Below are 144,179 nucleotides of genomic sequence, written 5' to 3'. Positions count from 1 at the left end.
GATTTTTGTCAAGCTGCAGCGTGATGATGTCTAAAACATGTGAGCTGTCCTGATGGTACTTCCAAAGCCTAAAAATGTGAAATGTCGGATGTATCCTTTCTGGGATAGGAGGCAATACAACATAAGCAACCTCCCCAATTCTCTCCAAGATTTCAAACGGGCCAATAAACCTCAGGTTTAACTTGCCCTTCTTCCTGAACCACATCACGCCGTTCATAGGAGACACTCGGGGAAGAACCTTCTCACTCACCAAGTAAGCTACATCACGAACGTTTCGAGGTCAACATAACTCTTCTGGCTGGGCTAAGTTGTACGAAGTCGCTCCTAAATTACCTTAACCTTTTCCATAACATTACAGACCAAACTAGTTCCCAACAACCAACCTCCATGGGCTTAGACTAACCAATCGGCGAACGATACCGCCTCCCATATAAAGACTCGTAGAACTCCATATGAATACTTTGCTAGAGGTAAAAACTGGTCCCATGAACCTCAGAAATCCATAGCACTGGAGCATAACATGTCCTCTAAGATTTGAATAGTGTGCTCAGACCGTCCATCCATCTGAGGATGAAACGTTGTGCTCAGCTCGACCGGCATGCCTAACTCACGTTGCATATCTCTCCAAAATGTGATGTGAACTACGTGCCTCAGTCAAAAAAGATAGAAATGGGCATGCCGTGTAGGCAAATAATCTCCTGGATGTAATTCTTACCCGACCAATTTGAGGAACAGGAAGTCACCATTGGAATGAAGTGTGCTGACTTAGTCAGACGGTCCACAATAACCCAGACTGCATCATACTTCCTCAAAGTATGTGGTAAGCCTACCACAAAATCCATAGGGATGCGCCCCACTTTGGTATCTCCAATCTTTGAATCAATCCTCCCGCTTTCTGATGTTCATATTTCATCTGATGATAATTCGAACACTGAGATATATAAGCAATGATGTCTCTCCTCATCCTTCGCAATCAACAATGTTATTTTAGGTCACAGTGAATGGAATAATCTTAATTCTGAGCCTCCTCAAGGATCAACTCTCTCAACCCATCAACATATATAACACAAATCCGGCCATGAAGCCACATAACACCATCATCACCTATCACAACCTCCTTAGCACTTTCCCGTTGCACGTACCCTTCAACACCGACAAGCGAGGATCATTAAGCAGGTGAGCCTTGATATGCTCCAATAATGAATATTGTGCCACAACACAAGCAAGAACCTGGCTAAGCTCCAAAACATCCACTCCTACAAAATGATTGGCCAAGGCCTGAACATCCATATATAGTGGCCTATCTGCTACTGGTAAATACGCCAAACTGCCCATACTCTCCGTGATCATACTCAATGTATCGACCACTATATTGGCCTTCCCCGTATGATATAATATGGTGATATCATAGTCTTTCAGCAACTCTTACCATCTCTCTTGCCGCTAATTAAGGTCTTTTTACTTGAATAGGTGCCGGAGACTCTGATGGCTGGCATATGTAACGCCTTGTAAAATTTTGCTTAAAAACCCAGCATTTTGTGGTGCCGAGTTAGGCTTATGTGTTAAAGATTACAGACTTTTTGGGTTAAATAGTGCACCGAGGAGTTAAAGAAAAATGTTAGCAGAATAAGGCATTTCTGCAGCCCACTATGCGATCGTAGAATATCTCTGCATGCTGCAGAATGGCCGCAGAGTGAGGCAGTCATTTGGGCCATTTTTTATGTCACTTTTGCAGCCCATTATGTGACCGCAGAACTATTTAGCGAGATGCACTTTGATCGCATATCCAACCTCGAGATTTCTCAAATGGTGGTTCTGCGGCGCATTATACGATCGCAGAACAGGTCTGCGGATCGCAGATTGGTCGCAGGATGAGGCATAAAATTCTAGTTATGCGACCGCAGATCTGTGTTGGAGCTCCTAATTTCTAAATTTTAAACCCGATCCTATGTCGATAAAACATAGGAAATGATTGATAGAAAATGGTAATGTCTCGGGCAAGACGGCCTAGCCGATCGGGCTGTGATCGGACACTACGCCGCACACGTGGTGGTAAATGTGGTGGAAATTGAAACTGGAATTTGAGAATGAAACTGTGATTATGGTTGATGTCTCAAATGAGACGACCTTGCCGAGCGAGTCATGATCGGACTCCGCGTAAGAATGCAGTGGTATTGTGGATGATGGCGTATTAGAATTAAAGGTGTCCCAACCTAAAGCTGTGGAAATTTACTTGAAAAATTATGTGATTCTTAATTTGATGTTATGGTGCCGTTTAAGGCTGTTATTAATTTTGTGATTATCTCCTTCTTGTATTATTGTTCATTATAATGAGATGGTGTTTAGTTATAAATACTAGTACAATTCAACGGTTCTAACGTCCCTTTTGCAGGGGGGGGGGGGGAGGGCTGCGTCTTAAATGGATGTAGGTGATTCCATAGTAGGCATTATTAATCAGCGCTAGCAGTACATTTTCCTCCCAACAGTCTCCGTGAGGCCCATTTCATTTCAGGGCTGTGCATCTTTTGTCCCTTATGCATTGTACTTGAGGTATAGACGGGGCCTTATTGCCAGGACTTTTGTAGTATTCTTTTGTATCAATTTAGAGGCTCTGTAGACACTATGTGGGTTGTATATGGGTGTTAGAAAGGTCAATGAATTTTGTTGTGGTTTTGACTTTTGTTCTACTCATTCATAAGAACATGGGTGTATTTTGAAACTTAATAGTGATGTAACTAATGAAATGACTTAGTATTGTGTGTGTATGTATATATGATCTTCTTATTTTCTAATTAATGAAAACATGCCTTCTCTTGATCGTAAGTGAGTGGGGTAGCAAGTGTCTAACAGGCTTGCTCAGCCAGGTTCACTCGGTTGAGCGCCGGTCGCGCTCCGCGAGTTTGGGGCGTGACAACATAGACCTCACATGGAACGCCTTATAGATAGTGTCTCCAAATCTTCAACGCGTGAACATTGGCTGCCAACTCTAAGTCATGCACATGGTAATTCTTATCGTGAACCTTCAACTGCCGAGATGCGTAGGCAATCACCCTACCCTCTTGCATCAATACCGCGTCAAGCTTAATACGTGGTGCATCATAATACACGGTGTAGGATCCCGAACCTGTAGGAAACACCAACACATGGGCCGTAGTCAATGCAGTCTTGAGCTTCCAAAAGCTCAACTCACACTCATCGGACCATCTAAAAAGATCACCCCTCTGGGTCAACTTGGTCAATGGGGCTGAGATAGATGAAAGCTCTTCCACGAACCGGCAATAATAACCCACCAATCCCAAGAAGCTCCGAATCTCTATAGATGAAGTAGGTCTAGGCCAGTTCTAAACTTCCTCACTCTTTTTAGGATCAATCCTAATTCCCTCGGAAGATACAACATGGCCTAAAAAGGCAAGTGACTCCAACTAGAACTCACACTTTGAAAATTTTGCATATAACTAATGATCTCTCAGAGTCTGAAGTACAATCCAGAGATGCTGCTCATGCTCCTCTCGATTGCGGGAATAAACCAAAATATTATCAATGAAGACGATCACAAAACAATCCAAATAGGGCTTGAACACCTAGATCTCAAATCCATAAATGTTGCTGGGGAATTAGTTAAGCCAAATGACATCACTGAGTACTCATAGTGACCGTACCAATTTTGAAAAGCTATTTTAGGGACATCTGATGCCCTAATCTTAAACTGAATGTAGCCAGATCTCAAGTCAATCTTGGAAAACAACTTTGCACCCTTAAGCAGATCAAATAAGTTATCAATCCGTTACAACATATACCTGCTATTGATAGTGGCTTAGTTCAACTACCGATAGTCTATATAGATCCTCATCGTTCCATCCTGCTTTTTTACAAAACACAACGGTGCACCTTAAGGTGAGACACTCGGTCTAATGAATCCCTTATCAAGCAAATCCTACAACTGCTCTTTCAATTCCTTCAACTCAACTAGGGCCATACGATATGGTGATGTAGAAATGGGCTATGTACCCGGAACCAAGTTAATGTAGACATTTATATCTCTATCGGGTGGCATCCCCGACAAATTTATAGGAAACACCTCTGGGAACTCGCGTACAACTGATATTGAATCCAAGGAAGGAACCTCCATACTAGGATCACAGATATAGGCCAAATATGCTAGACACCCCTTGTAGACCATACGCCGAGCCTTCACATATGAAATGACCTTGCTAATGGAATGGCAGGAGTCCTTCTCCACTCTAATCGAGGCAACCCCGGTATGGCTAGTGTCACAGAGTTGGCTTGACAATCCAAAATAGCATGATAAGGTGATAGCCAATCCATGCCTAAGATCACGTCAAAATCTACCATATCAAGAAGTAGAAGGTCTACCCTAATCTCATAGCTCCTGAGAGTAACCAAACAAGCACGATATACCCTGTCTACCATAGTAGAATCTCTGACTGGCGTAGACACATAAACAAGAGCAATCAAAGAATCATGAGACATATCCAAATATAAGGCAAAATAGGATGATCCATATGGATAAGTAAAATTTAGATAAAATAGAAGTGATGCATCTCTATGGCAAATCAAAATAATAATTGTGATGATCGCATCTGATGACTCTGCATAATGTCTACCTGTGAATGCATAGATATGGGGCTGAGCCTCACCACTCTAAACTCTGCCTTTTGAAAGACCTCTAACAGGATGGCCTCCAACTCTAACATCCTGACCACTACGTCTAGCTTTCTGACCCCCGCCTCTACCTAGCTGTGCGGGCGATGGAGCAACTGATGTTGGAATCATTGCACAAGTACCCTGTTGTGTTTTGCTGCTCCTCAATCCAGGGCAATACCTCCTGATGACTTGCATCACCGCACTCAAAGCAACCTCGCGGCAGGCCCAACTGCTGAGTCGAAGATGATCCCCGATGACCCGAATGACCACCGTAGTAACTCTATAGTAGTGGTGCTTTGATAGAAGCTTAAGGTGTACTAAATACTAGCTACTCGGGATGAGATCCATAAGAACCACGACTATCTGAAGCATCGTGTACTACCAGAAGTGCTGATGAATCGGCCTATGAGGATGGCCTCTCCAAAATGAACCTCCGCCTCCAGATGATTCACTAATGAAAACACCAAAATGACGAGGCCTCTTCTCAGATACCGCCTCTCAACCCTGACCATGAATCCTCTCGATCCTTCTAGAAATCTCTACAACCAAGTCTCCTTGGCTATTTGTAGCCTGATACCAACAGTAAGGCCATCTATGAATATCCTCACCCCCTTCCTCTCAATAAGGATCAAGATAGTTGTATGGCGAGATAGGTCCACAGATATAGTTTCGTACTGGGTAACAGTCATGCCACCCTGCTGTAGATGCTCAAACTGGCTGCAGTACACCTCTCTCATGGAAAAAGGAATGAACTTCTCCAAAATAGTTGTGAGAACTGATCCCAAGCGAGTGGAGGTGAACCTGTTGGTCTGCCTCTAACATAGTCCTGCCACTATCTCTTGGCATAGCCGATCATCTGAAACACTACAAAGTCGACTCAGTTGGACTCCACAATACCCATGTTGCGCAACACCTCATGGCAGTGATCCAAATAATCTTGTGGGTCCTTAGAATGTGTGCCACCAAAATGAATAGGAAAGAGATTGGTGAACTTATACAACCTCTTCAACCCTCAGAAGACATCGCGAGCCTCTCCCAGGGCTGTGTAGCAATAGCAAGCTAAACCACTCCAACTATTGGAACCGCTGGAGTTTGATATATGGGAGCAATCTACTCTGGAGTTAGAGTAGCGGGAGTCTGGGATCCTCCCCCAGCATGAGAGGCAACTGGTGCCATAGAAAATACTCCGTCATAGGCCACACTCTCCATACTCCCCACTAAGCGAACTAGGGAATCCTGAAGTACGGGAGTAACAATGAATCTCTCCAGGACTTGAGCTTGTCCAACTGGTGTAGTCTGAACAAGGATCTCCTCCTCCTGCTCGATCTGAGGCTCTATAATTTGTAACGACCTAGCCGGTTGTTTTATATATTTTATCCATGTTCCCCTATTTATTGTCATTTCTATGTTCATTTTTGGTTATGTCACTTTCCAGGGTGGTTGGATTGGTTTTGGGAAGGTCTTGGAGTACATTGGGATACTTAGCCTCAAGGTTGGAAGCTTAAATTGAAAGAATTGACTGGAGTTTGACTTTTGTGTAGACAACTCCGGAATGGAGTTTTGATGGTTCCAATAGCTTTTTATGGTGATTTTGGACTTAGGCATATGTCCGGATGTTGATTTGGAGGTCCGTAGGTTGATTTGGTTCTTTTTAGCAAAAGTTGGAAAAGTAAAGGTTTGAAAGGTTTGATTGAGAGTTGAATATTTCCATATCAGGCTCAGATTTTGGATCCACGAGTTGAAATAGGTCCGTGATGTCATTTATGACTTGCTTTCAAAATATGAAGTCATTCGGAGTTGATTTGATATTGTTCGACATGAGTTTTGAAAGTTGAAAATTTATTAGTTTCATTAGGCTCGAATTGGTGTTTTTTGGTGTTGTTTGATTGATTTGAGGTTTCAAGTAAGTCTGTGTTATATTTTAGTACTTGTTGGTATGCTTGGTTGGTGTCTCGGGGGCCTCGGGGATGTTTCGGAGTGAGTTCGGATTATCTATGTACTTAGAAGAATTTATGAATAATTACCGGCTTTAGTTCAATCGCAACAACGAGGATTTAGACTCAAGTATAAAGCCATAGAAGCGGCCTATTAATCTCAGGTGTGGATGGAGGCTGGATTAGGCTGAGTCCATAGAAGCGGACACGTGGTCGCTGAGGCGGGCTAGGCTGGACTTGGTGAGTAGCGCAGAAGCGAGAGTGGTTAGAGGCTTGGGAATCCGCAAATGCGGAGTATGGATCGCAGAAGTGGTTCTGTAGGTGTAGAAAGGGAACTGCAAGTGCGCATGGTCGGGACATATGTGATTTCCATAGAAGCGAAATATTGACTGCAAAAGCGACACCGCAAGTGGGACCAATTGAGCCGCAGATGCGAGAATCGCTGGGCAGAACATAAAAATGGGGGTTTGGCCATTTTTCTCGTAGTTGAAATTTTGGAGCTTAATTGGAGGCAATTTTTGGGAGGCTTTGTGATACAATTGGAAAGATAAATGAAGTTCAATCACTTTTAATGATATATATTGAATATCCATTGATTATGACACCCGATTTATGTGAATTTAGGGTGAAATTTGGGGATTTAAGGCTATGTTATTGGAGAGTGTGATTTGACGATTTGGGGGTCGATTGTGGATGGAACTGGATGAAATTAGTATGGTTGAACTGAAAATTTAATGGGTGTTCGGAATTTGTGAGTTCTATCGGGTTCCGGGGTGTAGGTTCGTGGTTCTGTTTTAGACTGCTTTTCTGATTTTGATTAAAGACCTTAACTTTATTACGTGTAATAGTTTCCTATGGCTATTATTGATGATATAAAGTATCTTTTGCTAGTTCAAGTCATTCGGAGGCCGATTCATATGGCAAGGGCTTTTTGGAGTATTGATTGGCACGTTTTGAGGTAAGTAACATATGTAATCTATGATTTGAGGGTATTTAACCTTGGAAAATATGTTATATGAGAGGTATTGATGTGAAGTATGCGCTAGGTGGCGGGTGTGTGTGTGCACCAGTGTATGCATGATTAGAAGTTGTTGTTAGACTATTATGGGATTGTTTTGCTATCATGCTTCAATATGTCATACTTCAAAACATGTATGATTATTTGAGTTGTAATTTATGGTATAAATCATGCTTAGGCTATGTGCTATTTGTTGAGACTTGATAGTGCTATTTTTTTTTGCTTCTGAGCTATTTGCCTTAATTATACACATGCTCTCAATCATGATGTTATATCCGTGTATGTGTAACACTGTTGAACCGATATTGTGAGATGTGATTACCCGAGACTTGCATGGTTAATGAATGAGTTTGGTCCATAGAGCCGATTTGGTGTTGCTGTTGAGGTGACGCGTATGCCAGGCTCATATTAGGCTAAGTGTTATTGATTTGGGGCGACGCGTGCACCAAGCCTCACTATGATCATGATTAGAGATTGGACAGGATCCGCCCCTCCTGAGTCTGACATACCAGCAGTAGGCGCAGGCACAATGTTTTACATACGTGCTTGATGATGGGCAGTTATGCCAGGCACCCATACAATGCTAAGTGTTGTTGTGTAGTTACTCTTAATGGTTTCACTGTGTTATTGTTGATTTGACATGAATATTTGACATATAGGCATAGAGATGTACCTCCCTCTTGCTAGTTGGTAAATGAAATGTTATCCATGTTAGGCTTAAACTGTTATACTTGGAAAACATGTCTAAATTCCTGAAACATGAACGAGCTGAACATATTATTCATTGAGCTGATTATTGATATTGGCCACTGACTGTTGTTTGTGAGCTCGTCACTGCTTTCAGCCCAAGGTTTGTTTTGTAACTCAATGAGTACATGACGTCGGTTACATGTGGTCGGTTGTACTCATACTACACTCTGCACTTCGTGTGCAGATCTAGGTATTGTTGGACGAGGTGATCTTTAGAATTCTAATGCTACTAGCTTTTGGGAGACTACGAGGTAGCTGCTATACAGTCGGTAGACCTTGAAGATTTCTTTTGTTATTTATAATGGGCAAAATACCTTACCACCCCTTAAACTTGTCACGAATTATTAGTTACAACCTTAAACTATTTGTGGTCTTAATTACCCCCCTCAACTAGGTCTTTTGAGATCCATTACCCCCCTGGATGCTGATGTGGCAAATTGTATGGGTGCACTTGCCTGCCACATGGATTTTTCTGTATATGTGGCATTTTTTTGAACAATAAAATATATTTTTACCTTTTTAAGTATGTTACATTTTTAGATAATTTTTTTCGAATACAATTTATAGTAAAACTTGGATAGAACTACATTATTTAGGCTAAAATTTTTTATTTGGCTAAAAATAATAAAGTTTTAGTTAACCTTTTTTTTGAATTTGACCTGAAAATAAAGATTTATACAATTGAAATAAATAGTCAAGGCATCTAAAAAGTTATAAAATGTTTGAAATCAATTATTTTGGCTATAATTTTTTATATAGCTCTAAATTATGGTGCTCTGAAAATATATATATTTTTTTACAGATTTTACCTGAAAAAAGTAAAAATACACAGTTGAAATAAGTAGTCATTGTATCAAAAGATGAGATAAAAAGAGTGTACAATTGCAAAAAATAACTTACTCTATGGATACATTTTTAGAGCAATAAACAAAGGGCAGTCCGATGCACTAAACTCCCACTATTGCGCGACGTCCGGGGAAGGACCGGACCATAAAGGGTCTATCATATGCAGCCTTACTCTGCTTTTCTGCAATAATTTTTTTTAGAGCAATAAGTATGTTAGAAATGATAAGTTATTTCGTGCAATTGTTCAGTCTTTTTATTTCTTCTTTTGATGCAATGACTATTTATTTCAACTGTGTATTTTTACTTTTTCAGGTAAAATATGTAAAACCTATATTTTTAAAGCACCATAACTTAGAGCTATATAAAAAATTATAGCCAAAATAATTAATTTCAAACTATGTATTTTTATAACTTTTTAGATGCCTTGACTATTTATTTCAATTGTATAAATCTTTATTTTCAGGTTAAATTAAAAAAAATTAACAACAACTTTATTATTTTTAGCCAAATAAAAAAAATAGCCTAAATAATGTAGTTCTATCAAAGTTTTATTATAAATTATATTCGAAATATTTATCTAAAAAAGTAACACACTTAAAAAGGTAAAAATATATTTTATTTTTCAAAAAAATGCCACATATACAGAAAAATCCACGTGGCATGCGAGTGCACCCACACAATTTGCCACATCAGCGTCTAGGGGATAATGGCTCTCAAAAGGCCTAGTTGAGGGGGGTAATTTAGACCACGAATAGTTTATGGCTGTAACTAATAATCTGTGACAAGTTTAGGGGGTGGTAAGGTATTTTGCCTTTATGTTGTTGTTGTTCTACTATTCTGACAATTGTATCAGAGGATTTTGCTTGTATTTTGATATTCAGTAGTGCTCATGTACTCATTTTGCACCAGGTCTTTGGGATGGTTGTAGCAGTATTCTAGTTGTTTTCATCGAATATTTCATGATATATTTTGCTGTTGAGTTATTAGACCATGTCCATTCGAATTAATAGTTATTATGTTGTTGGCATGCCTAGTAAGTAGTGCTAGGCGTCGTCGTGGCTCCGGTGGAAGTTGGGTCTTGACAAATTGGTATCAGAGCACTAGGTTGCCTTGGTCACATGAGTTATAAGAAAGTTTAGCAGAGTCTTGCGGATCAGTACAGAGACATTTGTACTTATCTTCGAGAGGCTACCGAACTATTAGGAAACTTCACTTCTTTGCATTCTTGCACTGGGCGGATTTTTATTTTCGAAGTTTGAACCCTGACTCTTGTATTCTCTCACAGATGGTAAGGACACGTATGACTGGATCAGGCGAACGGCCATTAGTACCACCAGTTAGGACCGCGAGGGGCCAGGGCCGCTGTAGAGGCCGAGGTGGGGCTCGCACTACACCTAGAGCAGCACTTGTGTATCCGTCAGTTGCTCAAGATGAGGAGTAGGTTATAGATATAGTTGAGTCGGTGGGACCGGCTCAGGCACCGGAAGTGCCTATCGTTATTCTAGGCCTTCAAGAGGCCCTGGCTTAGATTTCCACTAGAGCTTGGCTTAGGCAGTTTCGATTCCAGTTGCACCAGCTACCTTACAGGCTAGGGGAGGTGTCCAGACTCCTGCTACCCGTACCCAAGAGCAGCAAGCTCAGGGTCATCAGATACCAGGTATTACCAGTTTAGCCGGTTGCTACTTCTTTAGCCGAGGGTGGTCCACCTATGAGTGATGAGGAGCAGAAGAGGTTGGAGCAATTTGGAAGGCTTAAGCCTCCAGAGTTCAGCTGGGATGAGTAAGAGAATGCTTAGGCATTACTAGACAAGTGTTAGTGGATTATTCGCGCATCGGGTATTTTGGATATTGATGGAGTTGCATTTACCACTTTTCAGTTGACAAGGGCAGCCTATAAAAGGTGGTAGGCTTAGGAGTTGAGTAGGCCAGTTGGCGCATTGCCAGTTACCTGGCATGAGTCCTCAGTTTTCTTCTTAGAGAAGTTTGTCCCACAGTCTCACAGAGAGGAGCTGCGTAGAGATATTAGTAGCTACGCCACGGAGTGATGACTGTGACTCAATACTAGATGAGGTTCATTGATTTGGCCCATCATTCTTATATGGTTGGTTCCCACTGAGAAGGAGAGGATCAGGAGGTTCATTGACTACCTTAACTATGGCTTACGTTATAGTTTGGCTCGAGAGGTCGAGACGGATGCTTGGTTTGACCAGATAGTTGAGATTTCTAGGCGCTTGGAGCAAGTTTGTAGGCTTGAGTGTGAGGAGTGAGAGGGTAAGAGGCCCCGTGGTTTAGGTGGTTTTAGTGGTACCTAGTCTGGAGGTCAGTCTCATCATAACAGAGGCCGTCTTTTTAGGCTCGATTAGATGGCACGTCACATTGCTCGTGGTTCTTCAGCTAGCCATGGTTCTTACAACACTCATTCGATTCAATCATTTTTCAGTGCACTTTCATCTCAGGGCTCGTACCGTGCTCTATCATTTCAGGTTTCGTTACTATCGGGTCTTCGAGTGGCTATTCTAGTTCTCGGGGCTCGATTTGGACCCCACAGTCATTTCTAGTTCGAGGTTGCTATGATTGTGGAGAGTTTGGGAATGTGAGAAAGCATTTCCCTCTTCATTATAGAGCTCTAGTGCAGCAGGGAGGCCAGAATATGACTCCTGCACAGTTGCTACACCACCCGTTCAGCTAGCTCGGGATGGAGGTCGTGTGGGTCGAGGTCGCCTAGAGGGGGAGGTCTGTCAGGTGATGGTCAAGCTCGATGCTATACTTTTCCCGCCAAGACAGAGGCAGTTACTTCTGATGTTGGAGTATTATTTGATCCTAGTTCCAATTATTCATATATGTCATCGTACTTTGCTCGTTATTTGGATATGCCTCATGATTCTTTAGCTATGCCTATTCATGTATCTACGCCGGTAAGTGATTATATTATTGTGGACCGTGTATATCGGTCGTATGTGGTGACTATTGGGGGATATGAGACGAGGGTTGACATTTTATTTCTTAGCATTATTGATTTTGATGTGATTTTGGGCATGGACTAGTTATCGCCATATCACTCTATCCTTGATTATCACGCTAAGACTATGACATTGACGATGTCAGGGGTTCCAATTTTAGAGTGGAGAGGCTCCCTAGATTATGTTCCTAGTGGAGTGATTTCACATTTGAAGGCTCAATTTATGGTTGATAAGGGATGTTTGGAATATTTGGAATTTGTGAGGGATGTTTGAGTAGATATTCCTACCGTTGAGTCAGTTCTGGTAGTTAGAGACTTCCCAGATGTATATTCATCAGACTTGCTAGGCACGCCACCTAACAGGGACATTGATTTTGGTATTGACTTGGCACCGGGAACTCAGCGCATCTCTATTTCACCATATCGCATGGCACCTATTGAGTTGAAGGAGTGGAAGAAGAAGTTGCATGAGCTACTTGATATGGGCTTCATCATCCCTAGTGTGTCGTCTTGGGGTGCTCCGGTTCTATTTAAGAAGAAAGTTGGTACTATAAAGATGTGTATTGACTACAGGCAGCTGAACAAGGTCACTCTTAAGAACAGGTACCCACTACCGTGCATTAATGACTTATTTGCTTAGGTTCAGGGTGCCATAGTGTTCTCGAAGATTGATTTGAGGTCGAGGTACCATTAGTGAAGATCCAGGATTTAGATATTCCGAAGACAACATTCATGACCCGCTATGGACACTATGAGTTTCTGGTGATATACCATGGACTGAACAATGCCCCAACAGCCTTTATGCACTTGATGAATAGTGTGTTCCATCCATATCTTGATTCTTTCGTCATAGTATTCATTGATGATATATTGGTGTACTTACGCATCCAGGAGGATCATGAGCAGCATCTGAAGATCGTACTCCATACTTTGAGAGAGAAGAAAATATATGGTAAATTCTCTAAATGTGAGTTTTGGCTCAATTTTGTGCGTTGTTGGGGAATGTGGTGTCTAGTGAGAGGATCAAGGTGGATCCAAAGAAGATTTAGGTAGTTCAAAGTTCACCCACACTGTCTTCTCCTACTGAGATCCGGAGTTTCCTTTGTTTGGCCTGATATTATTGCCATTTTGTGGAGGGTTTTTCGTTCATTGCAGCACCTTTGACTAGATTGACCCATAAGGGTGCACTTTTGAGGAGAGCTTTTGGAAGATCAAGAATGCATTGACTACAACCCCAGTGTTGGTGTTGCCTACAAGTTCAGGAAAAATGATTTTTAAAACTAAATGTAAGGCTCCCGCGGTGATATAAGTAAAGATTGTGATTTAAATTGTGAAACGTGAATACGAAGCGGTACCTCGGTTGTGATTCTTGTTGTGCACTTTGTATTGGAAAGAGTTATTGGTTGAAACATTCTTGTTGCTTTTATGTTTCCTTGTCATACAAGTTTTGTCCACAATTGATTATTTAAGGTTCTCATTAATTGCTTCCTTCTTGTTGTCTTTCTGTTTATAATTCTATCACTAGTTGACGTTATTAGACTGCGTTGTTATCATTCATTTCTCCGTTTCCATTACTTCTTGTTATTATATTTTCGTTCTGTTTATTATGTCCTGGTAGGTGTCTTGACCTGGCATCGATACTACTTTACCGAGGTTAGGCTTGATACATACTAGGTACCATTGGTGTACTCATACTACGCTTCTACACATAATTTTGTTCAGATCCAGGTACATCTACCCATGCTGGACGTTAGTTATTGACTTGTTAGCTGCCTTTCGGAGACTTCAAGGTTTACCTGCTCGACGTCTGCAGCTTGTCGCCACCTTATGTTTTTAGACTTTCTACTGTTTATTTCTTGTCCCAAAACAATATTGTATTACGAGACTATTAGTACTCTCTTGTAGAGATTATGACTCAGTTCCACCAGGTTTTGGGGAAGTATTGGCTATTGTATTTTTGAGTTTTATTATAATAGTGTAATGGTTTAATTTGAGGCTTTAGTAGTATTTCCACTATTTCTCTATGCATATTAAGATTACCTAGTCTTAGAGACCAGGTGCCATCACGACATTCTAATTTGGGAAATTGGGGTCGTGACAAATTATCGGCCAAACCTACGTAAAATGATATTTTAATTTAATTTTATATTGACTAAACCGCATTTCTGGAGAGCTATACATCATTTCACCCCTGGACGGACAGACGCTCTGAGCGTACCATTCATATATTGGAGGACATATTTCGTGCCTGTGTTATGGATTTTGGTGGTTCTTGGGATCAGTTTTTGCCACTTGGAGAGTTTGCCTAAAATAACAACTACCAATCAAGTATTCAGATGGCTCCTTATGAGGCCCTATATGGGAGATGGTGTTGTTCTCCAGTTGTTTGGTTTAAGCCAAGAGAGGCTAGTTTGTTAGGCACATATTTTGTTCGAGATGCCTTGGGTAAATCCAAGTTGATTCAGGATCGACTTTGTACGGCCTAGTCTAGACAGAAGTGTTATGCTGCTCAGAAGGTTCGTGATGTAGCATTTATGGTTGGAGAGAGGGTTTTGCTTCGGGTTTCACCCACATTTATGGTTGTAGAGAGGTATTTTCTCACGGATTCACTCCAGAAGGGTGTGGTGAGGTTTGGGGAGAAGGGAAAGTTAAGCCCTAGGTACATCGGTTCTTTCGAGATCCTTGAGAGAGTTGGTAAGGTGCCCTACAAGCTTGCATTGCAACCTAGCCTATCAGTGGTTCACCTAGTGTTCCATATTTCTATGCTCCAGAAGTATTATGGTGATCACTCCCATGTGTTAGACTTCAACTCATTCCAATCAGACAAGGATTTGACTTATATTGAGGAGCCATTGGCTATCTTGGACAGACATGTACAGGAGTTGAGATCAAAGAATATTACTTTAGTGAAGGTTCAACGGAAGGGCCATCCGGTCGAGGAGGTGACTTGGGAAAATGAGCACGACATGCGGAGTCCGTATCCTCAGCTTTTCATAACATTAAGTATGTCTTTATGCACGTTCGAGGGTGAACATTTGTTTTAACAGGGGGAGAATGTAACGACCCGACCAGTCCTTTTGTGTAATTGTGCCTCTTTTCCCCTTTTGATGCTTTGCACATGTGTGATTTACGGGGTTGATTGGTCTCGTTTCGGGGAGGTCTCGGGTTGATTTGGAACCTTTGATTATTGGCTTAGAAACCTAAGTTGTTTATGTTGATCAATGGTTAACTTTTTTAAAACAACCCCGATACAGTATTTTGATGGCTTCAATAGTTTCGTATCGTGATTTTGGACTTGGGCGTATGCTCGGAATCAAATTTGGAAGTCCGTAGGTTGATTTGTGTGGTTTTGCCGAAAAATTGGCTATTTAATGTTTAGATGAATGACTGTAGGGTGGCTTTTGGATATCGGACTCGGAAATAGATTTTGGGACTTGGAATAGGTCCATTATGTTATTTAGAACATGTCTGCAAAAATTTGGTATCGTTTGGAGTTAATTTAATAGGATTCAAACGCTTAGTTGTAATTCAAGAAGTTTTTGTACTTTACTTTGAAATTCATGCGATTTGGTTTCCGGTTCATATTTCTAGGTGTTATTATTGTGTTTTGATCTGCGGGCGAGTTCGTGTGTCTTTAGGCTCGGATGTGTTTTGGACGTGTTTTAAAATGTTCTGGACTGAAAACAGAAAATTTGGTGTGTTGATGCCTCAGGTGTCGCATTTGCGAACATCACGGACGCAGGGCGACCATAGAAGGGGATCACAGGTATCGCAATTGCAATGCATGAGTCGCAATTGCGAAGTTGGCTTGGGCAGGTCTAGGTTCACATTTGCGATAAATGTGTCACTTTTGCGAAGGGAACAAAGTTCGCATTTGAAAACCCAGTTTTGCATTTGTGAAGTCTCCCTTAGGTCTGTCAGTTCCGCAATTGCGAGCATTTTTTTGCAATTGTAAGGGTTCACAATTCGCAATTGCAACAAGTGCAACTAGACATAAGGTTAGAAAAGTCGGGATTTCAGCTCACTTCTCTCATTTTAGAACCCTAGACTCCGTAGGAGGCGATTTAGAGAAGTAATTTTCATCTACAAACATTGGGTAAGTGATTCTAATCAATTTTCAAAATTATTTCATGAATATATCATAGATTTAACATCAATTTATTTGAATCAAAGATGAAAATTGGGAAATTTTGTCATGTTTTTAAAAAAATGAGAATTTGAGTTTTAAGAGTCGATTTGGACTTAAATTTGAAATCTAATCACATATATGGACTCATGGAGTTATGGATAGTCGGAATCTACCATTGGCCCGGATTTTGACCGGGCATGCCCGGGGTTGACTTTTGTTGGCTCTTTGGGAATTTTGTAAAGATCAAAGCTTTATCTATTGTAATTAAGTTCCCTTGCATTGTATTAAGTCACTTTAGATTAGATATGAGCAGTGTGGAGGCAAATTTAGAGGAAAAGCTATTTCCGAGGTTGAGTTGGTCTTGTTGAGGTAAGTATCTGTCACGCCCCGAACCTGGGGGGCGAGACTAGCACTCCGTGCCTCACCTATCCTTGCGTACCAACTTGCAATTAAGGGACTCTGGACATATGATGTCATACTTTAGCCATGGGCCACATTGTAAGACAACTGCGAATGCTGACTAAATATCAATATATTACCGGGCCGACAAGGCTGTCATAATTACTACAGCTGATAAACCAACCAAATATACATACAAGGCCTACTAGCCCAACATACTGCATTGACTGACAGAATATGTCTACAAGCCTCTACTGATGGATATACTATGATCGGAACAGGGCCCCGACCTACTCATAACATATATACATATATACAAAGATGTACGTAAAGCTCTAGACCCGGCAACCCCGAAGGGTATGGAGCTTACCGATCAAGCTGAACTCGGGCAACATCTAATGAGGAGGTCTACCCGCCTGTTTGTCTGGACCTGCACGCATGAAATGGAGCGCCCTCAAAAAGGAACGTTAGTACGAAATAATGTATCGAGTATGTAAGGCAATATACTAGAAGCTGAAATTGAATTGCTAATATATAACTGAAAGCAACTAGGGGTCAAAGATAATCCGAAGATATGATCACCTGCTGATATTTTCTCAATATAGTAAGTAAAATAGTTGTCCGGCCTTATAAGACTCGGTATATATATAACTTCTTTGTCGTAGTAGGCTCGCTCATAGGCGCTCGGCCATACTAGGCTCTGTATCTCGGCCAACTTGGCTCGCTCATAGGCGCCCGACCACAGTAGTCTCGGTATATAACTTACCATTTGATCGGAGGTTGCACAATAGGGGCCTGCCCATCGATTATAGCTCGATGGTAATGAAACTACTGTAATACTGTATATATAAGCTCTCTGGTCTCTTGAATGGAACAAGACAATACTCAATTGAATATGAAGTCCCAATAAGGAAAATATTGTAACTTACAAGACTATGAAAATATACGTAAATTTCGGGATATGAATCTTTCTTTATACCTCGTTATCAAACTTGTGTAATTACGAGATCATGCAAAATGAGGGAAGAGCTTAGCCTTAACATACCTGAACCGATTTTCTTTTGCGAAAACACGCAACGGAGGATCGAAGTAGGGAAGAATCCGTATGATATTCTTGAGATAGACTGCACCGTACTCCCTTAGAATCGCAAAATCTCGTTGTTATTATGCAGTGTAATTTCGTATGAATTTCTTTACTAATCTAAGAATTACCGTTGCTACTGTAACATGAAGTCTTATGTAAGCTTCCAACATCTCCTCCAAAATGAATTTGATATCAATTGAATATCATTTGTAAGGATGACTAACTTGAAATTCCTTCTATGTTTTTTAATGGCAAAGTGTAGTTTCCATGTGTTATCTTGATAGATTTCCCAAAGACCCCTTAATGCCACCTATCCTAATGACTAATGAGTCATCAACTTGGCCTTAATTTGCTGCTACCTTGAAGTTTAATTCTTATCCAAATGTGCTTAATTAATCACCTAATAATTTCTTAATTAACTAGATAATCTCCCATTATCCAGTAATTAACCAATTTCGCATCTAATTAAGAATTATCTCAATTTACGTAAAATACTACTTATTTTTAATAGACCCTTATACATCATACTATTATGGTCATATGGAACCTTGTTTGGCACTAGTCCATAAATACGGGGTATTATAGCTTGGGCCGTATTTTATCCCAAATTACCAAACTTCGACGAAACTAATTTTCTTCTATTTGCTTACCTTCTCTCCTTCACGAATATACTCATCACGTGTTTGAAATAGCATAATGCTTATAATCCCAAAATAATCTAAAAGTAATCTCATTCCGGGACTTACGTGGAAACTTTAACATACGAAAATGCTGGATGTAACATCTCATTCCCGAGTTTTCATCAATTCAGTTATGGCATATTTTCAGGTACAGAAACATGGGGTGCAACATTATTCCCCCCTTTGGATCATTCATCCTCGAATGTTGATTGATGCACTTATGCTTCTTATAACCTATGTCTTCCGAATACTTTAGTACTCTCTTTGCAATCTAGGCAACTGTTCCGTGAATAAATCCAAAGGCCAAGGCATTCCCCCCTTTAGACCTCTTTCCCATACCATGACTTGTGGTTGGAATCCTCCCAATCTCGTAATTGTTTCTACTTTCTATCATGTAGTCTGTATGACTCTGACCTTGTAAGTGCACCTATGCAATTCTTCTTTCCTTTTTCCTCCGATTTTAGCCATTAGTGAAGTTCTTTGTTTGGCACTTTGTTAAACTTAAGAATGTTGCCATATCTTGTTTCATAGACTTGGTTATCCATCCGCATGATTTTACTACATCTAGATAGGTCATACTGTACCAGAACTCTTACATCGTTTTATCGTTGCTGATATCTGCTTCCACTCTAGGTTACTCCTGTTGCTCATCCCATATGTATAAGTCTAAGTCATTTAATGCTTCCTCATTACTGTTCATCTTAAGAATGACCGCCTGATCTCATCTCATACTGTTGAACTTTTATCCATCTATTGTTGATTCACTCAAATGTTGATCCATCATCTACCACAGATAACTTGACCTCCTATGTAGCACTGCCGCTAGGGCTCACGTCTCATCAGGGGACATCTAAAGTAACTGGACAGATCCACTTGGGGCGATACCATGCTTCTATAATTGCATTTCATAGCATCCCAATGTGATTCACCTTACGTGGGTATTTCCCATTATCAGTGCAACATTTCATTTCTTTCTAAATGCTATTAATCTTAGACTCCTTTGAGTTCATTCAGGCTATACTGAACTTTCTATAACTTAGAGAAACCATTAGCTCTTTTGTTCTCATGGGTTTAATCCCGATGACTTATCTATTCTTGTCACCTTCTCATTCTCCCTTTCTTATCCTTGCTCCTGTCTTCCTAGAACTCTTTCGCTTTACTATACTTTAGCTCGGGACTTACACATATCTAGTTATACTACTTGTAACCTTCCTTCAACTTGTGTGCACCACAGATTTCCTTCTACTACTCTGGAACAGAAAGCGAGACATCACGTCATCTCTAACTCTTCTTTATTCTCTTAAATAGACCTCTTGGTACCTAGAAACCATAGGCTGGAAGTTAGGCCACTATCGACACTGCTATCCTTCCTGGATACTGAATCCCAGAACTTCTAGTCTTTTACCTAAATTGTGGACCACTCTTATCCTTCTATACTTGAGTGTTTCATACGTTCTTCACCTTTACCTTACTTACTTTAAAATATCACCTCACATTCTTCTATCTCTCTTTCATAACCTCCCTCCCACATAGTTATAAATCACATCCACCATTTGACGCTCTATTATAATACTTGCACCTCTGCTGCCTATACAATCTGGTGGGAGCTCCATACTGAATTCTTGTGAGGCTGGTATTTTTCTAATTGGCTTTATCGTAGAGCCGTTATACAATATGGTTGTCGTGCTATCCCTCTTGCACCTCTTGCCGAAAACTCTGAATCTAGTAGGTGAAGACGGTCTGGGACAACTCTAAACCACCTTTATCTTCTTTGGTTACCTCTTAATCCTCTCACTAGACGCCTCGTGCCTCAAGAACACCATGGAACTGAGCAAAAACTCATGGTCTTTGCATGACAATCTAGAATAGCATTAAATGGATACAACCAGTCCATACCCAAAATCACGTCGGAATCAACCATACTAAGCAATAAGAGATCAACTCTAGTCTTCAAACCCCCAATAGTCACGACACACGATTGATTCACACGGACAAAATTAATAGTATCGCCCACCGGCATAGATACATGAATAGGTAAGACTAAGGACTCACGAGGCATATCCAAATAATGAGCAAAATCTGATGATACATACGAATAAGTGGAACTAGGGTCAAATAATATAGAAGCATCCCTGTGACATACTGAGACAATACCTGTGATCAGTGTGTCTGAAGCAACTACCTCTGGCCTGACAAGGATAACATAGAATCGAGCCTAACCGCCACCTAATCAGCCTCCCCCTCTAGGGCGACCTCTAGCTCACTGGATGAGTGGTGAAGTGACTGGTGCAGAAGTTGTAGCATGACCCCAGTGCTAAACTAGACCTTCTAAGAGATTAGGACACTGCCTCCAGATATACCCAAGCTCCCCATACTTGTAGTAACCCTGATCCGTCAATGGTGGTGGTGCCTGAATCGGACCCTCAAAACGAAAATAACCGCTAGAAGAACCTGGTGCAGATGAACCTAGAATTGAAGGAGCACGAGATGAACTCTGTTCTAAGAGAGCACAAAGAGATGACTTCCCGGAGCGATCCTTGTATGAATCATGGCTACTTGATGGACCATGATGAACTTGACGAGCAATCTGAGCGGGCCTATTAGGATGAGCCCTGTTGTGGTAGGACTGCTCCCAGAAGGAACATCGCTGAAAGCACCCAAACCACGAGGCCTATTGGTATCCCTCTCTTCAAGCTCCTGACTACGAACCAACTCTATCCACCTAGCAGTATCAACCACCTCGTCGAACCTAGCACATGATGCATGCATTCTCCCGAGTCATAACAAAACGCAGTTGATAGCTGAGGCCATCAATGAACCTCCTTATCCTCTCCCTCTCAGTGGGAACCAACCATATCACATGATGAGACAACTCTAAAAATATCATCTCATACTGGGTCACAGACATGCCCTCCTAGCATAACTGCTCAAACTGCCTATGCAACTCCTCCCAGTGGGTCGGTGGCAGAAACTTCTCCAAAAAGAGAATGGAGAAGTTGTGCCATGAAAGTGGGGCAGCATCGACTGGCCTTCTCTGGTCATAGGTCTCCCGCCATCTAAAGGTTGTCCCCATTAGCTAAAAAGTAGTAAATGAGACCCACTAGTCTCAAGAATACCCACCGTGCGAAGAATCCGCTAGCACCAATCCAAGAAATCATGAGCATCCTCTAACCCAGCCCCACGGAATGTTGGAGGCTTGAGCCTCCCAAACCTTTCTAGTATTTTCTGCTCCTCATCACTCATAACGGGACCCACCTGGGCCTGAACAACAACAACAGGATAGGCTGTTAGTACCCCTGGAGTGCCTGTACTACTAGAGTACGGGCGGCGGGAGTCGGAGTACCTCCTTCGGCCTGATAAGTGGTTGGTGCATCCTGAACTAAAATCGCCTGAGCAAGGCCAGTGCAAACAGTCAATAACTGGGCCAGAGCCTCCTGAAGGTCTGGAATCACAATGGGCACAGTTGGTGCCTGAGCTGGCCCAATGGCTCAACCACATCTGGAACCTGCTCCTGAGCTGGAGCGACTGGTGGGCTTACAGCTGCCGCTCTAGCTTTTGTACGAACTGAACCTCAGACTCTACCGTGGCCCCGACCTCACATGGCCCTAGTTGGTGGTACTGGTGGCCGTTCGCTCGATCCGGTAGCACGTGTCTTCACCATCTGTGAGAGAATAGAATAACATAAATTTAGTGTGGAATCAACAAATTAGCACGACAAGGATACAAGAATGTAAAGTTTTCCTAAGGGTTTGGCAGTCTCTCGAAGATAAGTACAAATGTCTTCATACCGACTCGCAAGACTCTACTAAAACTGCTCATGACTCGTGAGACCTATGTAAGCTAGGCGCTGATACCAACTTGTCACGACCCAAAACTCAACATGTCATAGTGGCGCCTATCACAGTGAAGCAAGTTTAACAGTAATAACTCTCATAAATAGTCGATATAAACAACTGCGACTCTAATACAATTTTCCAAAATTTGGGTGTCACTGAGTATATGAGAATCTATAGAATATCATAGTCTGAAACACCGTCTCGAAAGGTAGAACAATATAAGTAAAACTAAGAGATAAAGGAGGAGAATCAAGGCCTGCGGACGCCAAAAAAGCTGCCTCAATGATCTCCGAACGGGTAAAACTCCAAGATCAGCAACCAAAGTGCACGGAAACACCTGGATATGAACATGAAGTGCGGCCAAATCAATAAGTAACAAGTCTAACCTTTGGGCTGAAAGCAATGACGAGCTCAACCAATACAGTAAAAATACAGAGTTTAACAATATAGAAAATGTAGACATGCTTCAAGGTTTAACAATTAAGTTCAAAAAATATAAAAATATGCCGAGTGTGACTGATATGAAAAATATGACATCTCTATATCCATATGGCGATATGAATACCGTATGTGAGGCACCACAGTGAAAACCTCAAGTACTCACACTCTCAGAGCACTCAATCTGACTATCTCAATTCTCGCTTGTCACTCAGTCACTCAGCATTGTATGGTATCTGTTGCGGTGTGCAACCCAATCCACATATGGCCTCAAGGCCTTTAGCGGTGCAACCCAATCCACATATAGACATAAGGCTTGTTGTGGCATGTAGCATGATCCACATATAGCCATTAGACATGTTGCAATGTGGAACCCGGTCCACATATAGCCATAAGGTTTGTTGCGGTATGCAACCCAATCCACATAGAGTCATAAGGCATGTTATGGCATGAAACCTGATAGACAAATCTCATTCACAGCACGACTCTCGGGTGCCAACTCAGTCATCAATCTATCCAGTATCTTGGGCTCACAGATCTCATGCCAATTCTCCCAAACAATGATATATAACACAATAAAAATAGTAACAGAGACTGAGATATGATATGCATATAATGGATGTGACTGAGTACAAAATTGCCATTTAAGCAAACAATGCAACTGTAGAAACGACCACAGTGGGTCTCAACAACATATAGCCTAACATGATTTCTAACATGAATCGGTAGCTTAATTACTCTAACACATACAGATCACATGAATGGCTACAAGGTCTGACGAATACACAGTACCACAGAATCAACCAGATCCCAATTAATACGGTGCACTCCCACACGCCCATCACACAACGTGTGTGTCACCTCAACACCACTCAGATAACATGTAATTTAGGGATTTGTACCCTCAGAATAAAGTTTAGAAGTGTTAATTACCTCAAACCATGCAAATATCTACTCCAATAAGCCCGTGGCTCGCAAATCGGCCTCCGAAAGCCTAGAATCTAGCCACAAAAATTTCAACACAATCAACACGAGCTATAAGAATCAATTCCATATGAAAATACCAAGTTCTTAATCAAAAGTCAAAAAGTCAACTCAATAGTCAACCCCGGGTCCACGTTTCGAAACCCAACAAAAGTTACAATATCCTAAAACACGATACGAACTAAGTCGAGCCCTCAAATCACATCAAACAACATAAAAACACGAATCGCATCTCAATTTAAGCCTAATAAAAACTAATGAATTTCAACTTCTACATTTGATGTCGAAACTAATCAAATCAAGTGCGACTGACCTGAAATTTTGCACACAAGTCACAAATGACACAGTGGACCTATTCCAACTTTCGGGACAAAAATCCGAGCCCGGTAACAACAAAGTCAACCCTGGGTCAAACTTCTTAACTTTCCAAGCTTCTAATTTTCCAAAATCACCTACGGACATCCAAATCAATATCCGGACACAGTCCTAAGTCCAAAATCATCCTACGAAGCTATATGAACCATCATAACTCCATTTCGGAGTCATTTACACATATATCAATATCCGATCAACCTTTTTAACTTAAGCTTCCAATCTTGGGACTAAGTATCCCAACTCATTCTAAAACATCCCCAGAACCAAACCAGCTATCCCGGTAAGTCACATAACAACAATTGAGCATAGAATAAGAATTATATGAGAGAATGGGGCTATAGTGCTCAAAATAACCTTCTGAGTCGTTACAGCTAGTTCACATTTGTGAGTCTTCATCACTTTTGCGACGGTAGCAGGGTTCGCAATTGCGAAGAAAATCTCGCAACTGCGGCACTTACAAGCCTGGCTGACTTTTGTGAAACTAATCATATATATGAACTTGTGGAGTCATGGGTCGTCGGAATCTACCGTTTGACCCAGATTTTGACAGGAGGCTCTGGGTTGACTTTTTGAGAAAAGTGTAATGATCTTAGCTTTATCTATTGTAATTGATTTTCCTAGCATTGTTTGATGATGTTAAGTCCCTAGTTGAGGTAAGTATCATTTTTAACGTTATGTTGGGGAGCTACCACTTAGGATTGGTATTGATTAATTCATTTGTGCTATGTGAAAGCCGTGTATGCAAGGTGACGAGTTGTTACACCGGTTGTACGTGGTATTTGACCGGTTTAGGTGACATAGACTATTTTCATTCTTTAATTTAAATGCCATATCATGTTCTAAATTCTCACAGTCAATCTATACTTGTTTGTATTAGTCTATCCTCACATGCCTTAATTGATTTGCTTAGCACTCGTTGTACATCCTACTTGATAACTTGCTCTCATGCTTTAGTTGAACTTGTTGCTCTTTCATTTAATACATGTCATCTCTTTCATTATGGATTATCATTACTTGAAGTCATTATATGTGTTATGTCTTTCATTGTTAATTATCTTTATTTGAAGTCATAGTACTATCTATCTCTTTCGTTGTTACTATTCTCATTTGATGTCATGTCATTAATTCCACTGTGAGTTAATTGTATTTGGTTCGTAGTTACACGTTATCTTTCTTATTGCTGTTTTTGTTATTGAAGTTGTGGAAGCCGTAACATTTTTAAGAAAAGTTGATAATTGTTAAGATATCGTTCTTGTTGAGAAATTTTACATTCATTTTTATTGTCGATATTCTTGTACACGTTGTGGTGGAGCTGTGGGCTATTGTTGTTGAAATATTGATATTGTTGATTGTTGGCAAGTTGTGATATATGGGCACTTGTGGTGCGAGTCATTATTGTGTGATATTGATGCGGTGGTATAAAGCTTGTGGTTAATGTGCATGCGACGGTATAAGGTGGGACTTATGTGCGTGTTGCTTGTAGGGGAAGTACGTGAAGCCACGCGACGTCATAAGGTGGGCTAAAGTGCACGTAGCTATTTAGGAAAAACTGTTTTCAAATATAAGGCTTACGCGGCGGCATAAGGAAGGATTGTGGTATATATATATATATATATATATATATATATATATATATATATATATATATATATATGGCGATTCTTATTATACACGAGGCGGTACCTCGTTGTGATTCTTGTTGTTTGTTCTTCCTTTTGTTTTGTTAGTTATTGTCTGTATATGATCCTTGTGGTTCTCCTTAACTAATTTCTTCATGTTATTTCCGTGCTTATAATTTTGGTACTAGTTCATGTTGTTAACTGTTTCATATCTGTTATTTCTCTGTTTTCCATTATTTATCGTTATTATATTTTCATACTGTTTATTTGTATCCTAGTAGGTATCTTGACATGGCATCGTCACTACTCTTCCGAGGTTAGACTTGATACTTACTGGGTACCGTTGTGGTGTATTCATACTACATTTTGGCATATTTTTGTGCAGATCAAGGTATGCCTGCTCGTGCCGGGCATTATAGATCACCCGTAGCTGCTTTACGGAGACTTCAAGGTATGCCTGCTCTGTGTTCAGGCCTCGGAGTCACCTTCCCTTATTCTTATTTACTGTTGTATTTCTTTTAGACAGTGATGTAGTAATTGCTCCAGTTTAACTCTGTAGAGCATATGACTCAGTTCCACCGATTTTTGGGAGTGTATTGTTGTTGACTCTGTTTTCGGGAGTTTATATCAGTTATTCAGCCTTGTTATAGTATTCTGTTAGTTATTTCCATCAATATATTATTAACTGTTAGATTTATCTAGTCGTAGAGATTAGCTGCCATCCCAATCGCCTACGAAGAGAAATTGGAATCGTGACACTACCTTAGGTGAATTTTTGGGATCGTGACAATCATTTTCTTTTTTGAGTTTCAAAATCCCTAAAAAATAAAATACTCATTCTCAAACACCCTCTCTTGATTGAGTCTTCAATGAGTCCTCTCTTCATTTTCGACATAATTCTTGAACGAATCAGCAAATTAGCAAAGGCTTTAAGAGCATTCCACACCCTTTCCCCAATTTGTTTATCAATCTCTTTCCTTGTTTTATTCATCCTTTTTCTTTTAATTGTTTTAAATATTGATCGTTTTAAAGTATAAGGCCTCATCAAGGACAGATGTAAAATGAATAATATTTCTCTTTGATAAGAATACTAATTATAGTTTTCTCGCCAACTTGTTATTATCCAAAAATTTTATATGATCAAAATTTTTATTTTAATGGTAGTAATGCACTCAATCTCTTTTATATGATGATTTTTTTTTATTTTAAAGATAATAATGCACTCATCCTCTTGAACTTCTGGACTCATCCTTTTGAACTTCTGGATATGCCTCTAACACACTATGCACATTTGGGAATGACCAACAATGTAAATATGTTACTGAACTTATTAAAGTGCTCCCAAAAGATTTTGTTCAAAGTGAAAATAATGGTATTCAATATATAACTACTAGTTTTTACAAACCCCACATAGTTTTTATTTTAATTTTAATCCAGACCTTGTTTTCATTTGGAACTTGGATTCCCACAATCTTCTTTTTAAAGTTTATTATTTAGACCTTGAAAGTTCTCTGATTAGTTTTTTTTTTTCAATCTAAGTTTTTTCCTTCTATTTCTTATATTGTCTAGTTATTTTTTAAATTCATTGTCTTATGTTATATTCTACAAACTGTGAAATACTATTTATATTTCTTTTGCTTTAATATCTATGTAAAGTGAAATTGTGGTTTATTAGATGTTGCTTTAACAAATTTCAATATTTTCTATCCGTCGATAGAAATAATAACATGGGAGTTTGACTGATAGCTTTTCAAAATAATGAGCACTAATTTCACTTTTTGTTCTCGAGAATTATCTAATCGAAAAGTAATTTTTTTTTTTTTAAAAAAAAACATCGAAAATGTACAATCTAACTGTGCCTAATTTGTGAGATGTCGTTTTGTAACGCTTTTTTATAAAAACAAAAATTTATTATAATCTCTATAACTAAACCTTGATTACTTAACTAAACTTTGATTTTATAAACCTAACTTAAATGATGCAGTTGAGTTAGTCCTCGACAAGAAAAATGACCTTTTTCATTTGGATATATTTTATGTCAAATATGCGGTCTGATTTGGAGTAATTTAGGAAATAAAACTAAGAGAAGAATAATTGGATGATGACACTAGGATTTACAACAACTTGTTGGGGCCAAATGGATGCCTCCTTTAATGTAATTTTTTAATCAATGTTTTTGCTGCATTTGAGCTTTTGTGCCACCCCTATCACACATTGAAGTCACATTTGGATTTTTGCCATATTTAGTTATTTGGGGAAGTTCATTTGTTTACATGCATATCTACAAAAGTAATGACTTCAATTATGACTATAAAATATCCATGTTGTCTCTTTGCGCCAATTAGGGATAAGCTCAATAATCCAAATTGCTCTGTCAAGTCGAAGTCACATAACAATAACTAATATTTATATAATTCTAATCTTCTTAACTTAGTGCACAAAGTCAAAAAATGACACAACTTTAACTAAGCGCGCATGTTAATAATTGGTTATGATAACCCGATTCTTTTTTTCAATTTGGATTAGACTTGAATACTCAAGTTCTACTGGGTAATTGTGGTGTCAGTAACTTTTCAACAAAAGGTGCAAGAAAAATATTATTGGAAAGCACTCTCAAATACGGTTCACAAATATAAGTTAAAGTGTTATTTAACTTACTTTTTCCGTAGCAAATATTCCACAGTACTACAAAACTAATACACATTTCACACTTGCCGAGCCCGGAATAGCTCGGTAGATTGACGGTTTTTGTAGCTAATGTAACGATTCAACCAGTCATTTTGAGTTCTAGAAATTCTCTGTCACCATCCTAATTTTCTTCTGACGGATGTCATGACGACACCTAATCTCTAAGACTAGGTAAGCCTAACAAGCACGCGGAATAACTGAAATAATAATCTAAAAGCTCAAAACGTCAACAACTGTATAAAGTAAAATCGGCAACTCAACATGTATACAACTCCAAAACCCGGTAATATATACGTCACAAGATCTGGATACAATGTTGCACAATCCTATACCTCACTCTCAATAAAGAAACATAAAGAAACAAGGAAATGAAAGGATAGAAGGGGACTACGAGGCCTGCGGACTCGGACAGGTGTACCTTCAAGTCTCCAAGCAGCAACACAACTCTCTAACACCGAGGCTGATAGGATGTACCTGGATCTGCACAAACACGTGCAGAAGCGCAGCATGAGTACACCACAACGGTACCTAGTAAGTGTCAAGCCTAACCTCGATAGAGTAGTTACGAGGTCAGGTCAGGGCCCTACCGGAGATAGTTAGAACAAGGCAGAAGATATAACGACATATCAAGAATAACAGGGAAGTGAAAGAATAAGGAATTTACGGAAAATAATAACATGAAATCAAAAAAAAAAAAAAAAAAACCAAATACAATACGAAAGGATACAAGAATCTTATATATTAAGGGAACAAGAAACAACAATACAACAGATAGAGAAAATCAACAGGGGCACCCCCGAGGTACCGCCTTGTAGTCCCAAAAAATAACTCACAGTCTTTCCTTATATCACCGTGGGAGCCTTTATATTTTTTTTTTGAAAATTAATTTTTCGAAATAGGACCCCGCGTATTAACCAGCCTTATCACATCGCATGGCTTCTAGTAGTTCCCCTCTAGCCACGCGTATCAAGCCCATCTTATCTCACTGCATGAGTTTCAACACCCAGATCCAATACCACCGCATGCGTATCAATAATCACAACGGCACGGCAGAAACCTCATGCAACAATAACAACCACACGACAGAAACATCGTGCAACAATAACCAAAACAATCATCTCAACAATAACACGAAAGACAAACATAACAGCTAAATAACATGAAGTTTTACAACTTGCACCTTGCCTCAACAAAAACCACGGCCTTGAAACCCAACACCAAACTCAATAGAAAGATATTTCAAAAATAGCAATTTCAAGTAAAGACTTCCACAGCTAAATAATGAATACGGAATCAAGAAAGCAAGTATTTCAACTAAACATGTAGTACAAATTGCAAATAAGAGATAAGACAAGTAGACATGTGAAATTAGTTAAACTTGATGACTACACATGCTAAAGTAACTCAATCAAGGCATGATAAAGGCAACCAAAATCTCAACATTTAGCTCGTGTATGCACTCGTTACCTTGTGTACACAGCCTTCACATATAGCAAATTACCACAACTTACCAAATCCTATGGGAAATTTCCCTCACACAAGGTTAGACAAGTCACTTACCTCAAACGATGCTCAATCAATCAATTAAAAGGCCTTTCCCTCGATTTTTCGACACCGAACGACTCAAATCTAGGCAAAAATAATTACATACTATAAATATAACTATAAGAACTAATCTAAATAATGAAATTATAATTTTGTAACGAATTGGAAAATCACCCTAAAAAGTCAACCCGGGCCTGCGTCTCGGAACCCGACCAAAATTATGAAATCCGAACACCCATTCAATATCGAGGACAATCGTAGAAGAATTATCCAAATCCGAACTCCTTAAGCCTTTCAAAACTCAAGAATTTGGTCTAAGAACTTTAAACCTTTCCCCCCAAATTTTCCACCCAAATCCTTAACTAATTGAAGAAATCGATGATAAATTAGTGGAATTTAATAAAAAAAGAGTTAGGAACTCTTCCCCCGACAATATCTCTAAAATTTCTTCAAATTATCGCCTAAAACCGAGCTCTCAAGTCCTAACAGTGAAAATTGACATAAATCCTCGATTCTGAAACTTAAATATGCTGCCCAGATATTCCTTCTTCGCTAACGCAGAAAATGCCCCGCATTGGCAAAGCACCAAAAATGATAAACCCAAATTCCTTATACGTGAACGTGAGGGGGGCACTAGCGAATGCGGTGACCAAGGGTTCTCAAGCTTCACGATCGCGAAGACCTTCTCGCGAATGCGTATACCACGCGTGAGTCTCACCCAGGCTGCTTTCGTCATCACAAATGCATAACCCAGTCCGGGATCGCAGAGCACCAAGTCATGACCCTTCGCAAACGCGTGGCCATCTTCACGATCGCGAAGGGTGAATTTCCAGCAATCCCTTAAGACTCTGAATGAACGCGGGAGCATCATTGGAAACGCGTAGAAGCTCACTAGAACTGAGAAAAACTAGCAACTTCAGAAATTCTTCAAAGTTCTGAAATGCGCCGAACATGGTCTGAATCACACCCGAGGCCCTCGGGACCTCAACCAAACATATCAATAAGTCCTGAAATATGATGCAAACTTAGTAGAGGCCTCAAATCACATCAAATAACATAAAAAATATGAATCACACCCCAATTCAAGCCTAAGGACTTTTGAACTTTTAATTTTCACATCCGATGCCGAAACCTATCAAATCACGTCCGATTAACCTCAAATTTTTCACACAAGTCCTAAATCACATTACGTAACTATTCCAACTTCTGGAATCAAAATCCGACCCCTATATCAAAAAGTCTACTCCCGGTCAAACCTTCCAAAATCTTCCAACTTTCCAATTTTCGCCAATTAACATCGAAACGACCTATGGACCTCCAAATATTCGCCAGGACACGCTTCTAAGACCAAAATCACCATGTGGAGCTATTCGATCCATCAAAACTCCATTCCAGGGCCGTCTTCACACAGTTCAAACTATGGTCAACTCCTATGACTTAAACTTCCAATTTAGGGACTATGTATCGCATTCCACTCCGAAACTCGCCCGAACCAAAAACCAAGCAGCCTGGAAAGTTACATAGCCACAAAATAAAATAGAGGGAGCAATAAATAGTGGACCAGGGCTAACACTCTCAAAATGACCGACAGGATGGTTACATTCTCCCCCTCTTAAAAGAAATGTTCATCCTCGAACGAGTGTAGAGACATACATAAAGTTGTGAAAAGGTGAGGATAATGGCTACACATATCATGTTCGATCTCCCAAGTAGCCTTCTCAACTGGCTGACCCCTCCACTGAACCTTCACCGAAGAAATGTTCTTCGACCTCAACTTTGGAACCTGCCTGTCCGAAATGGCTACCGGCTCCTCAACATAAGACAAATCCTTGTCAAACTGGACCGAGCTGAAGTCTAACACAGGAGACGTATCGCCATGATACTTACGGAGCATCAAAACATGGAATACTAGATGAACTGCAGCTAGACTAGGTGGTAGTTCAATTTTGTACGCCGCCTCTCCAACCCTCTCAAGAATCTCAAAAGGAAGGATATACCTAGGTCTTAACTTGCCCTTCTTCCTGATCATCATAACACCTTTCATGGGTGGAACCTGGAGCAGGACAAGCTCCCCAACTATGAATGTGATATCGTGAACCTTACAATCTGCATAAATCTTCTGTCTAGATTGGGCTATATAAAGTCAATCCTGAATTAATTTAACCTTTTTCCTGTCACGACCCAATTCCCAACCCGGTCGTGATGGCGCCTCTCGTGAAGACAAGGCCAGCCAACAGAACAACAACGCCTCTTCAAAAATTTTTAAACATAAATGATTAGATAAATACAACTTAATGATAATAACAATCGATATATATACGACCCAACGCAGCCCGACCGAGGTGTCACAAGTCACGAGCATCTAAGGAAGTCTGAACACGACCACAGGGTCAATAATATACAGAATAAAGTTTAGAATCAAAAGACGAAGTCCGGTGCCGCGAACGCTGGCGGTCACCTTGCTCAGCTACGATAGCAAATCCTCAACCAGCTCAAACCCGCTACCGGGAAACCAATACCTGCATCTGCACGCGAGGTGCAGGGAGTAAAGTGAGTACTCCAACTCAGTGAGTAATAAAGTTAAATAATAGCTGAGCAGCAAGAAATCACGAAAAAGCACTCCATCATGCTATATAGAACAGTGCTACCGTTTGAGAAAAACAGTAAAACCGTGAAATCCTTTAGAAAATCTATCTGGGCTCAGTTAAAACCTCTTTTGAAAATGTCTTTTTCAACAGTTAAGCAAATGAATGCGAAACAGATAGTGCAAGTCAGCACATAAGTCAGCCCCTCGGGCACAGCACTCCTTCAACAAATAACACCAGGGTATCAGGTAAGCAGCGCAAGAAGTAGCATAGAAGCCAATGATATGCGAGTGCTGAATGTCATGACATGTAATACAAACAGGAACCAATGCATGAGTGCAATGCAATGCATATGACCGTTGCGGCGTGCAGCCCGAGCCATCCATATTTAACGTCGACGACGCTCACTGGGGTGTGTACAGACTCCGGAGGGGCTCCTACAGCCCAAGCACAAATAATCAAGCCATCTCGTGGCACCAACCCGGCCCTCGGCCTCAATATCAATACAATACCGCTGCGGCGCACAGCCCGAGCCATCCATATATCCAGAAATCACTATAACGCTGCTGCGGCACGCAGCCCGATCCATGCTCAGTCTAGAAATGCACATAAGCCACTTGGGCAATATCAAAATAATGGTTCTCAGCTCAAAACGTCAATAAAATATTGTTTAAATTTTCAAATCTTAGAAAAATGGCTGAGTTTGCAAAAAAAAATTAAAACCCTGGACCGAGATCAAATAAAAGGAAAGTAATGCGAAAACAGTGATATCAATCCCTGAAGGATTCACATAGTTGGCACGAAGCCCAAACATGGCAATCAGCCCAAATTATGATGATATCAAGTAGTTTCAGTCAAATACGTAGTAATTTCATCTATCGGGACGGACCAAGCCACAATCCCCAACGGTGCTCTACCCCACGCTCACTATCCGGCGTGCAAGTCACCTCAATACAGCATTGTGATGTGCAAATCCGGGGTTTCAAACCCTCAGACTATCATTACAATCATTACTCACCTCGAACCGGTGAAATCTCTAGCTCGCGCCGTCTTTGCCCCTCAAATCGGCGTCCACGCGCGTCGAATCTATCCAAAATCAGAGCGAATAGATCACAATATGCTAAGGGAACACTACCCAATCGAAAACAATCGAAAAATAGCAAGAATCTCGAAACTGGCAAAACCCGAGCCTCGGGCCCACTTCTCGAAAAATCCGAAAGTTAATATCAATGGATTCCTTACCTCGCCACGAGTCCATACATATCAAATTTACCAAAATCCGAGCTCCAATGCTCCCTCAAACTCCAATTTTCCATTTCAAAAGTCAAGCCCTAGTTCTTCCATTTTTAATCAAATTTCCATGAATTTAGGTGTTGATTCTTCAATAAAATGATGATTCTAGGTCACGAGACTCACCTCCAATCAATTCCCGTCGAAACCCTCTTTAATTCCATCCAATAGCTCACAAGCTCGCTTGAAAATGGTGGAAATAACATAAGCTTCGCGGAACAAAAATGAATATAAAACCCTTCTGGCTCCAGGGGTTTCCGCTTCTGCGGTCCCCATCCCCGCTTCCGCGATACCGCTTCTGCAGTTAATTTCTGCTTCTGCGGAATTCCATCTATAGCCCAAAATTGCTTCTGCGATCGCCCGTCCGCTTCTGCGGACTCGCTTGTGCGAAAAAGGTTCCGCTTCTGCGGAACTACCCTACTCAGCTCTTGACCGCTTTTGCGACCACCATTACGCTTCTGCGGAACCGCTTCTGCGGTCCATTTCCGTAGAAGCGAACATATCAGATACCATCTAAAAATCTGCCATTCCTCAACTCAAATTTCATCCCGTTAGCCATCCGAGATCACCCCAAGACCCCCGGGACCTCAACCAAAAATACCAACATATCTTAAAACATCACCCAAACTTGTTCCAATCATCAAAACACCACGATTAACACTAAAAGCATCAAATTACATCAAATCCAAGCCTAAGTTCTTCAAATTCTTCCGAAACTCGCATTCGATCAAAAACCCAACCAAACCACGTCCGAATGACCTCAAATTTTGCACATATATCCCAAATCACCTAACGAAGCTACAACAACTCTCGGAATTCCATTCCGACTCTCGGATCAAAATCTCACCTATCAACCGGAATTCGCCAAAATACTAACTTCGCCAATTCAAGCCTAATTCTACACCGGACCCCCAAAATAAATTCTGATCACACTCCTAAGTCATAAATCATCCCCAGAAGCTAACTGAATCACCGGAAATCACATCTGAGCCCTCTAACTCAATAGTCAACATTCGATTGACTTTTCCAACTTAAGCCTTCCTTAAAGAGACTAAGTGTCTCATTTCTTATCAAAACCAATCCAAATCAACTCTAACACACCACATACCGATAACGAAACATGAAGAAGCATAAAAATGGGGGAAACGAAGCGATAACTCATGAGACGACGGGACGGGTCGTCACATCCTCCCCAACTTAAACCAACGCTCGTCCTCGAGCGTACCCAGAGTGGTCCTAGAAGCCAACCAGTAGCTGAATAACCTTACCAAGCATATACCCGGGGTGATCCCACGTCACCCTATCTCGCGTAGGTCCGATAACACAACATAGCTGAAATCTCACAACCCATCTAGACTATAAACCGTAGAACCACATTGCACTTTCCGAAATCATACACAAGATCAGAACCTCACATTTATATTCAGAATAAACCTGAACCAGCTGTAATAACCCATACCTGCAACCTCAGGTGAGACCATCCGATATACCACATAATCCAAACACTCGAAACGATAGCCTCTATTCACAGCAGTTGCCTACAATAACCAAGTACCGATAGAAAACCTCTCTCCCAATTCCATGCTTCGCATGCCCATAGAAAGATATATACATCTCCAAACCACGGTAAAACCCAACAAGAACTCTCTCCCAATTCCATCTTCACGAGCTAAACTTCCAGGACTGAATCCTTCTATCCCAACCGAGCTAAGCAAGCTGTCAGAACTCAAGAACTTTGCTGCACAATACCTGTAAGGGCTCATTACCTCGAACACATACGAAGAATCAATCATATCCTTACCATACCGATTCGGTCTACTATCAAGATATTCCATCTATCTAATTTCCTTTCTGATTCATCATCAACTTGATATTTCCTCTTGCTGTAGCACCACAGTTCCTCAACCCAGGCTCACTACACGAGACCCAAGCACCAGACCACACTGTCTAAGACCCATAAGCCACTGAACACTCTCTCAATGTTCCCAGAAATACCACATTCCAGAATACTTTACTCTGAAGAACTTCCTGCGAATCTAAATTCGTTACCTTTACTTTCCAGATACTGTTACATAGAATCCCTTAATTAGCATAAAATACCACAAGTCTTGACCTTTCCGATGAAAACATAGTCTCTGACCACATACATAACCTTAAGACACCCGGTTGTTACATGTAGAATCTTGATCATAATAAAACCATTCTCGAGAGTCATTCACTCTTATTCAAACTGCAAATTACCTGACTTAACGAATGGAACCACTCGTGCCTTATTAGCACTCTGAAACCGCAGGATATAATCTCATTCCAATACAAACAAACATCTTCCTTCTCTATACACTGAGCATCCTTTATCAACAACAACTTAAGACATCCTGTTATTTTCTCACATCTACGAAGCACCATATAACCTTTGCGAAAAATTTTGCTTCACTCGTGCCATCGTCGGCTCAATTTCTGCAACCAGGACTGATCCGCCAGCATACCTCGAAACGGAACCAACATAGCACATAACCGTGCGATCAGCTAATAAACAGCAACCTCCCCAACTTGGCTCGAAGCCATATATCAGGACACACTCAATAACTCATAATGCTTTTACTCTAATGATGCCACCATATCATAGTGAGATTAAACTCAAATCATCAACTAGTTTGTGAAAACACAGATCATCTGGTACTATAATCATCTACAAATCTCGCATTTACCCCCGCATCAGTTGAGTCCACTCTCTTCAGCGACCCGAATTGTCGAATTTCAACACGTACCCTTCAATTACACATGGGATCTTCTAACATACACCTAAGGATCATACCACTTAAGAACACTCCGCAGGAGATAACCCACCTGCTCCGCCTCAATTTAGTATTCCAGCACACCTTCCACCATCATATACGTTACACAGTCATTAGTCTTCCCGAGTCTGAACTCATACCGCCCCATGTAATGCACTTCACTTTCCAACTAGGAGACACGAAAATATTCTTCACACGCCCATACTAGGGCCACACATCAAATTACAATAGGAAACGAACACTTAACAGTTCATCTACTGCCCAGCAGACTTCTTCGTCACTATCAAGTCATATAGATACATCTCGCAGTACTAGCATACTCATCATATGGGTATCCAACCGCCATTCCGGCTAATAGGGACAATACTGAACATATAAGTTCAAAATACTTGCTCACACAATCAGCACCTCAGTGCTCAAGCCATAGGCAAGATCCGGCCTCAAGTCCTCCAAACTGGCCCAACATCAATCTTACGGAGATTTCATCTCGCCCCTTGATCGGGGAATCACAAGCCATCAAGGCACATCTGATACTGAGCGCTCACGTGCACACACAATCGCGTGGAAGGAATTTCAAGAGTTTCCTTTTCAAGCCGAATCAAGGACGCACGATAAGAATTCAAGTTTGTGAAGTTTTCCTAAAGGTTCTGCAGCCTCTCGAGGATAAATACAGACGTCTCCGTACCGATCCGCGAGACTATACTAAACCTGCTCAAGAATTGTGAGACCTAGTAACCTAGGCTCTGATACCAACTTGTCACGACCCAATTCCTAACCCGGTCGTGATGGCGCCTCTCATGAAGACAAGGCCAGCCAACAGAACAACAACGCCTCTTTTAAAAATTCTTAAACATAAATGATTAGATAAATACAACTTAATGACAATAACAATCGATATATATACGACCCAACACAGCCCGACCGGGGTGTCACAAGTCACGAGCATCTAAGTAAGTCTGAACAAGACCACAGGGTCAATAATATACAGAATAAATTTTTGAATCATAAGACGAAGTCCGGTGCCGCGAACGCCGGCGGTCACCTTGCTCAGCTACGATAGCAAATCCTCAACCAGCTCAAACCCGCTACTGGGTAACTAATACCTGCATCTGCACGCGAGGTGCAGGGAGTAAAGTGAGTACTCCAACTCAGTGAGTAATAAAGGTAAATAATAGCTGAGCAGCAAGAAATCACGAAAAGGCACTCCATCATGCTATATAGAACAGTGCTACCCTTTGAGAAAAACAGTAAAACCGTGAAATCCTTTAGAAAATCTATCTGGTCTCAGATAAAACCTCTTTTGAAAATGTCTTTTTCAACAGTTAAGCAAATGAATGCGAAACAGATAGTACAAGTCAGCACATAAGTCAGCCCCTCGGGCACAGCACTCCATTAACAAATAACACCAAGGGTATCAGGTAAGCAGTGCAAGAAGTAGCATAGAAGCCAATGAAATGCGAGTGCTGAATGTCATGTCACGTAATACAAACAGGAACCAATGCATGAGTACAATGCAATGCATATGACCGCTGCGGCGTGCAACCCGAGCCATCCATATTTAACGTCGACGACGCTTACTGGGGTGTGTACAGACTCCGTAGGGGCTCCTACAGCCCAAGCGCAAATAATCAAGCCATCTCGTGGCACAAACCCGGCCCTCGGCCTCAATATCAATACAATACCGTTGCGGCACGCAGCCCGAGCCATCCATATATCCAGAAATCACTATAACGCTGCTGCGGCACGCAGCCCGATCCATGCTCAGTCCAGAAATGCACATAAGCCACTTGGGCAATATCAAAATAATGGTTCTCAGCTCAAAATGTCAATAAAATATTGTTTAAATTTTCAAATCTTAGAAAAATGGCTGAGTTTGCAAAATAGTATTAAAACCCTGGACCAAGATCAAATAATAAGCAAAGTAATGTGGAAACAGTGATATCAATCCCTGAAGGATTCACATAGTTGGCAATCAGCCCAAATATGGCAATCAGCCCAAATTATGATGATATCAAGTAGTTTCAGTCAAATACGTAGTAATTTTATCAATCGGGACGGACCAAGCCACAATCCCCAACGGTGCTCTACCCCACGCTCGCTATCCGGCGTGCAAGTCACCTCAATACAGCACTGTGATGTGCAAATTCGGGGTTTCAAACCCTCAGACTATCATTTACAATCATTACTCACCTCGAACCGGTGAAATCTCTAGCTCGCGCCGCCTTTGCCCCTCAAATCGGCCTCCACGCGCGTCGAATCTATCAGAAATCAGAGCGAATACATCACAATATGCTAAGGGAACAATACCCAATCGAAAATAATCGTATAATAGCAAGAATCTCGAAACTAGAAAAACCCGAGCCCCGAGCCCACTTCTCGAAAAATCAGACAGTTAAAATTAATGGATTCCTTACCTCGCCACGAGTCCATACATACCAAATTTACCTAAATCCGAGCTCCAATGCTCCCTCAAACTCCAATTTTCCATTTCAAAAGTCAAGCCCTAGTTCTTCCATTTTTAATCAAATTTCCATGAATTTAGGTGTTGATTCTTCAATAAAATGATGATTCTAGGTCACGAGACTCACCTCCAATCAATTCCCGTCGAAACCCTCTTTAATTCCGTCCAATAGCTCACAAGCTCGCTTGAAAATGGTGGAAATAACATAAGCTTCGTGGAACAAAAATGAATATAAAACCCTTCTGGCTCCATGGGTTTCCGCTTCTGCGGTCCCCATCCCCGCTTCCGTGATACCGCTTCTGCGGTTAATTTCCTCTTCTGCGGAATTCCATCTATAGCCCAAATCGCTTCTGCGATCGCCCGTTCGCTTCTGCGGACTCGCTTGTGCGAAAAAGGTTCCGCTTCTGCGGAATTACCCTACTAAGCTCTTGACCGCTTTTGCGACCACCATTACGCTTCTGCGGAACCGCTTCTGCGGTCCATTTCCGCAGAAGCGAACATATCAGATACCAGCTAAAAATCTGCCATTCCTCAACTCAAATTTCATCCCGTTAGCCATCCGAGATCACCCCGAGGCCCCCGGGACCTCAACCAAAAACACCAACATATCTTAAAACATCACCCAAAGTTGTTCCAATCATCAAAACACCACGATTAACACTAAAAGCATCAAATTACATCAAATCCAAGCCTAAGTTCTTCAAATTCTTCCGAAACTCGCATTCGATCAAAAACCCAACCAAACCACTTCCGAATGACCTCAAATTTTGCACACATATCCCAAATCACCTAACGAAGCTACAACAACTCTCGGAATTCCATTCCGACTCTCGGATCAAAATCTCACCTATCAACCGGAATTCGCCAAAATACTAACTTCGCCAATTCAAGCCTAATTCTACACCGGACCTCCAAAATAAATTCCGATCACACTCCTAAGTCAAATCACCCCGCGAAGCTGACCGAATCACCGAAAATCACATTCGAGCCCTCTAACTCAATAGTGAACATCCGGTTGACTTTTCCAAAACAAACCTTCCTTGAAGAGACTAAGTATCTCATTTCCATCCAGAATCAATCCAAATCAACTCATTCACACAAGACTCGTATAATAACACATGAGGAAACCGAAAAATGGGGAAAACGGGGCGGTAACTCACGAGACGACGGGTCGGGTCGTCACATCCTCCCCAACTTAAACCAACGCTCGTCCTCGAGCGTACCCAGAGTGGTCCTAGAAGCCAACCAGTAGCTGAATAACCTTACCAAGCATATACCCGGGGTGATCCCACGTCACCCTATCTCGCGTAGGTCCGATAACACAACATAGCTGAAATTTCACAATCCATCTAGTCCATAAACCATAGAACCACATTGCACTTTCCGAAATTATACACAAGATCAGAACCTCACATCTATACTCCGAATAAGCCCGAACCAGCTGTAATAACCCATACCTGCAACCTCAGGTGAGACCATCCGATATACCACATAATCCAAACACTCGAAACGATAACTTCTATTCACAGCAGTTGCCCGCAACACCCGATTACCGGTAGAAAACCTCTTATCAACTAAGGCCTTATTCCAACACTTTCATATACTGCCAACGATAAATGAAATACGCAATAAACCGTAACCATTTCTCAGATCAACCATTCATGAAGCCATTTCCCTTTTGACTAATACCACAGCAGATTCCGAGTCGAACCTCGATATTATCCTTCCAACAAGCTGAAATCAAATCCGTTCGTATTCATTAGTAACCCCAACGATCACCTCGAATCCAACACACCACTCTGGTGATATGACACCTCAATACAGGCCTAAGCCACAACTTGCATAATACCCGCACCGATAAGAAACGGTCTGAATATATTCAAATCATGAAAATGACCCCAAACGAAAGAGCTGTAACTCAAGTTCATCAGTACCCTCACCACACAAGGCTGAGACCCCGTCTCACATCATAGAAATAGAACACCTGAATCCACCTCGAAAGGTCATAACTCCACGTAGCCTCCCTACAATGCGCGATCCTATCCAAACACTGTTACACATGAAGCACCTCAAGTCACTTTGCTCAAAATTGACAGCCACGCACAATTTGATGTTTGAAACCAAGCAATTCATTGCATCCACGGGGAAACAAATAACATATGACACGCAACCCGATAGGTCATAACCGATACTCCATTTACCGATCAACACCCGATTACTCTACCCGCTCGACTTTCACTGTGAATTCCCCAATAGAACCGCACCACATGTGCCCATAACCAACAATCATAACGTCTCACAGCACAGAAAAGCAACTCATAGATCTCCCCCGATCACTTAACAAGTTCAATAACGATCGAATCAACCTATCCCTCAACAATACAACTCGGGCCAACCAAGCTAACTCAAGCTAAATACGTAGCCACATCGGCCTGCCAACGAACTCAATACCAAGAAGCCTGAAGCTGCTCCTTCCACTACTATAACTCCTGCCGGAGCCGTACGATACGGTGCCCGGCACCAAATAATTACCGAAATCCACAATCTCGCCCGGCGACATGCCCGGNAAGACAACACAATTGTTAGCCATTTCATGACCCAGCCGAAGCTGAATGGTCGACAGATCAGGTGGCAGGAACGTCCTAGCGGAATTTCACTTCAACTTGGAGTACTGTAGTAGGAGACTAATCATGTTGCTGATGCGCTCAGTCGGAGAGCTGATCTAGCATCGGTGTGCCTACTCGCCACCCTAAGGGAGCGAAGTAGCCACCATTGTTAGTTTGTATGAGTCCACCAAGCAGTAGAGTACCTGATCCTCTATGAGGTTAAGCAGAGAATGCTAATAAAAACTGTAAGCAAATGAGGCAAGGAATTTTTACGTGGAAAAATCCCACACAAGGGGATAAAAAAACCACGACCTACACTTGTAGGCTTTTAACTTTAGTTGTGCACTTGCAATGGACTTTTGTTGTAAAAATAAAATTTGAGCAGCATCTGTTATAGCTAGATACTGCGGATGGGATAGAAACTACTTGTCTACCGCAGGTACGTATGCTTCAGATGAATCCTACATTTTGTACCATTTGCAGTGTCCTTGGAGGGCTAACCATGGTAGTCCTTTTTGTCCTTCTGGCTTGTGGAAGGAAAACTTCTGGGAGTATATCCATGGGATATGAAATCGGTGCGAAAATTGGAGGAGTATGGGTATTTGCTGTTCACTAGAAAACCTATGACAGAAATAATCATATCCTTCTCTTACTGGTGCTGGGAGTATTTCAGCTCGATGACCATATACAAGCCACCATTGATGTATAAACCACTGGGGGAAGTCAGAGGTTAATTGTTTGCTCCAGAGGATGAACCATGAATGCTTTCCAAGTTGGTTTTGGAAGGTGAAAGCATTCATCCATGCTGCCTGGTAGTCATAGTAATTGTAAAATTATGGGTCAAAAGGCTGAGAAAGTCTTTTGTATTTGGCTGGATGGGTTCCCCATTCTTTCGGTGAGATTATTTTGTTAATCCACACCGTAGTATGGGCGACATATGATTGGGTTTGTTTTTCTTTGTGGGGCTTAAACAAGCAAGATCTAGTATCTTTGAGAATAAACTCATAATATTCTTGGGTATGTCTGTGGGTGTTTTGAATGAAATTGGCTGAAGGGCTAAGTATTTTCTTAGCTACCTCTTGGGGGTTGGAATGCCAGAACTCTGGTTCAATTTGAATGAGTTGTTAAACACTTTCGTTCTTAATATAAGTGGGTTCCTCGGAGGAGGAGCCTTTGTGTACAGAAATAGGTTATGGCACTAATGAAGAAAGTGCCTGATTGGTTGTAGTCTTGGGGATGTTGGATGGACATCCTGTACCTGTAATGGGGCTTTTAGCCTCCAATTTTTTTTGTGCGGTGCTTTTGGCAACCGCAGGAAGTGAAGAGGTCGTGTGACTTTTGGCCGCCACGGAGTTGGAAGAAGATGCGTGGCTTTGTGCCGCCACATTGGAACAATAATTTTTATATAATTGATAGTGATCTCTCAGTTGCTTTTTAAATAAGGCAGGCATGGCCATTTGATTCTTTATGCCCATGAGTTGTTGCCATTGTATTAATTCTTCTTCTGTCCAAGGAGAAGACATGGTTTGTGCTAGTTGAGCTTGAGATTGTTGTCACGACCCAACTTCCAAACCCGATCGTGATGGCGCCTCTCGTGAAGACAAGGCCAGGCAACTAACCCAATTTGTCTCTTTAACAATTATTAAACATAAATGATTAGATAAACACAACTTAATGACAATAACAATCGATATATATACGACCCAACACAGCCCGACCGGGGTGTCACAAGTCACGAGCATCTAAGGAAGTCTGACTACGACCACAAGGTCAATAATATACAGAATAAAGTTTAGAATCAAAAGACGAAGTCCGGTGCCGCGGACGCCGGCGGTCACCTTGCTCAGCTACGATAGCAAATCCTCAACCAGCTCAAACCCGCTACTGGGTAACCAATACCTGCATCTGCACGCGAGGTGCAGGGAGTAAAGTGAGTACTCCAACTCAGTGAGCAATAAAAGTAAATAATAACTGAGCAGCAAGAAAACACGTAAGGCACTCCATCATGCTATATAGAACAGTGCAACCCTTTGAGAAAAACAGTAAAACCGTGAAATCCTTTAGAAAATATCTGGGCTCAGTTAAAACCTCTTTTAAAAATATCTTTCTCAACAGTTAAGCAAATGAATGCGAAACAGCTAGTGCAAGTCAGCACATGAGTCAGCCCCTCGGGCACAACACTCCATTAACAAATAACACCAGGGTATCAGGTGAACAGTGCAAGAAGTAGCATGGATGCCAATGGAATGAGAGTGCTGAATGTCATGACACGTAATACAACCAGGAACCAATGCATGAGTGCAATGCAATGCATATGACCACTGCGGCGTGCAGCCCGAGCCAACCATATTTAACGTCGACGGCGCTCACTGGGGGTGTGTACAGACTCCGGAGGGGCTCCTACAGCCCAAGCGCAATAATCAAGCCATCTCGTGGCATCAACCAGGCCCTCGGCCTCAATATCAATACAGTACCGCTGCGGCGTGCAGCCCGAGCCATCCATATATCCAGAAATCACTATAACACTGCTGCGGCGCGCAGCCCGATCCATGCTCAGTCCAGAAATGCACATAAGCCATTTGGGCAATATTAAAATAGTAGTTCTCAGCTTAAAACGTCAATAAAATATTGTTTGAGTTTTCAAATCTTAGAAAAAATGGCTGAGTTTGCAAAACAGTATTAAAACCCTGGACCGAGATCAAATAATATGCAAGTAATGCGAAAACAGTGATATCAATCCCTGAAGGATTCACATAGTTGGCACGAAGCCCAAACATGGCAATCAGCCCAAATTATGATGATAACAAGTAGTTTCAGTCAAATACGTAGTAATTTCATCAATCGGGACGGACCAAGTCACAATCCCCAATGGTGCTCTACCCCACGCTCGCTATCCGGCGTGCAAGTCACCTCAATACAGCACTATGATGTGCAAATCCGGGGTTTCAAACCCTCAGGATATCATTTACAAGTATTACTCACCTCGAACCGGTGAAATCTCTAGCTCGCGACGCCTTTGCCCCTCAAATCGGCCTCCACGCGCGTCGAATCTAATCAAAATCAGAGCAAATACATCACAATATGCTAAGGGAACAATACACAATCGAAAACAAATCGAAAAAATAGCAAAAATCTCGAAATTAGCACAACCCGAGCCTCGGGCCCACTCCTCGAAAAATTAGAAAGTTAACATCAATGGATTCCTTACCTCGCCACGAGTCCATACATATCAAATTTACCAAAATCCGAGCTCCAATGCTCCCTCAAACTCCAATTTTTCCATTTCAAAAGTCAAGCCCTAGTTCTTCCATTTTTAATCAAATTTCCATGAATTTAGGTGTTGATTCTTCAATAAAATGATGATTCTAGGTCACGAGACTCACCTCCAATCAATTCCCGTCGAAACCCTCTTTAATTCCGTCCAATAGCTCACAAGCTCGCTTGAAAATGGTGGAAATAACATAAGCTTCACGGAACAAAAATGAATATAAAACCCTTCTGGCTCCACGGGTTTCCGCTTCTGCGGTCCTCATCCCCACTTCGCGATATCGCTTCTGCGGAATTCCATCTATAGCCCAAATCGCTTCTGCGATCGCCCGTTCGCTTCTGCGGACTCGCTTGTGCGAAAAAGGTTCCGCTTCTGCGGAATTACCCTACTAAGCTCTTGACCGCTTTTGCGACCACCATTACGCTTCTGCGGAACCGCTTCTGCGGTCCATTTCCGCAGAAGCGAACATATCAGATACCAGCTAAAAATCTGCCATTCCTCAACTCAAATTTCATCCCGTTAGCCATCCGAGATCACCCCGAGGCCCCCGGGACCTCAACCAAAAACACCAACATATCTTAAAACATCACCCAAAGTTGTTCCAATCATCAAAACACCACGATTAACACTAAAAGCATCAAATTACATCAAATCCAAGCCTAAGTTCTTCAAATTCTTCCGAAACTCGCATTCGATCAAAAACCCAACCAAACCACTTCCGAATGACCTCAAATTTTGCACACATATCCCAAATCACCTAACGAAGCTACAGCAACTCTCGGAATTCTATTCCAACTCTCGGATCAAAATCTCACCTATCAACCGGAATTCGCCAAAATACTAACTTCGCCAATTCAAGCCTAATTCTACACCGGACCCCTAAAATAAATTCCGATCACACTCCTAAGTCATAAATCATCCCTCGAAGCTAACCGAATCACCGAAAATCACATCGAGCCCTCTAACTCAATAGTCAACATTCGGTTGACTTTTCCAACTTAAGCCTTCCTTAAAGAGACTAAGTGTCTCATTTCTTATCAAAACCAATCCAAATCAACTCTAACACACCACATACCGATAACGAAACATGAAGAAGCATAAAAATGGGGGAAACGAAGCGATAACTTATGAGACAATGGGACGGGTCGTCACATTTCCAAGGCATTCTGTACCCAATAGTCTAGCCTCGCCCGGCTCGAACCAACCCAGTAGAGACGATATCGTCTACCATAGAAAGCGTCATACGAGGCCATCTGAATACTCGACTGGTAGCTGTTGTTATAGGAAAACTTTGCAAGTGTCAAGAACTGATCCCGAGAACCCCCACACTCCATCACGCATGCACGAAGCATATCCTCTAATATAGGAATAGTGCGCTCGGACTGTCCGTCCGTACGAGGGTTAAATATTATGCTCAACTTAACCCGAGTACCTAACTCCTGATGTATGGCTCTCTAGAACTGCGATGTAAATTGCGTACCCCGATCAAAGACGATGGGTACCGGTACGCCATAGCATGACAATCTCGCAGATATAAACTCAAGCCAGCTGCTAAGAAGAATAAGTAGGCACCACTAGAATGAAATAAACCGACATGGTCAACCTATCCACAATCACCCAAACTGCATAGAACTTCCTCTGAGTCCGCGGGAGCCCAACAAAAAAATTCATAGTGATCCGCTCCCATTTCCACTCCGGAATCTCTAGCTTCTGAAGCAATCCACCTGGCTGCTGATGCTCATACTTCACATGCAGACAATTTAGGCACCCAACTACATACTCCACTATGTCTATGTTCATTTTCCTCCACCAATAATGCTGCATCAAGTTTTGATACATATTCGCGGCACCTGGATGAATGGAGTATTGCGAATTGTGGGCCTCCTGGAGAATCAACTCACGCAGACCATCTATATTGGGCACAAATAGCCTGCCCTGCATCTGTAATACACCATCATCTTTAATAGTTACCTCCTTGGCATCACCGTGCTGAATATTGTCCTTAAAGGACAAATAGATGGTGGTCATCATACTGACGCTCTCTGATATGATCATAAAGAGTAGACTTAGAAACCACACAAGACAAAACTCAGCTCGGCTACGAAACATCCAATCTAACAAACTGGTTGGCCACCTAAACATCCAATGCTAATGGCCTCTCTGCTGCTAATAGATAGGATAGACTGCCCAAACTCTCCGCCCTACGATTCAAGGCATCGACCACCACATTAGCCTTCCCGGGATGATTACTACTAGAAAATAGGTCTATTGCAAAGACATTTGTAGCAACAGTTACATAACCGTTGCAATAGACTATATATTGGAATGGTTGCACCCGTTGCATAACCTGTCGAACCTATTAGAACATCTCTAAAAATAAATCGTTACAATAGTACAATAATCGTTGCTACAGATTTATCTATCGCAACAGTTGTCGTAACCATTGCAATAGCTTCATGTATGGTAACGGTTAGTGGTAAATATTGGCTTTTGCAACGGTTTTACTTTCCCCCCATTATTTCCCTCTTATAATTTAGCTAAAACCAATTTTACAAGCGCCTAGCCTTTTTTTTAATTCTTAAAACTTTTTCTCTTAACCTTAAAAGATACCAAAATATCTCTACACCTTCTCGTAGCTTCGACCCCTTGAAACCCTAACCCCTCCAGCGAGTCACTCCTACAAGGCACTACGTCAAGGCTCTAGCACATCTCTTCAACCTCACAGAGCCTAGGGAAATTAATATTATGGTTGCAACGAAGAGTCAAGGTCTGGTTCTTTCAGGTTGCCATTATTGAAAGGCGTGCTTTATGGTGCAAGAGTCCCTTTCCTCTGAGATCCATGTATCTGCTAGGGGTGTGCATTCGATTTATCAATTCAATTTTGACACTTATCCATAATTACTTATCGATTATCGATTTGTACATATGCTTATCATTATCGTTTCAATAAGGTTTCGATTTTTTCGATTTATTGATTTTTGGGTCTTATCGATTCGGTTATCGATTACACCAATAAGAAAATTTGCGGGATTCCACGGAAAGTATATCGCTATAAACACGCCTAACTAATATGGACAAAAAGAAGCTAAAATAAGACGAACACCGTTTATAACATAAAAATTGTGTCAACAAGCACATGCAACGAAACTAAAGTAAGGGATCAAATGTATCATGACGACTAATTTTGTTTTCCATTAATTTGAACTTCATTCCCTTGAGCTTTAAATATGATCATTCATTAAATATGGTAGAGAAAATAATAGGGTTAGGGACTTAGGGGAAAGGAAAGGGTATTATAGAATAAGGGTAAAATTTTTTTTATCTTCTTAGTATATCTTATCCGTTTATCGATAAACCGATAACCAAAGAGGACAAAATCGAAATCGAAATCGATAACTCGATAAGGAAAATTTCGAAATCGAAATTGATAAAACAATAAACCGATATCGATAAACCGATAACAAATAATCGATTCGATTTATCGATAAACCGATTCGAATGCACACCCCTAGTAACTGCTACCAGCGGAAGTGAGACCGTCAAAGTTCTCTGTGCTTTGGTAACTTACCAATCTTGTTTTATTTTGTAATTTATCTCTAAATGGGTGAATAAATTATTTGGTTAATATCCAATTAGGCACCCCTAATTGTGTGGGTAGAAAAATGAATTGGAATTTCCCAAGTGTATCATCTGATTCTGTTTATGGTGTTTGCGAGCATGTATGCTTGATTGATTTTTCACTCTTGAGCTTTTGGATTTCACTGTCTTATGTCTGCTTTGTTATTACATATTAATCCTTGTGCTATTTCAAGAGAAGTTTTGAAGTCAATGGGTATAACTATAGATTTAATTATATGCACTACCTAGGAGTAAAATGTTTGCAGCATATTGAATTGAAGTTTCAAAAAATTTGGGGAAAAATCTGCACCATATTTGTTGAAGTTGTATTTTTTCTTTTAGGCTCACAAATGTTTGAAATTAGTTGTCAATGAATTCCTTTGTGTGACGTATACCAATAGTACTGGAATTGAAGAAAGGTTGGGCGTATATCAGTATGATAATTTGTATTTAAGCTTATTGTATTGATCATTCTATCTAGTCATTCACCAAAACTCAAAAACGAGATTTCAGTAAATGGGAGATTCCTCCCACTTATAGTTCGCAAAAAATAGCACTAGTAAATTACTTCCTTTTTTCACTATGCATTAATCTGAAAAATATATCGTATTTCTTGGCATGCCAAAACTTATATTACCAGTGTGGTTGATGAAGAGGATACGGGAGAAGAAGAAAGTGATGAAAAAGAGATTGAAATTACTACTGAATTCTACGAAAATGGATCTTCAGATGTAGACATAGGTGGTGGTGAAGGCTGGTATTTCCCGAGAGGTAATTTATTTTCGATAATAATATAGAGAGGAAAATATATTAGGAATCTTTTATTTTGGATTTGCATTACTTTGAGAGCTTATGTATGCTTTTGAATTGTTAGACAATAGTATAAAGTTTATTTTTGTGGAAAGTCGAAATAAATTGTTCCAATAGCTTCAGCAAATTATTTGCAAGCCTTCATGAAACGTTGCAGTAACTCCTAATAACCGTTGCAATAATCTCAATATACTATTGCGGTAGCTCCTAATAACTGTTGCAATAGACTCTAATAACCGTCATGTGAACTCCTAATAACCGTCGCAATATATCAGCTACACCATTGCTATAGCAGAAAATACCATTCCCTAAAATGATGTTGAGACAATTTTGAACCGTCGAATAAATAACCGTTAGCATTGATAGACCTATTGCAAGGGTTCCAAAACTGTTACCATACGGAGGCTTATTGCAACAACTATTCAACCGTTGCGATAGAGCTATTGGCACGCGACCTGATGGGGAAGTCCCTAAACCATTGCAATAGGTCTATGGCAACGGTTTTCGTATCTATTGTAACGGTTTTGCCACTGTTGCTGTAGATCAATTTTTTAGTAGTGATGTAGAATGGTGATATCATAGTCCTTAAGCAACTCTTATCACTTTCGCTGACTTTAAGATCCTTCTGTTTGAACAGATGCTGCAGACTCCGGTGATCGGTGTAGATCTCACAAGGGACACCTATCATGCCCCAAACCTGGGGAGACGTGGCTCGCACCCGATGCTGCACTGGCCCGAGTGAACCACTCCGCAACTCTCTTTTTTCTTTATAACTATCAAGGGCTAACATGGCCACAAGTCGTAATGTATAACTATAAGTGGGCAACACTGTAGCACTGAACCATTTTTCTTAAAAAATTAATACATATAGGCCATCAAGGCCTCTGACATACTGTACAAAATGAACCTCTATCTACAAAACCTCTAAGATTATTTGACATCAAATGGGACAGGGTACCGGCCTACCCATAGGTCGTTAGCACAAATCTGATACGATAACTTATAGATTCAACTGCACTCCGAATAAGGATGAGTCTTACCGATCCTTCGCAGAATGCTGACCTCATCTACTATGAGGGCTCGTCAAAATGATTGTCTATACCTGCAGACATGAATGCACAGACAAAAGGACGTCAATAAGAATAATGTACAGAGTATGTAAGGCAGAACTGAAATATCACAATAAGTCAACATTAATTAAAGACATATAAGAGTCAACCTGAATCTCTGAAGTGCCATCATATATGCATACTTATTATACTCATATATATACAATGCATCTCTTTGAGACTATTATCCATATCTTATGATGCATGACTGCCCAACTGATTGCCCGATCAACCATCGTGCGGTGGTAAACGTATGACTGCCCAACCAGTGGTAAAAATAATACATAACTGCCCCACCAGCGGTAACTGCCCAATCGACCGTAGCCCGGTAGTAAATGCATGTCTGTCCAACCAGTCGTAGCACGATGGTAAATATGTAACTGCCCAATCGGCCGTAGCACGGTGGTAAATGCATATGTATGAAGATGCATGTAGTACTATATTATAAATAATAACAGCTCTATCATATAACTCAATAGGAAAGTAGATACATTCTTAGACATGCTTGAATATCATTTCATAGGAATGAATAACGTTGACATCTTTGACTACTGAGAGTAGAACCACATATAAAACAACATTACGTTTTCATATCGTTACTTGAATCATGCCAAAAGAAAGAAGGATTAGCCTTAACATACCTGGAGTAGGAAAAATCGGTATGATATTCTTGAGAAGGATTACACTGTAATTCTTTAAAAATGTAAAATCTCACGTTGTTTAAGATACTATGAAATCTCTATTTGAATTATTTAAGATCGTACCCTTCTGCGTGTCTTCAGATTGCCTTCTACATTACTATTCTTTTAAATGGTGAAAGATGTGTAACTATTAGGTTTCTGGAAATGTATGTATGATCATGATACGATAAACAATCAGATTTGACAAAAAAAGATTTAACGCCAAGACGCTTCCCACATAAGTGGATGATTGGGAACGAAGGAATTATGAATCACTGCACAAATACAAAGCAGATTTTATTAGATTAAATAACAGCCTCCTAAACCCTGCAAGAACATTAAGAAGCATATAAATCATGAATTTTACTCCTCAATGGCACATGCTTCAGCATGTCAAATAAAAAAATCTCTTTTACGCCACACCTTTGAGCTATAAACCTGCTATCTTTAGAATTTAAATCGAACACATTGCATGCAAAATGTGAATCCCCATATTCAAATAGAAATTATGTGTAAAAACCCATTAGTGTAAATCTAGTTCTATCCCAGTCCTATCATTTAACTATTAGAGCTTTACCTTATTCTCTTTTAGCTTTGCCTTTCTTCAATTACGACATAGTAGCATAATTGTGACGACCCGACCCGTCGTCTCATGAGTCATCGCTCTGTTTCCCCCATTTTCTACTTCTTTATGCTTCGTTATCCGTGTCTTGTGTGATCGAGTTGGTTTGAAAAAATTTTGGTAAGAAATGAGACACTTAGTCTCTTTAAGGAAGGCTTAGCTTGGAAAAGTCAACCGGATGTTGACTTATCTGTTAGAGGGCTCAGATATGAATTCTGATGGTTCGGTTAGCTTCGGGGGATGATTTGTGACTTGGGAGTGTGATCGGAAGTGAATTTGGAGGTCCGGTATAGAATTAGGCTTGAATTGGCGAAGTTAGTATTTTGGCGATTTCCGGTTGATAGGTTAGATTCTGATCCGAGGGTGGAATTCCGAGAGTTGCAGTAACTCCGTTAGGTGATTTGGGATGTGTGTGCAAAATTCAGACCATTTGGAGATGATTTAGTTAGGTCTTTGATCGAATGCGTATTTCGGATATTTTTGAAGAACTTAGGCTTGAATTCGATGAGAATTGATGGTTTTAGTGTTGTTTGAGGTGTTTTAATGATTGGAACAAGTTTGAATGGTGTTTTAGGATGCGTGGGGTGCTTTTGGTTGAGGTCCCGGGTGCCTCGGGGTGATTTCGGATGGCTATCGGGATGAGTTTTGGACTTGTGCAAATTGCAGGCCTGCTGCTTCTGGTATTTCCGCATCTGCGGAATTGGAACCGCATAAGCGGTCTCGCAAGTGCGAAAGATAGGGCGCAGCTGCGGTTTTTGTGTGGGCTCTTCAGGACCACAGATGCGGAGTGGGGACCGCATCTGCAGAGTCGTAGATGCGACTTTTAGACCGCAGATGCGGTATTTGGGGCTTATGTGAAATTCCGCATTTGCAGAGGGCTTACCGCAGAAGCGGTCCCGCAGAAGCGGTTAAATGACCGCAGATGCGGTTATAGCTGCGCAGAGATATAAAGTTTCATCTTCGCGAAATTTTGAAGGGTTTCTCCTTCAAACTTCGGACTTGGAGGATTTTGGGTTTAACTAAAGAGGGATTTCAAGGGGTTTCGATAAGGTATGGATTTTCGGACTCAAAACACGATTTTATGGTGTTAATACATGGGTTTGGACCGAAAATTTAAGAAAATTATGGACAAAAATGGTGGTTTAGGGCTTGAAACTTAAGAGAGCAAAAATTGGGATTTGTGGGGTCATTTGGACTCCGATTTTGGTATTCTTTATATGTATAGACTCGTGGCGAGATAAGGAACCCGTTGGTGTAAAAATTTCTAAGATTCGAGAAGTGGGCCTGGGGCTCGGGTTTTGCTAATTTCGAGATTTTTGATATTTTTCGGTTGTTTTCGATTGGGTATTATTTCCTTAGCATATTGTGACGTATCGTTGTGGTTTTGATCAGATTCGACGTGCGAGGAGGTCGATTTGAGAGGCAAGGGCATAGCGAGCTAGAGTTTGGCCGGCTTGAGGTGAGTAATGATTATAAATGATGTCCTGAGGCTTTGCACGCCGGATATATTGAGGTGACTTGCACGCCGGATAACAAGCGTGGGGTAGAGCACCGTTGGGGATTGTGACTTGGTCCATCCCGATTAATGATTTTACTGTATTATTCACTGAGAGTTAATTATTATCATTGTGATTTGGGCTAGTTGCCATGTTTGGGGCCTTGTGCCGACCTGTAGAACTCTTAGGGCCATTGTTACTGATTGACCTCACTTTACTTGTCAAAATCATACCCTCATTCATGCTTCTAACTGTTTAATATAATATGAACTGGATTTTGAAATTGCCAAACCGAAATGAAAGTAATATGTGGGCTGGGATCCCTATCTTATCTTAGTATGCCTAAGAGGCTATGTTTATATTGACTGAGAGGGGTTGAGAACCAATAGTGAGCATGTTTGATACATTATGGATCGCGACAGCAATATATTTATATGGATCGGGCTGCACGCCGCAGCAAGTGTATATTTATATATATATATGGATCGGGCTGCGCGCTGCAGCAATATAGTGCTTGGGCTGTAGGAGCCCCTCCGGAGTCTGTACACCCCCAGTGAGCGCAGTCGACTATTATTATGGATCGGGCTTTGCGCCACAGCGATATACGGATCGGCCTGCACGGCGCAGCGGTATATTTATGATTTCGGTTATTGTGAAAAGCATATGAGTTGAGTACCGATTTTAAGGAATTTTTCCTGTTTTCTTCATTTTTTGCTGTCTAAATGTTCTTACTGCTTTGATATAGAACTGCTTAGTGTTTTTACGAGATTTCATTCCGTCAGTCATTATTTATTTTTTTACTCACTGGGTCGGAGTACTCACATTAATCCCTGCACCGTGTGTGCAGATCCAGGTGTTCCTGAGGCATAGTTCGAGCTATTTCTGCAGTTCAGATCTCACCGGAGTTATCGAGGTAGTTGCTTGACGTCCGTAGACCCGATTTCTCCCTCTATCTTTCTTATCTTTTTTTTCCGCACTTTAGACTGTTTATGTAGTAGACTGTTGAACTCATGTACTAGAGATTCTTGACTTGAGACACCGGATCGGTGGCCATTGTAGGGATTATTATTGTTTTGGTCTCCGCATATTTCATCTTTTGTTTCAGACATCTGATTTCATATCAGTTTAGTAATTCATTTCTGCTAATCGGTAATGAATCTCAATAAAAAGGGATTAAGAGTGTTGAATTTGTCGGGCTTGCCTAGCATTGTGTTGGGCGCCATCACGACCGGGGTTGGGGTCGTGACAAGTTGGTATCAGAGCCTAGGTTACTAGGTCTCGCGAGTCATGAGCCGGTTCAGTAAAGTCTCGTGGATCGGTACGGAGACATCTGTATTTATCCTCGGGAGGCTGCGAAACCTTTAGGAAAGCTTCATATTCATGAAATTCTTGTCGTGCGACTTTGCTGAACCGAGAACTAAACTTTTATTATTCTATTCTCTCACAGATGGTGAGGACACGAGCTACCGGACGAGGTGGACGACCACCAGTTCCACCCACTGAGGCCACCAGAGGCCGCGAAAGCGGTCGTGGTCGTAGCAGAGGCAGAGTAGCGAGGGCAGCATCTGTTGATCCACCAGCTGCCCAAGCTCCGGATCAGACTCCAGCAGTACCAGCTCAGGCACCAGCTGTGCCCATCGTGATTCCGGGCCTTCAGGAGACTTTGACCCAGATTTTGACAGTTTGCACTGGCCTGGCTCAGGCAGTTTCAACCACCACAGCAGCAACTACTTTGCAGGCCGGGGGAGGCAATCAGACCCCCGCTGCTCGCACACCTGAGCAGGTAGTGTAGGGACTACAGACTCCAGAGGCACCTCCAGCTCAACAGGTTACACCAGTGTAGGAGTTCAGGGTTCCAGCTATGCCGGAGGACGAGCAGCGTCGTCTTGAGAGGTTTGGTAGGCTCCAGCCTCCGACATTCAGTGGTGCTGAGGGCAAGGATGCCCAGGGTTTTCTTGATAGGTGTCAGCGGATGCTCCGTACAGCAGGGATTCTTGAGTCTAGTGGTGTGGCATTTACCACCTTTCAGTTTACTGGGGCTGGCTTCACTTGGTTGGAGGCGTATGAGAGGCGTAGGCCTGTTGGTGCAGCGCTCCTTAGTTGGTAGGAGTTCTCCACTCTCTTCTTGGAGAAGTATGTACCGTAGTCCCGCATTGAGGAGCTGCGTAGGCAGTTCGAGTGGTTGACACAGGGAGATATGACCGTGACTCAGTACGAGATGAGGTTTTCGGAGTTGTCTCGTCATGCCACCTGGATGATTCCGTCAGACCGTGAGAGGATCAGGATATTTGTGGATGGCCTTAACTACCATCTCCGTATTCTGATGACTAGAGAGAGAGAGAGTGTTGGGTGCTAAATTTGAGGAGGTGGTGGATATCGTTCGTGAGATTGAGTCAGTTTGCCGTCGAGAGAGAGAGGAGACGGAGGCCAAAAGGCCTCGTGGATCGGGCAGTTATAGTGGTGGTCCTTCGAGGGGCCAGTTCCAGCATGGTAGAGGTCGTTCTTTCAGGCCTGCTCAGTCGGCCCGTCCCGAGTATCGTGGGGCATCTTCAGGTCGTGGTCATCATGGGTCTCAGTAGGGCCAGCCTTCACTTAGCGCCGTCCCAGCTCAGAGTTCATCTCGTGCCCCATCAGCTCAGGGTTCTTCTGTGCCGGGTGCATCTGCTAGTTACTCTGGTGCGAGGGGTTCCCTTCAATCCCCATCTCCAACACCGGGTAGTTGTTATGAGTGCAGAGAGTTTGGTCACGTGAGTAAACAATGTCCTCGACTACGTGACGGTCAACATCAGTAGAGGGGTCAGCCCTCGACTTCTGATCCAGTTACTTCACAGCCCGCCCAGTCAGCTAGGGGTGGAGATCAGGCAGCCAGGGGTCTCCCCAATGGGGGAGGTTGATCAGGCAGTGGCCAGGCTCGTTTTTATGCTATGCCAGGCAGGACAGATGCCATTGCTTCAGATGCTGTCATTACAGGTATTGTTTCAGTCGCCACAGAGACGCCTCGGTATTATTTGATCCCGGTTCCGCCTATTCTTATGTGTCCTCATATTTTGCTCACTATTTGAGTGCGCCCCGGGAGTTTCTTGCTTTACTTGTTCATGTGTCTATCCCGGTGGGCGACACTGTTGTTGTGGACCGTGTGTACCGATCATGTATTGTGGCTATTGGGGGTCTGGAGACCCGTGTTGATCTATTTCTATTGAGCATGGTGGACTTTGATGTTATTCGAGGCATGGATCGGTTATCTCCGTGTCATGCTATTCTAGACAGTCATGCTAAGACAGTCACTTTGGCTATGCCGGGTGTAACGCGGATCGAGTGGCGTGGCGTGACTGATTATGTTCCGAGTAGGGTGATTTCTTTCTTGAAGGCCCAGCATATGGTTGGGAAATGTTGTGTGTCATATCTAGCTTTTGTGAGGGATGTTGGATATGAGACTCCTAGTATTGATTCCATTCCAGTTGTGAGGGACTTTCCCGATGTATTTCCTGCAGACCTGCCGGGCATGCCGCTGGACAGGGATATTGATTTTGGTATTGACCTGGTGCCGGGCACTCAGCCATCTCTATTCCGCCATATCGTATGGCACCAACGGAGTTGAAAGAATTGAAGGAGCAGCTTCAAGAACTCCTAGATAAGGGGTTCATTCGGCCTAGTGTGTCACATTGGGGTGCGCCAGTTCTGTTTGTGAAGAAGAAGGACGGCACAATGAGAATGTGCATCGATTATAGGCCATTGAACAAGGCATCAATTAAGAATAGTATCCCCTGCCTCGCATTGATGATTTATTTGACCAGCTTCAGGGAGTGAGGGTGTTTTCCAAGATTGATCTCCGATCGGGTTATCACCAGTTAAAGATCAGGGATTCAGATATTCATAAGACTGCCTTTAGGACTAGATATAGTCACTATGAGTTTCTTGTCATGTCTTTCGGGCTGACCAATGCCCCAGTAGCGTTCTTGCATTTGATGAACAGTGTATTTCAGCCTTATCTGGATTTGTTCGTTATTGTTTTCATTGATGATATTCTAGTGTACTCGCGTAGTCAGGAGGAGCACGCGCAACATTTGTGAGTTGTATTGCAGAGATTGAGGGAGGAGAAGCTTTATGCAAGTGTTAGTTTTGGCTCAGTTCAGTGGCTTTCTTGGGACACGTGGTGTCCAGCGAGGGTATTCAAGTTGACCCGAAGAAGATAGAGGCGGTTCAGAGTTGGCCCAGACCGTCCTCAGCCATAGAGATTCGTAGTTTTCTTGGGTTGACAGGTTATTATTGCCGGTTTGTTCAGGGATTTTCCTCCATTGAATCGCCCTTGACCAAGTTGACTCAGAAGGGTGCTTCATTTGTATGGTCGGACGAGTGTGAGGAGAGCTTTCAGAAGCTTAAGACAGCTTTGACCACTGCTCCAGCATTGGTTTTGCCGTCGGCTTCAGGTCCATATACGGTATATTGCGATGCTTCTAGAATTGGGATTGGTTGTGTATTGATGCAGGAGGGTAGAGTTATTGCTTATGCTTCTCGTCAGTTGAAGCCCCATGAGCCGAACTACCCCGTCCATGATTTGGAGTTGGCTGCCATAGTTCATGCATTGAAGATTTGGAGGCATTACTTGTATGGCGTATCTTGTGAGGTATTCACTAATCATCGCAGTCTTCAGCATTTGTTCAAGAAGAAAGATCTTAATTTGAGGAAGCGGAGATGGCTAGAGTTACTTAAGGATTATGATATTACCATTCTGTATCACCTGGGGAAGGCCAATGTAGCGGCCGATGCTTTGAGCCGAAAGGCGGTGAGTATGAGGAGCTTGGAATACATACCAGTTGAGGAGAGGCCATTTGCAGTTGATTTTCAGGCCTTGGCCAATCGGTTTGTGAGACAAGATATTTCAGAGCCCAGTCGGGTGTTGGCTTGCGTGGTTTCTCGGTCTTCCTTGTATGACCGCATCAGAGAGTGTCAGTATGATGATCCGCATTTGCTTGTCCTTAAGGACAGAGTTCAGCATGATGATGTTAGGTATGTGACCATTGGCGATGATGGTGTATTGAGGATGTAGGGCCGGATTTGCGTGCCCAATGTGGATGGGCTTTAGGAGTTGATATTGGAGGAGGCCCATAGCTCGCGGTATTCCATTCATCTGGGTGCCGCGAAGATGTATCAGGATCTTAGACAGCACTATTGGTGGCGGAGGATGAAGTAAGATATTATGGGGCTTGTAGCTCGGTGTCTCAATTGTCAGCAGGTGAAGTATGAGCACCAGAGACCGGGTGGCTTGCATCAGTAGATGATTATTCCCGAGTGGAAGTGGGAGAGGATCACTATGGATTTCGTTACCGGACTCCCTCAGACTTTGAAGAAATTTGATGTTATTTGGGTGATTGTAGACAAGCTGACCAAGTCCGCGCACTTCATTCCTATTTGTACTACTTATTCTTCAGAGCGGCTGGCAGAGATTTATATTCGGGAGATTGTTCGGTTGCATGGTGTCCCAGTTTCCATTATATCAGATCGGGGCACTGAGTTTACTTCGCAGTTTTGGCAGACTGTTCAGCGAGAGTTGGGTACTCAGGTGCAGTTGAGCACAAACTTTCACCCTCAGACGGACGGGCAGTCCGAGCGCACCGTTCAGATATTAGAGGATATGCTACGCGCCTGTGTTATTGACTTTGGAGGGTCATGGGATCGATTTCTACCGCTTGCGGAGTTTGCCTACAACAACATCTACTAGTCGAGCATTCAGATGGCTCCGTATGAGGCTTTATATGGGAGGCGGTGTAGATCTCCAGTTGGTTGGTTCGAGCCCGGTGAGGCTAGATTGTTGGGGACAGATTTGGTCCAGGATGCATTAGAGAAGGTGAAGGTGATTCAAGAGAGACTCCGTACAGCGTAGTCGAGACAGAAGAGTTTTGCGGACAGGAAGGTTCGAGATGTATCCTATATGGTCTGTGAGAAGGTCCTGTTGAAGGTTACACCCATAAAGGGTGTTATGAGATTCGAAAAGAAAGGGAAGTTGAGTTCGTGGTTCATTGGGCCTTTTGAGGTACTTAGGAGGATTGGGGAGGTGGCTTATGAACTTGCCTTGCCACCCAGCTTGTCGAGCGTGCATCCAGTTTTTCATGTTTCTATACTCCGGAAGTATATTGGAGACCCGTCCCATGTTCTGGATTTCAGTACGGTTCAGTTGGAGGGTGATTTGACTTATGAGGTAGAGCCAACAGCCATTTTGGATCGTCAGGTTCAGAAGTTGAGGTCAAAGGATGTTGCTTCGGTGAAAAATTGCAGTGGAGAGGTCGGCCCGTGGAGGAGGCTACCTAGGAGACCGAGCGGGAGATGCGGAGCAGATATCCTCACCTATTTGAGGCTTCAGGTATGTTTCTTGACTCGCTCGAGGATGAGCGTTTGTTTAAGTTGGGGAGGATGTGACGTCCCGACCCGTCGTCTCATAAGTCACTACTCCGTTTCCTCCATTTTCTGCTTCTTTATGCTTCGTTATCCGTGTCTTGTGTGATCGAGTTGGTTTGGAGAAGTTTTGGTAAGAAAGGAGACACTTAGTCTCTTTAAGGAAGGCTTAGTTTGGAAAAGTCAACCGGATGTTGAATTCTGTGTTAGAGGGCTCAGATATGATTTCCGATGGCTCGGTTAGCTTCGGGGGATGATTTGAGACTTGGGAGTGTGATCGGAAGTGAATTTGGAGGTCTGGTGTAGAATTAGGCTTGAATCGGCGAAGTTAGTATTTTGGCAATTTCCGGTTGATTGGTGAGATTTTGATCCGAGGGTCGGAATGGAATTCCGAGAGTTGCAGTAGCTTCGTTAGGTGATTTGGGATGTGTGTGCAAAATTTCAGACCATTTGGAGGTGATTTGGTTAGGTTTTTGATCGAATGCGTATTTCGGAAGTTTTTGAAGAACTTAGGCTTGAATTCGATGTGAATTGATGATTTTAGTGTTGTTTGAGGTGTTTTAATGATTGGAACAAGTTTGAATGGTGTTTTAGGATGCGTGGCTGCCTTTGGTTGAGGTCCCGGGGGCCTCAGGGTGATTTCGGATGGCTATCGGGATGAGTTTTGGACTTGTGCAAATTGCAGGCCTGCTGCTTCTGGTATTTCCGCTTCTGCGGAATTGGAACCGCAGAAGCGGTCTCGCAGGTGCAGAAGATAGGGCGCAGGTGCAGTTTTTGTGTGGGCTCATCAGGACCGCATATGCGGAGTGGGGACCGTATCTACGGAGTCGCATATGCGACTTTTAGACCGCAGATGCGGTATTTGGGGCTTAAGTGAAATTCTGCATATGCGGAGGGCTGACCGCAGAAGCGGTCTCGCAGAAGCGGTTAAATGACTGCAGATGCGGTTATAGCTGGGCAGAGATATAAAGTTTCATCTTCACAAAATTTTGAAGGGTTTCTCATTCTAACTTCGGACTTGGAGGATTTTGGGCGAAATTAAAGAGGGATTTCAAGGGGTTTCGATAAGGTATGGATTTTCGGACTCAAAACACGATTTTATGGTGTTAATACATGGGTTTGGACTGAAAATTTAAGAAAATTATGGAAAAGAATGGTGGTTTAGGGCTTGAAACTTAAGAGAGCAAAAATGGGGATATGTGGGGTCATTTGGACTCCGATTTCGGTATTCTTTATATGTATAGACTCGCGGCGAGATAAGGAACCCATTGGTGTGAAAATTTCTGAGATTCGAGAAGTGGGCCCAGGGCTCGAGTTTTGCTAATTTCGAGATTTTTGATATTTTTCGATTGTTTTCGTTTGGGTATTGTTTCCTTAGCATATTGTTACGTATTCGTTGTGGTTTTGATCAGATTCGACGCGCGAGGAGGTCGATTTGAGAAGCAAGGGCATAGCGAGCTAGAGTTTTGCCGGCTTGAGGTGAGTAATGATTATAAATGATGTCCTGAGGGTTTGAAATCCCGGATTTGCACATCGTCGTGCTATTTTAAGGTGACTTGCACGCTGGATAGCGAGCGTGGGGTAGAGCACCATTGGGGATTGTGACTTGGTCCATCCCGATTAATGATTTTACTGTATTATTGACTGTGAGTTAATTATTATCATTATGACTTGGGCTAGTTGCCATGTTTAGGGCCTTGTTCCGACCTGTTGAACCCTTAGGGGCATTGTTACTGATTGACCTCACTTTACTTCTTAAATTCATAACCTCAGTCATGCTTCTAACTGTTTAATATAATATGAACTGGCTTTTGAAATTGCCAAACCGAAATGAAAGTAATATGTGGGCTGGGATCCCTATCTTGTCTTAGTATGCCTAAGAGGCTATGTTTATATTTACTGAGAGGGTTTGAGAACCAATAGTGAGGATGTTTGATACATTATGAATCGGGCTGCACGCCGCAATAATATATTTATATGCATCGGGCTGCACGCCGCAGCAAGTGTATATTTATATATATATGGATCGTGCTGAGCGCCGCACCAATATAGCGCTTGGGCTGTAGGAGCCCCTCCGAAGTCTGTACACCCCCAGTGAGCGCAGTCGGCTATTATTATGGATCGGGATGTACGCCACAGCGATATACGGATCGGGCTACACGCCGCAGCGGTATATTTATGATTTCGGTTATTGTGAAAAGCATATGAGTTGAGTACCGGTTTTAAAGAATTTTACCTATTTTCTTCATTATTTGCTATCTAAATGTTCTTACTGCTTTGATATAGAACTGCTTAGTGTTTTTACGAGATTTCATTCCGTCAGTCATTATTTATTTTTATTACTCACTGGGTCGGAGTACTCACATTACTCCCTGCATCGTGTGTGCAGATCCAGGTGTTCCTGAGGCGTAGTTCGAGTTATTTCTGTAGTTCAAATCTCACCGGAGTTATCGAGGTAGCTGCTTGACGTCCGCAGACCCGATTTCTCCCTCTATCTTTCTTATCTTTTTTCCCGCACTTTAGACTGTTTATGTGTAGACTGTTGAACTCATGTACTAGAGGCTCTTGACTTGTGACACCGGATCGGTGGCCATTCCGCATATTTCATCTTTTGTTTCAGACATCTGATTTCATGTTAGTTTAGTAATTAAATTCTGCTAATCGGTAATGAATCTCAATAAAAAGGGATTAATAGTGTTGAATTGGTCGGGCTTGCCTAGCATTTTGTTGGGCGCCATCACGACCGGGGTTGGGGTCGTGACAATAATCTTTACGCATTTAAGAATATCATTTGATGCTCTAGTATTCACACATAGGTAGCCTATCTGTTACGACCCTAAACCCGAACAGGTCGTATAGCGCCTACCGTGAAACTAGGCCAACCGACACAAATCCCAAATCAAACTATTAAATCATGAAAGACAGTTTTAAGCTATTAATTGGCAATATCTCATAAGAGGTGTTTAAATAACCAGTGCGGAAGAAAATAACACAAGCCCGACATCGGGGTGTCACAAGTCACGAGCAACTACATGGTCTGTTTAAGTATAATAAGGATATCATAGCTCGGAAATAAAGATACTAAGAACAGTCTGAGTAAGGTAAGAAGGAGAAGTACTGGGCTACGAACGCGAAGTAGCTACTTTGCAGACTCCGAAGACCTGCTGAAAGAACGATCAACGCTCGCTATCGCGACTCGCAACTCCTGGATCTGCACACAAGGTGTAGGGAGTAATATGAGTACGCCAACTGAGTAAGTAATAAAAGTAAATAAAAGCTGATCGGTAAGAAAACAGACAATTCCACGTCATAGCACTATAGCAATGCAGTACATAAGATCAATTATCACATGAAAACTCAATTTCAGTAAAACCTTTTAATAACATCTTTCAATAGTTTCCAAACCGGTGATGATCCATGAGTAAAAATGATGAAAACATAAGCAGCCTGTCGGGCAAGACATGTATCATAAACCGCCCCTTGGGCATAACATCAGTCAGATCCAGCCCCTTGGGCTACCTCACAATCACTCATAATCTCCCCTCGAGAAACAACATAAACCAAAATCAGCCCCTCGGGCAACATCACATCACTCACACTGGGTAACCACGCTCACTTGGGGTGTACAAACACCAGAGTGGCTCCTACAGCCCAAGCGCTATCACAAGCCATCTCGTGGAATAATAAATCAGGCCCTTGGCCTCACATATATCAGCAACTAGTACAAACTGCTGAGGTGCGTAGCCCGATCCCCTGATTTCCTCACAACATAGGCCCTCGGCCTCGCTTAGTCAAAATACCTCTCAAGCACTCGGGCTAACAGTAAAACAGGTTGCTCAGTCCAAATATCATTTATGCATCAAACAGAGTAAATAAGAATGAGTTATGAAATCCGTAAAACATAGCATGATTGAGTACATTTATTAAATCAAAACAGTGAGGAATTTCAGTAAAAAAAACCCCGTAAGAGTCCAAACAGTTGGCATGAAGCCCAAATATGGCGTTCATCCCAAAACATAGTAATACTTTCTAACATAAGATAATATCAAGTAGATTCAGCCAAATATGCAACTTAATAGTTGCTACGGGACAGACCAAGTCACAATCCCAAATGGTGCACGCCCTGCACGCTTGTCATCTAGCGTGTGCGTCACCTCAAAATAGTACCACGATGTGAAATCTGGGGTTTCATATCCTCAAGACAACATTTATAATCATTACTTATCTCAAACCGAATCGAACTCTAACCCGCAATGCCTTTGCCTCTCTACTTGGCGTCCAAATGCTCCAAGTCTAACCAAAATCAGTATATTATCATCACTATACGCTAAAGGAACAAAGTCCAAGCAAAAATAATCAAGTTAACTCAAAAATCCCGAAATTGTCCAAACCCGACCCCCTGGCCCACGTCTCGGAAACCGATAACAATCACATCACTAGAAACATTATCCTCCCATGAGTTTATACATACAAAAATCATCAAAATTAGACCTGAAATGCCACTCAAATCCCCAATTTAACTCTCAAATTTCAAGCCCTAATCTCCCAATTTCTTCCCTAATTATCCCTTTAAAATCATGACTAAATAATGAAATAATTGCCACAAACATAAGATACAAGTTCCAAGAAGCTTACCTCACTGAAATACATAAATTCTTCCTTGAAATCGAAATCCCCAAGATCCAACTCGACCAAAAATGGTGGAAAAAAGACTGAAATTCACAAAGTGAGGCTTATATAGTTTCTGCCCAACGATTTCCGCACCTACAGTCCATTACGCGTGCTTGCGGGATCGCTTCTACATTCCGGCCAACTGCATCTGCGGTTTTCACTTAATTTCTCATAACTGCATCTGCGACTTCTTACCCGCACCTACGGTCACGCAGTTGCATTCCTTCTTCTGCACCTGCGGCTCCTAACCTTCTCAACTATGGCCTTATCTACGGCTGCTTCTTCGCTCTTGCGGACGTCGCACCAGCGGTCCCCACTCTGCAGGTGCGGTTATGACAGCTGAAGGAATTCTTCAGCACTTCCTCAAATCCAATCCTTGATCCGTCAATCTCCCGAAATCAACCTGAGGCCCTCGGGACCTCAACCAAACACACCAAAATGTCACATATCATCATTCAAACACATACCAACCTTCGGAACACTCAAAACAACATCGAAACGTCATAACACCCTCGGATTCAAGCCTAAGGATCCCAAAACTTCCGAATTCCGCAAACGATGAAAAATCCTATGAAACCTCATTTGAAACGACATGAAATTTTGCACACACGTCACAAATGAAACAACAGACCTACTCTAATTTCTGGAATTCCATTCCGACCCCGATATCAAGATTTCCACTGGCGACCGGAAAATGCCAATTTTCCATTTTCGCCAATTCAAGCCTAAATGTACCACAGACCTCCAAATTACATTTCGAACACGCTCCTAATTCCCAAATCACCTACGAAGCTATCCGAACCATCAGAATTCACATCCGAGACCTTCTACTCATACGTCAACATCCGCTTGACTTTTCAAACCTAAGCTTCCAATTAAGAGACTAAGTGTCTCATTCCACTCTAAAACAACTCCGGACACAATGCAACCAACACGATATCAAATACAACTGAACAACATACAAGGGAGCATAAATGGATGAAATGGGGCTGTAACTCATGAATCGATTGGCCGGCTCGTTACATCCTCCCCCTCTTAAACAGACGTCCGTCCTCGAACGAGTCATGAAATATACCTGAAACCTCAAATAGGTGAGGATATCTGCTCTGCGTCTCCCGCTCGGTCTCCAGGTAGCCTCCTCCACATGCCGACCTCTCCATTGCACTTTCACTAAAGCTATATCCTTGGATCTCAACTTTCAGACCTGCCGCTCCAACATAGTCAATGGCTCCACATCATAAGTCAAATCACCGTCTAGCTGCACTGTGCTGAAATTCAAAACATGAGACGGATCGCCAATATAATTCTGGAGCATAGAAACATGAAATACCGGATGCACACTCGACAAGTTAGGTGGCAAAGCCAGCTCATAAGCCACCTCCCCAATCCTCCGAAGCACCTCAAAAGGCCCAATTAACTGAGGAATCAATTTACCCTTCTTCCCAAATCTGATAACACCCTTCATGGGTGACACCTTCGGTATAACCTTCCCCAGAACCATGTAAGACACACCACGAACCTTCCTGTCAGCATAACTCTTTTGTCTCGATTGCGCTTTACGAAGCCGTTCCTGAATCACCTTTACTTTGTCCAAAGTATCCTGCACCAAGTCTGTACCCTAAATCCTAGCCTCGCTCGGCTCAAACCAACCAATTGGAGATCTATATCGTCTCCTATATAAAGACTCATATGGAGACATCTGGATACTCGACTGGTAACTATTGTTATATGCAAACTACGCAAGCGGTAGAAACTGATCCCATGAACCCCCCAAAATCAATGACACAAGTGTGCAACATGTCCTCCAATATCTGAATAGTATGCTTGGACTGCTCGTCCGTCTGAGGGTGAAAAGCTGTGCTCAACTCAACCTGAGTACCCAACTCTTGCTGCACGGCTCTCCAAAACTGCAAAGTAAACTGAGTACCTCTATCTGAAATGATGGAAACTGGGACACCATGCAAGCGAACAATCTCTCGGATATAAATCTCTGCTAACTGCTCTGAAGAATAGGTAGTACACACAACAATGAAGAGCGTGGACTTGGTCAGCCGATCCACAGTAAGCCAAATAGCATTGAACTTCTTCAAAGTCTGTGGGAGTCAAACTACAAAATCCATGGTGATCCACTCCCACTTCCACTCTAGAATATCTAACTACTGAAGCAAGCCCCACGATCTCTGATGCTCATATTTCACCTGCTGACAATTGAGACGCCGAGCTACAAATCCCAAAATATCCTTCTTCATTCTCCTCCACCAATAATGCAATCTCAGATCCTGATACATCTTCGCGACACCTGGATGGATGGAATAGCACAAGCTATGGGCCTCCTCTAGAATCAACTCCCGAAGCCCATCTACATTGGGCACACATGTCCGGCCATGCATCCTTAATACCCCATCATCACCAATAGTCACATCTCTGGCATCATCGTGGTGAACTCTGAACTTAATGACAAGCAAATGAGGATCATCATACCAACACTCTCTGATGCGATCAAGCAAGGGAGACTGAGAAACCGCACAAGCTAAGACCCGAATGGGCTCCGAAATATCCAACCTCACAAACCAATTGGCCAAGGCTTGAACATCTCATATTTATCGCCTTCTTACTCAAAGCATCGGCCACTACATTGGCCTTCCTCCGATGATACAAGATAGTGATACCATAGTCCTTTAGCAGCTCCAACCATCTCCTTCTGCCTCAAATTGAGATCCTTCTGCTTCAACAAGTACTGGAGGCTACGATGATCAAGTGAAGACCTCACAAGACATACCATAAAAATAATGCCTCCAAATCTTCAATGCATGAACAATGGCAGCCAACTCTCAATCATAAACGGGGTAGTTCTTCTCATGGGGCTTCAATTGACGAGAAGAATAAGCAATAACTCTACCCTCATGCATCAACACACACCCAATACCAACTCTAGAAGGATCACAACATACTGTATATGAACCTGAAGCTGATGGCAAAACTAACACTGGAGCTGTGGTCAAGGAAGTCTTGTGCTTCTGAAACCTCACCTCACACTCATACGACCACATGAAAGGCGCACCCTCTTGAGTCAATTTGGTCAAAGGCGATGCAATCGATGAAACTCCTATAACGAACCGACGGTAATAACCTGCCAAACCAAGAAAGCTACGAATCTCTGTGGCTGAGGATGGCCTGGGCCAACTATGAACCGCCTCAATCTTCTTCGGATCGACCTGAATACCCTCACTGGACACCACGTGCCCTAAGAAAGCCACTGAATTGAGCAAAAACTCACACTTGGAGAACTTTGCACAAAGCTTCTTCTCCCTCAACCGCTGCAATACCACTCTCAAATACTCCGCGTGCTCCTCCTAACTACGCGAGTGCACCAAAATATCATCAATGAATAGGATAATGAATGAGTCGAGATAAGGCCGAAACACGCTGTCCATGAAATGCATGAACGCTGATAGGGCATTAGTAAGCTCAAAAAGCATCATAAGGAACTCATAATGACCATATCCGATCCTGAAAGTAGCCTTAAGAATATCTGAGTCCCTGATTTTCAATTGGTGATACCCTGATCGGAGATCAATCTTGGAGAACACCCTCGCTCCCTGAAGCTGGTCGCATAAATCATCAATACGAGGCAGAGGATACTTGTTCTTGATTCTGACTCTGTTCAATTGCCTATAGTCAATGCACATCCTCATTGTGCCATCCTTCTTCTTCATAAATAGGACTGGCGCACCCCAAGGTGACACACTAGGCCGAATAAACCCCTTATCAAGGAGTTCCTGAAGTTGCTCCTTCAACTCCGCCGGTGCCATACGATACGGTGGAATAGAAATTGGCTGAGTGCCCGACACCAAATCAATAACAAAGTCAATATCCCTGTCCGGTATCATGCCCGACAGGCTTGCAAGAAACGCATCTGGAAAACCCCTCACTATGGGGACTGAATCAATGATAGGAGTCTCTGCATTGACATCCCTGACAAAAGCCAAGTAATAAAGACAACCCTTCCCGATCATTCGTTGGGCCTTCAAAAATGAGATGCCTTACTAGGGACAAAATCAGTCGAACCTTGCCACTCAATCTGTTGTACACCCAGCATAGCCAACGTCACTGGCTTAGCATGATAGTCCAAAATAGTAGGAAACGAAGATAACAAATCCATGCCTAATATCACATCAAAGTCCACCATACAAAGCAATAAAAGTTCCACTCGGGTCTCTAGACCCCCAATAGTCACCACACACGACCGATATATGCGGTCCACCACAACAGTATCGGCCACCGAGTAGATACACGAATAGATGAAACAAGAGACTCATGGGGCGTATCCAAATAACGAGCAAAATATGACAACACATATGAAAAAGTTGAACTAGGATCAAATAACACAGAGGCATCTCTGTGGCAAACTGAGACAATACATGTAATCACCGCAGCTGAAGCAATAACATCTGGTCTGTCTGGAAATGCATAGAAATAGGCCTGACCACCACCTGATCGACCTCCCCCTATGGGACGACCTCTGCTGACTGTCCTCCACCCCTAGCTGGGTGGGTGAGTGGTGAGGTAACTGGTGCTGATGTCGATGGATGACTCCTCTATTGAGACGGAACCCCAAGAAGACGAGGTCATTGTCTCCACATATTCCCTAGCTCTCCACACTCATAGCAACCCCTTGTGCTGGAGACGGGGACTAAAGGGAACCCCTAGCACCGGGATGACTAGTAGAAGAACCTGGCATGGAGGAGCCCTGAGCTGATGGAGCACGAGAAGAACTCTGAGCTGGAAGGGCACTAAGTTATGAATGGCCCTGATGAGAACTGTGAGAACTTTGGCCCGAGATGCCCCACGATAAACTAGGCGAGCTGACTGAACATGCCTGAATGGACGGCCTTTGCCCTGCTAAAACTGACACCCATGAGGAGCACCACTGAATCCACCTTGACCACGAGGCCTCTGATCCTCCCTCTCAACCGTCTCCTGACCACGAACCATCTTAATCTGCTGAGCTATGTCAAAAATTTTATCAAAGGTAGCACCAGATACTCTCTCTCTAGTCATAAGCAACCGAAGCTGAAAACCGAGGCCATCTATAAACCTCCTGATCCTCTCTCGGTCTGTGGGAACCAACCAGACCGCACGACGAGTCAACTTGGAGAACCGCATCTCATACTGTGTAACAGATCTGTCACCCTAACGAAGCTGCTCGAACTGCTTGCGCAGCTCCTCTCGGTGAGACATAGGTAAGAACTTCTCCAAGAAGAGAATGAAGAACTGCTACCAAGGAAGGGGCGCTGTGCCAAAAAGTCTACGCCTCTCGTAAGCCTCCCACCAACTAAGTGCAGCCACGGAGAATTGGAAAGTAGTGAACGAGACCCCACTGGTCTCCAAAATACTTGTAGTCCAAAGCATCCTCTGACACTTCTCTAAGAAATCCTGTGCATCCTCACCCTCAAAACCACTAAATGAGGGAGGCTGAAGTCTACCAAACCTCTCCAACCTGCACTGCTCATCCTATGGCATAAAAGGAGCTACATAGTCCTGAGCAGCTGCAACCGGCTGGGCTGGAGGTGCCCCCGGTGTCTGAAGTCCCTGCACGACCTGCTCAGGTTAACGAGCGGCGGGAGTCTGAGTGCCTCCCTCTGCTTGAGAAGTAGCTGCGATCGTAGTTACTGAGACCGCCTGAGCCGGGCTAGTACACATTGATAAAATTTGGGCCAGGGCCTCCTAAAGGCCCGGGATAATAATAGGCACAGCCGGTGCCTGAGCTGGTACTACTGGAGCATTAGAAACTGGGACCTGATCATGAACTGGGGCGGCTGGTGTATCTGTAGGTTCTGCCCTAGCTGCAGTGCGGGCTACACCCCTGCCCTTACCACAGCCTCGATCGCGTTCTCGGCCTCTAGTGGCCCCAACTTGTGGTATTAGTGGTCGTCCATCCTGATTGGTAGCACGTGTCCTCACTATCTGTGAGAGAATAGAAAAACAGAAGATTAGTTACCAGAATCAACAGATTCGCGCGACAGGAATTCAAGAATGTAATGTTTTTCCTAAAGGTTCTGCAGCCTCTCGAAGATAAGTATAGACGTCTCCGTATCGATCCACAAGACTCTACTAATCCCGCTCATGACTCGTGAGACCTATGTAACCTAGGCTCTGATACCAACTTGTCACGACCCTAAAACCGAATTGGTCGTGATGGCGCCTATCGTGAAACTAGGCCAGCCGACACAAATACCTAATCAAACTATTAATTCATAAAAGACAGTTTTAAGCTATTAATTGGAAATATCTCATAATAGGGGTCTAAATAACCACTGTGGAAGAAAATAACACAAGCCCGACATCGAGGTGTAACATGTCACGAGCAACTACATGGTATGTCTAAGTACAATAAGGCTCTCATAGTTTCGGAAATAAAGATACTATGAACAGTCTGAGTAAGGTAAGAAGGAGAAGTGTAGGGCTGCGAACGCCAAGCAACTACCTTTCCCACTCCGAAGACTTGCTGAAAGAACGATCAATGCTCCTTATCACAACCTGCAACTCCTGGATCTACACACAAGGTGCAGGGAGTAATGTGAGTACTCCAACTCAGTAAGTAATAAAAGTAAATGAAAGCTGAGTAGTAAGAAAATAGATAATTCCACTTCATAGCACTATAGCGAAACAGTATGTTTCCAAAATAGTTCAGAAAATCAATTATCTCATGAAAACTCAGTCTCAATAAAACCTTTTAAAAACATCTTTCAAAAGAGTCCAAACCGTTGATGAATAGTGAGTAAAAAAAAAGATGAAAATATAAGCAGCCCCTAGGGCAAGACATGTATCATAAACCACCCCTCGGGCAAAACATTTCTCAGATCCAGCCCCTCAGGCTACCTCACAATCACTCATAATCGGCCCTCGGGCAACAATATAAACCAAGATCAGCCCCTCGGGCAACATCACATAACTCATATTGGGTACCCGAGCTCACTGGGGGTGTACAGACTTCGGAGGGGCTCCTACAGCCCAATCGCTATCTCAAGCCATCTCATGGCATAATAAATCAGGCCCTCGACCTCTCATATATCACAAAACAATACAACCTGCTGCGGTACGCCTCCCGATCCCATGACATCCTCACAACACAGGCCCTCGGCCTCGGTTAGTAAAAATACCTCTCAAGCCAATCTGGCTAACAGTAAAACAAGAAGCTCGGTCCAAATATCATTTATGCATCAAATCAGAGTAAATAAGACTGAATTATGAAATCAGTAAAATATAGCATGACTGAATACAATTATTAATCAAAAAAATGAGGAATTTAAGTAAAGAAAGCTCCATAAGGGTCCAAATAGTTGGCACGAAGCCCAAATATGGCATTCAGCCCAAAACATAGTAATACTTTCTAACATAAGATAATATCAAGTAGTTTCAGCCAAATATGCAACTTAATTGTTGGTACGGGATGGACCAACTCACAATTCCCAAGGGTGCATGCCCCTCATGCTCGTCATCTAGCGTGTGCTTCACCTCAAAATAGTACAACAATGTGAAATCCGGGGTTTCATACCCTCGAGTCAACATTCACAATCATTACTTACCACAAACTGGACCGAACTCTAACCCGCGATGCCTTTGCCTCTCGACTCGGCCTCCAAATGCTCCAAATCTAACCAAAATCAGCATGTTATCATCAATATACGCTAAAGGAACGAAGTCCAAGAGAAAATAATCAAGTTAACTCAAAAATCCCGAAATTGGCCAGACCCGACCCCCGGGCCCACATCTCGGAATCCACTAACAATCACATCACTAGAAACCTTATCCTCCCACGACTTTATGCATACAAAATTCATCAAAATCAAACCTCAAATGGCTTCTCAAATCCCCAATTTAACTCTCCAATTTCAAGCCCTAATCTCCCAATTTTTTCCCTAATTTTTCCATAACAATCACATCACTAGAAACCTTAAATTCCTCCTTGAAGTCGAAATCCCCAAGCTCCAACACGACCATAAATGGTGGACAAAAGACTGAAATTCATAAAGTGAGGCTTATATAGTTTCTGCCCAGCGATTTTCGCACCTGCAGTCCATTACCCGAGCCTACGGGACAGCTTCTACGTTCCGGCCAACCGCATCTGCGGTTGTCACTTATTTTCTCTTAACTGCATCTGCGACTTCTTACCAGCACCTGCAGTCACGTAGGTGCATTCCTTCTTCCGCGCTTGCGGCTCGTGGCTTTCTCACCTATGGTCGCATCTGCGACTGCTTCCTCGCTCCTACGGACGACGCACCAGCAGTCCCCACTCCGCATGTGCGGTTATGACAGCTAAAGGAATTCCTCAACACTTCTTCAAATCTAATCCTTGATCCGTCAATCTCCCGAAATCAATCCGAGGCCATTGGGACCTCAACCAAACATACCAACAAGTCACATATAATCATTCAAACTTATACCAACCTTCGGAACACTCAAAACAACATCGAAACATCAAAACACCCTCAGATTCAAGCCTAAAGATTCCAAAACTTCTGAATTCCGCAAACAATGAATAAGCCTATCAAACCTCATGCGAATGACTTGAAATTTTGCACACACGTCACAAATGACACAACGGACCTACTCCAATTTTTGGAATTCCATTCGGACCTCGATATCAAATTACATTCTGAACACGCTCCTAAGTCCCAAATCACCTAACGACGCTATCAAACCATTACAATTCACATCCGAGACCTTCTACTCATAAGTCAATATTTGGTTTACTTTTCCAACCTAAGCTTCCAATTAAGAGACTAAGTATCTCATTCCGCCCTAAAATCACTCCAGACATAACGAAACCAACATGATATGATCAAATACACCTAAAAAACATACAAGGGAGCAGAAATGGTGGAAACAGGGTTGTAACTCATGAAACTCGGGTCGTTACACTCTCCCTAAAGACTAAGAGCCATGAATTGTGTAGTGGCTTACTGCCACGTGGGGGTGGGGTTTTAATCTTATCCCATACTTATTAGTTAATTAGGTAATATCCCGCTACCCGGTAATTAACCAATTACCCGTATAATTAAGAATTGTCTCAAATTACTTAAAATTCTACTTATTTTTAATACACTTTATACATCATACTATCATGGTCATGTAGTACCATATAAAATCAATACATGCACTATTATTTCATTAAAACATCCATGTAAAAATACATGTATTTTCTCAACTTCTAGTTTTCTTAATCTCATATATATAGTACAAATTTTTGTGCACTTAATTCTTTAAATTATTAAAAAAATTACCTTCTTTTCTTGTGCAAAATAATAATACATATCTTTACAATAAAGAAAATCTCATAAATTGTTCTCATATTATGTGTATAATTAAAAACATATTCGAAAGTAGTAATATTAATAACTATATAAAATCATATAGTTCAAACCATTTTTTTTTCTGTACAAAAATGTTCCACTGAAAATACCATATCAAATATATATATGACGGTATCAAGGTTGTTAAACTTGCGGGGTGTAACATCCTTCCCCCCTTTAGAACATTCGTCCTCGGATGTTAACTCTTAGAGATTTTGCAATATTTTCACTAGGGTCTCCTCTATAAATTTAACTTAAAACCCAAACTATATTTGAAGTCCTGACTGTTTACAATCTTTTGTACCTGATTATCTCGTATCTTCTTCACCTTTACCTTACTTACCTCTCAACCTCGCATCGTATCTTCTGTTGCTTTCATAACCTCCCTTCCACATAAGTTTAAATTACGCCTTAAAGCTCTAATGTAATGCCTGCACCTCTAGTGCACCCGAAAGCTTCATACTGACTTCTTACGACTCAGCTCTATGGCACGATCTGGAAACAAAATAAGGATTACACTTTCTAAATGCGCTATAGCCTCTCAATTATAAAAGTGGCGCGCAACACACCCACAAATGAGACTCTACTAGGAACGGCTTTGCAGACTCCTTATGACACGACCCGCTCTGATACCAATTTGTCACGCCCCAAACCTGGGGAGGCGTGGCTGGAACCCGGTGTCGCACTGGCCCGAGCGAACCACTCTGCAACTCTTTTTTTTTCTTTGTAACTATCATGGGCCAACATGGCCACAACTCGTAATGTATAACTATAAGTGGGCAACACTGTATCACTGAACTATTTTTTTTTAAACATGAACACATATGGGTCGTCAAGGCTTCTGACATACTGTATAAAATAAACCTCTGTGTACAAAGACTCTAAGATTATTTGACATCAAATGGGACAGGGTACCGGCCTACCCATTTGTCGGTAGCAAAACTCTAACAAAATGAATTGTAGACTCGGCTGCACTCTGAATGAGGATGAGTCTTACCAATCCTTCGTTGAATGTGACCTCGTCTTCTATGAGGGCTCGTCAAACTGATTGTCTGTACTAGTAGGCATGAATGCAACATCCCCAGCAAAAGGACGCCAGTACGAATAATGTACTGAGTATATAAGGCAAAACTGAAATATTACTATAGGTCAACATTAATTAAAGACATATAAGAGTCAACCTGAATCTCTGAAGTGACATCGTAGATGCATAGTTATTATACTCATATATATAAAATGCTTCTCTTTAAGACTATTTTCCATATCTTATGATCCATGACTGTCCAACTGATCAGTGGTATTTGCCCCACCGGCTGTCGCGCGTTGGTAAATGTATGACTGCCCAACCGGTGGTAAACAATAATACATAACTGCCCAACTGGTGGTACCTGCCCGACCGTCCATAGCCTGATGGTAAATACATGTCTGCCCAACCGGCCGTAGCATGGCGGTAACTATGGAACTGCCCAACCGGCCGTAGCACGGTGGTAAATGCATATGCATGAAGATGCATGTAGTACTATATTATAAATATTAACATCTCTATCATATACTGAAGACGTCCAAATCCACTACTAAAAAATAAATGAACACGGTCACATGCAATATAATTTACCCAACTATGAGTCGGGGTCGAATCCCACAGAGAACAATATGTAGGCGATTGGGAATGTAAGAGAATTACCACTTGTTACGCATTGCCAAATACTTAGAATTGTTTTTAGAGAATATTTATACTTAAATGCGGAAATGTAAACTAACCTAGAAAGCAAGTAAAATGATCAATGGCTACAAGTATGGATGCATTGGGAATTACACTCAAGTAACGATCCAGTGTATTTCACGATTTTACAAATATGAGCGAGTTTATGTTAATTAGCCACGGTCAATAATGCTAAATTATCTTCTTCCAATAACTAACAAGACTTTCCAATTGAATTATCCCTAAATCAGTTAAGAGATTAAGCACACCCGGATATGGCTACAATTAGTTCAATCCTATCCCTAGGTAGAATCTATAAAATGAGGGTCAAAGCCTCAAGTTCTTGATAATTAATCTTTCCCAACCCCGAATAATCTTTCCCAAAATTAATTCAAAGTTAATGAGCGAGTCCTAGGGTTAGCTAATCCCTTTGGAAACATTAAAGAACAAGACAAATTAAAATAACAATAATTCACTTCATAAAAGATAAAAAATCATTCAATACATAAGCACAACAAGGTATTTAATCCGCACTTTAAATATGATTATTTCCATAAATAAGATACAAGTGTTGAATACAATTCTACACACTTAGATAATCAATACAAAGCAAGGAAATGAAGAAATGAACATAAATGGATAAGAAATTCTCCACCAAAAGCTTCTAATCTTCAAGACCAAAGTGTGTGTGCAAACCCTAGCTTCCTAAGCTTGATCTCTCTAGTCCTAAGACTGAAAATAAGCCAAAACTTCTTTTACAAATGAGCTAATTTGGGTATTAAAGGGTTTGGGGATCAAAAACGTGCAATGACATAGTTTCCCAGAACTGAAGCACGATTTTCGCAATTGCGAACTATGACCATACTGTTGACCTTCACATCTGCGATCAAGACTTCGCATTTGCGAAGGTTGACTGCCTGGGTTGACTTCACATTTGCGAAGTCTTCTTCGCATTTGCAAAGACTACTTGATTGGTCTTCCATCGCAATTCCCAACTCTGCTTTCTTCGCATTTTCCAGGATTGTGTCGCATTTGCGACAACTGAGGCCCCTTTCCAGATTTTCTTGTTTTTAGCTTCTTTTTTTGATTCGTTTCACTTAGATTCTTCAAGATCACTTCTACATCACATTGAACCTGTAATATAGAAGTAAATAACATTAAACATATGATTTTATCACTCAAACATAGCAAAAGTATAGGCTTAAAGACAAGATAAGTTGGTAAGATCCCGCTACTCGGAAATTAACCAATTACCCACATAATTAAGAATTGTCTAAAATTGCTTAAAATTCTACTTATTTTTAATACACTTTATACATCATACTATCATGGTCATGTGGTACCGTATAAAATCAATACATACAGTATTATTTCATTAAAACATCCATGTAAAAATACATGTATTTTCTCAACTTCTAATTTTCTTAATCTCATAATAGTATAAATTTTCATTCACTTAATTCTTAAAATGGTAAAAAAATAACCTTCTTTTCTAGTGAAAAATAATATTTCATATCTTTATAATAAAGAATATCTCATGACCCTTTCTCATATTATGTGTATAATTTTAAATATATTCGAAAGTAGTAATATTAATAACTATATAAAATCATATTTTTCAAACCATTATTTTTTTCATTACAAAAATGTTCCACTCAAAATACCATATTGTTTACCTCGAAAATACGAGTAACAATTAAATTTAATTTGTGGTTTTAAAGATATGTGATTTAGTTCAATACCAATTAATAATCAGGAAGTATGAATTAGAAATAAAGAGACAAGTGAATCAAACCAATGTTACTCAGCAGTAGTGACCTCGAGCTCAGTGACCTCGAGGTAGGCTTAGAATAATAAGAACAATTAAGTAATAAAAGAAAAGTAAGAACAATAGAGCTAAAGGACAATGCTGATGAACAGTAGGCGAAAAAGGCAGAGAGTATATTCTTTTCTCAATGATAAGATGATGTTATAAATGATTGGGGTTCCCTTTATATAATAGGGGAACTCTAAATAAAGAATATTTCTATTACAGTAGGTAATATTCTTGATGCAGTTGTGTAACCGCCTAGTACGGAATCGTAAAATCTTATTCCGGCGTTGGCGCCACGATTATGGGGACGTGACAGGAATCTAGCTCATTCTGTTACAAATTCCTAACGCTACTATTTCGGGATCAAGTATACTCGGGCTTGGTATTCCTCGTACTCCTATCTCCGAGCATTGCGCTCTGTCTTCGAGCTTGACTCTGGTCCACCGGTCTCGAACTCAACCTTGCCCGAACTCGGGTGTGTGACGGACCCTCTATCCTCTAAATCAGAGGCCTGTAGTTTTGATAGTCCCCGCGTTTCTTAAAATAAGATGATAAGAAACGATTTGAACCTCGATTTTCCCGAGCCTTTTATAATGACGTCATGTCCATGATATATGCGCTCGAAGTGACTTGAAATGTCATGTCGACATGCTTCCCCAAAACATCAAATGCACGCCAGTACTGGTCGGCCACTAGCGCCGCCGAATTATCGTCGCCTTTCTATACATATGAAGCCATTCTATTGAATAAAGAACTGTACTTATTTCATCTTCATTTACTCTGATTCATTCCCTTCTTTATTTCTTTCTCTAATCATCTGTTTACTTGGTTCGAACCTGCAACCTCTCGGTCGCATGGCAGCAACTTCACCAGTTACGCCAAGGCTCCCCTTTTCAAAGCTTCGATTCGAAACAACAAGAGAAGGGCGCAGAATCCTTCCCGGTCGCTCATCTCTCTTAACTTCAACCTGGTGTGGCACTTAATTCCTTTTGCTTTCCATGGAGTAAGGTGGCACTATCATCTACTAACTTTTGCATCCCACACTGGTACAACGTCCCAAGGATGAATATTCTTGGATCGTTGCTCGTGCATCTTGCAACCTTGTTTGGTTTTTCTTGTGATAGAAGGTGAAGCTATATTTTGTTGTCTTCCCTCCTGGTCTTTTTCTTTTGCCTCTTTTTTTTAACGGATTATGGCCCGAAATTTCAACAGAATTCTCAATCCCAGCTGCTGGAAATATAGTAACATTTATCGAGGTTTGTTGCCCTAAATTTCTTCAAGCACACAAACATTCAAAAGATAAAAATTGGGTTCCCGAGAAGGAGGTTCCCGAAGACGCCGCTCTCGAGGTCGTGGCCTTAAAAGTAGTTTACGTTCTTGGCTCTTGTTTTTTTTGATTCTTTGTTCATGTGTAAGGACCCTTCGTGGATGTTCTAAATGTATTTTGTAACCATCTCTTGGAAATATAAAAGGATCACTTTGTCTCATTTTTGGCTCGTGTTAAATTCCATTCTGTCTTTATTTAGGAAAAGTCTGATTGTATAACTTTAGTGATTAGTCAAAATACCGGTCTCAAATTTGAAATAAAGTTATCCGTTAGGCTTCGTAGATAATCATCGAGTGAGAATTTTCTAAAACTCGAGTAGCCCTTGGGCTTAGTAGTCAAGTGAGAACTTGCTCGAACTCGAAATAAAGTTAGACCTTAGGCTTTTTTATAGTCCCCGAGTGCGCATTTTCTCAAACTCGGGTAGCCCTTGGGCTTAGTAGTTGAGTGATCACTTTGCTCAAACTCGAAATAGGTCGATAAGAAATGAATTAATCTTCAACGCTTTGATCCTGATACAAATCTCGTGACGTTAGCGACTGAAGTGACTGAAAGGTTGCTTTTCGTGTGGTTCCCAAGTCATTATTTGGTGGTGGCCGACGATCGGCTTTTTGGCTTCCTCGGTACACTTAAATGACCTCTATAAATAGATCAACTTCACAATGTTGCAAACTTTATTCTCATACTGTTCTCAAAGTCTCATTAGCTCTTTCAATTTCTCTGAATTCTCCCTTCTCTTCTATTAGCTCTTACTTCATTATCAACATTCTTCATTTTCTTGAATTTCCGCAGTATAATGGCTAAGACCTCTAAATCGGTTCCCCAAAAAGAAAAAGCTTCTTCATCTTCTCGATCGACCAAGAGTAAACGGGTAGTGCCCCCTCGTATTGAGGAGTGCATTCCCCCGCCATGTGAAATAACATCCGATTTCAAGATCAAGAAACCCGTATCGACACCAGTACCGTGCGAGCCCATGTCTCGTTATGTCTGTTTAATACCTAAGGATGAGCTCGTTTAAGAAAAGAAGGACCGCAAGTAGGAGAACAAAGAAGTTGTGATCCCTTCCCCTGAGGAGGATATTGTATACAGTCAAAATCGAAGAATATGATTTTGAAGGCTTAAATCACGCTATAGGCCCGAGTACGAGAGACTTGAAGGGACACCCACCTCGGGGAAGCTGATCGAGTGTCTGGCACGGATCGCATCGAGGGCAGCATTATCTCGAAGTCAATCAAGAAAGCGCAGGAATTTCTCAAGGACACATGGACTTGGGCATTAATTATAGGATAAGGGTTGTACGAAATGGTACTGATCCATACTAGGCCGTTATACACGCGTACCAATAGAATTCTTTACCTTTCTGAGCAATGTACTATGTTAGGGTTTTCTCCTCCTATATAAAGGAGACCCCAATCATTCTCTAAAGGCATCAGACTATTCATTTCAATAGAATATTCTTATTCTTCTTGTTTAACGTGCTCTCCAATTATTCTTCAGCTTTATTGCCTTTACTTTATTGTTCATACTTTATTACTCTTAGCTGACCTCGAGGTCCCTGGATAAGTCAAGCTTGAGGTCCCTACTGCTCTAACAACACTAATTTTGTCCTTTATTTCTTCTTACTTAAGCTCAATAATACTTTTATAATTATTAGTATTAGAATATGTCATGTATCTTTAAAACCATAAAATATCTTTAATTGTAAAGCTCATTTTTTGAGGTAAACAGTTTGGCGCCCACCGTGCGGCTAAAGATAATAGTGATTATTTTAGTGCTAGTCTTCTGATAACACATGTTATTCTTCATACTTTTTCTTGTCAAAGTTTCTTCGATTTCAGGCTTAATCATGTCTAGCACACAAAATGCACCTGCTCATAACAGTGAGGGACTTGGAGAAAACAGCGGCATAGGGCTCGGTGTACCACCCGTAAACCCTGGGGGAGTGCCAAACTTGGAGCCTGCTGATATCAGCTCCCACAATGCTTTAAGCACGGACGTATGCGCAGACCCCGTAAGAAATGCACATAGGGAAGCCCAGGCTGGAGGCCAAGAAGCACGAGGACTGGAAGAAGGAGGAGTCAGCCTCAAAGTGATATTCGAGATGTTGCAAGCTCAGATAGTAGCCATCGTTCAACTCCAAGTTCAGAATAGGACTCCTAACACTCCCAAACCAGTAAACATGCAGCACGAGCCAGTGCTTGAAAGGCCCGATGAAAACGACTCGGGGACAGACCCCACAATCATAAAAATGCTTGAGGAATTGACTAAAAGAATTGAGTCAAGAGAAAAAAAGATAGAAGACAACGATAAAAAGGTGGAAACTTACAACTCCCGGGTAGACCAGATACCCGGAGCACCTCCAGTTCTGAAGGGCCTTTATGCCAAAAAATTCGTAAAATAACCTTTCCCCTCGATTGCGGCTTCGATGCCCATTCCCAAGAAGTTCCGCATGCCCGATATACCGAAGTACAATGGAACAACTAACCCTAAAGAAAACATTACTTCCTACCCTTGTGGAATTAAAGGAAACGATTTGAATGATGACGAATCGAGTCTGAACTGCTAAAAAAGTTTGGAGAAACACTGTCAAAAGGAGCTATGATCTGGTATCATAATTTAGCTGCTAACTCTATTGATTCATTTACTATGTTGGCGTATGCCTTCGTGAAGGCACATGCTGGGGCCATAAAGGTGGCCATGAGAAAATCGAACGTCTTCAAAATAAAACAAAGAGAAGACGAGATGCTGAGGGAGTTTGTATCTCGATTTCATATGGAAAGGATGGAATTACCCCTATCTCGGATGACTAGGCAATTCAAGCCTTCATCTAAGGTTTGAATGAGAGAAGTTCGATAGCATCTTGACGGCTGAAGCAAAACTTGATCCAATATCTAGCTGTGACATGGTCGGACGTGCACAATCGGTACCAGTCAAAAATTAGGGTCGAGGATGACCATATGGGAGCCCCCTCGGGCTCAGTTCACCAAAACAGGTTCGCTGCCAACCCCCAAGGGACACAGACCGGGGATCAAGATTCAACAAGGAAATATATCAACCGTATGTCCAAGACATAAGGAACATTTCAAGGCAGAATACACATCGGAATGATTGAAGGATTGATCTAGGCCGAAGCTCCCAGGGATTCATAAGCAAAATTGGGCGTGATAGGCGCTCGGGACCAGTGGATGCTCCCAAATTATCAGAATACCACTTCAGCGTCGTTTTCTCAAGTATCGTCTCAGCCATTGGCAAAATTAATGATATTAGATGGCCCAATCGCATACAGATGAATCCCTCTCTGAGAAACCCCAACGTACTATGTAAGTAAAATGTACTCACGGGCATAAGAGCGAGGATTGCAGATAGCTCAGACAGGAGGTAGCTCAGCTATTCAACGAGGGGCACCTTCGTGAATTTCGCAGCGACCGGTCCAACAACCATTTTCAAGAAAGAGATGCAAACAGGAAGAATGAACCCGAAGGACCTCAACACGTCATTCACATGATCATCGGTGGAGACGATGTCCTGGAGAGACCTACATTCAAAGGAACTAAAATATCTATCACAAAGGAACTGTGAACTCGGAGCTATGGGCCTGAGGACAAAGAAGCAGAAGACGTATCCTAGCCTCACAACGATGCCCTAGTAATATCTATCCTTTTGAATAAAGTTCAGGTTAAATGTGTCTTAGTGGATCTAGGTAGCTCGGCGAACATAATCAGATCGAGGGTGGTGAAACAACTTGGCCTACATGATTAGATTGTAACTGTGTCTCGGGTGCTGAATGGCTTTAACATGGAAAGTGAAACCACGAGGGGAGAAATTATTTTGCCTGTAAATGTAGTCGAGACCGTACAAGACACCAGGTTCCATGTCATCGAAGGTGACATGAGGATTAACACACTCCACGGGAGGCTGTAGATACACAATATGAGGGCAGTGCCTTCGACTCTCCATCAGATGATAAAGTTCCCAATAGAGGAATGAGTGAAAACATTCCACGGAGAACAGTATGCTGCAAAAGAGATGTTCGCCATCGAGGAAGTGGTGCCGATAACAGATCCCTTGACCTCAGAAACATTGATCTCTAAAGGCAAGCAGGTGGCTAAGTAGTAGTAAAACCTCCGAGCATCAACGAAAGCGGAGTTACAGGTAACTGAAGGCGAAAAGAGGAATTCTTAGACCCTCGAACCCTCATTGTTCCCGAAATGCCAGATGCCACTAAGACAACCGCTAAAAAGAAAGGTACACCTGAGAAAGGGTTTAGTCCCCGCTCGTAGGAAAAAACTCATTTAGTTTCTTGTCGATGATATAAATGGCATTGCTTCGATGTGACAGGGATTCCGCTCGAGTGATAAATAGGTAAAATGATTGAAACTTATATTGATGTCATGAATGGTTAAGTCCCTGTGCGCAGAGGACCACTTTAACTCATTTGTAGGGAAAAATCAATATTTCGGGGCAATACGGCACGGAGCTCATTCTAGAAAAGTGTTCCCTCGGAGTTGGAGCGACTGAGCTTCTCGGCCCTTGTGGCATCAAATCAGGGCACTAAAATAATCCCCGACAAGGCCAAGTTCCTCGAAGATATCATGGTCACGGATAGCAAGACCTAGGATTCATTGATAATGGAACTTACAGGCTCGGCACAATGAAAGTTCTCAATTTCTCGTGCTCTCGAGAAAAACCCCTCCTACACGAAGGGCGAATGTTATGGAGCATGCGTTGCACTCTTTTTCCCTTAGCTCGGATTTTCTCCCAAATGGGTTTTACCGGCAAGGTTTTCAACGAGGAAACACCTATATGCTACCCGAGGAATGACCAACATGTATTCAAGGCTTCTTTTCAACAAACCTTGATTACTGGGGGGCATCACCTTCGGAGGTTTCATTTTTGGGAAAAATATCTCACGCCTAAAATGGGCCTCAATACGAAAACTTTGTAATGGGCCAAACGGTCAAACGAGCCGTGTTTATATAGAATAGTCGAGCCCGGACAACCAAACCTGTATGTATGTAGCAACTTTTTGAAGAAACATTCAGGATATATCAAAATACTTTGTGTCTCATACAAGCTCTACACCAACAATCCTACGAGAAATGTCTGAAAAGAAAAGACATATAAGCACCTCGAATACTCGAGGACTACCATCAAAATTCGAATTAATAATGACCTAAAAGAGGCACCCCTTCGAAACAAAGGCCAAGGCCAATGTTCTCGTGATTTAACTTGTCGAACATGTTCAGAAAGTTATCGGGTAACAAGTCCAAGTGACATACCCAAAGGCTACGACCATACTAAAGACTACGGTCATATGAAGGCTACGATCGAATAATGCGACTCGAAGACGTCCGACCTCCTCTATAAATTAAAAGGCCTTCAAACACTTCGAAAAAACTGGTTAAATAAGGCTATCCTCGGCAAAAGCTAAATACGAAGGGCTTTGATAAATTCAGCCCTCGAAATTCCAAAGGCTTCGATAACATCGACCATTGGAAACACCTCAAGAGGTGCTCGATCATGTTTAGACAAACAAATAACTAATAAGGTTCCAATACGTTAGACCTATGAAAAACCTATGGGTACAAAAAACACATACTAAGGCATAGTTAAATTTTCAATAAGTCTTTTAAGCCGAAATGAGGGAAAAATTATATAGCCATACTAAGAGGCGGAATCGTCCCAACTTAAAGAGCCTAAGGGCCGAGATATAAGAGCCTAAGGGCCAATCTTAAAAAAGCCAAAGGGCCGATATATAAGAGCCTAAGGGCCAACCTAAAAAGAGCCTAAGGGATGATGCATAAGAGCCCAAGGGCCAACTTCGAAAAGCTTGAGAGCCAGAAACCTATAGCTCGAGACTCCGATCCGAACTCAAGGATTCACAAGATCCGGGGCTTACCTCGGATCGATTTAAAAACTTAGCTCGAAGATTATTATATCTATCGATAAAAATCTAAGGGTTTATGACACCCCGAGCCCTAAACGCCAATAATTAGATTGGTCATTCAAACAAAGTCTTCCATAAATAAAGACAATGTTAAATTCAGCTCAAACCAAATACAAGACAAAAGTTACCCTTGTATTTCCACCAGATGATTACAGGGAATATTTATACAAGGGGGATCTACAAGAAATCAAAGTAGAGTAACCTAAAACTACTTCGGGCTCACATCCTTAGCAGCCGCATCTTCGGGAGTCATATCTCGGGGAGTCTCATCCTCGGCAGCCTCATCACCGTCTCCTTCACCCTCGAAGGCACTGGCTGAATCATTCTCATCGAAAAGTAGAGCGGTCACCTCTCCTTCCAAAACCTTCTCTGCTTCAATATCGGCTGAAAGATCAAGGTCACGATCTTGTATCTCCTCGAGAATCATCCTCCGAGATTGTTGCCTAGCATGGTCCAGAGCATTTTCTAACATAGCCTCTGCCGTAGAAGAAATTTCCCTTGCCCACTCATTATCAGCTTCTGCGTCTGCTCGATAAGAGGACAAAATGGCAGCAACATCAGATTTGGCCTTGGCTAGCTCACCAAGAGATCGGGTGTTAAGCTCCCCGATTTCAAGGCTCCGAGGTAGGATCTCCTTCTTCGTGCCTAGAAGTTGGCATTCGAGCAAAGCTAACTGCTCTTTTAGAGTGTCCTTCCTAGAAGCGAGATCATCCATACCTCACCTCAAACTTAGAGCATCAGCTTCTTTTATCTTAAGCTCCTCCCGAAGCTGCGCCTCCATTTCGGCTTTCTGATTGTACTACAAAGTTTAACTATGTCAGCCACTAAAACAAAACAAGTGCGTGACAAACTCTCGAGAACTAACTTACCTTATCAACATACTCGGCACGATCTTGGCACCTGCATCAACTTAGCTTGATGATTATGAATCTCCATTGCTTTCTTTGCATATAAGGCTTTTACAGTGTCCCTCTCCTCTAAAGTTTTCTTAAGCTCGACCTTGCACCGAGCTAGATCGTCTCGGGACATGGAAAATACGCTCTTTAGGAGAACCATAGCCTTCATGAAAATGAAGGAAAGTCAGATCTAGACCAGTTAAAGCAAAGGTGCAATAAACAAAAGACTCGCTTATTCAAGGAGTCTACTTACCTCATTAAAAATGAAAGAAGCATCGGGGTCGGGCCCGTCATCAAGCCCTTCGAGACATTCTCGAAAGATGTCGTACGCATCTTGCATGTCATGCCCTTCTTGGTTTACTCCCACTCCAGAGGATATCTTGTTCACAGCCTCCCGGATCAGCCCCTCAGAGTACTCAGGGCCAGGGGAGAATCATCTATGTTGATCACCCCGAGCGATTTGCTCGGGGCATTTTCTTTTATCTGAAGGGGCTCGGGGTCAGGACATTTGGCATCACCTTCATATTGATGTCCTAAAAGAGGTGCCTTCTTTCTGTATGATAGTTCGGGGAACCTGTTTGAACTTCCTTCAGAGATTTCTTCAGCTCTATAATGGGCCCCATCAGCCGCCGCTGGTTCGATGGCTTTCGGAGTATCAGCATTCTTTCTTTTACGGTTTACCAACAGGAAATTGTCATCTTCTTCTTCGTCCTGTTCCTGAAGGCGTTGGGCCATTTCTGGGCATCAGGCCACCGTATCGGCCTTAGGTTTTTGCACCACGCTTTTCTTTGGCTTCGGGGGATTTTCTGATGTTTCCCTTCTTCTTTCTCTTTCTTTGGGAGGTTTCGGAGCCTCCACATCACCAGTTGGGGCTGGCCTCAATGCAACGGCGTCCCCAAGACCTGCATGAAATCAGGATCACCATCCCATAATCGAAGCACTGAAAAACAAACGAAGAACTCACCATGGTTTTTTTCCTTCCATCGACCCTTGGCCAAATCTCGCCAATAACACTCCAAGGTTCGGGACCACACCGGGAAACCAAGCATCAGCTACTTCATCGCAAACAATTTAATTCAAAGGAAAATATAAAGTCGGGAAAAGAAAAGGAAGCAGGGTATACTCACGATTCATGTTCCACTCCTCGGGGAACGACATCCAAGCAGCAGGAATGAGATCGGAGGTTTGGACACGGACAAACTGGATCATCCACCCACGGTCTTTATCCTCAGTGATACTAGAAAAGAGATATTTTAGTGATCGGCATTGAAACATTATCAAGCCACCCGATATAGTCGAGGACTATACAATCTGAGCAAATGATCGAGGGAGAAGGACATCACATCGATTTGGTTCAAAAAGAACCTAAGTATGTAAATAATTTGCTAGAAGGAATGGTAGATCTGCTCCGAGCGTCACTCGAAACCATTAGCAAAAGTCGAGGATAATCGGGTCTTTGGGACCCTAGGTCGGAATTGCAGGTCCCAATGTAAACGGGTAAGTACATACACTTAGGTACCCCTTTTTATACGTGGTTATTCTTCCTCAGAGGAAGGAATCACTATATTATTATTATTTTCCCATTCGCAATCCTCTTTTACTTGATCAAGCTCGGTCTTGGTTATCAAACAAATATATTGAAACATAGGCTCGCATCGGCCCGATGTGGAAACAGGTTTTTTGACTTTGAAATCGGATGTTATCTCATACGGCGGGGGGATGCATTCCTTGATACGAGGTGGCACCACCGTTTTGCTCTTGGTCAATCGTGAAGATGAAGGAGCTTTTTCCATTTGAGGAATAAATTTAGAAGTTTTAGCCATCTCTAAAGTGAATGCTCCGCGAAGATGGAAAATGTTCTTAGAAAAGAGAAAGGAGAGATCAAGAAGATTGAAAAAGGCTAAATGAGACTTTGGAAGCACTAAGGGATTAAAATTTGTAATTATGGGATTTGTATATTTATAAAGATCGTTTAAACGTGCCGAGGAAGTCAAAAGGCCGACCGTCAACTGCCTACAATTAATGATTTTGGGAATCGTACAAAAAGCAACCCTTCAACCACTTCAACCGCTTATGTCATGATGTTGACATCAGGACCTAGGCATAGGAATCAGTTTCCCAAAAATCATTAAGGACAGTCTACAATTAGAGTTCGAGCGAACGCTCACTCGACTATTAAGCTCAAGAGCTACCCAAGTTCGAGCAAATTCTCATTCGGGGACTATCAATAAAGCCTTAGGGCTATCTTTATTTCGAGTTCGAGCGAACGCTCACTCGACTATTGAGCCCAAGAGCTACCCGAGTTCGAGCAAATTCTAATTCGGGGACTATCTATAAAGCCTTAGGGCTATCTTTATTTCAAGTTTGAGCCAACGCTCACTTGACTAGCCTTAGGGCTATCTTTATTTGAAGTTCAAGCTAATTTTCACTCAATTACTAAAGCCCAAGGGTTACCCAAGTTTGTGCAAATTCTCACTCGGCGACTATCTGTAATGCCTAAGGGCTATCTCTATTTCGAAGTTCGAGCAAATGCTCACTTGATTGCTAAGCCCAAAGGCTACCCAATTTTGAGAAAATTCTAAGTCGAGGACTATCACGAAGCCTAAAAAGGCTAGCTTTATTTCGAAAAACGAGACCCTGCTATCACTCAACTCGGACTCAGGAGTCCCAATGACCTAAGCTCGCATCAAATCAATCCATTCTTAGTCTGAGGGTTAACGAAGAACTTTAAGAAGTATTATACTGCTCAATTGAAAACCTAAGGGTTTACTATGTTCCAGGTCTAGTATTCGGACTAATCGTCAGAGTTATACACTTGGATTTCTCACAAACGAAGGCAGAATGGAATTCAACACGAATAGAAGACAAAATGGAGAAATTCTTATATTAACAAAAGATGTTTACAAAGCCCACGAGGGGCCCTTACACATAAACAAAGAAGCAAAAACAACAACCAAGGACCTAATCTACTTGGGGGTGGGGGGGGGGTGGGNAAAACAACGGCCAATTTCGAGGGTATATCCTCAAGAACGACATCTTCGAGAACCTTTTCCTCGGGGATTCCATTTCGATCTTTAGAGAAGATTGTGGCTTCATGAAAAACTTAGCGAGTATGGGTCTTGTCAGCACTACTATTGTGAAGCCACTTCTTGAGACATTGTACCGGTGTGGGATGCATAAGTTAGTAGATGATAGTGCCACCTTATTCCATGGAAAGCAAAAGGAATTAAGAGCCACACCAGGATGAAGTTAAGAGAGATGAACACCGGTGTAAAGTCCACATATCTTCTGATATGGGAAAAACTTGGTGCCTTTCTCTCATTGTTTCGAGCCAACAACAACAACAACAACTCAGTATAATCCCACTTAGTGGGGGTTAGCTTTGAAAAGGAGTCATGGCACAACTGACAAAGTTGCTGCCATATGACCTTGTGGTCACAGGTTTGAACCATAAAAATAGGTAATTTTAAGAGGAAATAGAGAAAGTAAAAGGCTAAAAGTTGTTGAAGAAAGAATGAGTGTAGTTTTTGTTCAAGTAATCCTTTATTTATAGAAAGATGACGACGAAATTGACAGTGCTTTCAATATTTTTGGGGAAATAGACCGTTGGTGCATTAAATGCTTCTTGGGAATGAACCGACAGGACATTTCGATCACTTCGAACGCCTACATCACGAGCATGACATCATTGCAAGAGGTTCAAGAAAATCGAGGTCGTAGTCATTTCATATTATTCTATTCTAAGAAACGCGAGGACTATCTGTATACGGTCAAAATCGAAGAATATGATTTTGAAGGCTGAAATCGCGCTATAGGCCCGAGTCCGAGAGACTCGAAGAGAGTGTCGTATCCAGATGTGGGACACCCACCTAGGGGAAACTGATCGAGTGTCTGGCAAAGACCGCATCGAGGGCAGCTTTATCTCGAAGTCAATCAAGAAATGGCGGGAATTTCTCAAGGACATGTGGACCTGGGCATTAATTATGGGATACGGGTTGTAAGAAATGGTACAGATCTGTACTAGCCCGTTATACACCTGTACCAATAGAATTCATTACCTTTATGAGCAATGTACTATGTTAGGGTTTTCTCTTCCTATATAAAGGAGACCCCAATCATCCCGTAAAGGAATCATATCATTCATTCCAATAGAACATTCTTATTCTTCTTGTTTAACATGCTCTCCAATTATTCTTTAGCTTTATTGCCTTTACTTTATTGTTCATAGTTTATTACTCTTAGCTGACCTCGAGGTCCCTGGACAAATCAAGCTCGAGGCCCCTTACTGCTCCAATAACACTAATTTGGTCCTTTACTTCTTCTTAAAGCTCAATATTACTTGTATGATTACAAGTATTAGAATATATCACGTATCGTTAAAACCACAAAATATCTTTAATTGTTAAGCTTATTTTTTGAGGTAAACACATATCACTACGTATAAAGCAGGGGTACTTAAGCATTTATACCTACCCATTCAAGCCGGGCCCTGCAATTCCACCTAAAGGTCTCACAGATCCAATTATTCTTGACTTTGGCCAACGATATCAAGTGACGCTAGGCAAGATATACCTTCATTCAGCCGAATCGTTCATTTAATCAGGTTCTTTTCGAGTCAGGTCGAGGGGTGCCTTTCACCCTCGACCATATGATCAACTATACATTCCTCGACTTTATCATGGTGGCTTGATAAAACTGCAATGCCGATCCTTGAAATCTTGCTTCTCCAGTATTGATGAGGACAAAGACCGTTGGTAATGAGCTGGTTTGTCCGAGTTAGGACCTCCGGCCTGATTCATGCTGATTAGATGTCATTCCTCGAGGAGTGGAACATGAAACGTAAGTACATAGTAGGTTTATCCCCTGCTTTCTCTTCTTTTTCTCAGCTTTATCCTTTCCCTTGGTCTAACCCCTTTATGATGGCGCAACTACTTCTTGGTTTCCTAGTGTGGTCCCGGACCTTGAAGGCTGGGTCCAAAAACTAGCTTTCACTTCTGTGTAATTGGAGCGTTGCTGGCGAGATTTGGCCAAGGGCCGATGGGAGGCTAAAAATCATGGTGAGTTTTCTTGTTTGTTCACTTGTACTTCTTTAGTGGAATGCTTACTTCATTTTTGTGCAGGTCTCGGAGACACCGTTGTTGTGTGGCCGGCTTGCCTGGTGAAGAAGAGATCCAAAAGCCTCCTAATGAAAAGAAAATAAAAAAGGAGTCGCCTGCAAATCCCTCGAAGCCTAAGAAAAGTGCCGCTTAAAAGCCCAAGGCCGATATAATGGCCTTATCTCCGGAAATGTCCCAACACCTTCAAGATCAGGAGGAAGAAGAAGATGACAACTGCCTGTTGGTAGCTCGTAAAAGAGGAAACATCGGTGCTTCGAAGTCTGTTGAAATAGTGGTGGCTGATGCGGTTCATTCTAGAGTCGAAGAGATCTCCATGGGGAGTTCAAGTAAAGTCCCCAAGCCATCGGGCAGCAAAAAGGCACCTCTCCTAGGAGGCCATTTGGAGGGCGAGGCCGAGGGACCCGATCCTGAGCCCCTTTGAATAGAAGAGAATGCCCTGAGAGGATCACTTGGGGTAATCAATGTGGATGACTCTCCGCCGGGTCTCGAGTTCTCCGAGGGGCAAATCCGAGATGCTCAGAACATAAGATCTTCTGAAGTGGGGGCGAGCCATGAAGGGCATGACATTTTTCGAGAATGCCTCGCATGGATTGAAGATGGCCTCGACCCTGATGCTTTTTTCATATTTGATGAGGCTCGTTAACTCTTCAAACAAGTAAGTTTTCTTTCCTTTAGAATTACGCCCCCCTTTGCTGTTCTAAGTCTAACTTTTTCCCTTTTTTATGAAGGATGTTGTGCTCCATAAAAGGGAATTTTTCAAGTCTCATGCTGATCTTGCTCGATGTGAGATTAAGCTTAGGAAGATCTCGGAAGAGATGGACAGTCATAAAACCCTCTATGTTAAGAAAGAGGAGGAAATCAGCAATCTTCGAGCCGAATTGGCAAAGGCTTGCCAACAATGAACCGAGCATACCGATGAGGTAATATTCCCTCTTATGTTTTGTTATGGACTTACCTGATCGGTCTTCTAACACTTTTGCTTTATAGTTACAACAAAAGGGGAGCTGGTGGAGCAGCTTGGAGAAGAGTTCAAGATGAAGGAGGGCGAGACCCTGGGGGTGGAGGCAAGGCATGGACATTCTTGCCTCCAAGAAAGAAACTCTTTAGGAGCAGCTGGCTTCACTCGAACGTCAGCTTCAAAGTACGAAGGAGGAGAGCCTGGCTCGAGGCCGCAAAATTGAGAAGCTTAAAGCTGAGTCCGTTGTTGAGCTGGCCAAGGCCAAATCTGATGCTGATGCAATTATATCTTCGTATCGAGCCGATGCTGAAACGGCTAATGCTCGGGCAAGGGAGATCTCTTCTACGGCAGAAGTTAATTTATCAAGTGCACTTGACCATGCTAGGCGATAATCCCGGAGGGTGAGACTCGAGGAGGTACATGCTCGCGGCTTCGATCTCTCAGCCGATTTTGAAAGGGCGAAGATTTTGGAAGAAGAGGCCGTCGCTCTTCTTTTTGATGAGGATGATTCAACCAGTGGCTCCAAGAGTGGAGGAGACAAAGATGAAGTCCCCGAGGGTGAGGCGCTCGAAGATGCGGCTCCTAAAAATGCAGCTGCCGAAGATGTGATCCCGAACTAGTTTTAGGTTTCCTTATTTTGTTTTCGTGCAAATATCCCTTGTGTATATATCTTTTGTAATCATCTTTTGGGAATACAAGAGGAACTTTTTATCTCATAATTGACTTGTGCAGGATTTCATATGTCTTTATTTATGGAATACTTTGATTGTATAACTTGAATGATTGGTCCGAGAATTGGCTTGGACTCGGGAAATAATAAACCCTTAGATTTTTATCGATATATATAATAATCCTCGAGCTAAGTTTGAATTGATTGGATGTTAGCTCGGGATATCATGACTCTTGGGTCCAAGTCGAGTGAGAACGGAGTCTCGAACTATAAGTTTTTGGCCCTTAAGCCTTTCGAAGTTGGACCTTAGGCTATTATATATCGTGCCTTAGGCTCTTTAAGTTGGCCCTTAGGCTATTTAAGTTGGGCCAATTCGGCCTCTAGTATGGCTATATAATGTTTCCCTCTTTTTGGCTAAAAGACTTAGTGAAAATTTTGTTATGCCTTAGCATTTGCTTTTTGTACCCATTAGGTTTTTCGAAGGTCCGATGAATCGGAACTTTATCAATTGTTTGTTTGTGCCAACATAATCGAATTCCTTCTGAGATTTTTTTGAAGGCTGATATTATTGAATCCTTTAGATTATTCGAGGGCTGAATTTATCGAAGCCCTTTTGCTTTTGCCGAGGGTAGCCTGATGTAACCGTTTTTTTCAAAGTGTTTAAGGGCCTTTAATATTTGGCAAAAGTCAGACGTCTCTGATCCGCATTATTTTGGCTGTAGCTTTTTATATGACTGTAGTCTTTAATATGGTTGTAGACTTTAATTTGGTTGTAGCCTTCGGGCCTATCTCTTGGACTTGTTCCCGATAACTTTTTGAACTTGTTTTAAAAGTTAGTCCCCGAGTATATTGGCCTTGGCCTTTGTTTTGGGGGGATGCCTCTTTGAGTTCTTATGATTCCGAGTTTTTGGTGACTCAGATGCATTAACTGTCAGTGACTGTCCCTGAGTATTCGGCGGTGCTTTCATTCTTTGGCTCTTGAGCCGTTTCTGTAGGATTAAAAGTGTAGAGCTCGTATAATAGTACATTTCTTTGAGACAGAACGTGTTTTTGATATAAATGGAATGCTTCTTCAAATAATTTGATAAATTCTTAAATTTTTTGCCGTCGGGGCTCGACTATTCTATTTGGACACAATTCATCTGACCGTTTGGCCCATTATAAAGTTTTCCTATCGAGGCCCTCTTAGGCGTGAAGTATTTTCCTTGAAAATATAACCTCCGAGGGTGATGACCCCCAGTATTCGAGGTTGATTGAAAAGAAGCCTTTGATATTATTGAGTTCTCCTTAGGTAGCACGTAATTGTTTCCTCATTAAAAACCTTGCCGGTAAAACCCATTTGGGACAGCTTCGACACCTTCGATCAAAAATCCGTAAAACGTTAGTTTTAAACTCAAATGGAGAAAGGATAAAGTCATACCTTAGTAGTAGTATCGTTTGAGTAATGATATGTTCCAATTGTTTGGCAGTTTTACACCTTCCATTGTGCTAAGTTTGTCAAATCCCTTACCGACAACTCTGGGGACTCGATACGGCCCTTCCCATTTCGGGGCTAGTTTTCCTTCATTAAGGTCTCGAGTATTGAGGGTGACCTTTTGTAGAACTAAGTCCCTGATTCCAAAGTGTCGAAGGTTGGTCCTTCTATTGTAGTATCTTTCGATCCTTTGCTTATGTACGGCCATCCGAACAAGCGCTGCTTCTCGCTTTTCGTCTAATACCTCGAGGCTAGCATTCATGGCCTCGTGATTTGACTCCTCTGATGCATGTCGCAACTTGGCGCTGGGTTCTCCGAACTCAACGGGGATGAGGGCCTAAGAGCCATATACTAGAGAACACGGGGTAGCCCTCGTGTTAGACTCTGAAGACACATTTCTCCGTGTTAAGCTTCATGTTGTATTTCCTCAAAGTTGCGAATGTTTCGTGCAAGTGAGCTAAGTGGTCCTCTGTGCGCAGGGACTTAACCAACATATCATCAATATAGACTTCCATTATTTTTCCTATTTGTTCTTCGAATATTTTGTTCACTAGGTGTTGGTATGTAACTCCTGCATTCTTTAGCCCGAACGGCGTTACGTTGTAACAATAAGTTCCAAATTTAGTAATAAATGATGTCTTTTTCTGGTCTTTCGAGTTCATTTGAATTTGATTGTACCCGGAGTAGGCATCGAGAAAAGTTATGGTCTCGTGGCTAGTCGTGGCATCGATCATATGATCGATGTTTGGCAAGGGGAAGGAATCTTTCGGACATTCTTTGTCCGAGTTATCTACGCACATTCTAAGTTTGTTTCCTTTTTTAGGAACAACAACTACGTTGGCTAACAACTTGGGGTAGTTTTCCTCCCGAATAGATCCTAATTTAAGAAGTTTTGTTACCTTGTCTTTTATGAAAGCATGCTTTACCTCGGATTGAGGCCTCATATTTTGTTCCACTGATTTGAGCCTGGCATCGGTGCTTAGCTGATGCGTGGTGATTTCCGGTGGAATCCTCGTCATATCTGTTGCTCCGACTCCATCAAGGCTTGAGGCGGTGATTGCTATTTTGTCGCTTGCTTACCTTTGGTGCTCGATTTCTCCGAGGTTAAAGGTTCTGGTATCAACGCCACTTCCTCAATTACAAACATCTCCTTTGCAGCATGTTGCTCTCCATAGACTCTTTTCACTCCTTCCTCTGTGGGGAACTTCATCATCTGGTGAAGAGTTGAAGGCACTGCCCTTATGTTGTGTATCCATGGTCTCCCAAGGAGTGTGTTGTACCTCATATCACCTTCGATGACATGGAACTTGGTGTCTTGTATGATCCCGGCAATGTTTACTAGCAAGATAATCTCTCCTTTTGTTTTTTTGCTTGCCATGTTGAAGCCATTGAGGACACGAGATGCAGGTACCATCTGATCTTGTAGGCCAAGTTGCTCCACGACCCTCGATCTGATTATATTCGCTGAGCTACCTGGATCCACTAAAACACGTTTAACTCGAATTATATATAAAATGATAGAGATTACCAGGGCATCGTTGTGGGGATGAGATACGCCTTCTGCTTCTTCGTTGCAGAATGATAGGATGTCCTCGGCACATAGCTCCGAGTCCCTTTTTCTCTCGTGATCGACACCTTGGTGCATTTGAACACAGGTCGTTGAGGGACATCGACTCCTCCAATGATCATGTGGATTACTTGTTGTGGTTCTTCTTTCTCATTTCTCCTTGCATCTCTCTCCTTGAAGTGATTCTCAGCCCGATCACTTAGGAATTCTCGAAGGTAGCCCTTGTTGAATAACCGAGCCACTTCTTCCCTTAGTTGCATGCTATCTTCTATTCTATGACCATGTGTGCCACGATACTTACACATCATGTTCGGGTTCCTTTAAGAAGGGTTGGTCTATATTGGCTTGGGCCACTTGGTGTCTTTGATTCTCCCAATAGCTGAGACAATCCCCGACACATCTATGCTGAAGTTGTACTATGATAATCGAGGAGCCTCGGCGGGGTTGGTATGCTTATCGAATCCACTCTTACTCGTGAGTCCCCGAGAGCTTTGGCCTTGATCGCTCTCCGATCATTCTAAGGAGCGTTCCGACCTGAACCGTTGTTCCTTCGATCGACATACGACTGGTACCGTTCTTTGTTGAAACATGATTCCTGATCTGTGTCCCTCGAGGACTTGGCTGCGAATCTTTGAGGATGAACTGAATCCGAGGGGGCTCCCAACTGGTCATCTTCGACCCTGATTTTTGACTAGTAACGATTGTGCACATCTGACCATGTCACAACTGGATACTCGATCAAGTTCTGTTTTGATTGCCGAGACGTGATCAAGCTTCTTTCATTCAAACCATGCATGAAAGCTTGTACTACCCAGTCATCGGAGACTGGTGGTAATTCCATTCATTCCATCTGAAACCTGGACACGAACTCCCTTAACATCTCGTCGTTCCTTTGTTTTACTTTGAAGACATCTGATTTTCTCGTGGACACCTTAATGGCCCTGGCGTGTGATTTCACAAAGGCATCTTCTAACATAGCAAAGGACTCAATAGAGTTAGGAGCTAAGTTGTAATACCAAATCATAGCTCCTTTCGATAATGTTTCTTCAAACTTTTTTAACAAGACTGATTCGATCTCATCGTCATTCAAATCATTTCCTTTGATTCCGCAAGTATATGAAGTAATATGCTTGTTGGGGTCGGTTGTTCCCTGGTATCTGGTCTACACGGGAGTTATAGTTCTCCACCTTTTTATCATTGTCTTCAAATTTCTTTTCCCCGGACTCGATCCTCTTGGTTAGCTCTTCGAGCATCCTCAAAATTGTGGGTTCAATCTCCGAGCCACTTTCATCGGGCCTTTATAGTGCTGGTTCAGTACGCCGAGTATTTTCTGGTTCGGCTGTATTTTGAGTTTTATTCTGACTCTTAAGTTGAGCAATTGCGATTTGCGGAGCTTGCAGTATCTCGAATATCACTTGGAGGATGACTCCCCTATCTCTCATTCCTTGTGTTCTTTGGCCATCAGATCGGGCTTCACTGTGTATATTTCCTTCGGGGTTGCGCCTAGACCTGCATTCAAAGGGATGTGCGAACTAAAGTCAACTGGTTCCACATATGGAACTTCCCCTAGGTTTATCGGTGGTACACCGACCCCTGCGTTGCTGTTTTCTCCAAGACCTTCGCTGTTAAGAATGGGTGCGTTTTGTGAGCTAGACATGTTTCAGCCTGAGAATCAAAAATCTTAACAAGAAAAAGTGTAAAAACAACGTGTGTAATGAAAATTAGTATAGAAATAATCACTATTATCTTTATCCCCGTAGTGGGTACCAAACTGTTTATCTCGAAAATACGAGTAACAATTAAATTTGATTTGTGGTTTTAAAGATATGTGATTTAGTTCAATACCAATTAATAATCAATAAGTATGAAGTAGAAATGAAAGAGACAAGTGAATCAAACCAATGTTACTCAGCAGCAGTGACCTCGAGGTAGGATTAGAATAATAAGAACAATTAAGTGATAAAAGCAAAGTAAGAACAGTAGAGCTAAAGGACTGCTGTTGAACAGTAGGCAAAAAAGGCAGGGAGCATATTCTTTTCTCAATGATAAGATGATGTTACAAATGATTGGGATCCCCTTTATATAATAGGAGAACCCAAAATAAGGAATATTTCTATTTACAGTAGGGAATATTCTTGATAAAACTGTCTAACCGCCTAGTACGAAATCATACAATTTTATTCCCGGATTTGCACCACGATTATGGGGACGTGGCACGAATCTAGCTGATTATGTTAGAAATTCCTAACGGTACTATTCCGGGGTCGAGTATACTCGGGCCTTATATTCCTCGTACTCCTATCTCCGGGTATTGCACTCTGTCTTCGAGCTTGACTCTGGTCCAGTGGTCTCGAACTCGACCTTGCCTGTACTCGGGTCTGTAACTGACCCTCGATCATGTAAATCGGAGGCCTCTGATGTTGACCATATACACATATCAAATATATATATGACGGTATCAAGGTTGTTAAACTTAGGCGGTGTAACAACACCGTACAAATAGTGCCGCCAAATCATTAAGGCATGAACAGTAGCTGCTAACTCAACATCGTGGAAATGATAGTTAATCTCATGCACCTTGAGCTATCAAGACGCGTAGGCAATCACCCCACCGTCCTGCATGAACACTGCACCGAGACCAATACGCGATGCATCACAATACACAATATAAGACCCTGAACCAGTAGGCAATACCAATACTGGGGCTATAGTCAAAGCAGTCTTGAGCTTTTAAAAGATCTCCTCACACTCCTCGATGCACCAGAACAGAGCACCTTTCTGGGTCAATGTGGTCATAGGTATTGCAATACATGAGAATCCCTCTACAAATCGACGGTAATTCCCCGCTAAACTAAGAAAACTCTAGATCTCCGTATCTGAGGATGGTTTGGGACAACTCTGCACTGCTTCAATGTTCTTCAGATATACCTTGATCATATAACTCGATACTGCATGACCTAAAAATGCCACTAAATCTTCCCAGAATCGAGACTTTGAAAATTCTTCATATACTTCTTTTCTCTCAATGCATGAAGCACAGTCCTTAGGTGCTGCTCGTGATCCTCCTAGCTCCAGGAGTACACCAGAATGTTGTCAATAAACATAATGATGAATGAGTCAAGATAGGGTTGGAATAAATATCTCATCAAATGCATGAATACTCCTGGGATGTTGGTCAGCCCATAAAGCATCACAAGGAACTCGTAATGACCATACCAAGTCCTGAAAGCAACCTTGGGGGTATCTAGCTCCCGAATTTTCAACTGATAATAGACGACGCAAGTCAATCTTAAAGAACACTCTGGCACCCTGTAACTGATCAAATAGGTCAACAATATGTGGCAATAGATACCTGTTCATAACTGTAACCTTGTTCAACTAGTGATAATCAATACACTTATGCATAGAATGTAATCATCCTTCTACTTTACAAACAAGACTAGAGCACCCCAAGGTGACACACTAGGCCGAATGAACCCCTTATCAAGCAACTCCTGCAACTACTCCTTTAACTCCTTTAACTCTGGTGGAGCCATTTGTTATGGAGGAATAGAGATGGTCTAAGTGAGCGGTAACGAATCAATACCATAGTCGATAATCCTATTGGGCTTAGACCATCTCTATTCCTCCATAGTCGATAATACCACGACTGATACACATGGTCCACAACAATAGAATCTTCTATTGGTGTAGACACGTAGACAGGAGAACTCAAGGAATCACGGGACACATGGTCCACAATAATAGAATCTTCTAGCGGCCCTAATGCCGCTAGAAGCTGGAAATTCTGCATGAATAGGGCGGCTCATATATCCCCTACCATGACGAGCTGTAGCTAGGGCACGAGTACGACTATATGTTCCAGACTCTCCAGACCTCTTGGCCTCACTCTCTTCTCTCTTTCCCGAGTCAGCATACACTCCAATATCCTAGCATTCCCCACTACCTGCTGGTACACGATCTCTATCTCCAGCTCTCGATCCATGTTAAATCTGATACTCGGGTTGAGCCATTCAATAAATTAACGGACCCAACTCTTTCACAGTAGAAACCAAGGATGGTGCATTCCTAGACAAATCACTAAACCGAAACGCATACTCCGACACAGTCATAGAACCCACCCCGATGTAACTGCTCAAACTCTATGCGCTATGCATCTCTGAGACTCTAGGGAACATACTCCCTCAAAAACATATCTGAGCAATGAGTCCAATTGACCAGAACTACCTCAGCCGGATTATCCAACTCATTCACTCCATCACCATCGATAAGATGCTCCATTAAACCAGAACGTAGCAAAAGCAACCCCACTAGACTCTGCAATACCCATAGGAGGAAGGATATGGTGGCACTCCTCGATGGAGCGGCTTCTTCTGACGCCAAGCCACTAAAAGTAGGAGGGTGGTACTTCTTGTATCTCTCGAGCCTGAGCTTCTCCTCCTCACAAACTACACCCCTAACCTCAGGCTAAACTGGGGCTACCAGCTGTACAGGTATGACCTCTAGAACTTGGTCGACTTGAACCCGTTGCTCTGGGGTACGGGTGGCAAGAATCTGTACTGCTCACTCGGCCTGGGATGTGACAGGACCAAGTGGGATCAACCCTGCCTGAGCTAAAGTGCCAAACATGCTCAACTGGGCGAGGGTCTCCTAGAGAGTTGGTGTTGTAATAGGTGTCTTAGGTGCCTGCGCTCCAAGTGGAGCTCCTGGTGGCTCCTCTGTAGCAGCTCATGTGGGTGCTCTGGCTGCACCACGTGGACGTCTTCAACCTTTACCCCAGCTCTAACCTCTCGTGGCTTTAGTAGGCGGCGCGGGTGTCTAGTCATATGATCTAGTTGTACGTGTCCTTACCATATGTGAAAGAATAGAAAGATATGATTCTGGAATACTGAAGTCAACAATTTCATACGACAATGAGTCAAAGAAGTGAAACTTTTCCTAACAGTCCCACAGCCTCCCAAAGATAAGTACAAACATCTTCGTAACGATCCATGAGACTCTACTAAACCTACTTGTGACTCATAACACCTATGAACCTAGAGCTCTGATACCAACTTGTCATGACCCTAATTTCCTTCCGTAGGATATCGTGATGGCACCTAGTATATAAGACTAGGTAAGTCTAACAATCATGCTGAATAACTGATATAATAATCTAAAGGCTCAAAACGTCAACAACTGTATAAAGTAAACACTGCAAATCAACATGTATACAACTCCCAAAACATGTTATGATATAAGTCACAAGCTTTAGATACAGACTTTAAGGTTTGGTGGTGCCGAATTTTGCTAGAGAGTGAAGGAAAACCTCTACCCTACGGACTTTTTGAGTTTGATCAGTCGCTGAGGAGTGAATGAAAATTTTTGGCGAAACTAAGCATTTCTGCTGTCCACTATGGGACCACAGAACCACTCTGCGTGCCGCAGAATTGCCATAGAGTAAGGCAGAAACTAGGCAAGTTTTGATGCCCTTTTGCGGTCGACTATGCGACCGCAGAACAGGTCTGTGGTGCATTGTGCGATCGCAGGATAGGTCTGCGGGCCGCAGACCTACCGCAAACCCAACCCAAAAAATCCCATATTTGGGTATTAATTGTGCGACCATTTTGCGGACAATATATCTATTGTATGGTCACTTTTTTGATCGCAAACCTGAGTTTTTTTATGCAATCCACTAGGCAATGCCTAGGACTAGTTTTATATATATATATATATATATAAAGAGATTAAAAAACAGAGTGTCATGAAATCCTAAGAGATAATGGAAATAAAATTTGCAATCTATATATAAGCTATTATCAAATTTGAGTGAGATACTCGACAATGACAGCACATGAAGTCTAATGTAGCATTTATAACTAAAAGCTAGCCCTTGAAGCTCATTGCATTTAGTGTCCAGGTGAGTAATTCGCTTCATACACAAATAGCTTCTAACAATGACGATCTCTGCCCATTTGCGCTTCTTACACACGTAGCACCTCGCTTGCACGTATAGCCAAATCGATTTTGTTCAATAGTAGCCATTGTCCTGAATATTGTAGTTTAATATACCCTCTTTTGATGTTGTATCATCGTATGCATTGTGCTTCCATTACAGGTCCATATATAGATATTCCAGCAGTTCATGCATCTATAAAAATTACAAGAGGTTTGCAAAATGCTACACAACTGCATTTTCCTAAGAAGTACAAGTGCACTATTTTTAAGCTCATTTTTGCATGGCCTCCCTTGATTATCACTTGATTCCATTGCATGAATCCCTACCTGAGTTTTCCTGTTACATTGTTGAATCAAGGTTTTAACCCATTGTGTTTCCAATGTGCCCGAAAAATGTTGCCAAAGTAGCCATAAAAAACATGCTGCCCAGCGTTGCCAAGTGCGGTGAAACGCGTGCCAAAGACTATGTGTCACCAGGTTTCTCGCGAGAAGGAGAGTGTGCGCCGCCAGGTCCCTAGCAAGAAGGAGCTGGCGTATTACCTCGCATCGCCTGGTTAATGATCTCATTGTTGGTCCAGCTGGTCGTGGTCTACAACAATGGAAATCACTGCGCAACTCCAGGTCTCTAGCGAGATAGAGCAGGCAAAATCCTTGGCGTCGCATGGTTGTAGATCTCGCTATTGGTCGAGTGTGCGAGGTCTACAGCATGCTGGGGAGCTCGCTAATCCTATTGATATAGCTTGCTATTTTTGTTGCGCGACAATAACCATTGCTTGGGACAGTATCACATAGCCATTCTTGTTTCAAGCTATGAATGTTCATTTGCCTCCTTAATTACATGCTTGTGCATGCCATCTTTACTCCTTCAAGGGAATGAAAATATAGTGCTAATACTAGCAATAAAAGTCATAACAAATGGCAGGGCATGAGTCTAATACCGTCTCCTACAAAAAAAGAACACAATGTTAGTAGAAAAAATGATCATCATATTTTCTTCCCAAAGGATTGAATATGATTATCCAGTGATGTATCCCATACCCTACTAGCCCTTTCCTCCTTCTTTCTTAGTTCCTTGATACCTTCACAGATCATACCCTCACCTTTCATGATTTCTCCATACATATCAATTAAAATTTGGCTTGGCAGTCCTTACCCTAACATAAAGTATTCGAAGCTTGTCATTGTTTAATATTTTCCTACCTTCTGATTCCAATTCCCCTGAACGATTGCACCTGAATCATATGTTCCTGATCCAATGTCAAGTTAGTTAGGTGATCTGCTAACTTGTTTCCTTCCCCCAGCACATGCGCAATGTTGAAAACACCTTTAGCCATAAGAGTTTTGATTTCATCCACCTAATTAAAAATGTTCCAAGGTGATTCTCATACCTCATCTAACACTTCTTCATTAATAATGAGTCAGTGTCAACAATACAAGGAGGAAACTGTATTTGAAGTATGTACTTGACTGCTTCCAAAATGGCCTAAGCTTCACCAATGTTATTTGTTGCCTCCTCCACAACATCTGCCTAGGCATATATAAGGTCTCCAATACTATCCCTAATGCAAAAACCATAGGAAGCTCCCCCTTTTTTCCTCTACAAGCATCATCAGTATTATATTTATCCAACCATCTGGAGGTAGCTGCCATAGTACCTTAGTATATTTCAATCTAAGGAGATGATTTAGCAATTTCTCATGTAAGTCTTGCCAATTGGCAGTAACTCCTTTGTACCCCGGTCTTCTTACCTTAAAGAACATATGAATTGTGGTTGAAATCTGGAATATCAACCTATTAAAAAATACATTCTTCTCATGTTTGACATAATTCCTTTTCTTACACAAATGCCACACTATTTTGGATGGCATTGCTTGGTAAACTACCTTCATACTAGAGTTTCTTGATTTAAGCTACCGCTTGTTTATTACTTGAACTAGTTGCTTTCTTTCAGTTATGATCCCTACCAGAGCACCAAAGTAGTTCCATAAAAATTTGGCTACTGGAGATGTCAAGAAAACATAGGACATTGTCTCTTCCTTAGAATGCCTACAATTCTAAAGTATCCCAACCTTATGAACCAATCATGTAATGGTAGTTTTTCCTTCTAGAGTCTCCACATGAAAAAATATCTTGAAAGGCACACCTTTCACCCAGAAAAAATTATATAATTTGCTTTATATCCTTTTCCTCCTTATAAATTGCCAAGCTGACTTCACTGAGAATGTTCCTTTTGTTTCTAGCTTCCACTATGGTTTATCCTTTATTGAGTATTATGAGGTGGTGAGATTGTATCCACGGTACGATCGGCTATCTCCTTAGGAAGTAATTCTCTCAAAAGACCTTCATTCCATGCACCATTTTCTATCACCTCATCAACATACTTATAAAACTTATCAAACCAACGATCTGGACTTGTTGCATGATAGAGAGCTCCCAAACCAGTCCAATTATCAAACCAAAACCAGCGATTCCCACACTTCAATTATCACCAAATTTGATGTTACACCTTATCCCTCATTTGTATCATCTTTCGCCACACTTGAGAACCCCGTCTCCCAGGTACTACAACCTTTTCCTCTTACAATATTTATTCCACATGAAAGTACTCCATAAAGAGTTGTTAGTTCTATATTTCCACCATAGTTTTGCAAACAAAGCCTTAGACACATTATATATTGATCTAAAACCAAGTCCTCATTCATTTTTAGGCAGACACAAAGTATCCCACGAAGCCCAGTGTCTTTCCCTTCCATTACTTGAATTGCTCCAAAAAAAAAAACTAGCGAACATCTTGTGTAATTATTTGATCACATATACTGGAGTGTTCACTGCCTAAAGAAAGTGAATTGGCATGCTCTCTAACACATGTGCAATTAATACTGCCCGGCCACCAATTGAAAGTAACTTGCCCTTCCATGATGATAACCTCGCTTGTACTTTGAATAGAGTGTTCTTGTAGAACTCCTTCCTCCTTATGCTAAAGAAAATTGGACATCCTAAGTAAGTAAATGCGAAGGAATGTCGTTGAAATTCAGTGATCAAATGTACAATATTCACTTTATTTGTTGGTGCTCCTTTATGCCTATAAAAGGAAGATTTATCTTTGTTTATATTTTTTCCAGAGGCTGCCTCATAATCTTCCAAAACATTCATGACAAGCTGGACTGCTTCATAGTGAGATGAACTGAATATGATTGTGTCATCTGCATAGGATAAGTAGTTGATGTTATGGATCCACTTTGGCATGCTAGATCCTATGAAATGTGGATTATCAAATAATGCATCCAATGCTCTCCCATGAACCTCTGCTGCCACAATGAATAAAGTAGGAGATAAAGGATCTCCTTGCTTGACACCCCTTGTAGATTTGTAAAACCCATTGTCCTGCCCATTCAATAGTAATGAATACCAATTGTTGGATACTAATCTGAATATCATGTCAATGAAGATCTCACCAAACCCCATCTGCCTCAACACCTTTGTCAAGAACAACCATGACACTCTATCATAAGCTTTTTCCGTGTCTAATTTGATCACCACATAGGTTGGCTTCCCTCTCATCCTTATATCAGTTATGAACTCTTGTCTAAGTATAATATTTTCCACTATACTCCTGCCCTTAACAAATCTAGCCTGATTAGGAGAGATTATAGAAGGAAGAAACTATACTAACCTCTCATAAATTAGTCTAGAGATGATCTTATTGGAAAAATTGCTCAAACTGATTGGTCTCATGTCTGAAAATGATGCCACATTCTTTTTCTTTGGAAACAATACAAGGTTTGTATGTGTGATGAATTTTGGTAATTCTGCACCACAAAGGAAATCTCTCACCATATGAAGGATTTCTTCCCTAATAATATCCCAATTTGCCTGATAAAAATGTCCAGTGAATCCATCTGGACCACTGGCACCATCTCTATTTAGACTAAATATTGCCGCCTTCACCTCATCCATGGTTGGTTCTTACCATAATGATTCATTCTATTCAATACACACTAACTTAGGGACGTACTGAATGATGTCAAAGTTGGTAGGAACCCTCCCTTTAATGAATTGATCTTGGAAAAATTCTACTTCCTCCCTTGCCATATCTTCCTGAGATTCAAGCTAATTCCCATTGTTATATAAGATTGTAGATAGTTGTACTCTTTTCCTCTTTCCCCTCACATGAATATGAAAAAACTTAATATTCCCGTCACTATCCTAACCATTGCATTCCAGCCTTTTGCCTCCAAAATTCTTCTTCAAGATGATAGAACCTTGTGAGCTCAACTTCAACCTTGTGCAGTTTTTCCCTATTCTGGACTGTTGGATTCAACTCAAACTCAATTTCATGAACCTTTATGATATCCTCCAATGCTGCAATTTGTTTGAAGATATCTCCAAAAGTTTCCTTACTCTAGGTTGCCAAAACTGACTTTACTTTCTTCAACTTACTTTGGAAGATATTGAAAGGATTCCCCATGGTATCAGCTACCCAATTCTCATTTATCACATTCAAAAAGGTTTCATGTTTAGCCAAAAAAATGAGAAACTTGAAAGGCTTCCTCACATGCACTGTGTCAATATTACATGACAATAGAAGGGGTGCATGATCAGATCCATATCTTATGAAATGCTCAACTTCTAAGGATGGGAACAAATAAATGAATTCTTTAATTGTAAAGAACCTATCAAGGCTTCTGAAGATGCAATCTATATCCTAGCTTCAATTCCAGCATGTACACAAACTCCTTTTGAAGCCAAGATCATACAATGCACATGTATCGACACAGTGTGCTAAGTCTTCCACTTCACTCAAATACATTGGACGACCCCCATAATTCTCCTCATCAGATAGTATTACATTAAAATCCCCTCCAACAAGCCAAGGGTATTCCATATCTTAAGTTAAATAGTACATTGAATCCCATAGCTAAATTCTTTCAATCGCATCACATTTAGCATATACGAAAGTAACGTAAATCTCCATGCTCAAATTCTTATGAAATAACTTTAAAATCATTTGTTGTTCCTTGTTCATCACAATATCTACATCAATAGCATCATCTACAAAAGCCCAGATTTTTTCATTCATATTTGCATAAGCAGAATCTATTCCCAACTTTTGTCTATATTCCTCCCACTTTCCTAATGTCTTGCCAAGGTTCCATCAAACCTATTAAATAGAAGTTGTACTTTTTGTGTAGGTTAAGTAACCTATTCGAAGACTTTTGAGTATTAATCGACCTCACATTCCAAATTAGAGCATTATCCATAAGATTATTTGGAAGTAGAGATCACACTCCTCTTTGGTTGCACCCTTATATGCGCATTGCCTTTGATGTCCTTCTTCTGTCTCCTTGTAGGTTTTGTTGAAGATTTCTTCTTATTCACACTTCTTGGGGATATGTCACCATCTCTTACTGCTTGTTGGAAGTTAGCAATAGTAGATTCTTATTCAATATCCTCCCCCAAATCTTCATCATCTCCTTGTGCATCCTCAACCACCTGAAGTTCTTAAGGGTTTGGTTCATGATTCTTGGATATAGTTCCCAATTCCCTTTGCCCCTTATTATTGATCAGTACGCCATTGGCTAAGATTCAACTAGTGAAACTAAAAGATTTCCCAGCTAGTATGCCAGGATCATCAATAGCAGCAATAGCTAATTGCATAAGTTTAGGGACTAGGGATCTGCTTGCTTGCTCACCTATCATCTTCTTCTGTTTCAGTTGTATATTTGCAAATGGCATAGTGTTAATTGTTTTAGTTGGCACGTCTACAGCATCTTTGGATTGTTGAGTATTGTGGATTTGAGCATTTGTCCCCTCCACAATTTCATTATTAGCTTCTTTCAGCTGATCTGCATCATCTCCAGTTCCCCCCAAATCAATTGCATCACGTTTATCTCCCTTAGGGTTTATTGTAGAAGCCCTAGGGTTTACTGTAGATGTCTGAATAGGGTTGGTGTTTTCTTGCTCATTGACTTCACCTTCTTCATTGTTTGCCTTATATTCTTCATTGATTTTATTAGCACTGGTGTTGGACTTCAATCCCTTCTCATTAACGCTTTGATCCTTATCCTCTACCTCCTCATTTGTAGAATCAATCTCACCTTGAGCACCCTTAGGTATTTCCCCTTTCTCTAAATCTTCCTCTATTTGATTAGCCCATAATCTTCCACCACTCCACTGAACCTTCTCGTTTATCTTTGGGAATTTAGCTTTATTATTTGTTTCAATAGATTGAGCGGGAATATCTTGACACGATTTAGTGGTAGTACCTACGTTACCCCCAAAAGCTTTGTTCACCTGTTATGTTGTGAATTCCTTATGTATACTCTCAGCACTCGTACTCCTTTGTGTACTAGGATTAAATACAGTAGCAATAAGATTTAACTTATTTGCCATCTTAGGAGTATGATTACCAGCCTTAGTAGGAGAAGCCTTATCCACCTAAACTACCTCCTGGACTTCATCAACAACTGCCAACTGCTTGTTTTGCCCTTCCCCAATGTCCTCACCTTCAAGTGCTGCAAATTTGTTAGATACTTGTAGCTGCTTATCACCATTGCGAACAATTGGAACTAGTTTTTTCCCAGTTCTGGACTGATTGTTCTCTAATCTAGCACCTGTGTTTACTCGATTATCTTTGACCTCTTTCCATTGTTCCTTTGAATTACCAACCACCTTACCACTAGCAAAATCATCAAAGGACCTTGAGTTTTTCCTTTCCCTTCAACACTGCCTCCTCCACCTTATTTATCATCAGAATTATTTTCCATAAGTTCTGGATGTAGTTTCCAGCATTCAAGTTCATCATGACCTTGAATCTTACATTCTTTGCAGTACTTTGGCAAAGAATTATATTTTATTGTCACCTGTTTAGTATTTATGTCTCCAGTCACCTCATTCACAATATCCATGTGTACCTTCTTTGGTAATTTAGCTAGAAGATCCACAAACACTTTAACTCGTGACAGCTAGGTTGAGTTTTATTAATGGTAGCCATATCTAAGGGCAAAGGCTTTCCCACAGCACATGCTAACAAAAAAAGACACTCCTTAACGAAGTAGGTAGGTAACAGATTTGGGAAAGATATCCAAGCCATAACTATTGTAGTCTCTTCCCCAGCCTTAAATCTGGCATCCTAAATAAAAGTTCTCAGTAGATATTCGTAGACATCTTTAACTTTAACATAGTAAACACTTTTGAACGTAAAATTAATATAATCCTCCTATAATGTCAATATAATTAAAACATGCATATCACGTAGAAACCCAATGTTGCATTCACCTTTAAATCCACATTGAGCAGGGATGATTCTACGTAATTCTTGAAGCTCAGGCCATCCATATGACAAATTGCATACTACTGCATATTGCAAACCTTCAATCACGTTCATGCGCTCCATTTCTGCTTCAGTAAACATCACTAATGGCTGCCCATGCAAGAAAGTAGCACGCCTAAGGGGGATTGGTTCAACATTATTCATAGAACTAGGGTTCGCCGGGACTGTTTTATTGAGTGTGTGTGGTTTCAAAATATTGGATTAATCTAAAAGCTTGGGGATGTTTGTAGTAGGGTTAGGAACGGAGGGGGACGCTTGGGTGGGCTGACCAACCCCAACCCCTTATTGACAAATAGCCTTTGGGGTTTAATTTTGGATGATTTTCTAGTGAGTCTAGAGAGAGGTAAGAGCATTTTAGAGAGAGATGGAGATAACTTAACATCCCAATCATCCAATCTTGCACCAATCTTCAAGGATCAAGGAAGCCAACCACTAGATCATCATCTTTCCAGGTAAGTGCTACTCCTAAGCTTTCATGAAAGAGGTTATAAGATTAAATATATTGTAAGGCTAGAAATAGGCCATGCATGTGACACTAGGTTGTGGTATGAAGGGTTAATGAACCATTTTGGGTAGTTTCTTGTTAAAATTGGTTGAGGGAGGAAAGGATTTTAATTGTAGAGCCTCGTAGTCTATTTCGCATGTTAGGTGTTTGAAAAAATTCCTATGAGAGTTACATAATGGGAATCTTTCTTATTTTTAACCGATTTTCGCTATCTTCGTATAGATTGTTCTTGCTATAATCGTTGGGGCGTTGTAGTAACTTAAGGAAAGCTCAAACAAGTTATGTTGGCTAAACATTCTCTCTTGGAATCGAATTCCATAATCTTACCGTAAGTTCAAGTATGGTTGGCTAAAGATTCCTAATTTCTATATTCAGGATTATTCCCTATGAACTTGGTTATTATGAATGAGCCTTATGTCATAAGATAGATGTTCAAAGTATGGATTGCATATTAAAATATTATGGCTTTGAGTCGTATTTTAAATGAAAGATAGTATGCCAAGTTGTGTTGGGAAGACTCGAGATTCTTAAGATTTATAATTGCTCATATTTGTACCTAAAGTCTTGGTTTTTAAATGTCTTATTTTTGATAATCTTTAATGATGCTTGAAAATGAAATAAGTTAATTGAGGAAATAGAGTGTGGCCAACGTGCCAAGAATTTGATTTATAGTTGTGGGTAGTAGTGCCAATTAAATGAGAGCATGTAATAAAGAGTATGAAATGAGCCTCGACGCAACTTTTTTAAAATAAAGTCGGAAATAGAATTTCCTAAAAGCTTTTGTATCGAATTCATGCCCATAAGTGGGTATTTTAACTAATGATTTGCTTTATAAATATATCTGGTATAGCTCGAGTTCTTACATACTCAGGTATTGAAATTGTATATTGCCATTTTCTGGGAAATACTATTGCAAGTATAAATGGCGTATTGATTATTTATGATTTTGATGTGTGTTTCTGCTACTGGCCGGTATGCGCCATTCTTTGGAAAGAAACCTATTGTATTTAATGTTTCCACTACTAATGAATTTAAGGTGTATCATTACTGAAATATTTTATATGTTGTTATTTGATGGTGACCTTTGAAATTGAAAAAGGTGAAAGTGTGGGATATGAAATACGGCCATCGTGCCAAGAATAAAGAATCTTGTCAATGGCCAAATGAGCCAAGAAAATATTATTGTTGTGAATGACTGAAAATACTAATGAGAATTTATACAATGTGAAAGGTGTCGAAGAGAGTACAATTATATTTATGTTATCTTTGTGTGCAAGTTAAATCAAAAATATTTTTTGGAGTATCATTAACAAAACCGAGAAAGGGTGGGTCATAAGGCCCACACCTGAAACTACACGTGCCGGTGTAGGGGTGGATTGTGATTGTTCCCCTTATTTGGAATGAAATTGAAATATTGGTGAAATTGTGATTATTCTCTGTAATTTGGATGAAACTGGTAATAGCTGTGAATTGGAAAAGTCCACCCACATAGCATATATGGGAAGGTGGCCTAGCTGATCGGGTGGAAATTGGATGCCATGTTGCGCACATGGTGGTACTACTCTTGGTAACAAGTTTCTTGCGCATCACATGTCAAACCACATGGTTCGTGGGGTGATGGCCTAGACGATCGAGCGTGATTGTACTACGTGTTAACAAAGACGGTGGTATATCTGTGCTAATGATCTCTCAACCAAAATATATATTATTTTTGTATTTTGACAATTGTTATGTTTCGATTAGGAAATTGGGATATTATTGATTGTGACATGCTATTTCTATGGATTTCCTTTTCTTATATGGTCATTCTATTTTGAAAGAGGACTTTTAGCTATACATACTAGTGCTATTCGATGGTACTAACGTCCCCTTTTTCGGGGGCGCTGGACTTAAATGCATGTATGTGGTTCTACAGCAAGCGCCATTAATTAGTGATAGCAGTACACTCCCTTCAGCTGACTTGGTGAGCCCCACTTCATTTCAGGATCATGTATCGTTTGTTTCTCATGTACTTTGTGTTTTGAGGTATAGCCGGGGCCTTGTTACGAGCTTTTCAATATTCCTCTTCTGTTGTACATAGAAGCTCCGTAGAAAGGTTGCGGGTGGTATTTGATGTTGGAAATTGAATTAGAAATGTTTGTATTTGGAAAACATGTTTTTCATTAAATCTGTAAACTCGTAATATTTTGGGAATTATGAATGAAGTCGCTAATGGGAATGAAATGGAAGTTGTTAATGAAATCTGTTTAGTGTTTGATTAATGGAGTGCATCTCCTCTTTATTCAGTGATGAATTTGGATAGATTAAACAGGCTCACTCAGCCGGGTTTACTCGCTTGAGCACCGATCGCGCTCCCCGAGTTTGGTGTGTGATAGATAAATTCGTTTCCTAATATTTAGAAGTCACGGGACGGTAATCGGAAGTTGTGAGTTAGATTTATTCCACTTTTACTGGAATCTTTTGTAGTCCACTCGTGTTGGCCTCTTGTGCTGCGGATTTATGGAGTTTGAAAGGATAAAGGGAGTGGATAAACTCCACATGTGGTAGGGTAGTGGGCTGCTCGCTCGTCTTTGCAGTTTCAGGCTACTTCATAACTCGTTGATTGGTGTGTTATGTTAAATTTGAGGTTTTTGTTGTATTAAAGGTCCCGAATTGTAGTTCTGTTGTTTTGGAATTGCTGATTGTGTTGTGTTGTTGTCTCGCCTATAGTAGGCTTGAGGCAGCAGTAAAATCGGGAGAAATGATGGGCATTTTTTTAACAGATTAAGTTACTTTCGTTATATAAACGAGAGAGTCATTCGTAACTTGGAAATAGCTACACTGTCATTGTTTTAGATTAAGGTGCAGTGAGCCGAGTTTAGTGTTGTTATTGGACCGATTTCTATATGGTATGTTAAGGCTATTCGATCTTTCCTTTTAGCATGATCTATATGATACAACGAAATGAGCAAACACAGAACTTTCATAAATTGCTCTATTCTTTGAAGTACTAGGGTTTCCTATGTTCTTGATTCCCCATATGTCATATTATTATATTGTTTGTTCATGGGTCTCAGAAAATACATAAGTGATAAAGTTTATTTCGTGATATTAACCAAAGGTATATTGATCTTATGACATCCCGAGAGGTCTTTATTGACTTACTTCTTATGCATTGAATTCATTTATATATAAATTGACCCATGACCATATGACCTTATATACGCGCATAATATATGTATATGGAGGTTATGCCACTATCTACACACCAACACCTGATCAACTGGCATACGTTGATAATTTCACCCATCGAGGTCGAGATACTTTCATGGAATACCCTCAGAGGCTTGATGATGTTACGTACGCATATACATATGCATGATATGAAATTTATACGCATATGCATGACATTATATATGTTTCATGATTCACGGAGTTATTCCGACATACAGGTTTAGTTCTTCACTCGATGTTTCTTTTATGTCTTTTACATACTCCTTTCATGCCTTACATAATCAGTAATTTCTGACGTCCCGATAGATGATTGTATGGCCTTGTCGGCATTTGTTTCGAGTGTACAAATGATCATGTCGGTCTTATAGGCCCATATGTCACATATATAAGTTTGTATTGCATGTTGGGTCGTCATACATCGAGTATTCTCTTATGCTTAATTTTGGTTATCTCATGACGGCCTTTCCAGATCAATTACCCATGATAGTATGATAAGAAGGATACATTATGTTGGTACTCGGTTGAGTTAGGCATCGGGTGCCCGTCGCGGCCTTCGGTTTGGGTCGTGACAAAAGTGGTATCAGAGCAGTTCTGTTTTAGAGAGTTCATAAGCCGTGTCTCGTAGAGTCTTGTTTATGGGTGTGTTTTGCACCACACTTATAAACAGGAGGCTATTGGGCATTTAGGATTGTTACTCTTTCTTCTTACTCTAGATCTTGTGGTGGAGCTAATTTGTAAGAATTCAAACTCCTAAATTCTATTTTATCCGTAATTAAACAATACCTATATCCCGAAAGACAGTTGGTAAGAGATTGAATGTGGTTGTGGGAGAGTTTGGTAAGAGGAACTTGATTTTGCATCATGCTTATGATGAGTAAATGTGAGGTCTACAGCAGATCATGTGTTTACTACAACGTGTAAGCTTCTTGATAAGGAACCCTAAGGCATGGATATATATCCACCCATATGGTATAAGGTAGTAAGAGAATTGGAAGTAGATACATGTTTCAACAATAAAAGAAGCAAGGTAAATAAGGTTACGAGGTACCTAGTTAGTGAATATTATCAGTATTTACAATTCAGGCAGAGAAATATAAGCATTCTAAGTTACTTTCAACAATTATAGAAATATATACAACTGGCCATACCCATCTCAGCTCTGCCCTATGGGAGCTAACAGATATAGTTTAAGAGAAGGATGGGATATCAGAATCAAAAAGGGGTTAGAGTAACCCAAAATGGCGGATGGATTATTATTGTAAGGCCCCGGAAAATTTCGCTAAGTAACCTAGGATCTCGTGGTGCCGCGTAGGTTTATTATAATATTTTTATGTGCTATTAACATGGTGTACATCAATTGGATTTGGTAAATATGTGTATAATTCTTATGGTAAGTAATTTGGGGTCCAAGGAAAGGCCTAAGTCTAAGAAAAATTGGAAAAGTTCATAATAGGCTAAAGTTCCAAATGAGCTTGCACTAGTCCATACTTTGAACGATCATATCTAAATATGTATAAAGTTTTATGTGATAAATAACCTATCAAGTGAAATTTCTTCGAGTCTAGTTTCCAACACTTCAAACCGTTCGTCATTTGGACATTCCTACACAAAGTTATCACCAAATTACCAAAGGCTGGAAAATGCGACCCTGTGTCAAATCTGCGACCGCAAAACCTGTCGCATTTCTGACTTTGCGGTCGCATTTCTGTCGCAGACTGGGCTAGTGTAGCCCAGTTCTGGGCGCCGATTTCGCGGTGCATTATGCGGCCAGCATTCTCGTTTTGCGGTCCATTCTGCTATAGCAGACCCGACATCGGAGGGTTAATTTTTTAATTTTTGTAACCCGACCCTATTTAAATATATAGGCTTTGGGGTTCATTTTGGGGTCATTTCTTACTGATTTTAGAGAGAGATGAGAGCATATAGGGAGAGAAAGGAGAGTTCTAGCTTTATAATCATCCAAACCTTGCATCAACCTTCAAGAATCAAAGAGCCCATTCATAAGTTCTTCATCCAAGAGGTAAGATTCTATACATTAGGCTTTAATTTCGAGTTTGGGGTATGAGATGGGGTATGGAGGTATGATTCTTGGGTGTAATACCATTATGTATACATGCATGTACAAATTAGGATTGTGGGAAAATTGTTTAACATAAATAAGTAAAGATTTGGTTGGGGAAATGAAGGAAAAACCTTGAAAAAGAGATTTGAAACTAAGATGCTCAACTAGTATTTGATAAAATGCTCAAATGAGCTGAAACCATGAATACCTTTCTAATTTGTGTTCAATTTTGTTATGTCTCATATTAGATTGGAATTGCTAGAATTTCCGGAACGTTGTAGTAAATTAAGGAAAGCTTAAATGAGGTATGTATGGCTAATTTTGACCTTTGTGAAATCACCTTGTATGGTGTACGAATATTTGGTATGTGATATCTACGTGGATTATGTGTGAAATTCTTTTGATTGGTATGATTTGAGTATTCGTGGTTAAATCTCCCGATATAATGGTGTAAGTAATTGGCAATAAACCAAATGTGTGATTGTGAAAGTGTTATGTGGCAAGAGGTGAGAAACAAGTGATGGAAGAAAATCGTAAATGACGCAATTGGAACAACTGTGGTAATAACCTGTATGGCATGTCGTGGGCAATTATTGTTGTGATATAAAATGCATATGAGTTTTTGAATATGATGGAAATGGTATTATTGGATATGGAAAATTCTTTGCGAATTGTTGTTGTTATTCCTTAAGAATTGTTGTTGTAATACTTGAGAATTGTTGTTGTTGTTCTTTGTGAAGTGTTGTTGTTGTTGTGTTGATTGTGAATTATGATTGTTCGGCGGGGTCGGGTTGCGCGCCGCAACACAAAGTAATAAGGTGTGGATTGTGGTGATATGGGTGGCCGAGGTAATAAGGGTGGCCGAGGTAATAAGGGTGGAAGTGATCGAAATCACTATTGAAATAAAAATATGAGAAAGTTGTGAAATCATTGATGTGAAAAATGTTGAAGGGGAAATGGAGAGATTGTAAATTTGTTTGGCTTGATTGTTTCCTTTCATGTGTATTTGATTGTTGATTCCATTATTACTTCTTACTTGTGTATGGTTTGAGTTTGCTTAGGGCAAAGTTTGTTCATTCATACCAGTACAATTCAAATGTACTGACGTCGCTTTTGCCGGGGGCGCTACATTCGTGTTATGATTATAGGTGGATCCATAGCAGGTACTCCAGTCCACCGACCGTAGCTCCCCTTCATCTTCCGTCAGCTGTATTGGTGAGCCCCTTTCCTCTCGAGGCCCTGCGTGGTTCATGCCACTTTTATTCCGGAGTCTTATTTTGGTTTTGTCTAAGGTATAGCTGGAGCCTTGTTCCCGGCAAGTACTGTGTTATCCTGTGTATCTTTAGAGGCTCCGTAGACAGTATAAATGTGGGTTACAAACATATGTAATATGTATTTTGGTATGTTGAGTGATGTAAGTTGTAAACCGTGCTAAGTAACCATGTTGTTATTGTATATTTCGTGAAACGGTGTTTTAATTATAATTGCAATTTCTTTTGATTAATGAGTAACGAAAACACGGGGTGACACGTGGGATAGGAAAGGCACCCAGGTCCGCTTGACTGGGGCTACCTGGTCGAGCGCCGGTCATGTCCCTCGGTTTTGGGGCGTGACAAACTTGGTATCAGAGCCTAAGGTTTTAAAGTGTCCTAGTATGTCTCGGAGCCGTGTCTAGTAGAGTCCTTCTTATCGGTGTGTTGTCGACCACATCTATAAGTTGGAGGCTATTAGGACATTTAGGAATTTCACCCTTCTTTGATACCCCAATCGTGCGATAGAGCTCAAGTTAGGGAGTTGATTTCCTCTCTAAGTCTTGTTCTCAAGATTGATAACCTTGATACCATAATCCGCGAATTTGAAGCATGTAAGGAGGGATTGATCCCACCATTGAGTCTGAGTGGATTGCCCAAGGACTTTTTAGGACAATGTATTGAGCTGTGGATGGATTGGTAAAACATATCGCTACGAGGGGAGTGTCCTTGTCCCTATTGATGTCTCTGCACCACCAGATCATGTAGTATATCGGTATGTTACCTACGTACGTTAGGGATGTGGAGTCAAGGAGTATCAATTAAGCTATTGCCCTACCAACCTAAAGTCATTAAGGGAGTCAAATGAAAATTTCTACTCATTGTATATGTACATCCATATTGAAGAGTTCTCATAATCATGGTCTTAACAAGGTGTTGAATAACAAAACATTGCGTGTATCGACTCTTTGAATGAGACGCACTATTCGTGAATCTACTCTATTGTGAATTCTCTCATTTACATTCTAGTGGAACTAAGTTCTATGATTATGCCCTTGAATTGAGTTATAACTCTAGGATTGATACTTCCCACTTGCTCTTCCTGAATTCTCACCAAGGGACTATATCCGATGAATTTCTTACAGAATCTTTTTATTTAATTGGACAAAATCTACTCGCTTGTGCCTAAACATGCACCATCGTAAAATTTACCTTTGTTGTGTCAAAATTCCATGCAAAGCATCCTAGTGTTGTGATCCTTCTCGAGTCACTCTTTTACTCAGTTGTGTATATGGCTTATATGGTTTGAACAGTCGATCTACTCTCTTGCGAATATCATCATGAAATCTTCTCACTGCCTAGTAACATAAGAGCATACCTTAACACCTATCACATGAGTGCATGTCGATCGAAATGGTCACCATGTGCATAAAGTCTCTCTGAAAATTGGGATCCTCACATCCCCGTCATAGGAAAATATTGTGTTTCCATAACTTTCGTATCCACTTGGGACATCCCGCAGTAAGTAGTTCACTTTGTCCTAGTATTGTGGTTGCTCGTGGCATGGTCGTATTTTGCAATTGGGAGTTAATATAGAAGAAGCATGTCCAGCTCATAACAAATGTTTACTTTCTCTTTACACCTCCATAACATGTGTTCAATGTGTTATTTAGTTAGTGAATCCATTGTGCCAATTTCCCCACACTTGTTCGATAACCATGACAGAACATATCCTTCCATGAGTCATGGTAACACTTCCTTTCTCGTAAGGACCCCTACTAGGCTCTCCGTCAGAACCAAGCACACCTTTGGGGGTTATTATAGCATAACGCATGTTTCTCATATTCTTCTGTATTTCTGGGTAGTTCTCAAGTTGAAACCCATGAAGAACTCATTATGAACATCTGCAAACCCTCCATGATTATTCTATACTATCTTATTGGGTTCTCATATCACTTTAAGTCCATCAAGGGTTGATAGCATGCCACAAGTACTGAAATTGAATGATCTCTTTCCGATAATGGATTATCTACACTTGTGCTAGTCCAACGATCTGCTTATCAGTCTAACTCTCGCCTTTAGGTTTTGGGTTGACCAAGGAGAAATACACCTAGTAACACATTCATATGTCAAAGCCTTTCTCTCAGTTAAGTCTTATACCATCTCCCAATGTTGTTTGCAATAGCTGGTTGTGTAGAAGTGTGTTGTAGTGCTTCATTATGAAGTAGAGTTGCTAAACATAATTGCATTTTTTTGAATTCTAGAGGTATACATCACGTGACTTCACACAGAGATCTTCTTTCAAAAAAAAATGTAGCTTCTCGTAATCGCTTTATATTACCACCCTTCCTAGTGGATAAAATGTAAAGGATACTTCCATAAGGCTCTTTCACTTTCTTTTCATTTGTCCTGCATGGTGTGTTGATTACCTGTAATCTTCAATGTGATATTATCTCAATGTCTTGACTAGTCATCCAACTATGCGATCCAATTAAATTCACCTCTTTTTTATACTGTACAAGTACCCTTTTCTAAAAGGACACTGAAAGTGGGTAAATCCCCCTTTACTATGCACTTTTAATATCATCGGCTTAGTTTAAGCTTGTTGGTTCCAAGTGGTGCTCATTAGCTTTTCTACACTACTATCTATTTCATCTGATAACTCTCATTGTAAAATTCATTTACGTTTCATGGCATCAAAGAGGAAGTCTTGTAGCATTAAGGAAGGGGACATATTCCTCTTGTTAAAATAAATAAATATTGCGGGTATTCTTTGTAGATGTTCTTCTAACAACCATTTACCTGCTCTGGTTATCCATGTGACTAGATAACCCAGGTTACTTCTCCTCGATAAATGCATTAAGACGTCTCATTCTTTCGAACTTATCCATGGAGCACTTTGAAGTCTTATTTTATACCAACTCGTAATGGTTTTAAGTACTTTCTCGTCATTGTTAATGATTTTCTAGGACCACGAGGGCATATCTATTGGGTTTCAAAAAGTAATGATTTTTCCTTAAGGCTCAAGATTTAATTGCCCTGATTTCAAACCAAAGTGTATGTCCTTTTCAAAAGTCTTAAATGGGTCGGATTGAATGGGTTACGTGGCCTCCTTCTCACTCGAATTCTAGAATAATTGACTATGTCATTTTCATGTGAGGGGAGTTTTGCTACCCTTGGTATTCCATCTCTTTGGGTGGATAGGAATGTCATTTATCTTTTTCCCCGGAGCATCATGTTAATCATTAGAACGCCTCTAACCAATACATGATTTCATCCCAACATTTAGATGTCTGAGCTATGTGGTTTTACTCGTGAAAGGGGTGAGATTAGATGCCTTCAGAATTTTGCACATATCATGAGCATATTGATCTGAAAGAGAAGCATCTGTATCCTTAGTTCTCTCATATATGATCAACTATCAGGAAGGGTTAAGCTGTCTGAAATGTGATAATCTCATAATTGTTCAACTTCTTTTCATCCTCATGGGCTTACGGCATAGATTCCTTGTGTCGGCTAACGTCAGGAGTGTAATTCCACTTCATGTATTTTGAATCCCATATCGCATTCAAGTTACCAGAGCATGAATTGATTTTCCCTTCACCCTAGGGAACGACTGGGTCATGTACTTGAATATTCCTCCTTAATGATTCCTATTGCCAATGTACTACTTACTCCTATTCCTCATTTGTGTAATAATTGACGTCGTCACAGTGATTAACCATGTCAGCATTGTTAGTTGTAACTTTCGTGTCCCTTACCATATAACCTCAGAAAGTACTCTTCTTAGCGCATTAATGGATTCCTAAATAACTCCAGCCTGATCTTGAACTCTTTTGTTCCTCATTGTATTAGATCCATTGGGTATTGTAAGTTCAGACGAGTCAAAGATGAAGCTTCACAGTGTGATCACATATATATTTGACAGGTAATTTTATGGTCAGTTTATTATAGCACATCTTAAAGTAATTGTTGAAGGTCATCAAGGGCTTAGTGTGAGTGTTCGCCTAGAGATTTAGAGTTTGGAGGGTGAGCAGGCTACTCTCGGTATCTTCCCCTGAAGATGTTATGTGAGTTGATAATAAAGGTTGCATAAGTGTATTCCACATTAGGCCGCACTAGGAGTATGAAGTGTCCCCATAGTTGTTCGCCATATATTTTGTGGATTCACATGTCTATGTTTAGGAAAGTAGGCGGAGATCAATTGTGTATCATTCCGGTGGAAATTATTGAAGGTGAAGTTAATGGACAGTTAGCTTATGCGGGATATCTACTTGTCATCATTGTTAGGTAAGTTTAGGGGTCGCGATTGCTCCTGTGAATGTGTTCTGGCAAAGTCTGTAGATATAAGAGGCCACATTGAAGGCCGAGAGTGTTGTGGAAATAAAATATTTTCTCTTGATTGCATAGCAGTTGGTTTTGATTTGAAAGGTACCTTCTGGGTGTTATGATTTAAAAATGTGCAGTCCATGCCCAGGTATCATCATGATAGAGTAGTGTTTGTAATGCTGAGGTTCTTGTCATTGATATATAAATATTGTGGTGCTTTATCGAGTTGAGGAAGCCACATGGGAAGCGGAAGATGAAATGAAAGAAAGATATCCCCATCTGTTTGAACAAGTCTAGTAGTGATCGTGCGAACTCTTATCTCTAATCAAACTAATGTTGTGTTTCATTTGGTGCAAAGACACCCCGTATCTCCCCTAAATGCTTTACTATTGTAACTCCTCAAGTTGTGCAAGAATTGTATGCGTTATGATTATTTGAGTCATGTGCAAACCCTTATTGGTAAATGAAAGTTTTGTAAGAACTCTTGTGATAAGTGAATGATTAATTGAAATGTGTATAGTGTGTTGGTTGAACTGTATGGGACTCATTCAAGTGACCAAACTATGTGCAAAAATGTGTCATGTGATTGAATATGTGCAAGTGTTGAGGAAATGAATTGTATACCACTTGTAGGGATAATAGGAGTTGTGTAATGGTGCTTGGAAATATGTTTCGGGGGCTCTCTGACAGCTAGATATGTCCATATTACAAAGGAAACTCTGGCGAAATGTTCTAAAAATAGGGGAGTTAGTGAAAAATTTGGGAGCTTGCATATCATGTTTAAACCAACTGATTTTCAAAATCCTCATTCGAGGACAAATGATGCTAAGGGGGGGAGAATGTAAGGTCCCGGAAAATTTCGCTAAGTAACCTAGGATCTCGTGGTGCCACGTAGGTTTATTATAATATTTTTATGTGCTATTAACATGGTGTACATAAATTGGATTTGGTAAATATGTGTATAATTCTTATGGTAAGTAATTTGGGGTCCAAGGAAAGGCCTAAGTCTAAGAAAAATTGGAAAAGTTCATAATAGGCTAAAATTCCAAATGAGCTTGCACTAGTCCATACTTTGAAAGATCATATCTAAATATGTATAAAGTTTTAAGTGATGAATAACCTATCAAATGAAAGACCTTCGAGTCTAGTTTCCAACGCTTCAAACCGTTCGTCATTTGGACATTCCTACACAAAGTCATGATCAAATTACCAAAGGCTGGAAAATGCGACCCTGTGTCAAATATGCGACCGCAAAACCTGTCACATTTTCTGACTTTGCGGTCGCATTTCTGTTGCAGACTGGGCCAGTGTAGCCCAGTTCTGGGCGCCAATTTTGCGGTGCATTATGCGGCCAGCATTCTCGTTTTGCGGTCCATTCTTGTATAGCAGACCCGACATCGGAGGGTTAATTTTCTAATTTTTGTAACCCGACCCCATTTCAATATATAGGCTTTGGGGTTCATTTTGGGGTCATTTCTTACTGATTTTAGAGAGAGATGAGAGCACATAGGGTGAGAAAGGAGAGGTCTAGCTTCATAATCATCCAAACCTTGCATCAACCTTCAAGAATCAAAGAGCCCATTCATAAGTTCTTCATCCAAGAGGTAAGATTCTATACATTAGGCTTTAATTTCGAGTTTGAGGTATGAGATGGGGTATGGAGGTATGATTCTTGGGAGTAATACCATTATGTATACATGCATGTATAAATTAGGTTTGAAAGATTGTTTAATATAAATAAGTAAAGATTTGGTTGGGGAAATGAAGTAATAAGGTGTGGGTTGTGGTGATAAGGGTGGCCGAGGTTATAAGGGTGGCCGAGGTAATAAGGGTTGAAAGTGATCGAAATCACTATTGAAATGAAAATATGAGAAAGTTGTGAAATCATTGATGTGAAAAATGTTGAAGGGGAAATGGTGAGATTGTAAATTTGTTTGGTTTGATTGTTTCCTTTCATGTGTATTTCATTGTTGATTCCATTATTACTTGTTACTTGTGTATGGTTTGAGTTTGCTTAGGGCAAAGTTTGTTCATACATACCAGTACAATTCAAATGTACTGACGTCCCTTTTGCCGGGGGCGCTACATTCGTGTTATGATTGTAGGTGGATCCATAGCAGGTACTCCAGTCCACCGATCGTAGCTCCCCTTCATCTTCCGTCAGTTGTATTGGTGAGCCCCTTTCCTCTCGGGGCCCTGCGTGGCTCATGCCGCTTTTATTTCGGAGTCTTATTTTGGTTTTGTGTAAGGTATAGCCGGAGCCTTGTTCCCGGCAAGTACTGTATTATCCTGTGTATCTTAAGAGGCTCCGTAGACAGTATAAATGTGGGCTACAAACATATGTAATATGTATATTGGTATGTTGGGCGATGTAAGTTGTAAACCGTGCTAAGTAACCATGTTGTTATTGTATATTTCGTGAAACGGTGTTTTAATTATAATGGCAATTTCTTTTGATTAATGAGTAACGAAAACACGGGGTGACACGTGGGATAGGAAAGGCACCCAGGTCTGTTTGACTGGGGCTACCCGGTCGAGCGCCGGTCATGTCCCTCGGTTTTGGGGCGTGACAATTATCATTAGCTAACATTTCCTAACGATAGTGCAAATGTGGTAATAGAACTCCTTGTGAGACACCCAGAGGGTGCACTCTAGAACAGAACAGTCAGATACGAATTCTAGAATGTTCTGAAATTTCAGAAGATAGGTAGTGGAATCCTAGAAGGGTAGATATTTACTAGGTATCACTCCCGCCCATAGGAAAAAAGAGAATGTTAGGAGACCCGAAGAGACAATGAGATAAAGCAAGGGGAGCTAAAAGTGAAAGAATGATTTGTAGAATTTTTCAGAATAAGTGATAGACATAAATATTAGTAGGAGAATAAGAAGAGAGTGACTAAAGCATTATGAGTGAGATGTGATAAATGGATGGTAAAGATAAATCAAAATATGACACAATGAAAGAGTCTATAGTCAAGTGAAAGAAAAGTCAAGAAGTGACAAGCCTTGATACAATAAAAGAGTATAAACCAAAGGTCATCTCCTCATTTCGAGAAATTAGTTGGTGACTCTAATCTGATTACCCGAAGGTTAAGTTAGACCCCTGTAGTGAAAGAAATTAGTATGGTCTAGTAAACAAGATAAAATTGAACATGAATTAGGGACCAGAGGATTTGATAATAGTCGACATCCTGATAATTTCAGAGATCGCGTTCCGGCAATAATAGAATTAAAAACTTAGGAATAACCTTTAAAGGTCATTCCGTAAGACGCTTCCCTAAAGCAGCAGTGTGAGCATCGTTAAGCTTAAGGGACTAAGTGTGCCAGTTACACTAGGTGTCACCTTCATGTATAAGAAATTCAGTTATCCTTGGTACAGAAGGGTTACCGCAAGGCAAGTAAGAGTCTATGAAGAGGTGAAAAGACGCCAAAGATAAAGAGGTAGACAATTTTTAGGTAAATCTTCATAGCATTAAATGTTAGTAATCCCCTAAAAGGGGAAGATGGTGTGATATGGTATTAAGTCGGAGTTATGTGGTCCAGGTAACTATGGAATAGTAAAAGAAGGATGTAGTAGAAAGGCAAAAGGAATAACATTGCATTTATTCAGATCCTACGGATATGATACGACTCCAGAACATTATGCAAGCACGACACTGGGAGAGGCAGTAGGGGCTCTAGCACTAGATGTTATTGATAAATAAGTGCAAAAGAACATTTGATACATAAGGAGCCAATGCGAGGGGTAAGTTAAGACAAAGGACATAACCCAAGAGAGATTATGCAGAATATGGATATTAGAATGGACCAATAAGTTGTTAGTAGTTGATTCAGGAAGAGCCTAGTTATGGCTAGACAAGAGCATACAGACAATCAGTAAATTGTGCAAGATAAACATAGTGAACCCTAACATAGTGAATTCAGTCTCGTAGATATGACATTGTAATCCTTGAGATATATTTAGATAGAAGTTGTGGTTGTTAAAAGTATCGTATAAGTGTTTCAAAAATAAAAAACAGTGCCACACGGAAGGCAGTCAAAGATTTCAATTCAGAAGCAACCCTACGAGCAAAAGTGCGCGGAGGTAAGTAACTAAGGATAATTATAGGCGAGTAAGAATATCAAAAATTCTTTTAGGTATATGAAGTAATAAGCTCACAGCTTTACAAGAGTCAAAGTGTCTCCCTTAAGTACTACAATGAAAGATTAGCTAAGGAAACAAGGAAGAAGGCTTTAACTTAATCATACTAACATAAAGAAGATAGGTTCTTGTAACAAGAGTCTCACTACAATATTTTATGCACTCCATAAGAAAGTGGCACCTATCGTGGAGAATGAACGAGAAGAAGAAAAAAAATCAAAAGGTGATATTTAAGTTCATATGAATTACAGGAAATTACACTATTCGTAGGCAATGAAATAAGCCATGTATTCATGCAACAAGTGGCAGAACGACCAGGAAAAGTATTTACTTATGTTTAAAGGCAGCTGAGAAGGCACAAAAGGAAATATATGGTGCTAGCAATATAAAGGAAGGTTGCGAGTAGCATGAATATATATGTGTAGGTCGCAAGCTAAAGTATGGTAGAGCGACAAGGTATTAGGTAGATAGGAGTAAGGATAAGAAATGGTGAGTGATAAGGTGACAAGAATAGGTAAGTCCTCGGGATTAATCCCATAAAAAACAAGAGAGGTGATGGCTTTCGTAAGTTATAAAAGCTTAGTATAGCCTGAATACACTCAGAGGAGTCTAAGAATCAGAGTAATTTGAAGAGATTATATGATGCCTTGATAGTAGAATAAGGGTGTAATGGTAATATATAAGAGGATGACGTTTAGGACTTTGATTGTGTAATGATTTTAAGAAAAAGGATTTCATGAATTTTACGGGATTAGAAACCTTATAATGAATCACGTTGGGATGCTATGAAATAAGACTATTGAATTATAGTATCGTCCCTTGGTGGATCACGCAAATCACTTCAAATGTTCCCCGATGAGACGTGAGCCCTAGTAAAAATGTATTGCATAAGAGGTTTAAAGTTATCAATGGTAGATTTTGGATCAACATTAAGGTGAATCAACATTGGATGGATAAAAGTTACAAAGTATGAGATGAGATTAGGCCATCATTCTTAAGATGAACGGTAATGAAGAAGAATCAAATGACTTAGATTTATACATACAGGATAGCAACGAGAGAGTAACCTGGAGTTGGGTAGCAGACCTAGGTAATAGTAAATCAAAATAAGTGTTATGGTATAGCATAACCTACCTAGATTTATTAAAACTATAAGCATAGATAATCGAGGCTATGAAACAAGATACAACAATGGTCGTAAGTTCGACAAAATACCGAGAGAAGAACTTCAGTACACCTATAGATGCCCTAAGGGACAACTTGTCATAGTTCTGTATATATGTCTCAACTGTCTCTCTACTCTGATACCATATTGACAAATGCTTTAACGCGTTAGAAACTAGACTCGGCGATTTCAATTTGAAAGTGTCATGACCAAAGCCGATGGGCCGCGACGGGCACCCGATGCCCTTACTTAACCGAGCACCAACATAACATACCTTTCTTGTTGTACTTTCATTGGCAAATGGGCCAAACAGGCCGCCATGGGCTAAGCAGAATAAACATAGGTGGACAACTTGTTATAAAAACTTATAAATGTGATATACGGGCCTATAAGGCAACATCATCATTTATCAACTCAAAACATAGGCCGACAAGGCCATACAAGCATCCATATACATGACATCTGTCTACAAACCTCTAAGAGTATACACTTAACATAAAGGTCAGGATAGGGCCCCGCCATAACAAATAATACGCGTCTAAATCATACTGACCAAACAAGCAACTCCAGAGCAAATGGAGCGCACCAACATCTTCCCCTAAGCTGATAGCCTACTTGGAGGACTCTCGACCTATCTATCAGGACCTGCGAGCATGAAACGCAGCGTCCCCAGGCAAAAGGGACGTCAGTACGAATAATGTACCCAGTATGTAAGGCACATAAATAACTACATAAAATACATGGAAGAAATATAGGGTAAATGACTCAACCTGTAAGTCTGGATAACTCTTTAAATAATGAAATACTTATAGTGTCATGTATATGCGTATGAATGTCATGTCATGCATAGGTACATGTGTTCATAACATCATCAAGCCTTTGAGTGCATCCCATTATATCATCTCCGCCACTGTGACCAAAATCCTCAACGTATACCAGCTGTTAAGGTGGTGGTGCATATATAACGCCATAATCTTTCAGATATCCAATATATATATATATATATATATATATATATATATATATATATATACACACACACACACACANATGTTTCTGATTAATATCATGAAATAAACTTTACCAACTTTCGTATTTTTGAGACCCATGAACAGATGGTAGAATAATATGACACATGGGAGAATAAGAATATATACATCTCTAGCATTTCTACGAATAGGGTAATTTATGGATGTTGTGCATTTTCTCATTTCGCTTGTGTCGTATAGATCATGCCAAAAGAAAGATGGGCTAGCCTTAACATACCTGAGCCGATTCTCTTGACAATCCCTCTAACACAAGTCAATCACGACAACACGTAATGATGGATCAGAGTAGGTGAAAATTCGTATGATATTCTTGGGAAAGATTGCACCATACTTCCTTAGAATTGCAAAATCTCGTTGCTATTATGTTGTATAATTTTGTATGAAAAATTTTCTTTGCACAGGATCGTTACCTTAATGAATTTTGAATCCGTCTCTTAATGAATTAAAGTCTTATACCTTAGTGGGTGTGGGCCTCACTAAGGTGACGAATAAGCCTCCTAAATTCTAAAAATGTGACATTTAAGCAATAGTTAATGACTCACTCAAATGGGATAAGGGGGCTGCCACGTTGGGGTTTTTCTATCTTTATCCAAATAATTTTTTAATTAATTGGGCAATATCCCATTACCCAATAATTAATAAATTACCACATAATTAAGAATTATCTCAAATTACTTAAAATATTAATCATTTTAACGCACTTTATACATCATACCATCATGGTCATGTGGTACCTTGTATGACACTAGTCTATTAATAGAGGGTATTATATCTCGAGCCGTATTTTATCCCAAAAAGCCAACCTTTAATGAAACTCATTTTCTTCTATTTCCTTACCTTCTCTCTTTCACGAGTTAAGACATTATGTTTTTGGAATAGCATAATGCTTATAATCTCAAGAAAATCTCATCCCCGAACTTACATCGATTAACTTACGATGAAACTTTAACACATGAAAATGCGAGATGTAATATCTCATTTCTGAGCTTCCATCCATTTACTTATGGCGTACTTTCACGTACGAAAACATGGGGTGTAATATCGTTCCCCCTTTGGAACATTCGTCCTCGGATGTTGACTGATGCACTTATCATTCTCATAACCCATAGCTCTTGCGAATACTTTAATACTCTTCTTCTAATTTAGGTAACTATTAATAGTGAATAAATCCAAAAGCCGGGGCATTCTCCCCTTTAGGCCTCCTTCCCACACCGTGGCTTGTGATCGGAATCATTCCAATCTCGTAACTGTTGCTACCTTCTATCATTCAGCCTGTACCATACTGACCTTGTAAGTGCGCCTATGCGACCTCACTCCTTTTCTTCCAGATTATAGCCAATCTCTAGGCCTCAATTTGTAAACACATACAGATCTTGATAAAATGTCTCTCTAGGTATCTATAGGTACACTAAAGTTCTTTGCTCGGTGCTCTGCTAAACTTACGAATATTGCTATACCTTATTTCATAGATTCTTTATCCATCTGTATGACTTTACTGCATCTAGGTGGGTCATACTATACCATGAATCTTACTTTGATTTATTGTTACTGAGGCCTGCTACAAAACTCCAAGTTATTCTCGTTACTTATCCCATATCTATACATCTAAGTTCTTTAATGCTTCCTTATTACTGTTCATCTTAATAATGACGACCTGCTCTCATCTCATACTTTGTAACTCTTATCCATCAATTTTTTATTCACCTTACGTGGGTATTTTAATCATGTGCCTTCTTCCTTATTCCCCTAGCTGGTGTTTCGTTTTATTACTTAGGGAGGACCCTATGACTCTTGTAAAGCTAAGAGCTTATTATATCATACACTCGACAGACCTTTTGATGTCCTTCCTTGCCTATAATTACCCGTATTTACTTACCTCTATGCCCTTATGCTTGTAGGATTGCTTCTGACCTGGATTTTTGACTGTCTTCCCAGTGACACTCTCTTTTATTCCTGTAACATTCATGTGGTACCTTAACTACCCTGACTCATATCTGAATATATCTCAAGTATTTTAATGATATTACTGCGAGGCTGAATGCACTACATTGGGTTTTACTATGTTTATCTTGAACGATCTCCTGATTCGTCGGTAACCACTCATCTAGCTATAACTAGGATCTTCCTGAATCAACAGCTAATTACTCGTTGGACCATTCTCATGTTAATATTCCACGTAATTTTTCTTGGGTTATTCCTTTTGTCTAAACTTACGTCTCACACTGGCTCCTTATTTATCAAAAACATCCCGGACCGGAACCCTTAGTTCCTCTCCTTGACGCCATGCTTGCATAACATTCTGGAATCGCAGCATATCTAGAGGCTTTGAATAAGTGCAATCTCATCCATTTTTCATTTTCATTTTTTTTATATTATTCCTTTACCATTTCGTAAGTACTGGAACCACTTAATTCTGACTTAATACCATATCACTCCATATTCTCCCCTTTGGGGAGTACTAAAAGTTTGAGCTACGACGACCTACCTATAGATGTTTTACCTCTTTATATCTGTCTTCTTTTCACATTATTGATGATCTTTACTCACCTTGCGGGGGTGACACTTAGTGTGACTGGCACATACAATCCATTAAGCTTAACTTTGCTAACATTGCTTGCTTTAGGGAAGCGTCTTTCTGAATAGCCATTGTCTGAATTTCTCATGAATATTCTTCTAATGTCCATTCTATTATCACTGTTACGCAATCTGAAATTCTAATGATGCCAACCATAATCAGATCACCCAATCCTTAATTCATGCTTAGTTTATCTTGTTCACCTGTCCATATTTATTTCTATTACTTATGGGTCTAACTTTTTCTTCTAGTAATCATGTTAGCGTCATGAACTTATTTCTCGAAACTAGGATACGAATTTATGGCCTATACTCTTTTTTCATCTCAAGTCCTGTCACCTTTCATCTTTTTCTTCACTTGACTATAAACTCTGTAATACTACCATTTTTGTTTTGACCTACCGTTGTCTTCCATGTATCATATCTTACTCATAATGCTTCCTTACCTGTCTTCTTATTTCCTGCTAACATCTATGTCTACTACTTTATTTTTAAAATTCGAACAAGACATTATTTTGCTTTTCGCTCCCCTTGCTCCATCCATTGGCTATTCGAATGTCCTAACATTCTCTCTCTACTAGGGAGGTGAGCCACATTACGGTAATATTTATCCCTTCAATGCTTCCATTGCCTATCTTTCTAGTACTCATATCTAGTTGTATTATTTTAGAGTGCACCATCTGGATGTCTCACAAGGAGATTTATTAGCACTTTTACAATATCCTTCGGAAACGTCAACTGATACAAACATTCTATCCACCCATTTTGGGTCACTCTAACCCCAGCCGGATCCTGGTATTCGTCATTCTCTTATACAATTTCTAATAGCTTCCATATGGGATAAGTGAGATAGGTGTGGCCAATTTTACATACCTCTGCTACCATTGAAGGTAACTTAAAATGCTTATATCTCCCGTCCTGAATGGTAAATAATGATAGTCTTCATTAACTGGGCACCTCGTACCGTTCTTCACCTTGCTTCTTTTACTTGTTGAGACTTGTACTATCTTCTGAATCTCTCATTTCCTTTCACCACAGGGGTGGATAGATATCCTTGCCTTAAGACTCCTTATCAAGAGGCTTACACGTCTTAGTACACACATGATCTACTGAAGACCTTACATTTACTCATCATAAACATCATGAAAACTCGAGTGCCTCTGACTCAGCACTTCCATAGACACATTCAATCTCTTACCAACTGTAGGTATCGTCTTATTACAAATGAAAATAGAAGTTAGGAGTTTGAATTCTTATAAGTGAGCTCTACTATACTATCCAGAGTAAGAAGAAAGAGTGATAGTCCTAAATGCCATGTAGCCTCCTACTTATAAGTGTGGTGCACGACACACCCATAAACAAGACTCTACTAAACACGGTTTGTGGACTCCCTAGGACAGAACTGCTCTGATACCACCTTTGTTACGACCCAAACTGATGGGCCACGACGGGCACTCGGTACCTTACTTAACTGAGTACCAACATAACATATCTTTCTTATTGTAATTTCTTTGGCAAATAGGCACAACGGGCTGTCATGAGCTAACCAGAATAGACATAGGGGAGTACTTAATATAGGACGACCTTAATATATATATATATATATATATATATATATATATATATATATATATATAAATTATACATATGACATACGGGCCTATAAGGCCAACATGACCATTTGTAAACTCATAATATATGTCGCAAGGCCATACAAGCATCTGTATATATGATATCTCTCTAAAAGCCTCTAAGAATGCATACTTATAATAAAGGTTGGGACAGGGCCCCGCCATACCAAACAATACGCGTCTAAATCATATTGACCAAACAAGCAACTCTGGAGTAAATGGAACGCACCAACATCTTTCGCCAAGCTAATAGCCTAGTTGGAGGACTCTCGACCTGTCTATCAGGACCTACGGGCATGAAATGTAGCCTCCCCAAGAAAAAAGGATGTCAGTATGAATAATTTACCGAGTATGTAAGGCACATAAATAAGTACATAAAAGACATGGAAAAAATATAGAGTAAATGACTCAACCTGTAAGTCTGAATAACTCTATAAATCATGAAATACTTATAGTGTCATGCATATGCATATGAATGTCATGTCGTGCATAGGTACATGTGTTCATAACATCATCAATCCTCTAAGGGCATCCCATCATATCATCTCGACCACTGTGGGCAAAATCGTTAACGTATACCAGCTGATCAGGTGATGGTGCGTATATAACGCCATAACCTTTCCCATATCCCATATACCTATATATACATATATATACGCGTATATAATACCATATGGTCATATGTCAATGTGCATGTATAAATTCATGAAATGCATATGAAATACGTTAATAAAATCTCTTGGTACATCATAAGACCATCATTCCTCTGATTAATATCATAAAGTAAACCTTTTCAACTTACGTATTTTTCTGAGACCCATGAACAGATGATAAAATAATATGACACATGGGAATTCATATAGGCACCTCTAGTACTTCTATGAATAGAGTCATTTATGGAAGTTGTGCATTTTTTCATTTTGTTTGTATCATAAAGATCATGCCAAAAGGAAAGAAGGGATATCCTTAACATACCTGGGTCGATTCTCTTGACAATCCCTTTAACATACGTCAATTGTAGCAAATTACGTAACGGCGGATCAAAGTAGAAAAAATCCGTATGATATTCTTGAGAAAGATTGCACCGTACCCCTTAGAATCGCAAAATCCTACGTTGCTAAGCATTAAGTAGTCTTGTATTAGATTTGATTGTAACAAATAACATATACAATTTGAATGAGATTACACACGGTCTTCACAATTTCCAGCCTTTGTCAAATTTGGCTTAATTTTGTGCTAAAATGATGCTTGTATCTTTTAATATTAAGGGGGAGTAAGCAAGCATTATCTTGTTGTGCTAAAGTGAAGATTTGTATGCAAATCTCCTTCAGAAGACTAAAGAGGGGGTGAATTACTTAATGGACACCTTGCTACATAGCACATGAGTCACAAATCACTTGATGGACACCATACTATAATAATACACGAGTCACTTAATGTATTATCATGTGGCAGCCGCGTTTTTTTGCTTTTGTCTTTATCCAAAGACTTCAATTAATCCACCTATAATTATTAATTAACAAGTATGTCCCATTATCCAATAATTAACCAATTATTCACATAATTAAAAATTATTCCCACTTACTTAAAATACTACTCACTTCTCATATATCTTATACACCTAATTATCATGGTCATGTGGTACCTAGTATGACACTAGTCTATAAATACCAGATATTATAGCTCGGACCGTATTATATTCCAAATTGCCAAACTTCGACAAAATTCATTTTCTTCGATTTGCTTACCCTCTCACCTTCACGAATTTACTCATCACTTGTTTGAAATAACATAATAATAATAATCCCAAAATAATCTTATTCCCGAACTTATGTTGCTTAATTTACAACGAAACTTTAACGTATGAAAATGTGGGATGTAACATCTCATTTCCGAGCACATATCAATTTACTTATGGTGTACTTCCACGTACGAAAACATGGGGTGTAACATCTTCCCAATGGCTTTATCTTTTATTTTAGTAACATTCATATGGTACGTTTGACTACCCCCGCTCCTATATGAATATTTCTCAAGGATCACGATGTCATATCTACGAGACTGAATTCACCATATTGGGTTTTACTATGATTATCTCGCACAATCTGCTAACTCGTCTGTAACCTCTGGTTTAGCCATAACTAGGCTCTTCCTGAATCAATTACAGACTAATCGTTGGCCCATTCTCATATCAATATTCCGCGTAATCTTTCTTGGGTTATTTCCTTTGTCTTAACTTACGTCTCGCACTAACTCCTTATCTATCAATAACATCTTGGGCAGGGAACTTTACTTCCTTTCCTCGACGTCGTGTTTGCATAATGTTCTATAATCGTAGCATATCTGTAGGCTTTGAATAAGTGCAGTCCCGTCCCCTTTTTCATTTTTTTATCGCATTCTTCCTTTACCATTCCATAATTACTAGAACCCCTTAATTCTGACTTAATGCCACATCACTCCTATACGCGGTAAAAATCAGAAGACTTGATTTTTGCTATCAAGATAATTTTGGAAGCCTTCCTCGAGACCTCGAGGATGGAAGGCCATGATCGAGCTCTCAACCTCCGGGCTCATCGAGGACCGAATCAGAAGAAGCAAGGTTCGAGGTCAGGGGGTAAGAGAAGATGCCTCTGGAGCGCATGGCTACACCTGACAGGGCCGGTCTATCTGTAACCTATTGAGATGACGAGCGATAGGTCGTCCCATCTTTCTACTCTTGTAAATAATATATGCATATTTTACCGAGTCCCCTCGCCTATATAATGGGGACTCACCCTACCTTGTAAAGGACAGAGGTTGCTCCACTTCTCCAATAAGCAATAATATCTCTCTCTCTCTCTCTCTCTCTCTCTCTCTCTCTCTCTCTCTCTCTCTCTCTCTCTCTCTCTCTCTCTCTTTCTTCTAAATTATCAGTGTTCTTCGACCCTGAGGTCGCCCTAACATTTTATTGTTCTTTATTTGTTCTTCGTCATTTAGCTCAAGATTGACGATATAAAGCCTTGTATGCATATACTTATCTATTATCCCGTTCCCGATTACCCTCGACAAGGTTACCTTCCGTAGGCCCGAGGTAGGCTCGGGGCCTGGCCCCGAGGTATCTGTTGGCTTGTCCTAAGCCCGGTAACATCCCTTACTGGTTCGATTACCGCTTTGGTTAGATCGATCTGTACTGTTTACTCCATGTTTAACACGAATCACCCTTTCAAACTAGCTCGGGAATAGATCACGTATTTTTAGAATCCCATTTACAAATTTAATTGTTCTTACCATTTTCACGGTAAATAGTTTGGCGCCCACCGTGGGGCTAAAAATAATAGTGATTATTTTCTTGGTAGTTTCGTCACTTAAACACACGATATCTCTCACACTTTTTCTTGCCCAAGACCTTTCGATTTCAGGCTAATGGTCAGCTCGATAAGGGAAATCGAGGACGATAACCCCATAAATCGCAGGGAAAACAATATGCTGCACATCGGGGTAACGAAGTCTTGCACTTCAGTGACAGCACGCAACACGCTAACTGTGAGCACGTGATTTTTGCCCTATATGAATTACTCCCACAATTTCAAACAAAATGATTTCTTTTCATTATTTTTAATTTTGTTGATTTTTGTGGCATTTTTTGTTAATTGCTTGCATTTGTGTGTGCATTTTCAATTCATAAAAATAAAAAAAAATACGCATTGCATTTAGGATTTAATTTTACATATTAATGAGTAATTAGGATTTCACAAACATACAAAAATCACAAAAATTGAGTTATTTTCGCTTTGTTTAATTTGTAGCTTTGAATTTTGTGAATCTTCTTTAAGTTGGTATTTAGTTAATGGTGTTAGTTATTAATCAGATCTTAATATGATTTGGTAGGATAATTTAGTTTTAGAAATAATTTAGGTTTTGTTAGTTTAAAATTGGAATTAAGAAAAATGAAAAGGAAAAGAATTGAAGAAATATTTTGGACCAAATCAATTAAAATACCAAGCCCAAACAAACCCTTAGCCCAATTTTTCCAATACCCATCCAGCCCAATCCACACCCTTTACCCGGCCTGCCCCCCCTGTTAAGCAAAACGACGCCGTTTGGCATCAAGAGATCTGGGTCATCTAGGTTTTTAGATCCAACGGTCAGGAACTAGGGACATTTTAATATAAAACGGTCGGAGATCCCCCCTACCCCCTTCTCCGTTTCTCTCATTACCCCATACTCAAACCCTAACCCTCGCCGTCTTCCACCGCGAACCGCCGTCGGGAATTGCCTCACGGCAGCGGCCGGTCTCCAAACTCGCCCAGATTTACACCCTCGACTCCTCTCCCCTTCCTCTTTCCAACGCCCCAAATGTATTCCCTCAACTCATAGCCCATCTTTTCGAATATTCAAAACAGTACAGATAGGAAACCCGAAAAATCCCAGCCACGGTAGAACTGGAAGTTGATCTTCGTGTTATTTTTGAAATGTTGCAGGAACAACGCTTAGCTATCTCTCAGCGACAGAGCCGCCCGGAGACTCTTGGCGCGACAATACCCAAAATATCTACTCGCTTGGAGCCAGCATCCAAGGTATCGGGCCACGACGGACCAACGACCTATCCTGCATTGGTAAGGATGCTAGAGGACATTATCGAAAATGTCGACCCACGCTCGCGGAGATTCCTACAACAACCGTCTCCCGGAGATACGATCCCGAGACTCATTTCGTGGAACTGAGAAACAGCAAAATTCCGTGGGGAAAGCACGCCCCCAAGTCCTCACAGGTACATCTCCACTCACGCCCGTTCAGGAACGGCGACCCCCAAAATGAAGAACTCGGGCCTGTCCCGATGAGGAGATTCGAAGAAATTCCCCCAGAAGAAACCACGTCGCGGCATCATTGTTCGACATCCGATCTCGGGGACCCGCTCACCATACTGTCACGATCCGTGGAAACACACGCCAACGCCATTGGAATAATGCCAGAAGAGCTCAATACGCCGAATGCCGGGATAAGATGAAGAAATAAAATATCACGGGAAGCCGCGCCCCGCTATCCAACAAAACAAACGAGACCACTCCCGATCCCGAATAGTAGGGTGGCACAGGCCTTCGCCCAAACAAAGCATACCCGGCATCTCCGGAGCAATTCGAGCGAAGCTTAGTCAAATATCCGGTTGAGGCTTGGTCATATACCAGCAACAAACGCCGTACCCAAGTCAGAGCCACGGATAGCCCTCGAGAAACCCTCATTGGATCGGCATATCCAGGCAGATCCCCAATAGAGAAGCCGACACTGAACGAACGGAGCCATCATCCACATGGCGCAAACGGAAGAAACGAACCGAGGTGCAGTGCTTCTCGCAAAAACAAGGCGGTAGCCTGAAGACAACACCTTCGAGGAACCCCCAACGGTACCAGATGCAACAAGTCGCAACCGGCAAGAAAACCTCGCCCGATAAAGCTCGACTTCAACGTTACAGTTCCAAGCATAGTGGTCACCATAAGTGAAGCCGGGAACTCCGGGTGGATCAGACCTATTTGACCAAAAACCCTCCAAGGAAACGTGGCCCACCACGAGATTTGCAAAATGCTCGGAGTTACAGACCCAAGAGAGCAGCAACTACGCCATCCAACAAAGGTGACCACAAAGCATCGCCAAGCAAGCGAACTCGGATCCAGCTCAATGGACAAACGGAAATCGAACAAACCAGAGTTGGCAAGTGGCAAGTTGCGGCATATCGTCAGAACCGCTAAAAGATGGTGACATCCCGCTATGATCCGTAGAACATAGAGTGGAAGTGCCCGTCGCTAGAAAGGGACGATCTCGGGGAATACTCCCCAAGGACACCCTCTCGCTCGAGGAAAAAGAACGCCTAGACTCCACCTTGGCATCACATTAACGTATTGGTAATCCCTCCTTTCGTTCGAGCTCATTTTCAAATAAAGCATACATTAATGATCACAGGTGCATCACCCAAAGTTGTACCGACAATGTCGGGCCAAAGCCGATAAGACAATCCGGACCAATGTCGCCCTCATGCGGGACTGCTAATATGTCCCTAATGGCGGTTGCCACAACATCCAAATCGCTCCCCCTGCGCGGCCCGCCCGAGCTCGAGCTAATACGTCGGGTGATGCAGGATGCCGACGCTTTGTACAGACAACGGCGAATACGTCGCCCGGGACGCAATTCCGGCCCTACTCCGCCAAAGGTGTAAAACCCCACGGCAAACGCAGGGCTAAAATATTTAGCCACAAGCGACGAGAGGAGATCCATCACCATATGACCCATCGCCGACATTGACCTCGAATGAGGTCAAAGGGTAGGCATAACCACATCTTCGGTCAGGCCTGGACGGACGTGGCAGACGACTGCAGCAGGGCTCGCCCCCCGAAACACCGCCTATGCACCTCGCAAAAAGGAAGAACTACTCCGCCCTCTTTATCATTTCCTTTTTTTTCTGGTCGCTAATCTGTATGCAGGCAGTCAGCCAAGGCATTCATCAATCCCGAACTCCACATAGAGATCCGAGGCCCCTGGAGGATCCGATGAGCTCTCTTTCCTCGACCAGGGCATCGTCCCCTCGGAAGGGCCAACAAATGGCAGGCTCGGCTTCGAAACAGAACCATACAAGTAGATTAAATGATCGGGAGAGCCGAACCAGTGCGGGTCGAGCTCACAACACGAGACCATATGTACTTACAGCCTATATCCACGCCGGGCAATAAAACATATATACTTTCGGCATTTCATCACGGCCTATATCTGCTCCAAGCAATAATGAATATTTTCTCGGCATTTCATATTTCGAGAAAGATTATTTTGACATATTCGCGGTAAATGCTTCTCCATCAAACAGGTCCGATATACTCGGAGACTTAAACAATTTAGCACCCCTACAACCACAGGGTCGGGACTCCGGCCTCACGAAGTCCTCATGATACAACTCCAAGTCTACAAAAGGCGGTATTCAGGCCTAGAATGATCCAATATATTCGGAGACTCACCATGAGCAATTCAACAACTCACGCGACCCCAGGGTCGGAAGTCCGGGCTCACCAAGCTTCCGGAAAATAGCTCCGAGCTCACGAGAAGTTGTCTTCAAGCAAACTCGATGACTCGGAGACTGTCGCCAATCACCACGCATTGGAAAATCAAAAATTGTAAGACCCTAACAGGTAGCCTCGGCAAAACCATATCTATTCTCCATAAACTGTAAAACCTCAACAGGCATGGCAAACTGTAAGACCTCAACAGGCATGGCAAACTGTAAGACCTCAACAGGCATGGCAAACTGTAAGGCCTCAACATGCATGAAAATCCCGATACTTCGCATTTGTAAGACTCCCTAAAGGGCATAGCCTCGATGTAGACGCCTAAACTATCACTAAGGGATCAAAAATGGCTACAGCCAAACGCATACGACTACGGTTGAAATGGCTGATACAGCCCAAATAACACAACTCGGGGATGCCCGACTATTGCTAAAAAATCCTCCGAACCTACTTCGAAAAAAACCGGTTAAACACAGGCTTCCCTCCACAGGAAAAAACAAGCTCGACAATGTTGGCTCCAAAAATGCAAAGCGTCGATCTACTCGACCTACGAGCTATGAACCTTACGAGGTGCTCGAATCATCGCCGACAACGACTTGAAATTGAGGTTCCTCTAGAACCGACGACGGGTCAGACAAAATATTGCAAAAAGACCTTAATGAGAGGATACAAAGCATAAACAAAGCCCACGGGCAAAAAACAACGTAAGAGCCATTGTCGCTAGCTAAGCAAGCATATGGGCCACATATTGAAAGATCCCTACGACCAGACAATGTAAGAGCCATTGTAGCCAGCTAATGTATCAGGACAACTTGAGGATTAAAATGAGCTCGAATCGTAACCCGATTCGGAGATCGATCCAAAATAGTTAACTGTACGTAGCCTACGGGCTACATATCAAAAGGCCTCTACGACCAAGCGGCATAAATGCCATCATCGCCAGAAGTTCAACAAAAGCTAGGGGTCGATTACAGCTCGAATCGCAACGCGATTCGGAGACTGGAACCAGAAAAGTGCAATTTGCCTGAGGGCACGACATAAATACCATCATCGCCGGAAATGCAGTCAAATCTAAGGGTCAACTACAGCTCGGATCGCAACGCGACCCGGAGACCGGGCCCGAAGATTGCAATACGCCCACGGGCGCAGCATAAGAACTACTGTCGGCAGGATCTCAATGAGATGTAAGGGTCAATTACAGCTCGGATCGTAACGCGACCCGGAGACTGGGCCCGAGAATCGCCAAACGCCCAAGGGCGAAAAATGGGAAGACACTATTGCCAGCCGGAAATTTACAATAATTCGAGGGTCAATAATAGCTCGGATCGCAACGCGACCTGGAGACTGAGCCCGAAAATTATAATGTGCCTAAGGGAACGTCACAAATGCCATTATCGCCGACCAGGGAATGGGGAAACTCAAAAGGTCAATTACAGCTCGAATCGCAACGCGACTCGGAGACTGGACCCAAAAAATACAGCACGCCTAAAGGCACGTCACAAGCGCCACTATCGTCGCCCGAAGATTTGATGAGACATAAAGGCCTATCGCAGCCCGAGTCGAAGCACGACTTGGAGACTGGGCCGCTAAAATAGCTAAAAAGCAATATGCCTAAGGATGTGGCTCGGAAGATACCGTCATCAGCCAACTAAATCCCAGGCCACTCGACCGCAAGATCACTTCAACCCAGAAGCACAAAGCGCCGTCACCATCCGACCATGCTGGCAGGGAAACCTAAGGGTTAACTGGAGCTCGAGTCACAATGTGACTCGGAGACTGGACACAAAACAGTCGAAATAGCAGATGCCCAAGGGCACAGGATAAATACGACTACCACCCGTAAGCACGGGCACAAAAAATGCAAAGACAGGAAGGCTCGAGTCGAAGCCCAACTCGGATACTAAGCCTAAACAGCCAGGCCGAGCATGGAGGCCCAGCACCTGCTCATATCAAGAATCACACTTAGGGGTCCCTGGGACCTACGACCAATTCCGAATTGAGAAGGACCTCGCCGAACGCCAAGACCACCCTGCCTGATCAAAAACAACAGCAGGGAAAAGGTACAGAAGAAATAAAACTTTGAAACTTCTCCTTATATATCATGTGCACAAGAAAAAGCGTATTCTCCATCTACTGGCATGCCTACATACATTCGAAGCCGAGCTACAAAACGGCAAAATCTACAGTCTACGCTTAAGAGCTACAGCTTGCCAAAATTGCCCTCCGCGACATCGACGAGAAGCGACCAAGCATTGCGTTCATCCGCCCGTGCTCGAGCCAACTCCTCCGAGAGAATGAAGCCCCTTGCACCGATTTCTTCGAACACCTCCCTTCGGGATTTGCAACGGACATATTCCTCGATCCTCCGCTTCCGGTGTAGGGTTGCTTCAGCTCGGCGCGCGCGTCAATTACCTCGGCTCTGACCTTCGAGAAGTTCGATTCCAGTTTCCCAATCATATCTTCTTGAACTTTGGCGTTGTCTCGAGTCATGCAGAGTTGGACCTCGAGGGCAAGGACCTTGGCCAAAGCATTCATCTCCTCCCAAGCTCGTGCCTCCAGCTCCCCTCAAGCAATTCTGACGCAGTTGACGTCGCCCTTGAGGTACTCCAAGGCCTCTGTCCTTTTTTGCAGCTAACACGGAAAGAAGAGGTTAGCCCTAAAAATTAAAAAGAAGCAAACACACGCGCTACAGGAAGTTACCTGCTCCACCAAATAGCTCTCACAGTTTGAGCTCCGGTACGCCTCATGTCGCCAATACTGCAGCTCACCTTCCTTCTCCTTACAAAGAAGCCTAAGGGATTCTCCCTCATCAAGAATCTCCTAAAACTTGGCCTTTTTGGCGAAACAGCTTGGACTTAAGCCTATCGCAGGCCTGCACAAGAAAGAACCAATAAGGGGAGGAAGATGTGGGATACAAGAAAACTGTTCACAAAGTCACCACAAAGTTGTGACGGTGGATTTCCTCTAGATCAGAACATGTTCTTGTTGGTCCTTCCCCTGCGACCCCAGAAGAACCAGCCCCAAACACAACGTGCTCGCTCAAAGGAGCCGTTTGCTGGGAAACAGGCGCTCCGGGAATAGCAGACTCGGGCGATGCCCCGTCCTCAGAAATATGAGCCCGACAAGCACTACTAAGGTCTACTTCGCATTGTGGGATCTGTCCCTCTTATCACCGCCATCTCTCGGCCCGGAGGCTGACGACTCCATCTCCACTCCAAAAAACGCTGCCTCGCCCAGAGGAATCGCCTGATAGATGCAAACTGCGAATCCAGCACAAATGAGATGGGAAAATGTTACCTCGGTATACGCCAGCAGGAGAAAAGCAACGTACGCACGTTCTTTGATGTTCCGCTCCCAACCTGACGCAAGACATAGCTCGCCACCGGCATTTGTTGCAAGACGAACAGGTCACAAACCTCCGAACCCAACTGGAAGATCATGGACTTGACCCGGCATCCACGAAATCGCTGCAACAGGGAAAATGGCATTGTTATTTGGCCGATTTTTGCCATGAACAAAATATGAAAGAGCGATAAAGCGCATCACTTACGTGCGTGATTCCACCCCTCGGGGAATGATAGCAACTCCACAGGAGTAATATCAGTCGTCCGAACTCGGACGAACCAACTGGCCCACTCTCGATCTTCTCCCTCCTCATCGTCAACAATGAAGGGCATGGGCGAACGACCCCTCAAGGTTAGCAGGCCTCGATGATGAAAAGGCCGATATAGCCTGATGAGATGATCAAGCGTGAACTGAAGCCCGGCTTTCTCCGCAAAAGAATCTCATCATCAGCACTGTTCGCCAAAATAACGGATGAATCTGCGCCAGTGTAACCTGATACTTCAAACAAAAGTCAAGCACAACCCTATCAGGGGGGCCAAATGCAAAACGGTATAGGTGCACACTCAGGAAACCATCAACAGAGTCTGTGATGCCTTCACCTGGGGAAAGCACCCGCAGTGTCACCCCCTCGCTCCACCCACAGTGTCGCTCGCCATCTCTAGGTGTCCCTCTTTTAGCAAGTACGCCATCTCCAGAGCGAAATCCTTCGACTCCCGAGCACTGGGAACATCATTCTCCACCCTTTGCCATGCCGGTCCAGAAGTGATCGCCATCACTATGGCAAAACTAACAAAATAAAGCGAGGGCAAGCACCAACGCTTTTCGCACTTTAAGAAATAGAGAGCCCTACGCCGAAAGAGAAGAACAGCTACCCAAAAATAATGAAGCCTCGCAAAAAAGCCGAAACCACCCCTCTTATATGCGAGACGCAACAGTGTTCGCCCGCTCGAGGTAAGCTCCAGGAAGCTAATGGCCTCAGTACGAATCGACGGGTCGATACCTGACCCAGGGAACATCCTCCAACAGACAACAAAGCACGAGAGACCACATGAATTATCTCCATGCTTGAGGCAGTATTTCACATTGGGAGCCCTCGGCCCCAAGAAACAGGGTCACGATGAGCTCCAAAGCGCCGGTACCAGGCGCAAGGCGAGCGCCTGGGCTCGCGATCCCCTCTCCAGAGGAGTAAACCCCGGAAGCCCCGATCACCAAAGCTCCACAAGGTCCCAAAGAAGCGCCCAAACATAGGCAAGCTCCTCACATAGAAGCCAACCTTATACTCTTTGAAAGAGTTATCTACATCAAGATCAACAGTGCCCACCGAGGCACCCGAAGATGACCTTCATCCGAGGTATTGTTCCCGAAGGCTCCGAAATTTGATGCAAGATCTCCAAACAAACCAGCAGGCCCCGACAGTTCGAGCCTATCTGGTCGGTCCCTCATCAAGACGAAATACAACAAAAAAGAAAGCAAAAAGAGAGCCTTGCCAATCAGTTGGAGACCGAAATAAGCTATCACAACAAGCTACAACGGCCCATAAACAAAGCAAACAAGCGCCAAAGGTTCGAAGCAGTGCCTAAGCGTAGGCAACCCCTCAGCAAAAAACCTATCTCGTACGTATCTAAAGGGAGTTGTCCGCATCGAAAATCAAGGGTGACCCCCCGGTACCCGAAGCTGGCCTTCATCCGAGATAACATCCTCGATGGCCCCGAAATTTGACACATTATCTCCATGCAATTCGAAGGGCCCCGGCAGCCCGGTTCTATCCAATCAATCCAAGATTGCCCCGAGGTATAACGATGGCCTAGAAATAGAGCCATGTCGATTAGTAGAGGAGCGGACAGGACGCTCGCACCCAAGTCAAATAACAGTAGTCAAGAAGTAAAAGAAGGCATTCAAAAGGCCTCAAGGGGTATGAACACATGACGTTACTAGGCAAAAATCAAAAGCAAAAGTCAAAGGAATATATTCATGTTCACAAAAGTCTGTGTACAACGGCCCCTGGGGGTCATGGCATACGTTTGCAAAAGCCCACGAAGGTAGGGCGGTGACCAAGGTAATTAGGATGATACCCCTCCATCTCCCTATCTTCTACTTCACGGTTGCCTTTGTGTAGGGAGGTGACCAAGGTAATTAGGATGATACCCCGGCTCGAAGATTCTGAGGCTTCAAAACGTCCATTGCGCTCTTTTCCTTTGATCGGATTTTTTATCTTGAAATGGGTTTTTCACCGACAGAGGTTTTTAACGAGGCAACGTCGACGCTCTTCCCAAGAAGGCTCTAGCAATCCTATGGGACATTTATTACAACCGGCCCGGCGCTGCAAAATGACAGTGTATTGAGCATGATTCTATGAGGTATGCCATCTATCACAAGAGACTGCGCCATGATTCGAATCGTCAATGTAATGTTGTCATGAGTAGCTCGAGGAGTCAATGGTCATAGTCGTTTCTCATCACTTCGTCATGAGAAACGCGAACACTACCTGTACGCGGTAAAAATCAGAAGACTTGGTTTTCGCTATCAAGACAATTTTGGAAGCCTTCCTGGAGACCCCGAGGATGGAAGGCCATGATCGAGTTCTCGACCTCCGGGCTCATCGAGGTTCGAAATCAGAAGAAGCAGGGTTCGAGGTCAGGGGTAAGAGAAGATGCCTCCGGAGCGCATGGCTACACCTGACAGGGCCGGTCTATCTGTAACCTATTGAGATAACGAGCGATAGGCCATCCCATCTTTCTACTCTTGTAAATAATATATGCATATTTTACCGAGTTCCCTCGCCTATATAAGGGGGACTCACCCTACCTTGTAAAGGACAGAGGTTGCTCCACTTCTCCAATAAGCAATAATATCTCTGTCTCTCACTTTCTTCTAAATTATCAGTGTTCTTTGACCCCGAGGTCACCCTAATATTTTATTGTTCTTCATTTGTTCTTCGTCATTTAGCTCATGATTGACGATATAAAGCCTTGTATGCATATACTTATCTGTTATCCCCTTCTCGATTACCCTCGACAAGGTTACCTTCTATAGGCCCGAGGTAGGCTCGAGGCCTGGCCCCGAGGTATCTGTTGGCTTGTCCTAAGCCAGGGAACATCTCTTACTGGTTCGATTACCGCTTTGGTTAGCTCGATCTTTACTGTTTTACTCCATGTTTAACACTAATCACCCTTTCAAACTAGCTCGGGAATAGATCACGTATTTTTAGAATCCCATTTACAAATTCAATTGTTGTTTCCATTTTCATGGTAAACAACTCCATATTCCCCCTTTAGGGGAGTACTATCATCTAGTGCTACGATGATCTCTGTATAAATGCTTTACCTCTTCATTTTTGGCATCTTTTCACATCATCGATAACATTCACTCGCCTTGTAGTAATCCTTCTGTACCAAGGATAACAATTTTCCTTACTCACGAGGGAAACAATTAGTGTAACTAGCACCT

Source organism: Nicotiana attenuata, unplaced genomic scaffold (assembly GCF_001879085.1).
Source record: "Nicotiana attenuata strain UT unplaced genomic scaffold, NIATTr2, whole genome shotgun sequence".
In the NCBI taxonomy this organism is placed as follows: Eukaryota; Viridiplantae; Streptophyta; class Magnoliopsida; order Solanales; family Solanaceae; genus Nicotiana; species Nicotiana attenuata.
This window is presented reverse-complemented; position numbering follows the sequence as displayed.